At 47.3% G+C, this 144,179-nt stretch overlaps 2 protein-coding genes across 2 annotated transcripts; both read left to right on the top strand.

Annotated features, from left to right (window-relative positions):
• The first annotated feature begins 21,107 nt into the window (after nt 1–21,107).
• phpt1 (phosphohistidine phosphatase 1) lies at nt 21,108–30,649 on the top strand. Its single transcript, XM_063073895.1, has 3 exons — nt 21,108–21,297; nt 27,391–27,515; nt 30,355–30,649. The coding sequence occupies exons 1-3, from the start codon at nt 21,156–21,158 to the stop codon at nt 30,445–30,447; spliced, it is 360 nt and encodes a 119-aa protein (XP_062929965.1). The 5' UTR covers nt 21,108–21,155; the 3' UTR covers nt 30,448–30,649.
• A 38,927-nt stretch (nt 30,650–69,576) lies between these two features.
• On the top strand, nt 69,577–143,709 carry LOC134359975 (apical endosomal glycoprotein-like). Its single transcript, XM_063073894.1, has 14 exons — nt 69,577–69,707; nt 85,979–86,113; nt 89,625–89,759; nt 92,412–92,539; nt 99,774–99,990; nt 101,889–102,023; nt 104,871–104,995; nt 105,236–105,326; nt 119,786–119,932; nt 124,422–124,553; nt 138,443–138,573; nt 139,292–139,409; nt 140,553–140,731; nt 143,556–143,709. Exons 1-14 carry the CDS (start codon nt 69,626–69,628, stop codon nt 143,604–143,606), a joined length of 1,806 nt encoding a protein of 601 aa, XP_062929964.1. The 5' UTR covers nt 69,577–69,625; the 3' UTR covers nt 143,607–143,709.
• The last annotated feature ends 470 nt before the right edge of the window (nt 143,710–144,179 follow it).

Raw genomic sequence — 144,179 nt, 5'->3', positions numbered from 1 at the left:
TGGCTTGTCCACATCCAGTACAGTGTCCAAACGCTAACTTGTTGTTCATAGGGAAATGCCGATCAAAGAACCAAATTCTAATCTAGAATATCACCCACCACCTGGATGGGCCCAAGTGTTGGAACATCAGGTATGGAGATATGTGTAGGAGACATCATATTAGAAAGAGTAAAACAGGTAATTTATTATAGTGAAATTTAAAACATTAGAAAAACTAAGAAGCAAGGTAAATATATAAAGACTGATTTCTCTCAGTATGTGCCTGTGGTCAAAGTGCAGAGAGTTAAAGCACTTTGCTGTCACGCCTGATCAACTTGCTGACATACACCTTACAGATTCAACAAACCAAACTGGCGGAGTAGTTTGGGAGTTGATTTGATACAACGAATTTCAGTCGTTTTCTAGAGCAAAACGTTATGGAACCAATCAGAGATGAGGCTGTTTTAGACCTCTCTTTTGTAATGAGACAGGATAAATCTGTAAATACAAACTAACCTCTGGTCCAGGAAAGGGTGATTGTAGCGAGATATAACTTAAAAATCACATCTTGAAGTGCTTCAATGTGCTGAAGTCCAAATCTAGTGTCTTAAACCTAAGTAACAAGGCATCAAGCAGCTGTTATAGATAGATGTGTTGCTTAGGGTTGGGTGCAAGGGCAAATTGAAATATTAGACAATAGATAAGTTGTAGCAATCATTCAAAGGAATGTTTGAATATTATGAATTGATTCTGCTGGAGGGGAAAAAATCTCTGTGGGGGTGGAGATGACTGCATCTGGGCTCTTTAAGAAGGGTAAGGATTCTTAAAGTGTTATCAAGGTGTGTCAGGCCTGAGCACTGTAGAAACAAGCAAAGAGTCACAATAATTAAGAAAGTTAAAATAGTAACTGTGAGGAAATATGAATTTGTGCCTGCTGATGTACAGGAGAGAGTGTAGCCCTAGCAGCCTACATCTTGTGGAGGTGGAGATAGAAGTCAGTGATGGGGAAAGTGGAAACAGCTTACCAAGGTATCAGTTTTCAGAGCTGAAGATATTAAAACATATTATAAATAGGAGCTAACCAAGGATCTAAGGGTAGGAAGGTGATTAATAGCATCTGCAAAAGAAAACAAACCAGAATTTGATAGGTGATGGCTCACACCCTGAAGTGACTGGGAGGCAGCTAATGCTTCATCAGGGACTTCTCAAAATGTCTAGGTCCAGCAGTCCAAGGGCATTGGAAAGGAACCAAAATAACTGCTATTTCTGAAAGGGAGGGGTGGAGGAAAATATGAAAGTATCGGCAGTTTGCCTGAGCTTTGTGTTTACAAAAATGCTGCAGTGTTTTATTCCTTGGTAACAGAGCACAGAGAGGGGTGGAATGTGGTAGTGAAGCTGGTCTTCATCAAATAGCAGTAAGGGGGAGAGTTGCTAGATGTAGTGTATGGATTTTCATAGCCATTTGATAAAGTGCCACGTGAAAGGTTAATTCTGAAATCAGGGCCTTGTGCGGTTTTCTAGTTCGACGACTTAAAACCAGAGCCAGAATCAGCTGGTCTCCGTTAGGCTGAAGAGGTGCATCAGCGGGGTGCTGGGTTGCTGGGGGCCATAGCTATGTAAGTGTAGCAGTGACTTTGAAGTGTAACGTGTTACATGTTGGCAGATACCCAAAGCTAAGTGGTAAAGTGAGATGTGATACGAAGACAGCGCGGGACTGATGGGGTGAGGCAGTGAGAGATGGAGAATTAAGCAGCGAGACATGAGGATGTTTACTTTGCCTAGAAAAAATAAGAAGTGCACTTTATGAATAGTGAGAAGCTAGTAAAGGCTGATTTACTTTGTATCCCACCCATTATGTAAACATGCTTCCTTGTCCCTGGGAGTGTGTGAGGCAGCAGTGTGGAGGGAGATTCGCTCTCGTGACTAAACCTGTGTTATCCCTGCCCTGCAAGTGTGTGATGAGAACAGTGTAGATGGATCTTTTCTCTGATGTATTCTGTCACTGCCCTGGCTCTGTGTGTGTGTGTGTGTGTGTGAGTGATGGGACATGAGCTTTACTCTGTGTCTAAACCATTCTGTCCCTACCTTGGGAATGTATTGGAGAGTGTGAAAGGGATTCACTCTGTGTCTAACCCATGCTGTCCCTGCCTTGAGAGTGTGTGACGGGACAGCGTGGAGGAAGCTTCTTCTATGTCTAACCTATATTTCTACTCTTTAACAATAACTGATTTGGAGATGTTATTGTTGCTGCCCTGGCCATGTTGAAGGCACAATCTGGGCCCTAAACTAACTTTACTGCAATGCAGTATTGAGCGCCTCACTGGCTGAGGTGCCATATATTTTACATAACACATCAAGCCCACGCCCATCTCGTCTCTCACTGGTAAATAAATGTTCCCATGAGGCTATTTAGAAGCAAGAAAAATAGAAAAGTATTTTGTCTAAATGGTGAGGGACTGTAGAGCACTGAGATATAGAGGGATCGAGTGTCTGCGTCTATGATTCACAGAAGGCAATTACTGAGAGTAATTAGGAACGCTCACAGAACGGTATTGTTTATTGTGAAGGGAATTGAATACAAAAGTAGGGAAATTATACTATGCTATAAAGGGCATCCGAAGTAGAGTGTGCAGCATTAGAGTCTGTTTTTAAGGAACAGAATTAATGCATTGGAAGCAGTTCAGACAAGATTTTCCAGAGCACTGCCTGGAATAGAAGGTTATCGTGTAAAGAAAGGTTAGGCAGGCTGGACTTAAATAGTGAGGGGGGAGTTGATTGAAACACATGAGATCCTGAATGGTCTTGACAGGGTGGGTACGAAGTGGATGTTACTTCTTGTGGGGGGGGGGATCTAGATCTATTTAAAAATAAGGAGGGTCCATTTAAGATGGAGATGAGTCTTTGTAACTCCTGCTCCTACGGCAGTGGGAATTCTGTAGACAAGATTCTTGATAATAAGTGAGGTGGAAGGTTGCCAGGGGTAGACGGGAGGCTGGGGTGAGGTTACAGATCAGTCACAGTCTTAATAGATGGCAGAGCAGGGGCAGGGAGCTGACGGTCCACACTTGCTCTGAAGTTGGATGTTCATGATTTGAAGGGCAGCGAGGAAATTTCCCTGGTTCCTGCCCATCATCTCAAGAGTCATCGATCTGAACAAATAGACGACCACATTTCCTATCAGATTATCACCGTGCTTACATCTCAAAGGGATTCAGTGGGCTGGACAAGGGTTGGGGAGATCTGTGGAAGGGGCAATGCAAATCCTGTTCTTAGTGAACCCATGCTGTCCCTGCCCTAGGAGTGTGTGATGGGACAGTGTTAGAGGGAGCTTCACTCTGTGTCTAGGGAGACTGATCTGAGGGGAATGGGTTGTTTGGTTTTGGACTGGGAATGATACAGTCTGGTGCTGTGGGTCTTGCTGCTAGTTCCAGGGGCCATATTACAGGTAACTGGAGAAGCTCCACAAGAGTCACACATGCCCCACAGACAGCCAGTGGAAACTATGCGGTTGTATTGTGGGAGTGTGCTGCGCCCTCCCGGATGGGGGCGTGCGGTAGGGAACGAGGTGAATGGTCACCCTGATCTTAACGCACTGCTCGCTTCCGAGCAGCTCATCTCCTCCCCCGGACACTGTCCGCTGTAAAACTCAGGCTGCTTGCCACTCCACTTCCAACCCCCGATGTCCTTCCACCTCTCCATCTCCTTCCCGCTACCATACCTCCCTTCCTACACCTGTCTCTATCTCACTCCCATCTTCTAATCTCCTTCCCAGCTCCTGATATCTCACTTCGTCCAATCCTCCCTGTGCCTCACTTTTCTCCCCAGTGCTAATCCCAAATCCCATTATCCCCCCCCTTTACCACCCCATAAAATCTTTTTTATCCTCCTTGCCTCCCCTCCCATCTTTACCCTGTACTCACTCCTCACATCTCCTCCCGTCCCCTCGGCTCTTTGATCTCTGTTTTTAACTTAATCTTCAGCTTCAGGTGTTTATGGGCTGTCTCATTCCGTTGTGTCAAGATGATCGATCTATTCAGTATTACAATGACTGCAAATGTTGCCTGTGGATTCTTGGGATGTAGTAAATGTGTCGCAGACCTGGGGGAATTGTCCAAACAGACCAGAATCATGGCTGGAACTAATGTCTTACCAACTTTTGTCTCTTTATCTGTTAAGATGATGTTCCAGTTGAGCTGCTTCTGGATTCAAGACCTGGTAAAATCTGCCAGAGTCCATGGCCAAATTGGCCACTGTTGTCAGTGAAATCAGACCGTGATCCTGAACTTGAATCAGCATCTCCAATAATGAACTAAAGCAGGTGGCAGTAGAAACGTGTGCCTTCTGTGGATGGACTGGACTTGGTTCTTCCCCGGACTTGGCCCTGGTCCTGGTCCTGATTCCATTCCAGGTCTGATCGTGGGCGCTTCTTGTCTTTCGCTCGTCACAACTTTCAGGATCACTGTAGTTTGTGGTTATCGTGAGAGCAGAGATTAAAATAAACGGCACTTATGATTGTTGGACACTGCGTGATCTGTCGGACTGTGTATAGAGAGTGTGTGCACGTGGGTGAGAGCACTGTGTGTGAACGTGGAGAGTCTTTGTGCTTATATGCACCATGGGGAGTGTGTATGCATGTGGAGGATGTAGGTGTTTATGTGCATACATGGGGAATGTATGGGAAGTGTGCACAAGATGTGTGTGTGGAGAGTGTGAATGAGAAGTGTTTATTTGCACAAGGGGAGTGTGTGTGCACAGATAGGAAATGTATGTGTCTGCATGGGTGTAGGGGTTCACAAATGGGACAGTTTGAGTGTATGGAGTGATCGTGCAGACAGGAACTATTTATTTATTTCGGTATTTATTTATTTTAACTGCAACTTTTTTTAATGTCTTGCACTGTACTGCTGCCACAAAACAACAGATTTCACAATAGTGAAGTTAAAACCTGATTCTGATTGTCTGCATGTGTGTTTATGGAGGGTAAATGCATGGGGAGTGTTTTGAGTGTGTGTTTGAACAGGGAGTGTTTGTGAGTGAGTGTGTGGGGATGTGTGCATGGGGAGTGTGGGGGTTGTGTGCATGGGGAGTGTTTGTGAGTGAGTGTGTAGAAGGTGAATGTATGGGGGTGTTTGTGAGTGTGGGGGTATGTGTGCATGGGGAGTATTTGTGAGTGCGTGCGTGGAGGGTGTGTGTATGGGGAGTGTGAATGTGTGTGTGGAGTGTGTGTGTATGGGGAGTGTTTGTGGGTGAGTGTGTGGGGGGTGTGCATGGGGAGCGTTAGTGAGTGTATGGGGAGTGTTTGTGAGGTGTGTATAGGGAGTGTGTGGAAGGTATGTGCATGGGGAGTGTTTGTGAGTGAGTGTGTGGAGGTGTGTGTATAGGGAGTGTGTGCATGGTAAGTGTGAGTGAGTGTGTGGAGGGTGTGTATGGGGAGTGTTTGTGAGTGTATGTCTGTGTATTTGAGGAATGTGACAGAGACGTGTGCCAGGAGATTGGACTGTGCTGCACAAACAGAATCACACAGATGGGTGACGGAGGTCCATGGTTAAAGCAGGTATATGACACACACTCACAGGTAAGTGAATACACACACACATCGGTGTGATCTGGTGGCATAATAGCAAAAAGGTTAGCACAACACTTTACGGCACCAGCTAAAAGATCGGGATTCAATTCCCTTCACTGTAAGGAGTTTGTACGTTTTCTCCACGGCCACGTGGGTTTCCTCCAGGTGCTCTGGTTTCTTCCCACGTTCCAAAGACAAACCTTAGGATTAGTAGGTTGTCAGCTGGCCATGTTGGCACCAGAAACACGGCAACACTTGTAGATTGCCCCTGCACATCTCAGACTATATTGGTCGTTAATGCAAGCCGTAGGTTTCACTGTATGGTTCGGTGTATGTGTGACAAATAAAGCTAATCTTTAATACACACACACAGGTCCATGGACCAACAAATAAACACAGGCTCATGGATAAAACAGCTATGTGAACACAGACACACACACACGGCAATGATGGCGTATACACACACACACAGAGCAATGTAGGTGTACATACACACACACACACACACACAATGCATTCAGATCACAGACACATTCCAGGGCCCATCATGATCTCCTGCCCAACAGCCTCCTCCCCAACCCCCTGGCTATCTTCCATCCCACCAGCAGCATGCCCAAAGAATGCCAGAAAGTAGGACCAGGCCACTCGGGCCACCATTCCAAGAATATTCTGCTCCAGGCAGTGTAATACTCTGCAGTGTCAGTTCCCCGTCGCCCCAGTTCGTTGATCCTCCACAACTTCGGTCCAACACCGAGGCCCTGCACCCATGGCCAGGAGAGCACTGGGAGACCTGGCCCACTGACATCGGGTGGCACTGGGAGAGGTCTGATCTCGGCCACAGCTTCAGGAGGTGGAATCAGGCAGGAGCCCCATCAGGAGATGGTTGCACCAATGGCTTCATCCTGAAAGTGAGCAGCCAGTTTTGGCAGAGTAGGTTGGGAAGGTGAAAGATTTGAGGGAAGAGGGGAAGTGGGCAGAGTTGGGGAGCTGGTGAAGGATGGAGTTGTGAGGAAGGAGGAGTTGAGCAGAGGGTTGGTGACGGGTATTTAGGGAGGGAGAGGGTTGGTGAGGGGGATTTAGGTTGGGAGAGGGTTGGTGAGTGAGGGGTATTTAGGTAGGGATGGGTGAGTGAGGGGGATTTAGGGAGTGAGAGAGTTGGTGAGTGGGGGGGATTTAGGGAGGGAGAGGGTTGGTGAGTGAGGGGGATTTAGGTAGGGATGGGTGAGTGAGTATTGGGGAGGAAGGAGGCGTTTATGAGAGGGTTGATGAGTGAGGATGGTTTAGGTAGGGATGGGTTGATGAGTGAGAGGGATTTAGGGAGGGATGGATGAGTGAGTATTGGGGAGGAAGGAGGGGTTTATGAGAGGGTTGATGAGTGAGGATGGTTTAGGTAGGGATGGGTTGATGAGAGAGAGGGATTTAGGGAGGGATGGGTGAGTGAGTATTGGGAAGGAAGGAGGAGTTGATGAGAAGGTTGGTGAGTGAGGGGGATTTAGGTAGGGATGGGTGAGTGCTTATTGGGGAGGAAGGAGGGGAGTCGGAGAGAACCAGAGAAAGGTAAATGGGAGAATGAAAGGGAAGGGAGGGCTGGGGATGTGCTGCTCGTAGAGTTCTGGCAAAGTAGAGCTGACGTGGTGGTGACAAAGGAACTGTGATTTTTTTTCTGCCTGTGACTGGTGTGCGAAGTACAGGGGGTGCGGGAGGTACAGGCACTGGGAACCCTTTGCGTCCACGTGTCCACTGAGGCCACATATTTCACAGGTGATGTGGTGAATTCAGCTGCTGCAGCCACGGTGAGTGGGGAAGCCTGAGCCGCTGTCTGCTGCCTACCCAGAGGGAGAGTGGTCCCGGATCTGCTGCCTACCCAATGAGAGAGTGGTCCCGGATCTTTCTCCCTGGATCTGCTGCCTACCCAATGGGACAGTGCTCCCGGATCTAGGCTCCTGTAGAACATCCAACAGGCACCTGTCCCCGTGTCTGAACTACACTAGTCAACCAGTCATTTTTGTCCAATAAGCCGAGCATACCCCGGTTACTTTTACCGATCCCAACTGTATGACTCCAGATTTAGATAGCTACTCTAAAGGCGAGTTAACTTCCTTCAGAATACAGTGTCAGATAGGACAGATGCTTAGTCCACATTGAAATCACTGGGAAAATGTGTCTGCCTTTATGTGTGTGAATCTATGAAACTCAGAATTTCCATGGGAATACCTGCCCTTGTGCATAAATGAGTGACTTCACACATTTCTGTTGTACATGAATGAGTGATACCAGTCTTATTAGTATTAAAATTTATTTTATATCTTACATCCAACTCACAACATGAGGGAGTAAATATCTTTCTGTTGTGTCTCTAGTGCAATGTACAAGCAGTAAAGAAGGGAAATGTGGGAGAGTATTGCCCATACACTAAGGTTGTATACATAATTGTTTTGTATACGCTTACGTACAGTCAGATCAATGGGTATTGGTAAATCTGATAGCCTGGTGAAAGAAGCTGTCCCGGAGCCTGTTAGTCCTGGCCTTAATGCTGCAGTACCGTTTACAATTGGTAGCAGATGAAACAGTTTGCGGTTGGGGTGGCTGGAGTCCCTGATGATCCTCCAGGCCTGTTTTACGCACCTGCTGCTGTAAATGTCCTGAACAGAGGAAAGTTTACATCCACAGATGCGGTAGGCTGTCGGCACCACTCTCTGCAGTGCTCTGTGACTGAGGGTAGTACAGTTCCCTTACCAGGCTACGGCACAGCCAGTCAGGATCCTCTCGATGGTGCCCCTGTAGAAAATTAGTACAGTGCCCACTCTATCCACGCATCCATTCATTCATCTCCCTCCCTCCCTCTCCCTCTTTCCCCATCCCCTCTCCCCTCCCCCTCTCCCTTTTTCCCTCTCCCGCCTCTCTCACCCCCTTCCCCTCTCTCTCTCCACCTCCCACCTTTCTTCCCCTCCCTCCCCATCCTCTTTCCCCACCCTCTCTCCCTCTCTCCCTCCCCTCCTCTTTCCCTCTCCCTCTCACACCCTCCCCTTCTCCCTTTCCACCTCTAGCCTCTCTCTCTCTCCTTCCCTCTCCCCCCTCTCTCTCTCTCCCTGTCTCCCTCCCTCCCTCTCATCCTGAGGGTGTAACCGGTCTTAATAATGCATAAACAGCTTAGACAATCGGTTGAAGCTCAGTCCGCCAAGGCATGAATAGGTAATAACATAATGTACGTAGATGGAAGCAGACATTGGCATGGAGATACTGAAAAATTGTTAATGGGTAGCACTTCAGTAAATCCACTTCTGTCCAGACCAGTGTAAGGTCATCCTTCGACAATGATGGAAGGTTAGAAGGGTGCAGGCCAGGGAGACATGGTCCATAGTCATAGTCATAGTCATTCTTTATTGACCCCGAGGGAAATTGGTTTTTGTTACAGTTGCACCTTAAATAATTAGATAGTGATAAAACCATAAATAATTAAATAGTAATCTGTAAATTATGCCAGGAAATAAGTCCAGGACCAGCCTATTGGCTCAGGGTGTCTGACCCTCCAAGGGAGAAGTTGTAAAGTTTGATGGCCACAGGCAGGAATGACTTCCTAAGACGCTCTGTGTTGCATCTTGGTGGAATGAGTCTCTGGCTGAGTGTACTCCTGTGCCCAACCAGTCCATTATGTAGTGGATGGGAGACATTGTCCAAGATGGCATTCATACAGATCATTAAAATACCACAGGCAAGTATAGACAGTCATCAGAATGCTCGGTGCAGTGGTGTCCCTTGCTGGTGAGAAGTTACTCTGCAGCTGTAAAAAGCCTTGACCAGGCGACATCCGGAACTCTGGAAGCAGGTGTGGGAGCCATGCCCTGCAAACTGGGGTGGCCAATGGAGACACACTGGCAAAGATTCCACAAACCAGGGATCCTGACTCTGAAATTTCTCAAGTTTAAAGGGTGGAGGGTGGCTTAGAAATATGTTGGTGTAGTCTACATGCAGGAGTTGCAGCAGTGCAGTGGGTAGAGAAGACATGGAACACATTGGAAACATGAAATCAAATGCCACCTCAGAGACTTATAATGTAAACAACTTCAATTCTTTCTCCCACCTCAAATTACAAACAAGTTTACGTCAGTGGTGCACAAGTGGACCAGGTCAAAAGCTTTAAGTTCCTCGGGGTTGATATCACAAATGACCTGATCTGGTCCAAACAAGCAGAGTTCACTGCCAAGAAGGCCCATCAGCGCCTTTACTTCCTGAGAAAACTAAAAAAATTTGGCCTGTCCCCTAAAACCCTCACTAATTTTTATAGATGCACCGTAGAAAGCATTCTTCTAGGGTGCATCACAACCTGGTATGGAAGTTGTCCTGTCCAAGACCGAAAGAAGCTGCAGAAGATCGTGAACATGGTGCAGCACATCACACAAACCAATCTTCCATCCTCGGACTCACTTTACACCATACGCTGTCGGAGCAGTGCTGCCAGGATAATCAAGGACACGACCCACCCAGCCAACACACTTTTCATCCCTCTTCCTTCCAGGAGAAGGCTCAGGAGCTTGAAGACTCATATGGCCAGATTTGGGAACAGCTTCTTTCCAATTGTGTTAAGACTGCTGAACAGATCCTGACCTGGATCTGGGCCGTACCCTCCAAATATCCGGACCTGCCTCTTGGTTTTTTTGCACTACCTTACTTTCCATTTTTCTATTTTCTATTTATGATTTATAATTTAAATTTTTAATATTTACTAATTTTTTACTATTTTAAATATTTTTAATATTTAATATTTGTAATCAAGAGAGCGGGAAGCGCAGAATCAAATATTGCTGTGATAATTGTACGTTCTAGTATCAATTGTTTGGCGACAATAAAGTATAAAGTATAAAGTTAAGGAACTTGTTCACTATTCATGTCATCAAGCACTGTAGGTCTTTTAGAAAATTAACCAATGCACAAGTTAAATATTCTCCTTTATCTTCCAGGCTTATAAACCGACAGATAAGTTAGATACTCTCTGTAGTTCATAACCAGTAAGTGAGAGAAATGGTTTTCCCCCAGTCCATAGATACAATTTAAATGCATTTCTCGCATGGATTTGTAACTATTAAACAAACAGCTTTCTATTATCTTGTGAGATTTCACTTGCAAAAACATGTAAAATTGCTTTCATGAGACCATATGACATAGGAGCAGAATTAGACCACACAGCCATTCCATCATGGCTGAGTTATTATCCTCTCAACCCCATTCTCCTGCCTTCTCCCCGTTACCTTTGACACCCTTACTAATCAAGAACCTATCAATCTTTGCTTTAAATATAATCCTCAGCTGTCTGTGGCAATGAATTAATCAGATTCACCACCCTCTGGCTAAAGAAATTCTTCCTCATTTCTGTTCCAAAGTGACATCCCTGTATTCTGAATCTGTGCTCTCTGGTCCTAGACTCCCCTCCATCCCCCCCATAGGAAACATCCTCTCCACATCCACTGTACCTAGGCCTTTCATTATTCCATAGGTTTCAGTGAGATCCCCCTCATTCTTCTGAATTCCAGTGAGTACAGGCCCAGAGCCATCAAACACTCCTTGTACGTTAACCTTTTCATGCCTGGGGTTATTCTCATGAACCTCGTCTGGACCACCTCCAATGCCAGCACATCTTTTCTTTGATAAGGGGCCCAAAATTGCTCACAATACATTACATAGTGGTAGAACGAAGGACCCTACGGAAAATTCTGGATGCCACCTTGGCTGAACCGAGCAGCACTAAGAAACTGTACTGCTCCAAAGTCCACTATATGAGGTCATCCTTACCCTCAGCTATTATATATATGAGTCAACCTAGAGCCGGGGAAGTGATGACCCCCTCCTGTTAGACTGTTTGAGATAACTTATTTTTCATTCTTTCTTACTTCTCTTACAATATTTGAAACTTTGTATGTATGTGCACTCAAAATGCTACTGTGACACTAATCTCCTTTGCGATCAATAAAGTATCTATTTATTACAACGTGTGTCACCCATTATATAGGTGGATAACTAGTAACCAAGATAAAAAGTATCATTTGTTAATTAATGACCAGCAAACAAGATCAACAGCTTCTCTCCATACTATAGACTGATAAGTAAATTGACTACTCAGTGCCATAAACTGGGAGACGTTATCTTCGAATTTGTCCCATAGAGTAAGAGTCAGTAAATTAAGTTAAAATGCTTGACCAGGAATTATAATTAGAAACTAGAGGGGTTCAACCCTGTAAATTTATAGTAAGTAAATAGGATCAACAATTTTACCCTTTGTTAATAACTGGTAAACCAAGGAGCTTCAACCTTCAAAGAATCATAACTAGTAAGCAAATTAAAAAGCTTCTCCTTTTGATATATATTAAACAAATTTGTTATGTTTTCTAACTTCAAGGCATTAAACTAATCCAAATGAAGACACAGGAGTCCAAAAAGTGGGTCTAACTTTGTATTTACTTTAAGCAAGGCGCGTACGTATCATGTGTAGCATGAAGACCTATGCAGTTTGCGTATTTATACATATAACCTGAAATGATTTGTTTAAACAAAAAAAATGGTTAATCAACCTATATTTACAAGATTACTCAAATATTACTTAAATATTCAATGCACAGCACTCCTCCCTGCTGAACTATAAATTCCCAACTCAATCAAGAGTGCTTCTCAACTATATACACTGTATACTATATAACACAACTACTATATACAGACATCCACAGCATTGTTCTATTCAGGTCTCAAGACTTAATCTCTGTGGAGACTTCCTTACTCTTGTGGAATAACATCTTTCCTGACAAGGGGGATCACTTTCACTTTGCTTGGCAGGTGAGAATCGTGGCTGTGAGAGCAACCTCGGGTTCTGGGACCTCCTCCATGGTGGTTCTGACACCTTCCTTCTCCTTTTCTCTCTCTGGATCTACTTTGATCCCTTTCTTTTTCTTTCTCGAGTTCCCTCTCTCTTTCAAATCCTTCTCTTTCTCGTCACAATCTTCCGCTTCATCTTCTCCCTCCTTTTGCTTTGTCTAGTATCTGCATCTTGAACTTGGGAAGGTGCACCTAGTTCACTGAAGTTCTCTCTTGTTAATCCTTCCCTTGCTCCTTTTACAATATGATCTCTCCCCCTGGTTTCCTCGTCCACAACATCATCTGACAGATTCTTTGCTTTTGTATCTCCATTGATTCCTTTCTTCTTGGCCTTCCATTCATCCAGCTGGGCTTTGGTCTATGTATCTACTTTCAGCAGTTTTTTATCTCCCACTTGAAGTTCCTGCAATAACCGCAATGCACCCAGAGTAGATTCTGGTTCTTTATACTCTAAAAAGCTGAGTGGTTGCAACTTTCGTGAAGATCCTTGAACTCTTTTCCAGCTTAAAACCAAGCCACATTTCACAAGTAACTCCCTGACATATCAGAAGTCTTCTCATATATGTTGCCTACAAAAACTATTGTAGTTAGACCACTGCTTTCAACTCTTTTCCTCTGAGCAGCATGGTCCTTCTAAGGTCCACTATGCTTTCCAACCAGAGGCAGAGAGGTTAGCACCAACACCTTTTTGTCCTCTGTTGGTCAACGGTTCATTGTGATTGGCATGCAGACAATTGTGGCATCATCCAGTACCTTTCTTAATTCACTTTCAGTTGGCTTCATTGCAGGGGATGTGGCATATAAATGGCAGATGGATCTCCAGTCAAGTTGTAGTTGTCTTAGCTGATTCTACCCCCACAATGCTGATCCTTTTGTTTTTACCACATACAAGCTCATTGTGGCTTGCTGGTTGTTGTATTTCACAGTTATGAATGACGTACCCAAAGGAGTTATCTTTTCTGCAGTATAAAGTCTTAGTTGAATATCTGCAGGCTTCAGTTTAGTATTTTTGAAATGCTGTTCAAACTAATTCTGAGGAATGACTGAAACAGTTGAACCAGTGTCCAGTTCAATTTTCACTAATTTGTCGTTCATCTGGTGTAGACCACATTGTTCATCTATTGTTAGATTTCAAAAGGTAAATCTCAAGGCTAGATAGTTCTGTGTGACTGTCACTATGATCAGATTTTTCATCAACAGCATGCAGATCGTTTTGAAACTGTAACTTGATTTTTAGCTTTTTCTCTTCCCTGAGCAGTTCATTTACTTTTGACTTTCCAACATGCTCTTTGTATGTGTCCTACTTTGTTGCAATTTCTGCAAGTTCCACCTTCAGATCTGCATTGGTCTGGTGTATGAGAGACCCTGCCATAATGGTAACACAATTTGTTTAACCAAGCCAGTTTCTGTTTAGACACTGCAATTTTATTCATGCTTACTTTCATTCCTGAATGCAATTCAAATGTGGCTCTGTCTGCGGTTTCCATTGAAACAACAATTTCAACTGCTCTTTTAAGTGTAAGTTGTGCTTCAGCCGGGAGCTGTTTTTGAATGCTTTCTTTTAAGATTCCACAAACTAAACCATCTCCCAGTGTATCATTAAGCCCATTACCAAATTGACAATGCTCAGACAATCTCTTCAATTCAGCCACATATGCTGAAATAGATTCCCCTTCCTTTTAATTGCACTTCTGAAACCTAAAGCACCTGCAATCAACAATGGCTTTGGTTCTAAATGTTCCAGCATTACCTTTACAATATCAGCAAAGCTCATCTCTGCTGTTTGGTTGGAGCAGTCAACTTTGAAGCAAACTGGATACCTTTAAACCCAATGAACCCAGCAAAACTGGTACTTGTTTCTCATTGGCTATTTCATTTGCTTCAAAGTATTGCTTAATTAGCTGGGTATACATATTCCAGTTATCTTTTGTATCGTCAAATGTATATGGATTTCAGCAAGGCATTTGATAAGGTACCTCATGCTAGGCTTATTGAGAAAGTAAGGAGGCATGGGATCCAGGGGAACATTGCTCTGTGGATCCAGAACTGCCCTGCCCACAGAAGGCAAAGAGTAGTTGAAGATGGGTCATATTCTGCATGGAGGTCGGTGACCAGTAGTGTGCCTCAGGGATCTGTTCTGGGACTTCAACTCTTTGTGATTTTTATAAATGACCTGGATGAGGAAGTGGAGGGATGGGTTAGTAAATTTGCTAATGACACAAAGGTTGGAGGTGTTGTGGATGTGTGGAGGGCTGTCAGAGGTTACAGCAGGACATTGATAGGATGCAAAACTGGGATGAGAAGTGGCAGATGGAGTTCAACCCAGATAAGTATGAGTTGGTTCATTTTGGTAGGTCAAATATGATGGTAGAAGATAGTATTAATGTAAGACTCTTGGCAGTGTGGAGGATCAGATGGATCTTGGGGTCCATCGGACACTCAAAGCTGCCTCGCAGATTGACTCTGTGGTGAAGAAGGCATACGGTTTATTGGCCTTCATCAATCGTTTAGGAGCCAAGAGGTAATGTTGCAGCTATATAGGATCCTGGTCAGACCCCACTTGGAGTACAGTGCTCAGTTCTGGTTGCCTCACTACAGAAAGGACGTGGAAACCATAGAAAGGGTGCAGAGGAGATTTACAAGGATGTTGCCTGGATTGGGGAGCATGCCTTATGTGAATACTGTAGGTCGAGTGAACTTGGCCTTTTCTCCTTGGAGCGATGAAGGATGAGAGGTGACCTGATAGAGGTGTATAAGATGATAAGAGGCATTGATCGTGTGGATAATCAGAGGCTTTTTCCCAGGGCTGAAATGGCTGCCACAAGAGGGCACAGGTTTAAGGTGCTGGGGAGTAGGTACAGAGATGTCAGGGGTAAGTTTTTTACGCAGAGAGTGGTGAGTGCATGGAATGGGCTGCCGGCGGCGGCAGCGGTGGGGGCGGAAATGATAGGGTCTTTTAAGAGACTCCTGGATGGATGCATGGAGCTTAGAAAAATAGGGGGCTATAGGTAAGCATAGGTAGTTCTAAGGTAGGGACATGTTCGGCACAGCTTTATGGGCCAAAGGGCCTGTATTGTGCTGTATGTTTTCTATGTTTCTGTGTGTCTACCTTTCCGATGTAGCCAGCCATTTCTTGCTCCTTTTTTTTTTTAAACAATTATCACCTGGTACTCTTTATAAACCCATGAATTCTTCCATTTTCTGACTTTATTTTATTTTTAAACTCAATCGTGTCTTCCTTTCTGAAGAACATGAGCTGCCCTGCTTTTTTAAAAACTCTAAATGTACTGGATCTTTATTTAAATCCAACCGCTTCTCCCTGCGCTTCAACAGGCCGATAGCCGTCTTGGGCTCACTTTAAAAATATCTCAACACCAATGTCATGCTTTGTAACTTCAAAACATTAAACTAATTCAAAGGAAGTCATGGGGTCTGAAAAGTGGGTCTAACTGCATGCTTACTTTAAGCGAGGTGTGCACGTATCACATGGCAGCATGATAAAATACTGTATGCAATTCACCTATTTATACATACTGTATAGTCTGAAATGAATTATTTAAACAAGAATGCCTAATTAGCCAAATACTGTATATATACAAGATTACTCAAATATTATTGAACTATTAAATATACAAAAATTTAATGATAATTTTCTCCTTCAGTTTATAAATAGTAAGCAAATTAATTTAGTGCTGCTCTATTTTTCTCTGAATGGCTCGATATCACATCCTTTATAAATTCTGGTGCCAGGCCAACAGGTTAGTAGTTCCCTGTTTTATTACCCACCCCCCACCCCGCTCCTTTTTTAAAGAGTACAATCACGTTGACTCCCGTCCAATCCACAGGAACATTCCAGAATGTGTAGAATATTGGAAGATGACACCAGAGAATTTACTCCTCACTGTTACCATGGCCACCACTTAATAACTCTGATGCACAGCAACACAAAAGGCTGCAGGGAGCTGGACTCAGCCATTTTCATCACAGGTCTATTATTCCTCGCCGTCAAGAACATCTGTAGGAGGGGATGTCTGAGGGAGGTGGACTTAATCATCAGGGACCTCCTCCCCCCCACACACACTATCTGGGCCATCCCTTCTCCTCGATACTGTCATCAAGCAGAAGTTACAGAAGCTGGAAGACCCACATCACAAGGTTAGACAGCTTCTTCCCCACTGCCATCAGGTTCTAGGGCGGGAATGTCGACTCAGACCATGAGAGGCCAGCGTTGGGCATTTTCATGCCTTACAAGGTACAAGTTGAAGTCTGTCTGAGGCGCCACTCCTCGCACAGCCTAGAGCAATGTGTGGTTAAGTGCCTTGCTCAAGGACACAAACACGCTGCCACAGCTGAGGCTCGAACTAGCGACCTTCAGATCACCAGACGAACGCCTTAACCACTTGGCCATGTGCCCAACACACCTGAATGTGCCCAACACTAGAACGGACCTGAAAAACTCTCATCTGACAGTTGAAGTAACCAGTTTTACTGATAATAAAATAAAATAACTAATATAACCGGGCCCACTCTAATGACTCAAACCCTCTTTCTACTTTACTCGTGCACAAGGTGAACAGCATTGGCCCCCATCACCAACACTGTTCGGAAGTCTGAACAGAGAACTGCTAGTTTTATACCGAATTGGCTTATCAGTTACGGATATTGATCATTGTAAATTGTACATGTTTGAACTCCTTACTTATAAGATCAGTTGCCATTCACAATAGTGGTGCTAAAGGCAATTGAAATGTCAATGGGACACCTGATGATTTTTTGAAGTTAGTACGGACAATAGAGGTTTTAAAAGTCAATCGAAACTTCAAGCGGACAGCCAACGATATTTTGAAGTTAGTCAAGACATTAGAGCCTCAGTTGTTGGATATGTTTCACATCCTTCCGTTGCTCTTATCTCATCTGTCTCCATCAACCTCCCCCCCCCCCACCACTGTGTAAAGGGAATGCTATACCTTTCTGGAAAAGTCTCAGTACAATATAACACCTCACTCATTTGGCTTGAGTACACACCCCACCCATAAGCAGATGTGTCTCCAGGAGTCTCACTTCAAAGGTCTTGCTTGACTACAACGGCCACAGACTACCCTAGCCTTTCTGCAACTTCCACAACTTCCGACTACAATTTTTTCCACTCTCACCCATGTGCTGGTGTCATCATTTATTTTACAGCTTATTTTGCACATGTGTAAGTTATGTCGTAATTTATGTTAATTAAGTTTGTGTTAACTTATGTTTGTTCTCTTCTTCTTGCTGGAAAAAGCTATTTCTGAGAGAATTTATACCCTGACTATGTATGCCTGACAGTAAACCTGAACTTAAAGTTACAAAGTCTGAGATACAGATCATAGACATTTGGATATGGTGAGCAAGCCAGCCCCCTGTTTCCCCAAGCCCTAAAACAGACACAATTCCAATCTCGGTCAGGGGAGGCAATGTCTGACACAAAGGTTCAGGGTGAGCACAGAAGTGGAAAGCCCTCACTGGCTGCTGGAAACCTCTGGTTCGATCACTCAAAGTGCAGTAGGAGCATCTAGGCTGGTGCTGAGAGCCTTGAGACCGAGTGTCAGGGCACACGGAAGCACGGTGTAAGGGCAGAGAGGGCACGCTATGTTACAAGCCACCCACCCATCCCGTCAGCCACCTCCTGCCACATCTGTACTTCCTTACCGGTTACCACAGAAGCTACAGACGGGAGTGGAAGTGAGTCATTCTTGGACCCAAGGGATTGCCATTGGATTCAAGCAGTAAACAAGGTAATAAGCGTGAAGGTGGATCGATGATTGGTAAACTGATTACTGAGATCCCTCACCCACCTGTACATCCATAACCCATAAACATGATGAACCTTTTCTCCTACATGTGCATAACCAGCAAAAAAAGAAAGCAAAATAGATTTTCCTCTGTTGAACAGTAGCAAGATCAGAATTAGCACAGTGCAGTGCAAAGACATGGTGGTTGTCCATTGTGTCCAACAACAGGAAACCCATGTTAGTCATAGTCATACTTTATAGATCCCGGGGGAAATTGGTTTTCGTTACAGTTGCACCATAAATAATAAATAGTAATAAAACCATAAATAGTTAAATAGTAATATGTAAATTATGCCAGGAAATAAGTCCAGGACCAGCCTATTGGCCCAGGGTGTCTGACCCTCCAAGGGAGGAGTTGTAAAGTTTGATGGCCACAGGCAGGAATGACTTCCTATGACGCTCTGTGTTGCATCTCGGTGGAATGAGTCTCTGGCTGAATGTACTCCTGTGCCCACCCAGTACATTATGTAGTGGATGGGAGACATTGTCCAAGATGGCACGCAACTTGGACAGCATCCTCTTTTCAGACACCACCGACAGGGAGTCCAGTTCCATCCCCACAACATCACTGGCGTTAGAGAGTTTTTAAAGTGGAAAAGCCATTGCCCAGAGGCAGTTCCACTCTCTTGATCTCAGAAGTTCAGGTCCAGTGGTACGAACAAGTATCACAAACTGGGGTCTTCCTCGGTTGCTGTGGTTGACCATGGTGCCTTCTGTACTTTATCATGTCCTTCGCTCTCCACGAAGCGTTGCAGTACTGCCTTCTGTACCTCACTGTAGATCTCATCTGTCCAGTCCGCTGAAGCGGACTGCACGCTAGGACAGGCGAGTCCCTATCTCACTGGGGTTGAGGCTGCCCTCACCTGGTTTAGCCTGCCTGTCAACACAGAGTACCAGGGAATGGCTGCTGACGCATACTATCAGCCTCTTGGCGCCCCAGGTGGGAGCAGAATGTCCGGTGGAGACTAAAGGTGAGCCAGCTGCCCCAGACATAAGATTACTATAAATTGCAAAATAAATAGTGAAAAAAAAACAATGAGATAGTGTTTCAGGACAGTTCAGATATCTGATGATGAAAAGGGAGAAGCTGTTTCTGAATCACTGCGCCTGGGCCTTCGGGCTCCTGTACCTCCTCCCTGAAGGTAGGCATGGGAAGACTCCGCTTTCCTCCCACAGTCCAAAGGTGTGCCAGTTGGTCATTGTAGATTGTCCTGTGATGAGGCTAGGGGATTGAATCGGGGGTGGCACGGCTTGAAGAGTTGGAAGGGCCCATGATGCTTTGTATTGCAATCAATCAATAACTAAGATGCAAGCAGCGAGTGGCGTCGATCTTCCGAGATTCTCCACCTTCTCCGGACACTGCCTACTGAAGATGTCCTCGTTGGTGGGGAGGCTTGAGTCTGTGGAAGAGCTGATTGAGTCTATACCCCTCCGCAGCCTCCTGTGAGTGGAACTTCCACACCAGACTGTGATGCAACCAGACTACTCTTCACTATACATCTATAGAAACTCGTAAGAAACATTGGTGATGTATAGTCTTGTTAAAAAGGTTTGCCTCCAAAAACCACTACCTAGTAACAAATAGGTTTCGCTGTAGGTTTGTAACTAGTAAACGAGATTACAAATGTTTTCATAAAACTTGTTTTTCAATAGCTCTGGCTGGTCCTTTTCAGTTTCCTGCATCTGGATATCGGGGATTGACCTGAACCCCTGCAGATCCCTGCCGGCTTGGCAGGCAGGTGAGAGCCAGGCTCCCGCACCGTGAGATCTGCTTCCTCTCAACCGGCAGGTTCCCTGCACCAGGCTCTGGGTCGAGGGGCAATGTCAGTCTCCACGGTGACAGACTGGCAGAGGAGTCCCATCCCCTTTCTGCACTTGTTAAACTTTTAATCTTTCATTTTGCGATACAGGGCAGAGTAGGCACCTTCCGGCCCTTCGAGGCACGCTGCCCCATCAACCCCCGACAAACCCCATTCACCCTCATCTAATCATTGGACAATGTACAATGACCAGTTAACCTACCTGGTAAGCCTTTGGACTGTGGGTGGCGGGGGGGGGGGACTGGAGCACCCAGGGAAAACCCACACATCACGCAGAGAGGACGGACAGACTCCTTATAGACAACACCGGAATTGAACTCCAAACTCCAGAACACCCCGAGCTGCAATAGGCTCGTGCTAAATGCTACACTACTCTGGCACTCAATAAGTTAACGGGCTGCAATTTACCAAAGCTGGATGGTCACACTTAAGAGTCTACTCCTGGCCACTCTCCTCTTAAAATCCATCCCCTGCACCTCCATCCGAAATCCAAATTTATGCTGTTCTGTTAGTCCACTCCCTTTGAATCCCCAAAAGGTGCAAGAAGAGGCAATTGCTCTCCACTCATCTGTTCTACAGGGCAGATGTGCGGTGGGTAAGGAAGGGGGTATTTGCTGCTGAGCCTCTGCCCACAGGCCAGATTCAGTTCAATAACTAGTGATCTCCTCACACATTGAGGGACTGTGTTGGGGGTGCAGTGCGTAAATTAAAAGAAATGGGGATGGGTGAACGGGTTGCGAGGTGGGGAATTGGGGAGGTTCGATAAACGGGGACAGGTGGCAGATGAAAGTGCAGGAGGTGGTGTTAATAGCCTGTCGATGGGGGAATAGTTGGAGTAGCCATGCTAGATGGGGAAATGAGGGTGGCAAATTAGACGGACAGTGAGGAGGACGAAACGAAAGGAGCATAGATGGGTGGGACTGCAGGGGGTAAATGAGCAGGGTGGAGTTGGGGCACTGGCTGGGACGGTGGGTCGAGGCTGTGGTTTAGACGACGGAGGCACGCCGCTTCGGCAGAGGTCGAAGGGTGCGCGCACGTTGCGCGGGGTGAACGGAACGCGCTCTCCGGCGCGCACGCTGGCGCAGGGGCAGGTGGGACAGCGTAATGGCGGCTGCCGATCTTGAGCGGGTCCCCGACGTGGTGGTGGACTCGAGCGGCGTCTTCAAGTACGTGCTGATCCGTGTCGGGCAGGAGGGCGGTCCCGAGAAGGACATCGTGCGGGGATGGGCCTCGGCGGAGTACCACGGTAACCGGGCAGACGGGAGGTGGGGGGTGAGGATGCCGGTGTATGGGGATGTGAAGAGAGTTGGGAGGTGGGGTGAGAGAAAATGGGTGTGTGAGGTGAGGGGGGTAGAGAGGTGTGGGGAGGCCTAGAGGGGCGTGGGGAGATTTAGAGGGGTGTGGGTAGGTCTGGAGGGGTCTAGGGCGTGGGGAGGTCTAGGGTGTGGGGAAGTCTGGAGGGGTTTAGAGGGGCGTGGGGAGGTCTAGGGTGTGGGGAGGTCTAGAGGGGTGTGGGGAGGTCTGAAGGGGTCTAGAGGGGCGTGGGGAGATTTAGAGGGGTGTGGGTAGGTCTGGAGGGGTCTAGAGGGGCGTGGGGAGGTCTAGGGTGTGGGGAGGTCTGAAGGGGTCTAGAGGGGCGTGGGGGACGTGCTCAGAGGATGTGTGGGGGCGTGCACAAAGTGTTGTGAGAGGATGTGAATGAAGGCATTGGAAGGAGGAGTGAAGGTGGGGAGGGGTCCATTTGTAGGTTGGAAGTTTTCAGTTCTCTGCTTTCTTTTGGATTGTCACCTCTGACGTGTCTCCTCAACCCTGTGCTGTCATGTTTATAAAGGCAAATAGCATATGATGACTTTTTCAAGTTTAATGGGGGATATAAGGAGCTGGGTGAAGGTTGATAAAAGAATGATTATTGTAATGTTGGATCAAAGGGAAGCAGGTGTAGTGCAATAGTATACCCAGGAAATCAAATTTTATTGTACAGGAGTTTTCTGGCAGGGGCAAGCGGGAATGGACTGTGTTGTGCTGACACAAGCCACTGCAATGCTAGACTGATGGTGAAAAGCAAACTGCTGACATTTCAGTAGGTCAGGCAGCATCTATGGAAGGTCAGAGGTAGTCAACATTTTAGGTTAGGATTGTGTTTTAGTTCAAGGTCCTGCATAAGAACTTGGGGTTTCAACCTGAAGCAGGTCTCAACCCGAAAAGTTGACCATCCCTTTGCCTTCATGCATACTGCCTGACCTGACCCACTGAGTTTCTCAGCAGTATTTTTTGTTGAAGAAGGTAGTATTACTGCTATGTGTAGGGTGTTGGCTATCCGATAGAATTAGATTGGGGTAAATAGGTAATACTTAGATCAGAATATTGGATGTTCAAGAGATCAAAGTTGCCATCTTGAGTATTCATATTTTTTTTTATTTTCATTTAATTTTGAGATGCAGCACAGTAACAACGTGCTTCCGGACCAACGCGCCCGTGCTGCCCAGTTACACCCATGTTACCAATTAACCTACTAACCCGTACACCTTTGGAATGTGAGAGGAAACTGGACGAAACCCACACTGTCACGAGGAGAAAGTACAAGCTTCTTCCAGACAGCGGTGGAATTGAACCAGGGGCACTGGCGCTGTGAAACATTATGCTAATTACTACATCGTGCAGCCTTGTCGTCTATACAAATGATTTGAATGAAGCAACTGGCTATAACATATCTGCTGATACTATAAAGATGGGTGGGTTTGCAAGTTGTGACGAGGTGTTAATTGAGATGGCATATGATTTGCTTTGAAAAAGAGCTGTTCCCTTGTCCACAATCACAGCTGATCTGTTCCCTTTTGTAACCTTAGTTAGTCTTCATTGACCACTGTACCACCATAATGGTGTTACCTGCAGACATGCCCTCTACAGTGGTGCTAGGAAATTTGTGAACCCTGTAGGATTTTCTTTATTCCTGCATAAATATGACCTAAAATGTGATCAGATCTTCACGTTAAGTCCTAAAACTAGATAAAGAAAACCTAATTAAATAAATAACACAGAAAACATTATGCTTGTTCATTTATTTATTGAGAAAAGTTATCCACTATTACATGTATTTGTTGAAAAAGTATGTCAACCTCTGGGGTAATGCCTTCTACAAAAGCTGTTTGGAGTCAATGAGGTGTAAGTTGTAGCACTGCCCTGCCCTATTTTTTAAAAAAAGTACAGAAAATCAGGTTACTGATAGAGCCTGCTTTTCTCAAGAAAGATCTGTTTATGTGCACTATATCTCGATCAAAACAACTTTCAGAGGATCTTAGAAGAATTGTGGAGATGCATGAACTTGGAAAAGACTATACAGCATTTCTAAAGACCTGAGTGTTCCATTAGTCCGCAGGAAGAGAAATTGTCTACAAATGGAGGAAGCTTGCTTCTGTTGCCCTAGAGATGGGCATCCTGCAAAGATACATCAAGAGCACAACGTACAATGCTGAAGGAGGTGAAAAAGATTCCAAGGGTAACAGCAAGAGACCTGCAGAAATCCCTAGAACTTTCTAAAGTCTCTGTTCATGTGTCCACTATAATAAAAGCACTGAAAAAGAATGGTGTTCATGGAAGGACACCACAGAAGAAACCACTGCTGTCCAGAAAAAATATTGCTGCACGTCTCAAGTTTACAAAAGACCACCTGGATGTTCTATAATGTTTCTAGGACAATGTTCTGTGGGCAGATGTGACAGAAGTTGAACTTTTTGGCAGAAATGCACATTGCTATGTTTGGAGGAAAAAGGGCACTGCACACCAACACCAAAACCTCATCCCAGCTGTGAAGCACGGTGGAAGGAGCATCGTGGTTTGAAGCTGCTTTGCTGCCTCAGGGGCTGGACAGCTTGCAATTGTTGAGGGAACAATGAATTCAAAATTGTATCTACATTTTACAGGAGAATGTCAGGGTAGCAGTCCATCACCTGAAACTCAGTAGAGGCTGGATAATGACACAAGACAATGATCCAAAAGACAAAAGTAAATCAGCAACAGAATGGTTTAAAAAGAAGAAAATTTATGTTTTGGAATGGCCGAGTCAAAGTCCTGATCTTAATCCTATCAAAATGTGGTGGAAGGATATAAATCAAGCAGTTCATGAAAGAAAGCACACCAACATCCCAGAGCTGAAGCAGTTTTGTCAGGAGAAATGGCCTAAAATTCCTGCAAGCCGATGTGCAGGACTGATCAAGAGTTACCGGAAATGTCTGGTTGAAGTTATTGCTGTACAAGGGGGTTACACCAGTTACTGAAAGCAAAGGTTCACATACTTTTTCCAACAAATACATGTAATAGTGAATCATTTTTCTCAAAAAAAAAGTATAATGTTTTTGGTGTTATTTATTTGGGTTCTCTATCTAGTTTTAGGAATTGCGTGTAGATCTGATCACATTTTAGGTCATATTTATGCAGAAATAGAGAAAATTCTACAGGGTTCACTAACTTTCTAGCACCACTGTATTACTTTGAGTCTTGCCTTACTCCCCCTCCAGTTTAGATGTAACTTGTATGGGTCACCTCTGCACCAGAAGAGATCCCTGCGGTCCAAGTAGTTGAATCTCTCCTGCCTTCACTCGCTCTTCAGCCACGCATTGATTTGTCTTGCCCTTCTGTTCTGATCCTCATTGGATTGTGATAGTTCATGCAGGCTCGGCTCAACTCGGAGCCTTGTTGATATTTCCAGGGTGCAGCCAGTGCTGTCAAATTAGTCTCTGAAAATGTATAGCAAGCCAAATCTGTGCTCTGTCTCCAGAAATACCTAAGCACAAACCTCAGAGTACAGGCAGTTGTTTCAGACAGACTCCTTGATGTCTGGTGCTTGGGCTTGTGAATGGCCAGCAGCGCTCGAGTAAATCAACGAAGAGGCCTTTAGACTGACTTGCTCCCTACAACGTGCCCAAAAGTTGATGTATCATGAGCTGATGTATCATGAAGTCATACAGCATGAAAACAGACCTGTCGACCCAACTCATCCATGCAGACTACGCTAATCCTATATTCCTCTATTCATTTCCTATCCACATGCCTGTCCAATGCTTTTAAAATGCTGTGATTATACCTCCGTCTACCATCTTTTCTGGCAGTTTGTATCTTGCACCCTCATCTCTAAATAATTCCCCACTCTCTTTAAAAGTATGTCCTGTAGTGTTAGACTCCCCTGGAAAAAGACTCATGATTGCCTGCTGTATCTATGCTCATAATTTTATAAACTACTTCAAAGTCACCACTCAGCTCCCTATACTCCAGTGAGAATTGACCAAGCCTTTCCAATCTCTCCTTGTAAATAAAGCCCTCCATTCTAGGCAGTATCCTTCTACACTGTTTCCAGATCCTTTCTACAGTGTGGTAGCCAGAAATGCATACAGTATTCCAAGTGTTGCCTCATCACTGCCTTGTATAGCTACAACCTGATGTCTCAACTCTTTTACTCAATTCCCCTGCCCATGAAAGCAAGCCAGCTGAATGCCTCTGTTACTACCCTATCCATCTGTCACCATTGTTAGGGAGCTATGAACTTGCATCCCAAGGTGCCTCTGTGCAGCAACACTTCCAAGGTACCTGCTGTTTGCTGTATATGTATGGTCAGTACTGGATGACTCAGAATGCATCACCTCTCACTTGTCTGAATTAAATTCCATCGGCTAATACTGTCCAATTTTCCAGCTGATCTTTATCCTTCTGTTTCTACAGTTCTTGGTATCTACAATTCCAGAAATCTTCATGTTACCAGACCACAGACATTCCAATCTAAATCTCCTCAAATACCTCCAAAAGATTTGCAGACTCCAAATGCTGTCAGGAGTTGCAACTTCTCACTTACTATATAAACATGAAAGTGGGTTCCACCAGACTGTTGAAATGGCAAGTGGCCTGTAGTCCATAAACCAACTTAAGAACTTCTTGCATGGGACAGCTTTACGTCGTACTTTGCATCCTGAGTTCCCAATATAAAGGGGAAAGAATTCCTGCATTGATAGTCCCTCTATGCCAAATGGCGGACGAGACTGGCAAACGGCAGACAAGGGCAAGAATATAGAAACATGGAATTTGTGCAGGAGCAATGCATTTTTTTTTTAAAACCCTGCCTTGCAACTGTTGGGATGGGGCAATGAGAACTCACCCTTGTTCATTGAGTGTTTGTCAGGGCAGTGAAGGGGGAACTGCCTCTGTGTAAGTAACCAGTGCTGACGCTGGCCTGAGAGTTGTTGAAGGGAAAGTGTAGAGGAGTTTCACTGTGTATCTAACGGTAGATCTGTCCCCACAATGAATGTGCATCTGGTGGGCCAGTTTGGAAGGAGCTTTACTCTGTATCTGTTCTGGGAGTATGTGAGAGGATAGGGAAGCTTTAAAGTGTACATAATCTGGGATCTACTTGATTGGTGAGATAAGTCTGTGTGAGACATATAAACATAGAAAGCGTACAGCACAATACAGGCCCTTCGGCCCACATGTGCTGTGCCGAACATATATTTACTTTAGAAAATACCTAGGGTTACTCATAGCCCTCTATTTTTCTGAGCTCCATGTACCTATCCAGGAGTCTCTTAAAAGACCTTATCGTATCAGCCTCCACCACCGTCGCCAGCAGCCCCATTCCACGCACTCACCACTCTCTGTGTTTTTAAAAAAAAACATTTACCCCTGATATCTCCTCTGTACCTACTTCCAAGTACCTTAAAACGGTGCCCTCTCGTGTTAGCCATTTTAGCCCTGGGAAAAAGCCTCTGACTATCCACATGATCAATGCCTCTCGTCACCTTATACGCCTCTATCGGGTCACCTCTCATCCTCCGTCACTCCAAGGAGAAAAGGCCAAGTTCATCAAGCTATTCTCATAAGGCATGCTCCACAATCCAGGCAACATCCTTGTAAATCTTCTCTGCACCCTTTCTATGGTTTCCACATCCTTCCTGTAGTGAGGTGACCAGAACTGAGCACAGTACTCCAAGTGGGGTCTGACCAGGGTCCAAAATACCTCTCGGCTCCTAAACTCAATCCCACAGCTGATGAGTCGTTACAGTAATGTCGCTTCTGGCCTGTGAGTGGTGAATCTATGGAATTCATTCCCACAGACAGCTGTGGAGGCCAAGTCATTGGGGATATTTAAAGTAACGATTGATAGGTTCTTGATTAATGAGGATGTCAGAGATTATGGGGAGGAGAATGGGGTTAAGAAGAGAAAATAAATCAGCCAATATCACAAAAATAGCCTAATTCTGCTCGTATGCATTACAGTTTTATGTAGTGGGCATGTTTTAGTGTATTGCCTGATAAAGTAGCCTTAGACTTGAAAATGTTTTGTATCTTCCTTTAACAGCGGATATCTACGACCAGGTCTCTATGGAGATTGAGAAGCAGGGCCTTTACTGTGAGTGCCAGGGTGGAGGTCGAATCAGGCACGATAATGGAGAGAAGAAGATACATGTTTACGGATACTCCATGGTGAGTAATTGTTGGGAAATTGGTTACTGGGATAGCACCAGACTCCATCCTGTGGCTCTGGTTTCAAGAAGCTGAAGACCTCAAGGATAGTGACTCCTCCCAGTGCCTCCTGTTAGTGAGACAGGCAGTGAATTTGTGACTGAGGAGCTGCTGCAGGGGTCAAGGATTCATGTTCTTTGAGTATTGGGATCTCTTCTGTGGCAGAGATTACCTGTACTGGTGGCACCTTTGCTCAAGGTGGACAAATAACATGGCAGAGAGATTCACTCGTGCTCCGTGGCTCCTTCAGTTTAAACTGAATGATAGGACCCTGGGCAGTAAAGAGACTGTTGAGAAGTCAGGTGAAAATGCTGTAGCCAATGAATGGTCAGGATAGCCGTGTGCACAGTAAAAGGAGAGGAAAGACTGCTGGTTTAAACTGGTTTATTTCAATGCAAGAAGCATAACAGGTAAGGTGGGTGAACTCGAGGCATGGATTGACCCTGGGGGCTGGGATATTACAGAAGCATGACTGAGAGAAGGGCAAGACTGGCAGCTTAATATTTCAGGATACAGATGACCAGTACAGGAAAGAGAGCCTTTTTGATGAGGGGGTACACAACGGTACTTAGAGAGGATGTTCCTAGGGTATCATTACTGAAGACATTTGGTTAGGATGTGGATAGGAGGGGCTGGGGTCAAAATGGGGCTGGCTTACTTTGGGCCTGTTTCCCTGTTGTATTATTCTGTAACTACGGGCAGTATGCAGGCTGGTTATCAAGCTGTTGTTTCTACACTAATCTTATGAAGACCTTGGTTACATTAGACAGACATCCTCCTCCACAACTGAGCACCCTCATTGGTAGATAGTGTACGGTATTCACAACCAGTGTGTAACAGCTTTGGCTTCTGCTGCTGTTCATGGAGAAAATGGCAGCCTGTAAGTGAAGAGTGATGGCCTGATGGACGACACAGAGCAGCACAGAACTCTGCTTGCATAAAACAATGATCCTTTGGGTAATATTGAGCAATTCTCTTTAGGCACTTGTCCTGATTAACACAACTAATCACAGGTCATCTGGCCTGCACAGAGGGTTATTGAAGCTCATATGTTGCTGCAAGTTCTAATAATCCTGAGCTAGGATGGAGCTCTGCCTCACGAGGTTAATCTGTCAGCACCGCTGATTTCTGCTGTGTTCCATCCTTGTTTAATCTGTGATAAATTTGCCTTCAGTACCGTGGCATTGAGAACATTGGACTGCTTCCTGTGTGGCTGGAAATTCAGGCCACCCACTGCCTCGGCTGAATATTAACATAACAGTTACACCCATCTGCACAAGCATTCACAAGAGTCCTTGAGTTTGCTGCTGGAATAGTAAATGTGCATTCACTTTATTGTACCTTGCCAGTAAATGTGATCAAGTAAAGACTTGCGAAGTCAGATGATGACCCTGAACTTGGTGTTCCATTCAGGGTCATCTTCTCTAGTCTCAGCTCCATTTTTCTACCCTACACCCATAAACCTGACTTCTCTGTCGGAAAATCTGTTTTCATTGACTACACTTCCAGAGCAGTCTCAGGGAGAGATTGCAAAGATTAGTGACTTTCTGAAAGAAATTCCTCCTGATCTTCACCTTAAACAGCTGATCGCTTATTCTGAAACATGTCTCTGACTTGTAGGTTCCCTGTTAGGGGAAACAAGCTGTAAGCATTTCTCCTGCTAAGCCCATTTAGAACTTTAATTCCACTGAATTTAGGCAGACTCTATTCAGTTTTTTTTCTTAGAAGACAACCCTTTATTCCAGGAATCAACCTAGTATTCTTTGAGCTACTTTCAATGTAAATCTATCCCTCCTTAGACACAGAGCCAAAACTGCACCCAGTGCCCAGCAATCTATACGGTTGTACCAAGACTTAACTATTTTTAAACTCCATCCACTTTGTTGTAAAGGTTTTAATTTGCTTTCCATTTACCAGCTGTTTCTGCACATTAAATTGTTTTGTCACAGGCACAGACAGTCACTCTGTACCCGACATTTTGTTGTTCATGTACAGGCACAGTCACTCTGTACCCGACATTCTGTTGTTCATGTACAGGCACAGTCACTCTGTACCCGACATTCTGTTGTTCATGTACAGGCACAGTCACTCTGCACCTGACATTCTGTGTTTCATGTACAGGCACAGTCAGTCACTCTGTACCCAACATTGTTGTTCACGTACAGGCACAGCCAGTCAGTCTGTACCTGACATTGTTGTTCACGTACAGGCGCAGCCAGTCAGTCTGTACCTGACATTGTTGTTCACGTACAGGCGCAGCCAGTCACTCTGCACCTGACATTCTGTTGTTCATGTACAGGCTCAGTAGTCACTCTGTACCCAACATTGTTGTTCACGTACAGGCGCAGCCGGTCAGTCTGTACCTGACATTGTTGTTCACGTACAGGCACAGCCAGTCACTCTGCACCTGACATTCTGTTGTTCATGTACAGGCTCAGTCAGTCACTCTGTACCCAACATTGTTGTTCATGTACAGGCTCAGTCAGTCTGTACCCGACAGTCTGTGTTTCGTTTACAGGCTCAGTCACTCAGTACCCGACATTCTGTTGTTCATTTACAGGCAGTCAGTCAGTCACTCTGTACCCGACCATTCTGTGTTTCATGTACAGGTGCAGCCAAATCCCAGCATTCTGTTGCTCTTTCTGTGCCCCATTTAATCCGATTTTTGCTGTTTTTGCCAAAGTGGATGTGGATAACCTCATTTCCCACATCAAACTCCATCTGTCACCTCTATGTTCACATGGCTTTTTATTGCTCGAGGCTGTGATTCTTCTAATCATATCTTTTGTCTCCCCCACAGGGCTTTGGTCGGGCAAAACATGAAATAACAACACAGATCCTGAAGGTGAAGTACCCAGACTACACTGTGACCTGGGCAGATGAAGGGTACTGAGATGGCCGAGGACACACTCCACCTCCGGGTTGATACAGCAGCACTGCTGACAGTGTTAAAAACTTCTTGCCTGTGGGCTAAGGCCTCCTGATGTAAAAGCAACTCAGCTCAATTAATCTAGAAGTTTTTTTGCTGCAACTGCACTGCCTGTTCAACGGATCATGTATGATGTGATCTTTGTTAAAGAATGATTCATCCTTTACAGTGGGAGATTTTTCTCATTAGCTCTGAATCTTTCCCCAACCACACAGATCACCATTCAGCTTGGAGGGTGTGTCTGCTGAGTCACCTAATGTACAATCAAGTTGCAGTCTAATGATGATCCTTGTGTGTGAAAGATTCAAGGGTGGCGTTTCAGATGATTAAAAGATTTAGGAGGGCAAATAGAAAGCTCCCATGGTGTAAGAATACAAAGTGAGAAGACGTGACCCCGGGATTAGGGGATGTCAGAAAGCACAAGGGAAACGTGGAATTCCCTGGCTCTGAAACATTAAAGCTAAATTTATTAGACCTCTAGGTATAGATATTTGCATTTGTTATAATCCAGAAAGAATCTCATTCAATGTTCACTGACATAGATTGTCCTTTATTCCTATTTAACAGGCTCAATAGCAGAACTAAACAGGATTTAGGATTAGGAGCACAAGTACGCCAATTGGCCAGTCAATCCTGATTCAGGACTCAATATGATCGTAGCTGATCTGATCTTGGCTTCTTTTTCCACTTTTCTTCTTTGACTTGCCCATATCTATATCTTCTTATTCTAGATTCTCCATGGGGGAAAGCATCTTATGATTCAATAATATTGTTTCTTGTTTTTCGACTATGAACTTACTTAAACCTTCACCATAAGGCTATCTTCTTCCTGAAATAAATTTAGTGAGCTGCCTTTAAGGTGCCTCCAATGTACTATGTCCCACATTGAATAAAGAGTCCAAAACAAGACACAGTACTGCACTTCATTGATTTGGTTGTTGATTGAGATTCAGTGAGGAATAGGCCCTTCTTGTCCTTTGAGCTGTGTCACAGTGTAATCATGGGACAATTTACAATGAACAATTAACCTACCAACCGGTGGGTCTTTGGACTGTTGGAGGAAACCAGAGCACCTGGAGGAATCCCATGTGGTCATGGGGAGCCCATACAAACCCCTTGCCCTCAGCAGTGGGAATTGAACCCGGTTACTGGTACTGTAGAGCATTGTGCTAGCCACTACGTTACCGTGCTTCCTCACTGGCATTTAGTGCCGCTGGAACAAGACCACTCAGGGCCTATACTTGTGTGGTAGATGTTTTGTGTACAAGGACACACTGATCCTTCTGAACAAACAGTATTCTGTTTATCTGTCAGAATGGACATAGTCACATTTCCCCACATTTATAATCCAATTGTTCATCCACACACATCCCATTACATGCTCTGTACTCTCACAGCTTGCTGCAACAAGGGTACCTACAACTCTTAATATACATCATTAAACATTTGAAGCTTCAATAGCATCCCACTTGTTACAGTTTGGCAACCTGAACGTGATCCCTTTATTCTGACTCTGCTTTCTGTTATCCATGGCAGTATATTAGCTAAGTACCTTAAGTTCTCACCTTTGAATGGCTTTTGGAAACATAAATACACTGTGTCCTTTTGAACCCCCCCCCCCCAGTTTCCTCGGCTGCGTAAGTCTAGGGAAGGCAACCTCCGGCCCTGCCAAACTCACGAGATTGAGGTGCTGTCCCACCCCAAACCCCTGTTTGTGTGGATGCTGTGTAATTTGCTACTCTGTTACAAATCAGTGCCACGAAATAACGGACAGCACACTGCATGCGATTAAAGGAATTATATTTATGAATTTTAACTGAAGGGTTGGTAAAGAATAACAAAAAAGAAAAAGGCCCATTCTAATTAAACAGTCAAATGTGCACAAGCTGGAGCTCATCTTGAATTTCTCTGTCACTTGCACTGGGCCCTCGGCCAGCATGAACGCCCATTACCTTCCGAATGTCACTTGCACTCCATCTCGAGTAAGTGGGTCTCCCAGCGGATCGTGTGCTTTAACCTGTTCTCTCCAGCGTCTTCTCTCTTCATCTCCTCTTGAACTTAAGACCAACCTTATTGTCCCTCAACAAGAAAACCTCCCACTAATTGGATGGCACACATTCCACATCATCCTTTATCTTCAACAATAACACAAACAAGCAGGAAGCAGAACAGACCACTCCCACAGAGCTGCCAAATTACCCACAACATAACAGTAAAGATGTGAACCAGGGCATTATACTTTGGTTCATCTTTATCTCCACTGGTCCTTACATTCTCAAAATTCTAATATATTTGTCAAGTCTGATCATGCTTTTTTTAAACCAAGTTGACTCTGCTTGATTGTCTTATTTTCTAAATGTTCTGCCCTTGCCTTCTCATTAATGGAGTCCAGCATTTTTCCTAATGACTGACATTAGGCTGACTAACCTTTTGCTTCCTCCTTCGGCCTCCCTCCTTGAACATTAATTTATTAGACCTCTAGGTCAACTCCTTGGAGTTGGGTGGGGGGTACGGGGAGAGGAGAGAAGGGGGCATATGCAGATTTCTAATTACCTGGGACTTTTCCAGAATCCAGGCAATTTTGAAAGACCGTAACCAATGCTTCTATCCTTTTAAAGACATCGGGTTTTTACAAGTCCTGCATTTGTCAATTTTTATTTCCATTTATTTACCCAGTACTTCAGTGATAATGGTTTATCTCCTTTTTTTTAGGTCCCCCCCCCCCCCGATTTTCTATTGTAGGCATGTTTTAATAAGTATAGGTACAAAACATTTATTCAAAGAATATACCATTTTCTTATTTTCTATTATTAAACCTATATTTTCATCTTATAAGGTGCAATGTTTACCTTTGGTACGTCATTCCTTTTTATATACGTAAAAATTGTAACTCTGTTTTAGTTTTTGATAACATACTCTTAATCTGCTGTCTCCCCTCTTTGTTTTAGTCATATTTTGGATTTTAAAATTTCCCAGCCTTCTGCCTTCAATCTTCTTAACATTGTGTGTCTTTTCTTTCAATTTGATACTCCTCTTGACTTTAGTTAGCCGTGGGTGGATCATCCTTTTCTTTGAGTCTTTATTTCTCAATGGAACATGTCCTTGATGAGAGTTATCCCAGATGCCCAAGGCTGCTTGACTACCCTCTTCCCTCTTAGTGTTTCAATCCATATTAGACAACTGCCTTTATGATGTAGTTCAAGACGATTTCAGACTTCACAAACAAGAGGAAATCTGCAGATGCTGGAAATCCAAGCAACACACGCAAAATGTTGGAGGAACTCAGCAGGCCGAGTAGCATCTATGGAAAAAAGTACAGTTGAAGTTTTGGGCCGAAACCCTTCGGCAGGACTGGAGAAAAGAAGCTGAGGAGTAGATTTGAAAGGTGCGGGGGGAGGGAGGGGTGTTGAGGAGAGAGAAATGCCAGGCAATAGGTGAAACTTGGAGGGGAAGAGATGAAGCAAAGAGCTAGGAAGTTGATTGGTGAAAGAGACAAAGACCATGGAAGAAAGAAAAAAAGGGGTGAGGAGAACCAGAAGGAAGTGATGGGTGGGAAATGGTGAGGGGGGGGGGCATTACTGGAAGTTTGAGAAATCAATGTTCATGCCATCAGGTTGGATGCTACACAAAAAGAATATAAAGTGTTGTTCCTCCAACCTAAATGTGGCCTTATCCCAGCAGTGGAGAAGGCCATGGATGGACATATCCAAATGGGAATGGGAAGTGGAATTAAAATGGGTGGCCACTGGGAGATCCGGCTTCTTCTGGCAGACAGAGCGTAAATGATTGGCAAAGTATTCTCCCAATCTATGTCGGGTCTCACCAATCAAGTTCTCCCTCTCAAACTCAGCCCTAAGATCATGTTCAGATTTTTTAATCACGTGTACATTGAAACATACAGTGAAATGTGTCATAGATGTTAACAACCAACACCCATGGATTTGCTGGAGTCACCACCCTCCAACAACTATTTGGTTTAATGTGCGATTTGCTTGGACATTTCTCTCAACCTGACTCAAGAGAAGGCTGGAGAAGGAGCAGAGAGATTCTGGTTTCGTAATCCACATAAGTACAAATGATACGGTTAGGACCAGGAAAAAGGTTCTGAGAGAGCTTTAGCAGACAGAGATTTAAGCTACGATATGAGCATATACAGGGAGTTGGTACCTACAATTATCACGTCAACACTGATGTATATGTGGGATCGGTGACTGGCTACGTAGGAAAAGGCAGTGAGGATGTTATTGTGAGTAAACTCTACACTGCCAGTGCAAACCAGAAACCATGGCTGACTGAAGTTCGTACACCGCTCAGGAATTGGGCTGCTGCCTTCAGATTAAGGTCAGCAAGAGCTGCACTCTTCCATACTATCAGGAACGCAAAGTGTGAGTGCACCCAGAAATTTTAAGACACCTTTGCGACACCATGGATGTGCGGTGCATGTGGCAAGGTATACAAACCGTGACGGTGACACCTCCCTTCCTGATAGACTGAATGCCTTCTATGCATGATTTGATGCATTGAATAACGTGACATTACTGTCCGGTGGCACTGACTTCAACAATCATGAAGTGCTTTGAGCATCAGGTAATAGACCATATAAAATCCTGCCTTCCAGCTATATTAGAGCCCTTCCAATTCGCCCTGTTGCACAAACTGATCCACTGATAATGACATAGGTTTGACCCTTCATTCCATCCTGTCCCACCTATGAAACGATTCCCCATTTGGCAGGATGTTTATTGAAATCAGCTCGGTGTTTAATACAATTGTCGCTCAGAGGTTGGTGGAAAAATTATCCTGAGGACTCAACACCCCACTTTGTAACTGGGTCTTGGACTCCTTGACAGAACAACCACAGTCAGTCCATGTTGGCAGCAACATCTCAAGCTCCATCACGCTGGGTGCTCAGTCTGGTGCCGTTCACGCTGCTGACTGACAACTACACTGCCAGACCCAGGTCAAACCACATCATCGGGCTCGCTGATGATGCTATACTGGTTGGCCTCATCAGCAATAATGATGCATCAGCATACAGAGAGGAGATAGAGAGGCTTGTCAAATGGTGTGAGAACAACAACTTGAGTCTCAACATGGACATGACAAAAGAGGTGATTGTGGACTTCAGGAAAGCACAGGTTAACTACTCTCCATTGCACATTAATGGCTTTGCATGGAAAGAATACAGAGCATAAAGATCCTTGGTGTACACATAACAGATGATTTAACCTGGACGGATGACAATGCTTGCACTTTGAGGAGGTTGAGACTCCCATTTGAACAACTTTCTACAGGAGCACAAGAGCGTCTTGCCTGGCTGCATCATTGTGTGGTTTGGAAGCAAGAGCCTACAGAGGACAGTAAAAGCTGCAGAGAAGATCACTGGGGTCTCTGTTCCCTCCCTTCACCTCCCCCACAATTTAGGATATTTACTATGAGTGTTGCAGAGAAAGGGCCCAAAGCATTGTCAAAAATCCTTACCACCCATCCCACAATCTCCTTGTCCCACTACCATCAGGAAGGAGGTACAGAAATGTCAAGACGAGGATCGACAGACTAGCAGCTTCTTCAATCAGGCTGTGAGACTAATGAATACCCTACCACACCCAAGTGCAATTTCTGGTTTATTACCTGACACGGGAGAATATTTTGTCAGGGTTCATGGTATCTGGGGATGAATTTGTGACTCACCATCAGAATGGGAAAAGAGAGCTTTGATTTATGGGGCACCGGCATTAGTAATGGGAAAGAAAGGTTATTCCCATTCGGATAGACCATATCTGAAGCATCTAGGGGCACCAAATTTCTTGGGAATGGTATAAGTAGGGAGGTAGACAGGCTTTAAACAAGGGGCTGAGAGGGTCTTGCTGAGGAGAAACCTGGAATGCTAAAGAGGAAGAAAGGGGAAGCAAGGCAATAAAGTGATTGGGATAAAGATCAGGAAGGATCAAAGCATACAAACAAGTGCAAAGGGAAAAGCTGAAAGTGGACCCATCCCTATGATGAGTGGAGATCCATGTTCCTATATTTAATATAATATTGTGATCTCTTGAGAGGGAGGGTTATGGTTTGTACGTAACTACAGTAATATACAATGGACTGCATTGGCTTTTTCCAACGACATTGTTCTTGTGAAGGATTCCCACCAGGGTGTGTAGAAAAAAACTCAAATTCATTCAAATAGCTTGTCTAAAATGGGGTTTGAGATAAACGTTAAAATATAGAAACATGGAAACATAGAAAACCTACAGCACAATACAGGCCCTTCGAACCACAGTGCTGTGCCGAACATGTACTTACTTTAGAAATTACCTAGGATTACCCATAGCCCTCTATTTTTCTAAGCTCCATATACCTATCCAGGAGTCTCTTAAAAGACCCTATTGTATCCACCTCCACCACCATCAACGGCAGCCCATTACACGCACCCGCCACTCTCTGTGTAACAAACTTACCCGTGACATCTCCTCTGTACCTGCTTCCAAACGCCTTAAAGCTGTGCCCTCTCATGCTAGCTATTTCAGCCCTGGGAAAAAGCATCTGACTATCCACACAATCAATGCCTCTCATTATCTTGTACTCCTCTATCAGGTCACCTCTCATCCTCCGTCACTCCAAGGAGAAAAGGCCAAGTTCATCAAGCTATTCTCATAAGGCATGCTCCACAATCCAAGCAACATCCTTGTAAATCTTCTCTGCACCCTTTCTATTGTTTCCATATCCTTCCTGTAGTGATGTGACCAGAACTGAGCCCAGTACTCCAAGTGAAGTCTGACCAGGGTCCTATATAGCTGCATTATTACCTCTTGCCTCCTAAACTCAGTCCCACGATTGATGAAGGCCAATGCACCATATGCCTTCTTAACCACAGAGTCAACCTGCGTAGCAGCTTTGCGTGTCCTATGGACTCAGAGCCTAAGATCCCTCTGATCCTCCACACTGCCAAGAGTCTTACCATTAATACTATATTCTGCCATCATATTTGACCTACCAAAATGAACCATCTCACACTTATCTGGGTTGAACTCCATCTGCCACTTCTCAGCCGAGTTTTGCATCCTATCAATGTCCCGCTGTAACCTCTGACAGCCCTCCACACTATCCACAACACCCCCAACCTTTATGTCATCAGCAAATTTACTAACCCATCCCTCCACTTCTTCATCCAGGTCATTTATAAAATTCGCGCAGAGAAGGGGTTCCAGAACAGATCCCTGAGGCACCCCACTGGTCACTGACATCCATGCAGAATATGACCCGTCTGCAACCTCTCTTTGCCTTTTGTGGACAAGCCAGTCCTGGATCCACAAAACAATGTCCCCTTGGATCCCATGCCTCCTTACTTTCTCAATAAGCCTTGCATGGGGTACCTTATCAAATGCTTTGCTGAAATCCAAATACACTACATCTACGGCTCTACCTTCATCAATGTGTTTAGTCACGTCCTCAAAAAATTCAATCAGGCTCGTAACACATGTCCTGCCTTTGATAAAGCCATGCTGACTATTCCTAATCATATTATGCCTCTCCAAATGTTCATAAATCCTGCCTCTCAACTTAACAACCACTGAGGTAATTCTCACTGGTCTATAATTTCCTGGACTATCTCTACTCCCTTTCTTGAATAAGGGAACAACATCAGCAACCCTCCAATCCTCCAGAACCTCACCCATCCCCATTGATGATGCAAAGATCATCGCCAGAGGCTCAGCAATCTCCTTCCTCGCCTCCCACAGTAGCCTGGGGTACATCTCGTCTGGTCCTGGTGACTTATCCAACTTGATGCTTTCTAAAAGCTCCAACACATCTTCTTTCTTAATATCTATATGCTCAAGCTTTTCGGTCCGATGCAAGTCATCCCTACAATCGTCAAGATCCTTTTCCGTAATGGATACTGAAGTAAAGTATTCATTAAGTACCTCTGCTATTTCCTTCGGTTCCATACACACTTTTCCACCGTCACACTTGATTGGTCCTATTCTCTCATGTCTTAACCTCTTGCTCTTCACATACTTGTAGAATGCCTTGGGGTTTTCCTTAATCCTGCCTGCCAAGGCCTCCTCATGGCCCCTTTGGGCTCTCCTAATTTCATTCTTGAGCTCCTTTCTGCTAGCCTTATACACTTATAGATCTCTATTATTACATAGTTTTTTTGAACCTTTCATAAGCTCTTCTTTTCTTCACTAGATTTTCAACAGCCTTTGTACACCATGGTTCCTGTACCCTACCATCCTTTCCCTATCTCATTGGAACGTAGCTATGCAGAACCCCACACAAATATCCCCTGAGCATTTGCCACCTTTCTGCTGCACGGTTTCCTGAGAACATCTGTTCCCAATTTATGCTTCCAAGTTCCTGCCTGATAGCCTCATATTTCCCCTTACTCCAATTAAACATTTTCCTAACTTGTCTGTTCCTATCCTTCTCCAATGCTATGATAAACGAGATAGAATTGTGATCACTACCTCCAAAATGCTCTCCCACTGAGAGATCTGACACCTGACCAGGTTCATTTACCAATAACAGATCAAGTACAGCCTCTCTTCTTATAGGCTTATCTACATATTGTGTCAAGAAACCTTCTTGAACACACCTAACAAACTCCACCCTTGCTCTAGGGACATGCCAATCAATATTTGAGAAATTAAAATCTCCCACCACAACAACCCTGTTATTATTACACCTTTCCAGAATCTGTCTCCCTATCTGCTCCTCGATGTCCCTGTTACTGTTGGGTGGTCTATAAAAAGCACCCAGTAGGGTTATTGACCCCTTCCTGTTCCTAACTTCCACCCACAGAGACTCCGTAGACAATCCCTCCATGACCTCCTCCTTTCCTGCAGCCATGACACTATCTCTGATCAGTAGTGCCACACCCCCACCTCTTTTGCCTCCCTCCCTGTCCTTTCTGAAACATCTAAAGCCTGGCACTCTAAGTAACCATTCCTGCCCCTGAGCCATCCAAGTCTCTGTAATGACCACAACACCATAGCTTCAAGTACTGATCCACGCTCTAAGCTCATCCGCTTTGTTCATAATACTCCTTGCATTAAAATAGACACACCTCAAACCATTGGTGTGAGTGCGTCCCTTCTCTATCAACCTGCCTATCCTCCCTCTCGCACTGTCTACAAGATTTCTCTAACAACAGGAATTCTGCAGATGCTGGAATTCAAGCAACACACATAAAAGTTGCCGGTGAACGCAGCAGGCCAGGCAGCATCTCTAGGAAGAGGTGCAGTCGACGTTTCAGGCCGAGACCCTTCGTCAGGACTAACTGAAGGAAGAGATTTCTCTAATGTGGGGTTTTATATGTTTTCTGAGAGCAAGTATTTAATTTTTAATTTTTTAAAGAAATGGTCTATTAATGGTAGGTTTTTATTGCACTGGATCATTTCAATAATATTTAAGATTTTGCACTGCCACTTGGGTTGATTGCATGGTGTTGATGTGATGGGTAAATCAGACTGCTGTCTACAACATTTGTTGAAGGCTTTGTTAAAACCCTTAAAATGGAAATGTTGAAACTTCTATGATACCTAGCTTTTGTTATGTTTTTGGTTCCTAATGAAGCATCCCAACATATTTTCATCAAAATTGATGAAATAATTACAAGGTATTTGAGCAGTTGATATACCAGCTCGTCGAGTGGTGTTGCAGTAACAACCTTGCTCTCAATGTCAGACCGAAGAGCTGATTGTGGACTTGAGGAAGGGTAAGACAAGCGAATATGTCAAGATCTCAGATGATCTAACCAGATCTGAGCGTACCAATGCAGCTATAAAAAAGGCAAGACAGTGGCTATATTTCATTAGCAGTTTGAGGGGATTTGGTTTGTCATCTAAAACACTTGAAAACTTCCACAGATGTACCATGCAGACTATTCTGACAGGCTGTGTCATCACTGGAATGGAGGGTGGGGAGCGGGGAGCTACTGCACAGGACCGAAAGAAGCTACAGAAAGTTGTACAATTAGTCAGCTCCATCTTGGGTACTAACCTCTGTAGTATCCAAGACATCTCCAGGGAGCGCCCATTATTAAAGACCCCCATCACCCAGGACATGCCCTCTTCTCATTGTTTTACCTTCAGGAAGGAGGTACAGAAGCCTGAAAGTACACACTCAGAAATTCAGGAAGAGCTTCTTCCCCTCTGCCATCTGATTTCTGAATGGACATTGAACTCATGAACACCACCTCACTTTTTAATATTATTTCTGTTTTTGCACTATTTTTAATTTAACTATTTAACATATATTTATTGTAATTGATTTACTTATGTATTTCTGTACATTATTATCATGTATTGCATTGTACTACTGCTGCTAAATTAGCAAATTTCACAACATATGCCAGAGATATTAAAACTAATTCTGATTCTGAAGCAATGTTAAAATTTGTATCGCTAGTGGAGTGTTATATTCTAGACTTGAACTTCCAAAATTTGAAGTGTTGATTCCTTTATCAATTATTAAGAAATTGAAAAGGTTAGTAGAGGCTGGTGATGGCCTTGTTCACTTGCCTTTTAAATTTGCAAATTTTAACCTGGAGGAGTCTATTGTTCAATATAGGAATCTTAATTATCTTGGGGTCAATGTTGTTAATGAGAATGCTCCTTTTGTTGAGGATGACTCAAGTTAATCCAAAGGCAAACTTTACTTCCAACATATGACCTTTTAAAAATGATTTATCTCTGAGCAGCTGGATTAAAGGCTTTTTCCCTCTAAAACAATCTAATTTCATTATAGCTCTTTTATTAAGATCCAATACCTACCCCATCAAAAACAATTAAGTATTGGCCCAAGTGAATTTGTCATTGCTGGTCTTCTAATGAAACAACGAGGCATCTTTCTGGGTGACGTGTTGCTGTTAGAAACACCAGGCTCAAAAGACATAACTGACTTTTGGAAAGGTTATGCAGTGAGGCTTCCCGATCAGGCTGGACGGTATTTAAAGAACTGTGATTTTTGGCTGTACTGTCCAGAGAAGAAAAAATTCCAATTAGTCAGATAGTTAAAAAAAATTCTATAGTGTCAAAAAATGTTAAGGAGGCAAATCTAAGGAGGCCGTATCTAAACGGGTACAGTAATTCATAGACGAATCAACAGTGAGAAGGGGTGTGATATACTTACCATATGATATGTAGATGCTGATATCCATGGCTGGGAGCCGATTATCCAAGAAGATTTGATCTTTCAGAGGCACAAGCAAAAAGAAAGAGGAGGTGGAACAGTAAAGGCTAAAAACAGCAACGGTGAGAAAATATATAGGCTCAGAAAATCAAATTGTGGAATCAATTCGGGTGGTGCTAAGAAATAGCGGCATGAAGAAAATGTTGATGGGAGTTGCCTGCAAGCCTAATGTGGTACAGCTACCAGGGGATGAATCAAATGGGAAATTAGAGATGTCTGAAACAAGAGAATCACATTGACTTCAGAATCAGGTTTATTACCACTAAATAATCTGCAGATGCTGTGATCAAAGCAACACTTTCAGTACGCTGGATGAACTCAGCAGGTCGGGCAGCGTCAGTTAGAAACGATGAGTTGACGTTTCGGGCCGGAACCCTTTGTCAGGACTGAAGAATGAAAGATGGGGAAGGATTTGAAGAATGCTTGTAGCTTCAGTTGAAAGACCGGTAATTTGAAAGACAAAGGGGTGGGGGAGGGGAAGCATTGATGTCATAGCCCTGAAAACAATGGGTAGTAGAAGAAGGAGGCGGAACCATGAGGGAGCTGGGGGAGGGGGCAGAGTGAAATAGGGATAGAGGAAGAGGGGGGAGGGAATTACCGGAAGTTGGAGAATTCTTTTTCTTTTTAAATCTTTTTATTAATTTTCAAAATTATAAACTCAATAACAAAATTGGTACAAAGAGATTGGAATAATGTTAATCGGCATATATAAAACGAATTTTAAGTGACATAGATATAAAAGACTTCCAAACTCATAATGAAATTAGTCATTAAAAAAAGAAATAAAAAGAAAAATATATATATAAACAAAAAAAACCCCAAAAAAAGGCAAGACAGGGCTAGACCAATAGCTTGCATCAGACACGTTCAGTAATATCGTTAACTCCGCTCCTCTAATCATAGAAATTAAGTTTAGAAAAAAGATTCGGAAAGGTCAGATTACATCATATGAAAATGTTGCATAAAAGGTTTCCAAGTTTCTTCAAATTTAACCGAAGGGTCAAAAATATCACTTCTAATTTTTTCTAAATTTAAACTTAATATAGTTTGAGAAAACCATTGGAATGTAGTTGGAGGATTAGTTTCCTTCCAGTTCAACAAAATAGATCTCCTTGCCATTAAAGTAACAAATGCTATCATCCAACAGGCTGAAGAAGACAAAGTTGAAGAATTCTATGTTCATACCAAGGGGCTGGAGACTACCTAGACGGTATACGAGAGGAGGCCATGTATGGACATATCTGAATGGGAGTGGGAAGCAGAGTTGAACTGGGTGGCTACCGGGAGATCCTGTCTGTTGTGGCGGACGGAGTGGAGATGCTCAACGAAGCGGTCCCCCAATCTGCGTCGGGTTTCACTGATGTACAGGAGGCTAGTGGGGTGGTAGGTAAGGACAAGGGGAACTCTGTCCCTGTTGTGGTTGCGGGAGGATGGGGTGACTACATTGGTGCTGCTTCCTGCACCCATGCTGAGCTCGTCAATTTCATCGACTTTACTTCAAACTTCCACCCAGCCCTCAAATTCACTTGGTCTATCTCTGACACTTCTCTCCCCTTTCTCGATCTCTCGGTCTCCATCTCTGGAGATGGACTGTCCACTGACATCTTCTACAAGCCACTCACTCTCATAACTACCTCGACTATACCTCTTCCCACCCCGCCACATGCAAAAATGCCATTCCTTATTCCCAATTCCTCCGTCTCTGCCGCATCTGCTCCGAGGATGAGGCTTTCTGTTCCAGGACATCTCAAATGTCCTCTTTCTTTAAGGATCGTGGTTTCCCTTCTACCATCATCAATGATGCCCTCACCCGCATCTCCTCCAGTTCCCGCACTTCGGCCCTCACCCCATCCTCCCATCACCACAACAGGGACAGAGTTCCCCTTGTCCTCACCTACCACCCCACCAGCCTCCGGATCCAGCACATTATCCTCCGCAACTTCCGCCACCTTCAACAGGACCCCACCACTAAGCACATCTTTCCCTCTCCACTCCTCTCCGCTTTCTGCAGGGATCGATCCCTCCGTGACTCCCTTATCCGCACGTCCATCCCTATGGATCTCCCACCCGGCACATCCCTGTAAGCTTAAGTGCTACACCTGTCCCTACACCTCCTCTCTTGCAACCATTCAGGGCCCCAAACAGTCCTTCCAGGTGAGACAACACTTGTGAGTCTGTTGGGGTCATCTATTGCATCCGGTGCTCCCGGTGCGGCCTCCTCTACATCGGTGAAACCCGACGCAGATTGGGGGACCGCTTCGTTGAGCACCTCCACTCCGTCCGCCTCAACAGACAGGATCTCCCAGTAGCCACTCACTTCAACTCTGCTTCCCATTCCCATTCAGATATGTCCATACATGGCCTCCTCTACTGCCATGATGAGGCTAAACTCAGGTTGGAGGAGCAACACCTCATATACCGTCTGGGTAGTCTCCAGCCCCTTGGTGTGAACATAGAATTCTCCAACTTCCGGTAATTCCCTCCCCCTCCCTTCCTCTATCCCTATTTCACTCTTCCCCCTCCCCCAGCTCCCTCATGATTCCACCTCCTTCTTCTACTACCCATTGTTTTCAGGGCTATGACGTCAATGCTTCCCCTCCCCCACCCCTTTGTCTTTCAAATTACTGGTCTTTCAACTGTAGCTACAAGCATTCTTCATATCCTTCCCCATCTTTCATTCTTCAGTCCTGACAAAGGGTTCTGGCCCGAAACGTCGACTCATCGTTCCTGACTGATGCTGCCCGACCTGCTGAGTTCCTCCAGCGTGTTGACTGGTTTATTACCACTGACATACAGTATGGTGAAATCTGATGGTGGAGGGGAAGAAACTCTTCCTAAAATTTTGAGTGTACGTCTTTGTGCTCCTGCACCTCCTCTTTGATGGTAGTAGTGAGAAGAGGGCATGTCTTGGGTGATGGGGGGTCCTTAATGACGGATACTGTCTTCTTGAGGCTCCGCCTTTTGAAGACATTTTGATGGCGGGAAGGCTAGTGTCCATGGTGGAGCTGCCTGAATCTACTTCCCTAATGCAGACATTTTAGCCTCCAGCAGGAGCACAGCCTTGTTGTGGTGTGGAGTGACCCGGAGAGCTACGCTGGCTGGAGTCCGGGCTTCCTGGTTTGGCTCTTGGTAGGGTCACCCACGCCAAACAGGTCAAAGAGTAGAGGGCAGACTAAGAGTGGTCCACTGGTTCTCCAGGTTGGGGGTTCAGCTCAGGGCTAACAACCCTGACTGGTCAAACAAAACTGTGACAGAAACAGCAATGAAGAGTCCTTCTACATCTGTGTGCGACGGTATTCCCTAATCTCCGCCCGAGACTTGCATGACTGACAGTAAACTGAGAGGAAGCTACTGGCACGGAGAAGAAAACTCTGAACACTGCCAGAGATGGAGGGACCTTCATTGCTGCCCTAAATGCATAACTGGCAAAAGAAGCAGCATTGTAGCCTCCATAAGTCAGTGATGCAATCAGAATGCTCTCCACACTACATCCATAGAGTCTTCGGTTGCATACCATATCTACTCAAACTCCTAATGAAATATAGCCACTGACATGCCTTCCTTGTTATTGCATTAACATGTAGACCCTCAGATGTTGATGCCCATGAACTTGAAGCTGCTTCCCCTTTCCTCTGCTATCCTCTTGGTGAGAACTGACGCGTGTTCTCCCGACTTCCCCTTCCTGAAGTCCACTATCAATTCTTTGGTCGTACTGATGTTGAGTGATTGTTGCTGTGACACCACTCAAACAGCTGATCTACCTCAATCCAGTACATCCCCACGTCACCATCTGAGATTTTGCCAACTACAGTTGTGTCATGGGTGAATTTATAGATGGTGCTCGAGCTGTGCCTCGCCACGCACTCATGAAGGTAGAGAGAGCAGAGCAGCGGACTAAGCACGCACTCTTGAGGTGTGTCGGTGTACGTATTGGCTGGTCAGAACAAATAACGCTTTAGTCATAGACCGCAGAAACAGGCCCCTTGGCTCATCATTGTCGATACCAAACTTTAAGTGACCATATTAATCCCATGCACCTGGGCAGCAGTCTTCCATGCCTTGATGAATTAAGTGCTTGTTTAAAGACTTAAATGTCATGAGAATACTTATCTCCTACACTCCCTCAGGCAGTGCATTCTAGATTTCAACCATCTTCTGTGTAGAAAAAAATACACATCAAATCTCCTCAAGCCGCAGAACCCTTAAACCTATGTCCTCTGGTTTTAGGCACTTCTGCTGTGGTGAAATGTTTCCCACTGTCTCTGCTATTCATGACCCTCAATTTTATAAATCTCAGTCAGTTCCTTCTCTGCTCTAAGAACAAACCCAACCTGTCCAGTCTCTTCATTACTGAAACACTGAGGATTCAAGTGTTTTTCCTCTGTATCCCCTCAAGAACATCCTTTCTGTAGTCTAATGCCTGGAAATTCATCTTTTGACTAATGATTTATTTGTACTGATTGGCCACTTTATCAGGTGCATCCATTAATGCAAATATCTAATCAGCCAATCATGTGGCAGGAACTCAATGTATAAAAGCATGCAGGCATGGTCAAGAGGTTCAGTTGTGGTTCAGGCCAGACATCAGAATGGTGAAAAAATGAGGTCTAAGTGGCTTTTACCGTGGAATAATTGTTGGTGCCAGACAGGGTGGTTTGAGTTGCTCAGAAACTGCTGATCTCCTGGGACTTTCACACGCAACAGTCTCAGGAGTTTATAGGTGTGAAAAAAATCTAGTGAGCAGCAGTTCTGCGGATGAAAATGCCCTGTTAATGAGAGGGGTCAGAGAATGGCCAGGCTGGTTCAAGCTGACATGAAGGTGACAATAACTCAAATAGCCATGCATTTCAATAGCGGCGTGCAGAAGAGCATCTCTGAATCCAAAACAAGTCAAACCTTGAAGTGGATGGGCTACAGTAGCAGAAGACAACACCAGGCTCCCACTCCTGTACCTATTAAAGTGATCACTGAGAATAGTTGTACCAAAACCTTCTTGAACTTGTATTTTGTGCACAGATAAGTTGAGTCAAGTTTATTGTCATATGTATGCACAGGTGCAATGGAAAACTTAGGCGCAGCAGCATCACAGGCACAACATTCAGGAAAAAAGCACATATTAAGCATAAATTATACAAGAATTGTACAAGAAAGAACAGAATTGGACCAAAAAAGAATGTTCACGGTAATGCAAAATGGTCAAAGTGGAGGTCGAGCAGGATCTGGTCACATGGTTGTGAGTGTACAGGGAGCTGAGGACCCAGCCTTGTGAGTCATCAGTGCTGAGGACAATCGTGGCAGTAGTAGATCATGGCAAACTGTTCTTGCTGATTGCCAATCCATTACAGAGGTAAGTGTTGAGATTTTCGTCTAGGAGTTTGGAGATGAGTTTGCTTGGAATTATAGTATTGAAGACAATAATCTAATGTAAGTGTCTTTACAGTCCAAATGCTCCAGAAATGAGTGTATTAGCAGGGAGATGCATCTGTCATGGACCTGTTTTGGCAGTGGGCAAATTGCAGTGGATTGAGGTTGTTTGGGAGACCAGATTTAATGAATGCCATAACCAGCACTTCATGATGGTGGATGCCAGAGGCACCAAGCAATAGTCATTAAGGCATGTTATCTTGTTTTTTTGGGGTATTGGGATGATAGTGGGCAACACAAAACAATAGAGGAATTCAGCAAGTCAGGCAGCATCTATAGAATGGAATAAACAGTCAACATTTCAGGCTAAGACCCTTCATTAATCCTCTGAAGGGTCTCGGCCTGAAATGTCAACTGTTTACTCATTTCCATAGGTGCTCCCTGACCTGCTGAGCTCCTCCAATATTTTGTGTGTGTTGGTCTAGAAGGACTATGCTGTGGTCAGTGATTTTACCTGACTTTGTTTTGTAGCCCAGTATAGCATGTAAGCCCTGTCACAACTGGCAGCTACAGTAGTCTGGGACTTGATTTTGGATTGGTATTGTCTCTTGACAACCCTGATAGCTTTACGAAATTTGTATCTCGGTTTCTTGTATTGGTGAGGGTCACCTGATTTGAATGCCACAGTCCTGGACTTCAGCAGGAAGCGGATCTCCTGGTTCATCCATGCCTTCTTGTTTGGGAACACCCAGCTTGACTTTGGTACACAGTCCGCTGCATGTTTGCTGATGAAGTCTGTGATGGTGGTGACATATTCATCTGGGTTCACACTGATCTCTCTGATAACCTTTGGTTAGAGGCTTCCAATCTCAAAATCAACTTTCCTCCAGGATCCTCAGCCTCCTATTGTCAAGCCAGGTTTTGATCCAATTTGTTCTAGATTCCGTGGACACAAACCATTTGGAACAGTTTCCCAAGTGAGACCTTGTCAAAAGCATTACTGAAGTCCATGTGGACTTCATCAACAACACTGCCCCTGTCAGGGCATTTTGTTACATCTTTGAAAACCCAAATCAGATTGGTTAGGTAGGACCTTCTCTGAAGAAAGCCATGTTGGCTATATTGATTAATTGCTGCCTTTTCAAGTCTGGATTAATTCTGTCCCGTAAAATTTTTCCATTAATTTTCCTGCTTTGGCATTTCTGTGACTTTAAACCCTTTGGCTTGAAATTACATGCTGAACTTATTGAATAATTGCTTTATAATATTATTGTTATCTATGATTTATTTGTTATTCATAATTATATCACAAACGTCGGTGACTTTTTGCACTGGTTGCTTGTTGGTCAGTATGGATTCGATGGGCCAAAGAGCCTTGTTCTCTATGACTCTATGATTCCATCCATTGTAATTTATGATTTGAAGCGATTCCTGTTACGATACAGATGACAATACTTATTTGCCTTCCTGTGACGTCGCGCTTTGATTATTTCATCATTTCTCAAGCTCCTGATTTGGGTTCTCACTGGTGCTTCTTATGCATTCAACTCTGCTCCCTCAAACCTTTCTGTAGCAAACTTTTGTTCCTCCTTGTGTTAATGTATGGCCTTCCATATTTATACAAAATATGGAGTTTGGTGTACTGTTGTATCAGTAGTCCATGTCAGTGGATGTCTGCAGCCTCTCTGGATTGAGGGATGGAACGGCTGCCTACACAATGCTGAGCTTGGGAGGAGGACCATGGGCAATGATTGAGGTAGTTTTGAGGTCTTCCCAGCTGGGTGTGTACAGGGAGGGGCTGGAGGTACCGAGCAGATCTGGGTTCTGCAGGCCACAGGTAAAGGTGACTGCGGTCATGTTTTATACAAGGTTTCAACTCAGTAACCCTGTGTGCTTATCAGCAATTATAGCAATCTGTACATGGTATTGCACTCAGCAACTCTCCTGCTTGAACTGGCTCCCAATGGAAGCTTGCAGTTAGTGAGATTGTGCATAAGGAGCTTGTCGATAAACTTTGCACAGACGAGCAAATTCTTTCCATCTGATTACATAAAGATCAAAGTTCAAAGTACACCTCACTCCGGCCACTTCTCCTCAAATATGCCTTGACCTTGCTCCAACCGTTACTCCTCGACCATGTCTCAACCTCGCTCCGACTTTGCATCGCACCCGCACGCCTCTTCATTGTTTGCGGTGATCGTTTACCACAGTTTTCCTCAGAAAAAGTGCTGTTAATGAAGTATTTGGTTGTATTTCTCAGTTTGTGAACCGCCAGTAAGCTGTCACCAGCCATCTTAAACCAGAAATTATTTCGGAGTTTGCTCTGGACTCCAGCTGCTGACACCTCGGGAAAGATTCTTAAAAGGGCTGTATCTGTCTGAGGGGTAGTGAATAGGGGACGGCAGTCTGTCTTCCATATTGAGAGGGAAGTCCATGCTATTTATTGCAGTAGTTGTCAAGTAGATCTGTTTATATTTTGTAGTTACTGCAATATTAATTAATGTGAAGTAGAAATATAATAGGAGCTGTGCATTGTATAAGAATGTAAGAAATAGAAACACAGAAACATAGAAAATAGGTGCAGGAGTAGGCCATACGGCCCTTCGAGTCTGCACTTCCATTCAGTACGATCATGGCTGATCATCCAACTCAGAACCCTGTACCTGCCTTCTCTCCATACCCCCTGATCCCTTTAGCCACAAGGGCCATATCTAACTCCCTCTTAAATATAGCCAATGAACTGGCCTCAACTGTTTGCTGTGGCAGAGAATTCCACACATTCACCACTCTCTGGGTGAAGAAGTTTTTCCTCATCTCGGTCCTAAAAGGCTTCCCCTTTATCCTCAAACTGTGACCCCTCGTTCTGGACTTCCCCAACATCGGGAACAATCTTCCTGCATCTAGCCTGTCCAATCCCTTTAGAATTTTATACGTTTCAATCAGATACCCCCTCAATCTTCTAATTTCCAGAGAGTATAAGCCTAGTCGATCCAGTCTTTCATCATATGAAAGTCCTGCCATCCCAGGAATCAATCTGGTGAACCTTCTTCTCTATCTCCCTGCTCCTGTACTTGAATCCTCTTGCTATGAATGCCAGCATACCATTCGCCTTTTTCACCGCCTGCTGTACCTGCATGCCCACTTTCAATGACTGGTGTATAATGACACCCAGGTCTCGTTGCACCTCCCCTTTTCATAATCGGCCACCATTCAGATAATAATCTGTTTTCCTGTTCTTGCCACCAAAGTGGATAACCTCACATTTATCCACATTAAATTGCATCTGCCATGAATTTGTCCACTCACCCAACCTATCCAAGTCACCCTGCATCCTCTTAGCATCCTCCTCACAGCTAACACTGCCACCCAGCATCGTGTCATCCGCAAACTTGGAGATGCTGCATTTAATTCCCTCATCCAAGTCATTAATATACATTGTAAACAACTGGGGTCCCGGCACTGAGCCTTGCGGTACCCCACTAGTCACTGCCTGCCATTCTGAAAAGGTCCCGTTTATTCCCACTCTTTACTTCCTGTCTGCCAACCAATTCTCTATCCACATCAATACCTTACCCCCAATACCGTGTGCTTTAAGTTTGCACACTAATCTCCTGTGTGGGACCTTGTCAAAAGCCTTTTGAAAATCCAAATATACCACATCCACTGGTTCTCCCCTATCCACTCTATTAGTTACATCCTCAAAAAATTCTATAAGATTCGTCAGACATGATTTTCCTTTCACAAATCCATGCTGACTTTGTCCGATGATTTCACCGCTTTCCAAATAAAAGCAGGTGGAGACCATTAAGACCCCTATGCCTGTTGAACTAGTCAACGTGATGGCTGATCTTTTACCTCAGCACTACTTTCCCACACTGATCCTATATCCCTTTATTCCGTAATATCCAACAATGTATCGCTGTCTTGGAATTTATCAATGACAGAAGCTTCACAGCCTCTTGTCAGAGAAATTTTCTTCTCATCCATACTGGAGCAGCTGATGAGACAATAGACAATAGACAATAGGTGCAGGAGTAGGCCATTCAGCCCTTCGAGCCAGCACCACCATTCACTGTGATCATGGCTGATCATCCACAATCAGTACCCCGTTCCTGCCTTCTCCCCATATCCCTTGACTCCGCTATCATTAAGAGCTCTATCTAACTCTTTCTTGAAAGAATCCAGAGAACTGGCCTCCATTGCCTTCTGAGGCAGAACATTCCACAGAACCACAACCCTCTGTGTGAAGAAGTTTTTCCTCAGATCTGTTCTAAATTGTCTACCCCTTATTCTTAAACTGTGGCCTCTAGTTCTGGACTCCCCCAACATCGGGAACATGTTTCCTGCCTCTAGCGCGTCCATTTTCTTAATAATCTTATACGTTTCAATCAGATCCCCTCTCATCCTTCCAAATTCCAGTGTATACAAGCCCAGTCACTCCAATCTTTCAACATATGACAGTCCCACTATCCCAGGAATTAACCTCGTGAACCTACGCTGCACTCCCTCAATAGCTAGAATGTCCTTCCTCAAATTTGGAGACCAAGACTGTACACAATACTCCAGGTGTAGTCTCACCAGGGCCCTGTACAACTGGAGATGACCTCTTTGCTACTATACTCAACTCCCCTTGTTATGAAGGCCAACATGCCATTAGCTTTCTTCACTGCCTGCTGTACCTGCATGCTTACTTTCAGTGACTGATGAACAAGGACACCTAGATCTCATTGTACTTCCTCTTTTCCTAACTTGACACCATTCAGATAGTAATCTGCCTTCCTGTTCTTGCCACCAAAGTGGATAACTTCACATTTATCCACATTAAACTGCATCTGCCATGCATCTGCCCACTCACTGAACCTGTCCAAGTCACCCTGCATTCTCATAATATCCTCCTCACATTTCACACTGCCACCCAGCTTTGTTTCATCTGTAAATCTGCTAATGTTACTTTTAATCCCTTCATCTAAATCATTAATGTATATTGTAAATAGCTGCGGTCCCAGCACCGAGCCTTGCGGTACCCCACTAGTCACCGCCTGCCATTCTGAAAGGGACCCATTAATCCCTACTCTTTGTTTCCTGTCTGCCAACCAATTTTCTATCCATGTCAGTACCCTACCCCCAATACCATGTGCTCTAATTTTGCCCACGAACCTCCTATGTGGGACCATATCAAAGGCTTTCTGAAAGTCCAGGTACACTACATCCACTGGCTCTCCCTTGTCCATTTTCATAGTTACATCCTCAAAAAATTCCAGAAGATTAGTCAAGCATGAGAGCAGATCAGAGGCTGGATACATCTCATGATAACTCGAACTTTTCACCAGCAAAAAGGCGCAAGTCAGGCACTGGGCAGAATACTCTCCACTTGGCTGGGTGGGTGCAGCTCCAGCAATTCTTGAGCAGCAGACTGTTTGCTTGGCACCTCCTGTCCACTTCCCTAAACGTTTTCTCTCTTCACCACAAGTGCACAGTGGCTGCAGTGTGCATTGCCAGAAAATGTACTGCTGTAACTCGCCTAAGCTATGGACACCTCCCAAGTCCATAACTTCTACCATTGAGGAGGATAGGAGCACCAGGTGCCAGTGAAAACAAGTCCCATACCATCCTGACTTGGAAATGTATCACTAGCCTAAGTCCTGGATCTCCCTCCTCCACAGCACTGGGGGAGAAGTTTCACAAGTCCTGCAGCAATTCAAAGCAAACAGTGCCATCACCATCTCAAGGGTAATTACAGACAATCCCAAAATATGAATACTTTAAAAAAGTCTGACCTTTGAGACTTATCCTTGTGTTCTCCACACCCAGTCAGCAGAACAATCATTTGCAGCCGTTCCGTTAAACGATAAGTATTTTTTTAATGTTTCATACGCCTTTCATTCAGTCAAAGGCAACAGTAGATCAAACTCAAGAGAGGCTGCTTAATTCCGTCTTTGTAGGGCAACTCCTCTGCACCCATTGCAGGCATCCATCCAGTGGACCTTTGCTACGCTCCCTCTATCGAAAATCTATCCTTCCTTAACAAAAGTGGAAAATGCAAATCAGATAGCATTTGACAAAATGTTTAGTGTCTGTGACCCTTTGTCAGAACTTTAAGTTTCCAGCATCTGCAGTTTTTAAAAAAATTCTAGGTAGGCAAACTGAACCTACACACAATATGCCTGGTGTGGTCTCACCAGATACCCATTAAGCTGTAAGATGATTCTACTGTTGTACTGAAGGCCTCTTGCAAAATAAAAGGTGACATTTATTTCCCTTAATAACTTTCTGTACTTGTCACATGTGTGCAAGGACACCCAGTTACCTCTGAAAACCAACACCTTTCGATCACACACCACTCAAGTGATGTTCTGCATTTATATTTTATTCTGCCAATGCAGATGACTTCACATTTTCCACACCTTTTCTCACCTGCTGCATTAATTTAGCCCTTTTGTACCTCCCTGGTGTCAAAACGGTTGTTGTGATGCGTCTCGCGTGGTAGCGTAGTGGGTAGCGCTTGTCGGTCTCACCTTCAGCTTCCACCGCTGGCTAGCAGTCTTGCGAAAAGGAGAGCTGAATGTGTAAGTCTCTCCCCGCCAGTACACAGCCTCTCCAACAGCAAGCCTCGTGTAGCGCCTCCTCGCTGGCAACACACAGAAACAGAACTCCTTTTGGACTCAGGCTGAACTACGGAGGACGGGGAGGAGGTCTGGCCCCTGCACACTTAGCATGCAGGCCCACCGGTGGGTGGACACACCCTGGTGCTCATGAACCAGATCCCCAGCTATGGGTAAACAGTCCCACTGTCTCGCGGGCAGCCTCGGGAGAGACAAAGGCTACAGGAGGAAACCCAGACAGCAAATCCAGAGTGGAGCCCCTAAGACGGCTGGATGTCACTGAACATCCTTCCGGCAGCCTCTGCACTCAAGCTGATGCGAAACATATCGCTTCACAAGTTTTCCTTTGGACTACACTGGCGAGGCCGAGGGGAGATCTTGATTAACTGGGCATCTCAGGATCTCCATACCTTCTAGCCAGGCTAGTGATGATGACCACCATCACCCATTGCCCTTTGAGACAGACGGATGACAACCAGCCTCCCTGAAGTTTAGAATGTAAGAGAATATTGGTTAGAGAGCATCTTGTGAGCATCTTGTGCATTTCTGCCTGCAACACTCCAGGAAGGATGTGAAGGTGCTGGGGAGTTAACCGAGGGTGTTCCCTGGATGGGAAGATTTTAGCTCTGGGGAGCGTTTGTTTAGGCTAGGCTGGTTTTTCCTGAAGTAAGGGAGGCTGACAGCTAACCTGATCGAGGGATATAACATTGGGAGGCATAGACAGGATTGATAGTCAGAATCTCTTTCACATGGTAAGGATATCAAAACAAGGATGTAGATTTAAGGTGAGTTTTAAAAGGGATTTGAGAGTTAAGTTTTATACAAGAGAGGTTAATACCTGGAACATGCTGTCAGGGTGGTGGAATTGAGATACAATCGCTATGTTTAAGAGGCCCTTAGGCAAGCAAGACGTTGGGGGAGATAGAGCTAACGCAAGCAATTGAGTTTAGTGTAAATGGGCAAGGGGTTTGCTGTCTGCATGATGAGCTGGAGGGCCTGTTTGAGAGCTGTACAACTCTGGAGACTCTTTCTCCTCCTGACAGCCCATACTGCCGTCCAGCTTTGAATCAGCCGACGTGGGTATGCGAGTGCCTAATGGATGCTGAAGGTGCATAAGCAAAGGCAAACGTAACCATTTTTAAATGACATAGAACACAAATACAAAGATGTGCTTACTGTACAGGCACTTTGCTCCAATTAGCAGTTTCCCACAGAGGGGGACAGCTGACGTGTGTAAGGAAACACTGAATGTAAGAGGTTCCTGTTCAGGCTGATGGAAGGTAGAACAATGGAGAGGGAGTTTCCTCTGCATATTGTCTCTGCCGGCACTACTTTGACAGCACAGAAAGAGCGTCATGCCCGATTGTGCTGTAACTCACTGGGAACATTTGATGGAACAGTGCAGAGAGAATGTTACACTATGTCTGACCTGTAGTACATCTGATCGGAGATGTGCGACAACATACCACTGAGATCCTGAATTAGAAAATGTACAGTCTCCAGGATTAACACCAATCTGTGCTAAATGTACTGACAACGTGACTAAGCGGGTCAGGAAGATGAGTGTGTGCCATGCAGCAGCCCAGAACTTCTACTGTGGGACAGATTCCAATTACAAGTCAGCATGTTGAATATCATGAGCATTGCTCACCATTTTCTTGACATGGGTACAAGCCAGCAGAATCTGGATTCGGGCATCCGGTCTCAGGAAGCCCTGAACACTTTATGACTAGTAGTCTCCTTTACTGAAGTATTCTTGAATTTACAAAGGAACAAAAATTGTAACGGAAGCTGTCTACAAAACTATTTGTTTAACATAGAGCGATATTATTTCAGCTCACTCATCACCCCTCCTCTCCTGAAGGTGCTGGCTCATGTATAGTCCATCAGACCCTGCTTGCTTTCGCATCTCAGCCACATGCAAAGCTCCACTGTGATATTCATTGCAGAAAGCATCATACCCAATTCCTTCTCCACCCCACTCAATACACCAACTGTTTCCTATGACAGCTGCTAAGTGAATCCTCCCTTGGCTTGAAACAATGGAGAGGGGGTTTTCTCTGCAGCTTATCACTAGGTTTCAATAGGTACATTTAACGTCAGAGAAATGTATACAATATACATCCTGAAATTCTTCTTCTTTGCAAACATCCTCAAAAACAGAGGAATGCCCCAAAGAATGAATAACAGTTGAAATGTTAAAACCCCAAAGCCCCCCCAGCTCCCCCTCCCATGCACAATCCCCCAACTCCCCCCTCCCAGGCACAATCCCCCCAGCTACCCCTCCCACACACAATCCCCCCAGCTCCCCCTCCCACGCACAATCCCCCAACTCCCCCTCCCACGCACAATCCCCCCAGCTCCCCCCTCCCACGCACAATCCCCCCAGCTCCCCCTCCCACGCACAATCCCCCCAGCTCCCCCTCCCACACACAATCCCCCCAGCTCCCCCTCCCACGCACAATCCCTCCAGCTCCCCCTCCCACACACAAGCAGCAGCAAAGCGACGACCCCCACACCACCCCTACCAGAAAAAAAAGCATCAGCACCCTCTACCAAGCACTCAAGGGTGCAGCAAGGCATCAATAAAGACACAGACTATTAAGACTACCCCAAAAACTATTCGTTAACCCGGTAATTGAACATACCACAGGAACATACCACAGGCTCTCCCTCTCCCTAATAAGGGAAAAAGAAATGTCCCCATTTCACAGCTCATCTATGCCAGCACTATTTTGCCAGCATAGAGGGAGCTTCGTATCCGATTGTGCTATAACTCATTGGGAACATTTGATGGAACAGTGCAGAGAGAATGTTACACTATATCTGACCTGTAGTACATCTGATCGGAGATGTGCGACAACATACCACTGAGAGCCTGAATTAGAAAATGTAGTCTCCAGGATTAACACCAATCTGTGCTAAATGTACTGACAACGTGACTAAGCCGGTCAGGAAGATGAGTGTGTGCCCAGGACTCCTCCTGTGGGACAGATTCCAGTTACAAGCCAACATGTTGACTATCATGAAAGTGCCGGATCTTATTGTGGGGGTCCAGCTCTTTATTGTACACATACTGGCTACAACAGAACCTTAATGCAATGGCCCATAATGGGCATTCTCAAGTGATGAAAGGTGCAGTGAAATGTGGCCTGTGTGCTTTATAGCAGGGTACCAGGTACCAGTATCAAAGCACCAGGGCTTTGGGGAGCAGCCCTGTTGCCTCATTTCTGTATCCTGCAGTGAAATCTTGCAGTTCCATGCCAAGCTTTGATGATCATGCATGTTTCAGGTTATCTGTTTTACAACCAAACTTTGGCCAGCCATCCACAACACAAGGTTCACAAGGTATTAAGGCCAGATAAAGCCTGCCGATTGTAAATCTTCGTGTCACAGACTGATTCTGCACTTTGCTAAAACAAAGATAGCTAGCTTTGTAAGAAGTGACAGAGCAACTCGGTTTTTGTCCTTCTGTGCCGTCGTTTAAGGGTGAGGTTGCTGAGAACACTGAGTGTACAGGAGCAGGGGACCTCGGGGCACTCCCTCCCTCTGCTATGATTGGAGAGTGTGTTTGCGAATCTGCCAAGACACGCATACGTAACCCTGTGCCCCGCACAGCCCAGGACATCAAGCAATATGTAGATGGCTTTACTGGGAGGCAGGATGCAGATAAGGAGATGCGAGACACTCCTTCCCTCTGCCAGCCTGCAGGTCACCCTTGGACAAGGTACAGCACCTGCTCAGCACAGCACCCCCCCCAAAAAATAGGGTCACGTGAAGCCATGGGAGTAGGCCCTATGAGCAGCTGGTGCATATCAAAAGTCCCGGTTATGTGACCACTGACGCCAGGCTCACAATCTTTGAAGAGTATTGATAATGGCTGGGGGTCATGCATCTTGTAAAGGTACTGTCCAGAAGAAGGCAATGGCAAACCACTTCTGTAGAAAAATTTTCCAAGAACAATCACGCTTATGGAAAGACCACGATCGCCCATGTAACACGACATGGTACATAATGAACGAACTTATGGGGGGGGGGCTATACTCGATCCCTTCTTAGAAATGAGTCTCTGCAGTGGCTGATGTGTCAGTGTGGGAGTGCTTTGGAACCACTGTACGCAAATCTTTTACTTTCAAGATGATTATGGAAAATGATAGGAGTGGTCCACAAGTTAAAATTCTAAATTGGGGCTAGGCTAATTTTGATGGTATTAAACAGGAACTTGCAAAGGTCAACTGTAAGAGGCTGTTAGCAGGTAAAGGGGAATCTAGCAAGTGGGAAGCTTTTAAAAGTGAGAGAGGGAGAATTCCTCTAGCCAGTCCCTGCTCGAGTTAAAAGGAAGGACTGGCAGGATTAGGGAACCTTGGTTGATGAGGGAGATTGAACCGTTGGTCAGGGGAAAAGGAGGACTCTGTCAGGTGTAGGCAACTGGGATTGAGTGAGTCACTTGAGGAGTATAAGGAATGTAGGTGTACACTTTAGAAAAGAGATTAAGAGACCAAAAGTAGAGGAGATAGCCCTGAGCGTACAAAAAGATTCTATAAGCTTATGAAGAGTAAAAGTGTAGCTATGGAGACGATCAGTATTAATATATTGTATGGAGCCACATAAGACAGGTGAGGTCTTTAATGAATATTTACCATGGAGAAGAACATAGAAGCTACTGAGATCAGGGATGAGGACTGTGATATCCTGAGGCAGGTCAACATTATGAAGGAGATAGCGTTGGTGGTCTTGAAGCACATTAAGGTGGATGAATCCATGGGGCCTAACCAGGAGTATCTTCAAATTTTATGGGAACAAGTGAGTAGATTCCCAGGACTCTGCCATTATTTTTTGTGTCTTCATTAGCCACAGATGAGGTACAGGAAGACCAGAAGGTAGCCAATGTTGTGCCTTTATTTAAGAAGGGATTGCAAGGACAAGTCAAGGAACTACAGGTCAGTGAGCCTTACATCAGTGGTGGAAAAGTAATTGGAAGGGTTTTATTTGTATTTGGAGAGGAAAGGACTGATTAGGAATAATCAGCATGGCATTGTGTATAGGAAATCGTATCCTTTACTTTTTTGAGGAAATGACTAAGAGGATTGATAAACAGAATCAGAATCAGGTTTATTATCACCGGCATGTGTCGTGAAATTTGTTAACTTAGCAGCAGCAGTTCAATGCAATACATAATATTTAAGAGAAAAAATAAATAAGTATATCAATTACAGCACACATGTATTGAATAGACTAAAAAATGTGCAAAACACAGAAATAGTATATATTAAAGTGAGTTAATGTTCATGGGTTCAATGTCCATTTAGAGATCGCATGGCAGAGGGGAAGAATCTGTTCAATCACTGAGTGTGTGCCTTCAGGCTTCTGTACCCCCTGCCTGATGGTAACAGTGAGAAAAGGGCATGCCCTGGGTGCTGGAGGTCCTTATTAATGGACGCTGCCTTTCTGAGACACGGCTCCTTGAAGATGTCCTGGGTACTTTGTAGGCTAGTACCCAAGATGGAGCTGACTAAATTTACAACCCTCTCCAGCTTCTTTCGGTCCTGTACAATACCCCCCACTCCCCCCATTCCAGACAGTGATGTAGCCTGTCAGCATGCTCTCCACGGTACATCTATAGAAGCTTTTGAGTGTATTTGTTGACATACTAAATCTCTTCAAATTCCTACTGAAGTATAGTCGTTGTCTTGCCTTCTTTATAACTGCATCATTATATTGGGGCCAGGTAAGGTCCTCAGAGATCTTGACACCTAGGAACTTGAAACTGCTCACTCTCTCCACATCTGATCCCTCTATGAGGATTGGTATGTATTCCTTCATCTTACCCTTCCTGAAGTCCACAATCAGCTCTTTCGTTTTACTGACATTGAGTGCGACACCACTCCACCAGTTGATATATCTCACTTCTGTATGCCCTCTCATCACCACCTGAGATTCTACCAACAATGGTTGTATCATCAGCAAATTTATAGATGGTATTTGAGCTATGCCTAGCCACACAGGCATGGGTATAGAGAGAGTAGAGCAGTGGGCTAAGCACACACCCCTGAGGTGCACCAGTGTTGATCGTCAGCGAGGAGATGTTATCACCAATCGCACAGATTGTGGTCTTCCGGTGAAAAAGTCGAGGATCCAATTGCAGAGGGAGGTACAGAGGCCCAGGTTCTACAACTTCTCAATCAGGATTGTGAGAATGATGGTGTTAAATGCTGAGCTATAGTCGATGAACAACATCCTGACATGGGTGTTTGTGTTGTTCCAGTGGTCTGAGGCCGTGTGAAGAGCCATTGAGATTGCGTCTGCCATTGACCTATTGTGACGATAGGCAAATTGCAGTGGGTCCAGGTCCTTGCTGAGGCAGGAGTTCAGTCTAGTCATGACCAACCTCTCAAACCATTTCATCACTGTCGATGTGAGTGTTACTGGGTGATAGTCATTAAGGCAGCTCACATTATTTTTCTTAGGCACTGGTATAATTGTTGCCTTTTTGAAGCAAGAGGGAACTTCCACCCGTAGCAGTGAGAGGTTGAAAATGTCCTTGAATACTCCCGCTAGTTGGTTGGCACAAGTTTTCAGAGCCTTAGCAGGTACTCCATCGGGACCTTCTGCCTTACGAGGGTTCACCCTCTTTAAAGACAGCCTAACATCGGCCTCTGAGACAGAGATCACAGGGTCACCTGGTGCATCAGCAATCTGGCAAGATTGTGGATAATATCTACATGGATTTTAGCAAGGCTTTTGACAAGGTCACTCATGGTTCAGAAAGATCCATAGGGTCCAGGATGAGTTAGCAAACTGGATTAATTGTTTGGTGGAAGGAGTCAGAAGATGGTAGTGGAGGGTTGATCTTCAGATTGAAAACCTGTAACCACTGGTGTGCCACAGGGATCAACGCTGCATACTTTATTCTTTGTCATTTGGAAGAAAATGTAGGTGGCATGATTAGTAATTTTGTGGACGACACCAAAATTGGAAGTGTAGTGGGCAATGAGGAAGATTGTCTACATTTGCAACAGGATTTGGATCAACTGGGAGAGTGGGCAAAGAAATGGCAGTTACACTCAGATGAGAACAAATTAATCCATTTATATAAGTTAAACCAGATGAATGGAAGGACCCTGGGGAGTGTGACTGAACAACAAGACCTTGGGGTACAAGTACGTAGCTCTCTATGGGTACACTGGTAGAAGGTGTGGTGAAGAAGCCATATAGTATGCTTGTCTTAATTGGCCAAGGCATTGAAAATAGAAGTTGGGACATCGTGTTGCAGTAGTCTGCTGTATTTGGAGAACTGTCTCCTGCTCAGGTTGCTATGCTGCAGGAAGATGTGACGATTCACAGGAATGTGGCCTGGTGTGGAAGGCTTGAGATATAAGGAGAGATTCAAAAAGCTGGGACTATTTCAGTAGAGCAAAGGAAGCTGAGGGGTGACTTTATCGAGGTTTATAAAATTATGAGGGGCACAGGTAAGGTAGAGAGTTAGACTTTTTCTCAGAGTGGGGGAGTCTAAAACTAGGGGGCACAGATTTAAAGTGAGAGCCAAAAGATTTAGAAGGGACCAAAGGGGCAACTTTTTCACAGAGAGGGTCATGGGTATTTGAAATCATCTGCCAGAGGCAGGTACAATTATATTTAAACAACATTTGGACAGCTACTTGAATAGGAAAGGTTCAGTGAGGTACAGGCCAAATGCAGGAAATGGGATCAGCACAGGCAGTCATTTTGAGGGGCATGGCTGATTTGTGCCAAAGGGCCTGCTTCTGTGCTGAACGACTCTATGAGACACCCCAGTCATATACAGATCCCACCACCACCCCCCACACACACACTTATCCCAGACACACACAGAATGCATACCCTTACCATGCAAAGGCCCCATAGTCAGTGCCCCAACAAGTAACTTGTTCTATACATGACAAACTACCCACACAGAGTCTAAATAGTCTCCTACGTCTCCACACACAACTCACACCTTCCCCAAATCTTCCGCACATCAAACTCCTATAAACATGTAGTCCCATACACAACCCACAACTCCAACACACTGTACGTACACCTTCCCCAAATCTTCTGCACATCAAACTCCTATAAACATGTAGTCCCATACACATCCCACAACTCCAACACACTGCACAACACTGTACATACGTATACTACACACACACACACTCACCATCATCTAAAAGCAAGTGAGACTTCCTGTAACTACAGTCTCAGGTTTTAGTGTGTGACTCATTATCAAGCCATGTTTGATAACACCCCTGCGAAGCCCTGTGGGACATCTTCCAACGTTAATGGCACTATCTAAATGCACTGTTGGAAGACAGAGGATCTCAGCATGGAGTGTTAAAACACCTCATCTCCAGATGCTGGAAAAGGTCTTTTCCAATCCACCTCCCCCTGTCCAATCCTGTCCCACACCATTTGTTGGTAATTTCACCAGGCCTCTATTAGAAAAGAAAATGGTGTGAACGTATTCAGGGATAGCTGACCATCGTGAGCATGTGTTAGGATGGACGATGCTCTGCTGCTTCAGATTTCCCTGCCAAATACTCAGAGAGTGGTGGCTGTGTGGAACGAGCTTCTAGCAGAAGTGGTTGAGGCAGGATCGATGTTGTCGTTTAAAGTTAAATTGGATGGATATATGGATAGGAAAGGAATGGAAGGTTATGGGCTGAGTGCAGGTCGGTGGGACTCGGTGAGAGTAAGAGTTCAGCACAGACTAGAAGGGCCGAGATGGCCTGTTTCCGTGCTGCAATTGTTAGATTGTTATATATGGTTAAATACAGGCCATCTAGTTAGAATGTGGCTGATACTGATCCCGGTGACTTGTGCTTACCGCAAAGGCGATGGTGGTTAGAAGTATATGGCCACTGGAGAAGAGAGCGACAGAGGGCAGGGGGCAAGAACCTAATACCACAGCTGCCCCCACTCTGCCAACATGCAGGGCAGTTCAGCTTGAGCAGGATCCGCTCACAGCAGGAAGGCGGTGCCTACTGAATCAGGAACTGGTAACCTGCAGCTGGCTCAAGCCTCTGGGTTACACACCAGTCAGCCTCAAAGTAGATGGAGCTCTGAATGGGCAGCTGGAGGTTCTCAATCATAAAAGCGAGCAAGCCTGCCGATGTTGGAAATCCAGAGCAACACACACACAATGCTGGAGGAACTCAGCAGGTCAGGCAGCATCTATGGCAATGAATAGATAGTCGACGTTTCATCATTTTGTGTGTATTGCTCTGGGTGTCCCATGTGTTAGAATGAGGCCAGGTCTGCCCTCCCAGCACAATCCTGCAACACAATGCTCTAACAACTCCCTGACAGACACCACTGAGGTATCTGGAGCTTGGACTGGTTGCCCTCCGCCAGCATCACAGCACTCAAGAACAGTCTGCAGATTGATTGGTAAAGACCTTGGGCTTCCCAGACCTTGCAGGGCATGCTATGTAGGGGAAGTCTAGGGAACCTATTCCTCACTCTACCGTTGGCACTCTGCCGTAAGATCATAAGATATAGGAGCAGAATTGGGCCATTTGGCCCATCAAGTCTGCTCTACCATTTCATCATGGCTGATCCAATTATCCTCTAAGCTCAATCTCCTGCTTTCTCCCCATATCCCTTCATGCCTTGACCAAACAAGAACCTATCAACCTCTGCCTACATAAAGACTTGATCTCCACAGCTGTTTGTGGCAAAGAATTCCACAGATTCACCACTCTCTAGCTAAAGAAATTCCTCCTCATCTCCGTTCTAAAATGACACCCCTGTATTCTGAGGCTGTGCCCTCTAGTCTTAAACTCTCCCACCATAGGAAACATCCTCTCTCTATCCACCCTGTCAAGCTCGTTCACCATTCGATAGGTTCCAATGAGGTCACCCCTCATTCTTCTGAATTCCAGTGAATACAGGCCCAGAGCCATCAAACACTCTTCACATGACAAGCCATTCAATCCTGGAATCATTTCGTGAACCTTCTTTCAATCTTCTCCAGTTTCAACACATCTTTTCTAAGATAAGGGGCCCAAACCTGCTCACAATACTCCAAGTGAGGCCTCACCAGAGCTTTATGAAGTCTCAACATTTCATCTTTGCTTTTAATTTCTAGTCCTCTTGAAATGGATGCTAACATTGCATTTGCCTTCCTCACCACAGTCTCAACCTGCAAATTAACCTTTAGGGAATCTTGTATAAGGACTCCCAAGTCCCTTCATGCCTCAGTTGTTCGTATTTGTATTTTCTCTCTAGTTAGAAAATTGTCAACCCTTTCATTTCTCCTACCAAAGTGCATGACCATACACTTCCTAACACTGTAGTCCATCTGCCACCACTTTGCCAATTCCCTTAACCTGTCCAAATCCTTCTGTGGCCTCTCTACTTCCTCTAAACTACCTGCCCCTCCACCTATTTTCATCTCATCTGCAAACTTTGCAACAGAGCCATCAATTCCATCATCCAAATCATTGACATGTAATGTAAAGAGTATCAGTCCCACACAGACTCCTGTGAAGCACCACTAGTCACCAGCAGCCAGCCAGAAAAGGCTCCCTTTATTCCCACCCTTTGCCTCCTGCCAGTCAGCTAATGCTCCATCCACGTTAGTATCTTTCCATGAGCTCATAGCTTGTTAAGCAGCCTCATGTGTGGCACCTTGTCAAAAGCCTTCTGAAAATCCAAATACCGTACACACCATCAAACGATTCTCCTTTGTCTATCCTGCTTGTTATTTCTTCAAAGAATTCAACAGATTTGTCAGGCTAGATTTTCCCTTGAGAAAACCATGCTGACTATGTCCTATTTTATCATGTGCCTCCAAGTACCCTGAGACCTCGTCCTTAATAATCGACTCCAACATCTTCCCAACCAGTGAAGTTTGACTAACTGGCCTGTAATTTCCCGTCTTCTGTCTCTCTTCCTTCTTGGAGAGTGGAGTGACATTTGTAATTTTCCAGTTTTCTGGAGCCACTCCAGAACCTAGTGATTCTTGAAAGATCATTACTAATACCTCCACAATCTCTTCAGCCACCTCTTTCAGAACCCCAGGTGTACATCATCTGGTCCAGGTTTCTTATCTTACTTCAGACCTTTCAGTTTCACAAGAACTTTCCCTCTAGTAATCATAACTTCATGACCCCTGACACCTGGAACTTCCACCATACTGCTCGTGTTTTTCACTGTGAAGACTGACGCAAAATACTTATTCAGTTCATGTGCCCTTTCGTCGTCCTCCATTACTACCCCTCCAGCATCATCTTCCAGCAGTCCAATATCCACTCTTTTACACTTTATGTATCTGAAGTAACTTTTGGTATCCTCTTTAATATTATTAGCTGGCTTATTTTCATATTCGATAAGGCTCGACAAAAAGTTCACAGACCTTGACCTTCACCCTGCCTTGTGTAGCTGGATCCTGGACTTCCAGTCAGATCGCCGGCAGGTGGTAAGAGTGAGCTCCCTCATCTCTGACCCTCTGACTCTCAACACAGGTGCCCCTCAGGGCTGTGTACTGAGCCCCCTCCTTTACTCTCTGTATACCCATGACTGTGTTGCCACCCACAGCTCCAATCTGCTAATTAAGTTTGCTGATGACACTACACTGATTGGCCTAATCCCAAATAATAATGAGGCAGTCATCACCCTGACACAGTGGTGTCAAGAAAACAACCTCTTTCTCAACGTTGCTAAAACAAAGGAGCTGGTTGTGGACTACAGGAGGAATGGAGACAGGCTAACCCCTATAGACATCAATGGACCTGGAGTTGAGAGGGTGAACAGCTTAAAGTTCCTCAGCACAAACATCACCAAGGATCTCACGTACTCTGTACAACAGCACCTCTTTCACCTCAAACGGTTGAAGCAGTTTGGTATGGGCCCCCCAAATTCTAAGAACTTTCTACAGGGGCACACTTGAGAGCATCCTGACTGGCTGCATCACTGCCTGGTACGGGAACTGTACTTCCCTCAATTCCAAGACTCTGCAGAGAGTGGTGCGGACAGCCCAGCGCATCTGTAAGATGTGAACTTCCCACTTTTCAGGATAGTTACAAAGACTGGTGTGTAAAAAGGGCCTGAAAGATCATTGGAGACCCAAGTCACCCCAACCACAAACTGTTCCAGCTGCTACCATCTTGGAGATGGTACCGCAGCATAAAAGCCAGGACCAACAGGCTCCGGGACAGCTTCTTCCACCAGGCTATCAGACTGATTAATTCATGCTGACCCAACTATATTTCTATGTTATATTGACTATCCTGTTGTGCATAATATTGATTATAAGTTACTATAATTGCACATTGCACATTTAGACGGAGATGTAACATAAAGATTTTTACTCCTCATGTATATGAAGGATGTAAGTAATAAAGACAATTCAATTCAATTCCATCTTTATCTTTTTAATGACTTTTTTAGTTGCCTTCTATTGGTTTTTAAAAGCTTCCCAATCCTCTAACTTCCCATGATTTTTGCTCTATTATATGCCCTCCCTTTGGCCAGGAGGTCAGTCCCAGTTCCCTGAAGAAGGGCATATCAGGAACAGCACCAGATGCACCAAAAATAATGAAGTGCGAGCCAAGTGATGCTGAAACATGAGGAACCTCACACCAATTGATCAGGTGGAAACTCTGCAGGTATAAATGGTTATGGACAATTAAACAGTGAACACGAGCACGTCCATAGAATATTCCAGTCCTCCATTTGGTAGTGCCCAGCAAGTTTTAAAAATATTGAAGCGTTTACAACTACATTCAGTCAGAAGTACAGAGTGGTCGATGCATCTTCCCTTCGACCTTCACCTTCACCATCATGGAAGCCAGTCTCAGCCAATATGATGTGAAGAAATGGCTGAGAGCTTCCAGCTGTAGTAGTGAAGAACTGTCCTCCAGAACTAGCTACATCTCGAGCCAAGTTATCCCGGTAGAGTTATCTGACAACGGATAAATAGATAAATGCTCAGGTATGTTCTGTTCACAAGAAGCAGGACAGGTCCAATTGGCTGAATCGGTGTCTGTCATCAGCAAATTGATGAAGGATGTGTCATCAACAGAGCTGTAAAGAAGCACACTCTTCAATCTGCTCACAATAACTTACTCACGATTACAGCCTTCATGGGAATGTTGATTCCAGGCCTGAGGTGGGAATGATTGCCTATGACATCAAACTATCCTTTGACCATAAGGCACTTAACCACACATTGCTCTGCGACAACACCGGTGCCAAGCTGCATGGGTCCTAGTGCCCTTCTCTTGGACAACATTGGTGGCGTGGAGAAGGGAGACTTACAACATGGGCAACAGCCGGTCTTCCATACAACCTTGCCCAGGCCTGCGCCCTGGAAACCTTCCAAGTCGCAAATCCATGGTCTCACAAGTCTAATGGATGCCTAACTAATCCTCTGACTGGGTGTGGAATTAGGGTGGCACGTGGTCCTTGAGAAGCAGATGGCTTTGCATGTCAGTGACCCAAGTTCATCCCGACCTCAGGTGGTGACCTTTTGGAGTTTGCACCTTTTCCCCGTGATCACGTAAGCTTCCCCAAGGTGCTCCAGATGTATCTATGTCCCAACTTATGTCTGGCAGCTCAGTTGTCTAATGTCAATCACCCCTGGTGTAGGTGGGTGGCAGAAGAGTGGTTGGCATGGAGCAAGAGGGATGTGGTTGGACTATTAGTGGGTATATGTGAAAGAGTAAGGTAATGTGAGGGAATGAGATTATGGGATTGTTCTAAGAGCTGATATAGACTCATGGGCTGATTGGCCTCCAGTGTCATAGTGAGATATAAACATATCAAAAAATTGTCAGTGAACATTAAGGGGAAAACACTCCTGTGTCAAACCATACACCTCATACCTCCCACAAAGGACAATGGTTGTGTTCAGAGGTAAATTATCCCAGACCCAGGACATCTTTGCGGGAATCTCTTGGGGAAGTGTCATACATATAATCACCTCCAGTTGCTTCATCAGTGACCTTCCCTCCATCAAGCTAGAAGTCAGGATAGTTACTGATGATTGTACCCTGTTCAATTTGATTGGCACTGCTTCAACAAATACACCAAGTTGAAGGCAGCATTCAGATGTGGGCTGATAAATACAGTATCAAAGAACCGTCATGTCATAAAAGTGCCGCACAATGACCATCTCAATCAAGACCTAACTACCCTTGACATTCAGTGATACTACTGTCGCTGCCCCCACCATCCTTGCGGTCACTTTCAACAGGACCAGCCACATTGATAGCATGTCTACAAGCATTGATCAGAGGCTGGATAATCTGTGGTGAGTGACTCACACCATGACATCCCAAAGCCCTTCCACCACAATACAGGCATAGTGGATGAGTGCATCTTCAACAATTCTTGAAAAGCTCAATACTCTCCAGGATAAAGCAGCCCTTTTGATTAGCCCCCATCAGACACCCAAACATTGGTTCCCTCCACCACCACCGGCATTATGTGGCTTCCAGCATCTCCCAGACACCCCCAGCTCTACCATTAAGAAGTACAGTAATATAGCAGATGCGTGGGACACCCCTCCTCCAGCTTACACATCACTATGTCTTGGAACTATTTCTCTGACCATAGCATGATACAGTAGGGAAAGTCAAGCACTGAGCATCAATGTACAGCAATCTCCATTTATTTTCCCCTCATTCCCATCATTTTGCCCCAGATTCTGCCGCTCACCTGCTCTAGGGGTAACCTACAGTGGTCAAGTAACTTACCAACCGTCATGTCTTTGTGACGTGGGAGGAAACCAGAGCTCGCAGAGGAAACCTGCACATATAGTTCTGGTTGCTTCACTATAAGAAGGAAGCTTTGGAGAAGGTGCAGAAGAGGTTCACCAGGATGCTGCCTGGTTTAGAGAGTAGGTGCTATCATGAGAGGCTGGATAAATTTGGATAGTTCTCTCTGGAGTGCTGGAGGCTGAGGAGAGATCTGATAGAGGTTTACAAGATTATGAGAGGCACAGACAGAGTGGACAGAGAGTATCTGTTTCCCAGGGTTGAAATGTCTAATACCAGAGGGCATGCATTGAAGGTAAGAGGGGGTAGGTTCAAGGGGGATGTGAGGGTTAAGTTTTTTTACTCGGAGAGTTGTGGATGTCTATGAGCCGGCTGGTGGCGTAGTGGCATCAGCGCCGGACTTCGGAGCGAAGGCTCCCGAGTTCGAATCCGCCGGCTCCCCAGGCATGCTTTCCATCCATACTGCGTTGAGCGTCGAGCTAGCAACTCAACGTTGTAAAAAAGAAATTGACTGCTACAGAAACATCAACACCAAAAAGTTGATGGCCTATGCTCTCTCGTGGGTTTAAAGGGCAATTTCCTTCCTTTCCTTCCTTAAGAGACGTTCACATAGGCACATGGATGTAAGGAAAATGGAGGGATAGAAACATGGTGTTGGCAGGAGGGATTAGTGTTTGGGTATTTTTGACTTGCCTCTTAGCTGGTTCAGCACAACACTGTGGGCTGAATGGCCTGTTTGTGTGCTGTATGCTTCTAGGTTCTATGTAACAGAGAGAACATGCATTCTCCACACAGACAGCGCCGGAGATCAAAGCCAAACCTGTGTGGCTGGAGCTAAGGGGTTTCTCTTCCGGTTGTGTTGCTGTGCTCCTCGACAGTCTCTGTATTGTTGTGTTTAAGTCCTAGAATTCCCTGCTCAACAACCCTGTGGGAGCACTTTGCCCCGAAAATGCAGCGGTCCAAACCAGCAGCTCTCCAGCTTCTCGGGGCAGGGCAAGGTCATCAGAGAGGTGCAACAAGCACTGGTCTCTGACACACAGATGTTGAAAAGTGAATAGAAAAGGCCCTTTAACGGTCATCTTGAGATTGCAATGTTCAGTAAAGTTCAGGTTAAAGTTAAGGCAGATGCTCATAAAACCAGTCCAAAAACAATTGAGAAATAAGGGGATGTTAGGGAAATGTTGATAGGACGATTAAAGTCCAAAGCTTATCAAAGTGCATTCCGTTCTATTCGCTGCTTGCTTTGAGATGAAGCCACTACACTGTGAGAAGTTCCTAATGCATCTCCTCACTCTTCTGTTACTACTCTTGCTTCCACATAGCCTCCTGGGTAAGTTGTAGCTCTTTTTTAAAGTCACTTTTCCCATTTGCTGGTGTTACAAAGGATATTTATGGATTCTTTACATAGCTGCCTGTTAGACAACCACTTTAAAGGTTGCGTATTTTATTGCTTGTATGGCACTGATTACAGCATGATATAATGGAGGTGTTCCGATTTATCGCAGTAAACTAAAGCAGACACTAATTGGGCAGTAATGTAGATCATTTTCAAACCTAAAAAGGTTTATACAAAGCAAAGCACTTACGAATTCTACAGCAATTATTGGGGTTAGTTTTACACTAAAGCCAGGCTGATAGTTGCACCATCGCACGCGAAGGAGGATCTTTGGTTCAAGGTCTCCCCTGCTAATGGTTACCCTGATATCCCACGGTTCTAGACCTGTCCCATCAGAGAGTGGGATCCTGCTGCCCTTCCAGTGGTGGTCTCCTGTGAAACACTGAAGTACTGGGATGGGTGCAGGAGTTGGACAATGTTTCAGCTTCATAAACCATCAGATCATCTGCACCTGGAGTATTGTGTGCTTTTCTGGTCATGGGAAGGATATGATTGCACTGGAAAGAGTGCAGAGAGAACTCATTAGGTCACCTGGATGGAGCAATGCAGTTATCAGGGGAATATGGAGAAGCTAAGCTCTGTTTTCTCTGCAGCAAAGGAGGCTGAGGGGTATAAGATAGAGGTGCATAAACTTATCAAAAGCATAGATAGGCGAGATAGTACTTTTTCCTAATTAAGCGGGAGTATCTTAGTACAAGAGGACGAAGGTTTAAGGAGGCTGAGAAGGGATATGAAGGGTAAGTTCCTTCTTTGTTTCTGGGTCTAAATCCTGGAACTCCCTTCCCAGCTGGGCAAGTGTCTTCACCAGCAGACATGCTGCCATTCAAAAACACAGCTCAGCCCACCTTCGACATCAGCTTCATTCACAGGGCCCAGATCCCATTAATAAATGAATAATAAAAGAATAGAAATACTCAGGAATGCAATGGGTTTCGATAGAATAAATGAAGAGAAGCTTCCCAGTGGTGAGGGAGTGGGTGAGCAGGGATATCAGATGGAGGGAAATGAGCAAAACGCTGGAGGCAGGATGGCAGGATTGGGGAATTACTCCTTGTGGCAAGTTTTGGTTTGGTCCTCATTTTTGAACAGGTGATGGAAGACAACTTTCCAGTGGATGTGTAGGAAGCTTCCGTCACAATATGCAAACCTGTGCGGTCTTGAGTAGCTTTCACACGTTTTCTATGATTGAGTGAGCTCAGAGCCCTGCCCTGGATTTGTCAGCTGGATATTCAGCTGGGATATCTAACAAGACTTGATGTATCCAGTAGACCAGACAACACCAGGAAGAATCCTCTTTTGGCTCTTGGTGTGTTTACCTGGAGTTTGTGCAGGTGCACATTCTTCTGAGTCATAAGGGAATATTAGACAGGAACGTAAAGTCTGCTGACAGGAGTAACCCAGAGTGACTGAAGTCAAGGCAGTGGAATGGAAACACAATCATGTTGGAGTATCTTCAAGTGGGGAAGGATTGGATGTGTCTGTTGTATTGGATTATACTAAGTGTTCCCAGTTAGTCCATGGAGATTAGTCCATGGAGCTGTGTGCTCCGTTTGCAGGATGTGGGAAGTCAGGGCGAGCACAATTGTCCCTGATGACGACACCTGTGAAAGGTGCATCCAGTAGCAGCTCCTGACAAACCGAGTTAGGGAACTGGAGCTGGAGCTGGATGAACTTCGGATCATCTGGGAGGCAGAGGCAGAAATAGACAGGAGTTACAGGGAGGTAGTCACCCCTAAGAGTCAGGAGACAGGGAGCTGGGTGACTGCCAGGAGAGGGAAGGGGAATAGACAGAATGAGCAGAGCACCCCTGTGGCCATTCCCACCAATGATAAGTACATCGTTTTGGATACTGTTGGTGGGGACGACCTACCAAGGACAAGTTGCGGTGGTTGCGTCTCTGGCACCGAGACAGGACCCTCAGCTCAGAAGGGAAGGAGGGAAAAGAGGAGAGCAGTAGTGATAGGGGATTCGATAGTTAGCAGGACAGATAAGAGGCTCTGTGGAAGAGATCGAGAATCCTGGATGGTCTGTTTCCTCCCTGGTGCCAAGGTCCACGATATCTCAGATCGAGTTCTTGGTATTCTCAAGAGGGAGGGTGAGCAGCCAGATGTCGTGGTCCATGTAGGGACCAATGACGTGGGTAGGAAGAGTGAGGAGGTCCTGAAAGGTGAGTTTAGGGAGTAAGGCGCCAAGTTAAAGGACAGGACCTCCAGCAAAGCAATCTCAGAACTGCTACCAGTGCCACGTGCAGGCGGGTTTAGAAATAGTAAGATAGCGCAGATCAACACGTGGCTGAAGACACGTGGTGCAGGAGGAAGGGCTTCAGATTTATAGATAACTGGGCAGTTTTCCAGGGAAGGTGGGACCTGTTCCGGCAGGACGGTTTACATCTGAACTGGACGGGAAAAATATTCTTGCAGGTAGGTTTGCTAGAGAGGCTCCAGTGGATTTAAACTAGATACAAGGGGGGAGGGGAACCAGAGTGTAGGAACAGATGTAGGGGAGAAGGAAGAAAAAGAAAATAGTAAAATTGTTTGCACCGTTAGTGATAAACAGAGAGTAAGAGGTGGAAAATTTCTTAAATGCATTTATTTTAATGCTCGGAGCATTGTAAGAAAGGTGGATGAGCTCAAAGCATGGATTGATACCTAGAAGTATGATGTGGTAGCTATTAGTGAAACATGGTTACAGGAGGGGTGTGATTGGCAACTAAATATTCCTGGATTTCATTGCTTCAGGTGTAATAGAATCGGAGGGACAAGAGGGGGAGGTGTTGCATTGCTTGTCAGAGAAAATATTACAGTGGTGCTCTGGCAGGATAGATTAGAGGGCTTGTCTAGGGAGGCTATTTGGGTGGATTTGAGGAATGGGAAAGGTGTAGTAACACTTATAGGGGTGTATTATAGACCACCAAATGGGGAGCAAGAATTGGAGGAGCAAATTTGTAAGGAGATAGCAGATATTTGTAGTAAGCACAAGGTTGTGAATGTGGGAGATTTTAATGTTCCACACATAGACTGGGAAGCCCATACTGTAAAAGGGCTGGATGGTTTGGAGTTTGTAAAATGTGTGCAGGATAGTTTTTTGCAGCAATACATAGAGAAATGAAGGTCATTTAAAGATGAAATTTTGAGGGTACAGAATCTTTATGTTCCTGTTAGGTTGAAAGGGAAGGTTAAAAGTTTGAGAGAGCCATGGTTTTCTAGGGATATTGGAAACTTGGTTCGGAAAAAGAGAGATATCTACAATAAATATAGGCAGCATGGAGTAAATGAGGTGTTTGAGGAATATAAAGAATGTAAAAAGAATCTTAAGAAAGAAATTAGAAAAGCTAAAAGAAGATACGAGGTTGCTTTGGCAAGTAAGGTGAAAATAAATCCAAAGGGTTTCTACAATTATATTAATAGCAAAAGGATAGTGAGGGATAAAATTAGAGAATCAGAGTGGACAGCTATGGATTCCAACCTGATATAATTTTTGCTCAAAAGACACATATCAGGGCGGGAGATCAAAATAGATTTTTTGGATGGTGGAATGGTTTGCAATTCCACTCTACTTCTCAGAGTAAAACAAAAGGCATGTCTATTTTTATTAAACCTAATATATTTATTCAAGAGGACATTGAATCAGATTCTAATGGTAGATTTTTAATTGTTAAAGGAACGATCTGTAACAGAAAAGTTGTTTTGGTTAATTTGTATGGTCCTCCTTTTTTAAAAAAAAGGTATTTGCTTTACTGCCTGATTTAAATGAACATATGCTGATAATGGGCAGGGATTTTAACTGCTGCTTAAATCCTATGATTGATAAGAGCTCAACCAATCAGCGACATCCAAATCGATCCACGTCATTTATTAATTCCTTTTTGATTGATTTTGGGTTGATTGATTTGTGGAGGTATCTTCATCCCAATAATAGAGAATATTCTTTCTTCTCACATGTGTATAAAAAATATTCGAGGATTGATTATATTATAACCTATCCCCGCTTCTTGCCTAGTGTTAAAACTTGCGAATATGACGCTATTGCTATATCTGATCATGCGCCTCTGAGTTTGTCTTTTGAATTTGATGATGTCATTCTTGCCCGCCCACCTTGGCGCATGTCTCAGACATTATTGCAAAACTCTGACTTTGTCAGTTTCATTGAAACCCAGATAAAAGATTTTTTTCTTTTTAATGATATAGGGGGTATGTCTAAATTAGTTATATGGGATACATTTAAAGCATTTTTATGTGGTCATATTATTTCTTATTCAGCTAAACTTAAAAAACACACTAAAGCAGAATTAGTTAGAATTTCAAAACAAATTAAAGATATAGATAATATCTATGCAATTTCCCCCAATACTGATTGGTTTAAACAAAGGGTGGAACTTCAATCACAATATAACCTGTTATTAATTCACCCCATTGAAGGATATTTGCTTAAATTAAGGAGCCAATTTTATATGTTTGGAGATAAAAATAACAAACTGCTCTCATCTCAATTAAAAATTGCTGCAGCCAAAAGGCAAATCATGAAAATCCATAGGAAAGATGGTACCTTAGCTCAGGAATATGAAGAAATTAATAAGATTTTTCAAGATTTTTATGCTGAACTTTATAAATCTCAATGTCCGTTAGATTCCTCTGAAATGAATACTTTTTTACAAAAGATTGTTTCTCCTAAAATCTCGGCTGAGGATCCAAAAACTTTTGATGCTCAAATCACTGAAGCCGAAATTCATAAAGCTATTTTTTCAATGCAATCTGGTAAGCCCCAGGACTTGATGGCTATCCTGTAGAATTTTATAAAAAATTTGGAAAGTTGCTTTCTCCGTATATGTTGGAAATGTTTAAGGATTCTTTTGTGAAAGGTGACTTACCCTCTACTTTTTATGAGGCTTCTATTTCTTTAGTTCTTAAAAAAGATAAAGATCTTACTGACTGTGCTTCATATAGACCTATTTCATTACTGAATGTCGACACTAAGATTCTGTCAAAGATAATGCCCAATCGGTTGGAGAATATCTGGGTAAAATTATTTTTAAAGATCAAACAGGCTTTATAAAGGGCCGCTATTCTTTTTCAAATGTTTGGAGACTATTTAACATTATATATTTGTCCTCTTTTAAAACTCCACAATGTGTTGTATCTTTGGATGCTGAAAAAGCGTTCAATCGAGTCGAATGGAAATATTTATTCAATGTTTTAGAGGAATTTGGCTTTGGTGCTAATTTTAATAATTGGATTAAAATAAAGCCCCTATGTTACTGTTGTCACTAACAATTGTAGGTCTCCTTTTTTTCAGCTTTCACGGGGGACAAGGCAAGGTTGTCCATTAAGCCCTTTGTTGTTTAATTTAATATTAGAACCCCTTGCTATTGCTCTTTGTGAGGCTAAAAATATCCATGGGATTTTTGTGAGTGAGACCATGCATAAGATCTCTCTTTATGCTGATGATTTATTGGTTTATATGTCTAATCCTGACGAATCTATTCCTGCCTTGCTAAAATTATTTAATGAATTTGGAGGTTTTTCAGGATATAAAATAAATTTTAGTAAAAGTGAATTGTTTCCTTTAGATGATTCTGTCTCTATATATGATAATACTCCTTTCAAAGTCACAGACTCTTTTAGATATTTAGGTATTATAATTATTAAAAAATATAAGGATCTTCATGAAGCCAATTTTGTTCCTTTAGTAGACTCTATGAAGTATTTATTTAGTAGATGGAGTCCACTTACATTTTCACTTGTTGGTCGTATTCATATAGTTAAAATGATGATTTTACCAAAATTTTTATATTTATTTCAGAATATTCCTGTTTTTTTTGACTAGTAAGTTTTTTGATCGGATTGATTCTATTATTTTATCTTTTATTTGGAATAATAAAAGACCAAGAATTAGTAAATGCCACTTACAAAAATTGAAAAAGGATGGAGGTCTTGCTTTGCCTGATCTAAGAATATATTATTGGGCTGTTAATGTGCGATACATGTCGTTTTGGTTATACTGGGTTGATAAGAGTGATCGGCCGATTTGGGTAGACCTGGAACTGAAAGTTGTAAAACAGTTTTATTTAACCTCGTTATTGGGAGCTCCTTTACCTATACAATTAGTTAAAATTGTTAATTTAAACCTATATCCTGTGATTAAGTATTCTTTACAAATTTGGCTCCAGTTCCGCAATTTTTTTAATCTTAAAAAATTTAAACTTTGTAGATTAATTTATTGAAATTACTTTTTTAAGCCTTCTTTGAGTGATCCAATTTTTTTACTTTGGAGAAATAAAGGTATTAATTCTTTTTTGGATTTATTTAAAGAAGATAAATTGATGTCTTTTGAACAATTGATAAATATTCTCTTTCATACAATATCTTCAAGTTAGACATTTTTTACAAAATATTTAAGCAATTTTCCTTACATATTGGAGGCTGACCTGTTAGATACTATTATGAGTATGAATCTTTTGATTAAGGGTTCTATTGGAAGAATTTATAATTTATTATTACAATGGGATAAGAGTCCTTTATTTAAGATTAAACAGGATTGGGAAAAGGTACTTAATTTGACTTTTATGACGGAGGATTGGATGCGGATTTTGAAGTTGGTTAACTCTTCTTCTTTTGTGCTAGCCATTCATTGATTCAATTTAAAATTGTACATCGTTATTATTTGACAAAGGAGAGACTTTCTAAAATCTTTTCTAATGTTGATAGTCATTGTGATAGATGTAAAACTGAGATAGCTACACTGACACATATGTTTTGGTCTTGTTCTATATTGGAACAGTTCTGGAAGTCGGTTTTTTTCAACAATTTCTAAAGTACTTAAAATTAATCTACAACCTAATAAATTAACTGCGCTTTTTGGAATAATTCCTCAAAATATTCATGATATTTCTGTGTCTCACCAACATTTTATTGCATTTGTTACATTGATAGCTAGGAGGGCCATTTTGTTGAAGTGGAAGGATACATCAGCTCCCACTTTGTCACAATGGTTCTCTCAAGTGATGCTATGTCTTAGTTTGGAGAAATTTAGAAGTTGAACCTTTGAATCTTTATTTGATTTTGAGAAAAGATGGGGCTCATGTGCTCGTTATTATCATTTGAGCTAATTGATATAATTTTTCCATGATCTAATTGTAAATTTTTTAGTACATTTTCTTTTCTTGCTGGCGGTTTGATGTTTATTTTTAGAAGCTTTTTGTATGACGCATGACTCTGGGGTTGTACACCTAATGGGCTATTTTTTTTCTCACTTTTCTGCTTAGTAGGTTTTTTTATTATCACAAAATTTTTTTTCAATCTTTAAGATAATGTCTTTTTTGAGACATTGTAAGTGTTGTTACTTCAGTGTACTCGTTATTTTTTCGGTATAATATAACAATAAAAAGATTTGAAAAGAAAGAAAGAGATTGTGTCTGCCGTTGACCTATTCTGGCAATAGGCAAATTGCAATGGGTCCAGGTCCTTGCTGAGGTAGGAGTTCAGTCTAGTCATAACCAACCTCTCAAAGCATTTCATCACTGTCGATGTGAGTGCTACCGGGCGATAGTCATTAAGGCAGCCCACATTATTCTTCTTTGGCATTGGTATAATTGTTGCCTTTTTGAAGCAAGTGGGAACTTCTGCCCATAGCAGTGAGAGGTTGAAAATGTTCTTGAATACTCCTGCTAGTTGGTTGGCACAGGTTTTCAGAGCCTTACCAAGTACTCCATCGGGACCTCTTGCCTTGCGAGGGTTCACTCTCTTCAAAGACAGTCTAACATTATACTTTATATTTTATTATACTTTATACTTTATTGTTGCCAAACAATTGATACTAGAACGTACAATCATCACAGCGATATTTGATTCTGCGCTTCGCGCTCCTGGAGTACAAATTGATAGTAAATATTAAAAATTTTAATTATAAATCATAAATAGAAAATAGAAAAATGAAAGTAAGGTAGTGCAAAAAAACCGAGAGGCAGGTCCGGATATTTGGAGGGTACGGCCCAGATCCGGGTCAGGATCCGTTCAGCAGTCTTATCACATTTGGAAAGAAGCTGTTCCCAAATCTGGCTGTATGAGTCTTTAAGCTCCTGAGCCTTCTCCCGGAGGGAAGAGGGACAAAAACTGTGTTGGCTGGGTGGGTCGTGTCCTTGATTATCCTGGCAGCACTGCTCCGACAGCGTGCGGTGTATGTTCAGTTTTGGTTACCCTCTTTTAGAAAAGATGTAATTAACCTGGAAAAAGTGAAGAAATGAGTAATGTATGGATCTATTTCTTTTAAAGCAATGACCACCGCTCCCAGCACTGCATGTTGATCTGTTCTCTGTGCACACACTGTTGTTTAGGCATGTGCATTGTTCCTTCACTCTCGCTATACTCACTTCAGTTAAAGCCATCTCCCGCATGTGTGCCTTTATTTAATCGATATGTAGTTGTGCACAGAGACAACAAATTGGTGATGAGTACGAACCCGAATGTCAGGAAATATTGTGAATTGCACCGACAGTTACGGGACAAAACAGTGAGAGTTAAACAGCTTGAGAAAGCCGTCACAGACACTAACAAAGGAACGCATGAATAACAGTGAAAGATGAGCTGAATTTAAAGTGAAAATAAAATGGTGATGACTTCATTCAGGAAAGTTGATGAACTTGTTAGGGCTAATGAAGGCGGGGAGTCATATATTGAGAGGGTTGAACTGTATTGTAACGCAAACAATGTGGAGGAGCAAAAGAAAGTCTCTGTACTTCTGAGGTTAATGGGCCCAAAAACATCTTGCTCAACTCAGTAACCACTGAAAAGCCAGCAAGCAGGACATTCAACAAAATTATTACAACTTTACAAAATCACTTGAGCCCTAAACCACTGGTAATAGCTGAGAGATTAGATTTCACAGAAGGAACCAATCAAAAGATGAAAGCCTTTCTGAATATATTGCAGAACTGCACAAACTTTCCCAGTACTGTGACTTCAGAGGTGGACTTTCTGTTGCATTAAGGGACAGGTTTGTATGTAGCATACACAGTCAAAGCACTCAAATGAGGCTACTGTCAGAAAGAGACCTACCCTTGGGATGGGCATTGACCATTGCAATGTCTTTAGAGACTGCAGCAAAGGATGCAGCAGAACTACTGAAGAGGAGGTTAGAATGTGAAATGTACAAAATGTCCCCGAATGGTGCAAAAAGCCAAAGATGTTATTGATGTGGCAAATCCTCCCATGATGCAAATGACCGTTGGTTCAAAGAAAGGGTCAGAAGGGCAATGTCATGATAATCGTTGGGGATTTTAACATGAAAGTGGATTGGGAAAACCAGGCCAGTACTGTACCTCAAGAGAAAGAATCTGTAGAATGTCTAAGGGATGGCTTTTTAGAACAGCTTGTTGTTGAGCCCACTAGCGGATCGGCTGTGCTGGATTGGGTGTTGTACCATGATCCAGAGGTGATAAGAGAGCTTAAGGTTAAGGAACCCTTAGGGAACCGTGATCACAATATGATTGAGTTCACATTGAAATTTGAGAAGGAGAAACTAAATTCTAATGTGTAGGTATTTCAGTGGAATAAAGGAAATTACAATGGCATGAGAGGGGAACTGGCCAAGGTTGACTGGAAAGGGACACTAGCTGGAAGGACAGCGGAGCAGCAATGGCTGGAGTTTCTGCGAAAAATTAAGGAGGTACAAGACAGATATATTCCAAATAAGAAGAAATTTTCAAATGGAAGAAGGATACTACTGTGGCTGACAAGTGAAGTCAGAGCCAAAGTAAAAGCAAAAGAGAGGGCATACAAGGAAGCCAAAGCTAGTGGGAAGATAGAGGATTGGGAAACTTTTAAAAACTTTCAGAAGGAAACTAAGAAGGTCATTAGGAAGGAAAAGATGAATTATGAAAGGAAGCTGGCAACTAATATCAAAGAAGATACTAAAAGCTTTTTTAAATATATAAAGGGTAAAAGAGAGTTGAGGGTAGATATAGGACCAATAGAAAATGACCCTGGAGATATTGTAATGAGAGACGCAGAGGTTGCAGGGGAACTGAATGCATATTTTGCATCAGTCTTCACAGTGGAAGATATCTGCAGTATACCAGACATTCAAGAGTGTCAAGAAAGTGAAGTAGGTGCAAAGAAAATTACGACTGAGAAGGTGCTCAGGAAGCTTAATGGTCTGTGGGTGCATAGATCTCCTGCACCTGATGGAATGCACCCTTGGGCTCTGAAGGAAGTAGCTGGAGATTGCGGAGGCATTAACAATGATCTTTCAAGAATCGATAGATTCTGGCATTGTACTGGATGACTGGAAAATTGCAGCTGTTACTTTGGTATTTAAGAAGGGTGGGAAGCAGCAGAAAGGAAACTATAGACCTGTTAGCCTGCCCTCAGTGGTTGGAAAGTTGTTGGAATTGATTGTTAAGGATGAGATTACGGAATACCTGGAGGCACATGACAAGGTAGGCCAAAGCCAGCATGGTTTCCTGAAAGGAAAATCCTGCCTGACTAACCTTTTTTTGAGGAAATTACAAGCAGGTAGACAAAGGAGATGCAGTAGATGTGGTGTACTTGGATTTTCAGAAGGTCTTTGACAAGGTGCCGCACATGAGGTTGCTTAGCAAGATAAGAGCCCATGGAATTACAGGGAAGTTACTAGCACGGGTGGAGCATTGGCTAATCGGCAGAAAACAGAGAGTGGGAGTAAAGGGATCCTATTCTGGCTGGCTGCTGGTTACCAGTGGAGTTCCACAGGGGTCAGTGTTGGGACCGCCGCTTTTTACGATGTTTGTCAATGATTTGGACTATGGGATTAATAGATGTATGGCTAAATTTGCCGATGATACAAAGATAGCTGGAGGAGCGAGTAGTGTTGAGGAAACAGAGAGCCTGCAGAGATAGTTTAGGGGAATGGGCAAAGAAGTGGCAAATGAAATACAATGTTGGAAAGTGTATGGTCATGCACTTTGGTGGAAGAAATAAGCGGGCAGACTATTATTTAGATGGGGAGAAAATTCAAAATGCAGCGATGCAAAGGAAATTGGGAGTCCTTGTGTAGGATACCCTAAAGGTTAACCTTCAGGTTGAGTTAGTTATAAAGAAGGCAAATGCAGTGTTTGCATTCATTTCTAGAGGTATAGAATATAACAGCAGGGATGTGATGCTGGGGGTCTATAAGGCACTCGTGATATCACACTTGGAGTATTGTGTGCAGTTTTGGGCTCCTTATTTTAGAAAGGATATACTGACATTGGAGAGAGTTCAGAGAAGATTCACAAGAATGATTCCAGGAATGAAAGGGTTACTGTATGAGGAACATCTGGCAGCTCTTGGGCCGTATTCCCTGGAGTTCAGGAGAATGAGTGGGGATCTCATAGAAACATTCTGAATGTTAAAAGGCCTGAACAGATTAGATATGGCAAAGTTATTTCCCATGGTAGGGGAGTCTAGGACAAGAGGGCACGACTTCAGGATTAAAGGACGTCCATTTAGAACAGAGATATGGAGAAATTACTTTAGTCAGAGGTTGGTAAATCTGTGGAATTTGTTGCTACGAGTGGCTGTGGAGGCCAAGTCATTGGGTGTACTTAAGGCAGAGATAGATAGGTTCTTGATTAGCCAGGGCTTCAAAGGGTATAGGGAGAAGGCAGGGAAGTGAGGATGACAGGAAGAATTGGATCAGCCCATGATTGAATACCAGAGCAGACTCGAAGGGCCAAGTGGCCTACTTCTGCTCCTATATCTTCTGGTCTTATAGTCTGCAGAAGGTGTCACAGACAAGGTATATAGAGAAAATGTGCAAGGCAGACAAAAACACAGCCAAGTGATAAATCTCAAACACAAAACTAAGCAAATGCATAAAGTTACCAAATGTAAAACAGAATCAGACACCATAGAGTTTGACAAAGGTGAACTATCATGCCTAGAACTGCATAGTATTATTGAAGCAGATTCTAATATAATAAGGATCACAATAGATGCGTAAAACTGAAAATGGAGCTGGATAAAGGGTCAGCTTTATCCATAATTCCAGAGGCTGACCAAGGCACTCTTTTCTAAGCCACCATTACAGAATACCATGTGAGTATTTCAAGAATGAAATCTCATATTGTGGACATGCCATTAAGAAGAATGCTTACATAAGTCACAAGAGTAGATTGAAACAGTGCTACCTACAGGCATCCAAACCAGAAATTGTGTCACAACTCAGGTCATACTTGGGCCTTGTAAACTACTGCCACAAGTTTCTCCCAAACATTACTACAGTGCTACATCCCTTGAATGCACTGTTACAGACAGGAGCAAAGTGGTCAGAAAGATGTGAAAAAGCATTCAAGGAAACAAAGAGACTAGTAACATCCAATGAACTGCTCTCCCATTGTGACCCATCTCTGTCCATCAGACTAGTGTGCAATGTGTCCCCTTTATGGTATTGGAGCCATTTTGTCACACATTATGAAAGATGGATCTGAAAGCCTGGCTGCGTTTGCTTCAAGATCACTGACAAGCGCAGAACACAACTATGCACAGATCAACTGAGAGGACCTCAGTCTAGTATGGGGAATATAGAAGCTCCATCATTACCACTACGGACAAAAGTTTGCGCTAGTGACGGATCACCAGCCCCTTGTGTCCATTTTCAATCCCAGGAAGGGAATTCCAGTGATGACCGCTACCTGGTTGGGAACTTTTCCTAGGAGCCCACTCTATGACATGGAGTTCAAGGATACCAGACAACACAGCAATGCTGATGGCTTGTCACATCTTCCACTGTTGGCAAGTGGAGAAGAAAACTTTTCATTCTGTGACCCATCAGAAGTGTTCCACATCGCATTGCTGGACTACTTTCCGGTAATAAATTCCAAAATACAAAGGGAAACGAGGAACGACCCGACATTGCCAAAAGTCTATGGAATCACCATGCAAGGACGGCCAGCTCATGGTAACCCTATGTTTCCAGAGTTCTCAGTGAGACGAGACCAACTGTCGGTATGTCAAAAAACCGCTGATGTGTGGATCTTCTGTCGAGTTTCCACTAAACTGCGCACTAAAGTGTTAGAGAATCTGCATGAAGGACACCATCTGGGTACAGTCAGGATGAAGAGTCTCACCCAGAGCTACGTATGGTGGCCGGGAATAGATAACCAGATCGAAGACTTGACAAAACCAGTTCGGGATACCAAAAAGTTCAAAATGCACTGCCACAGACACTGTTACACCAATGGGAGTGGCTGTAATCACCAAGGCAAAGAGTATATATTGACTTTGCTGGGCTATTCATGAACTCCATGTCCCTGATTGCTGTGGATACTCATTTGAATTGGCTGGAGGTTACACCAATGAGGTCAACTGCCTCTGCAAAGGCTGTCTCTGCCCTGAGGACTATCTATGCCAGAAATAGTTTACCAGAACAAATTGTGAGTGACAATGGAACACAATACACATCAGAAGTATTCCAGCTATTCATGAAGGAACCTGGCATCAGGGATTTTAAGTCAGCTCCTCAAGAATGGGTTAGCTGAAAGGTTTATTTAAACCCACAAGAAGTCCATTAAAGTGATGGGCAAGGAGGGTGTTTCTCTACAGCACAAGATGGACAACATACTTTTTGTGCATCAGAACTCTGTTTACGCGACAAGTCAAACACTTGCAATGCTGTTCGTGAACAGGAATCTGAGATCTTGCATAGACCTCCTGAAACCAGATCTATGGAGGGCAGTGCAGAATAAACAGTTCAGCCAGTTGCCAAGTGAAGCAGCAAGGAGCTCTAAGATTGGACAGGAAGTCCTAGTGCGTGATTACTGAGAAGACACGTGGATACCTGGTCAGATAGCTTCAAGAACTGGACCACTGATGTGCACAGTGTATGTAGGAGAGCAGACACGGAGACGTCATGTGGACTAGATACCGGATACTCAACTGAAGAACAAACTTAAATCGACTGCATCGAACAAGACGTACACATTACGGTCACCAGACTTACCACTCTGTGATGATCATGTCACTGACAGCAACGTGACACCAGAAACGGAGAACGTTGTCTTAGGCAAGCCACCTTCCAAACCTGATGCCACTCTACAGGGCCAGAGGCGCAAACCTGAAAGTTACAGAACCACCCAAAAGACAGAACTTTTGGAACTGTGTAGTTGTGGACTGTTACTGTGAAAGCAAGCTTATTTGGAATATGGGTTAATGAAAAGGAAATTAAATGTTTTCTACATGTACAGTTTTATGGTGTATTAATCTAAAGGGGCAGAAAATGTAATGTATGGGTCTATTACTTTTAGAGCAATGACCCCCACCTTAGCACTACATGTTGATCTGTTGTCTGCACATGCGCGTTTTTTGGTCTTTCTCTCTCCCTCTGCAACATGAATACACCAGTTAAAACCATCTCCCACATCCATGCTTTTACTTAATTGATATGTAGTTATGCAGAGACAAAGCAAAAATATTTATGAGGAGTTTGCCAGAACACAAGGGCCTGAGTTATAGGGAGAGGATGGAAAGGCTAGGGCATTATCCCTTGGGGTGTGGGAGAACAATGTTATAATGGTATAAGGGGTATCAATAGGGGAATACACATATCCTTTTTCCCAGGGTCGGGAATCATGCACTAGAGGGTATTGATTTAAAGGGAGAGGACAAAGATTAAATAGGAACTCGAGAGGCAATGTTTTCACTCAGAGGGTGATCTGTATATGGAATGAACTGCAGACGAAGTTGTTGTGGCAGGTAGATAAACAACATTTGAAAGTACATGGATGGAAGAGGATGAAAGGGATATGGGTCAAATATGAGCAAATAGGACGTTTCAATGGGCCCATCGGGCCAAAGGACCTTTTGTGTGCTGTATGAATCTATGACTGTATGGTGTGTGAGGAAGAACGTGTGTAGGTCTCATAGACACACAACACGTGATGGGCAGACAAATAGCCACACATGTTCCTTCAAGATGTGAGAATCAGCACAGTAAATCTGACACTCTGAAGGATGCATGGACAGAGGAATATGTACATCGAAGGGTATGTCTACTGAGGAATGTGTACACTGAAGAATGATACGCCAAGGACTGTACACTAAGAAATGGTACACCAAGGACTGTAAGGATTGTATACCGAGGAATTTGTACACCAAGGAATGAACACACTAAGGACTGTACACTGAGGAATGGGAACACTGAGGAATGGGAACACTGGGGAATGGGAACACTGAGGAACGGGAACACTGAGGAATGGGTACACTGGGGAATGGGAACACTGAGGAATGGGTACACTGGGGAATGGGCACACTGGGGAATGGGAACACTGAGGGATGGGAACACTGGGGAATGGGAACACTGAGGAATGGGAACACTGGGGAATGGGAACACTGAGGAATGGGAACACTGAGGAATGGGCACACTGGGGAATGGGCACACTGAGGGATGGGAACACTGGGGAATGGGAACACTGAGGGATGGGAACACTGGGGAATGGGAACACTGAAGAATGGGCACACTGGGGAATGGGAACACTGAGGGATGGGAACACTGGGGAATGGGAACACTGAGGAATGGGAACACTGGGGAATGGGAACACTGGGGAATGGGTACACTGGGGAATGGGAACACTGAGGACAGAACACTGAGGTGTATGTACACTGAAGAACGTGTACACTAAGCACGGTACACTTCAGAATGTGTACATGATGGACTGTACATTGAGGAATGGATATGCTAAGGACTGTACACGGATGAATGTTTTCACTGAATAGGAACATTAAGCACTGTACACTGAGGAATGAGTACACAAAGGACTGTATATTGAGGAATGTGTACACAATGGCCTGTACTCTGAGGAATGTGTACACTGAGGACACTACACTGAGGAATGCATAAACACTGTACATAAAGGAATGGGTATACTATGAACTGTACACTTAGGAATTTGTACACTAAGGATTATACACTGAAAAGTGTACACAGAGGATTGTATACATTGAGGGGTGCCTACACTGAGCACTCTATACTGAGATTGAATACATTTAGGATCTATGCACTGAGGAATGTGTATACAGTGAAATGTATAGACTGAGGGTGTGTGCGTACACTGAGGACTGTAGACTAAGGAGTGTGTACAACGAGTGGTGTGTATACTGAAGAATATACACTAAGGGGTATACACTGTGAGCCACTCTATGAGGACTGATACACACTACATGTGGACTAAAATTCTTGTTCCTATTGGCTTGCAGCAATCTCCTGCAATTTTGAAACCGGTCTATGCGAATGGCAAAATGGAGCAGATGATCAATGGCAGCTTGGCAGTGGGAACTGTTCAAACTCGAGTAAACCGGGCCCGATGTATGATCACACCATCAGTTGTGGAGGTAAGCTGGAGGACCCAGCACTGGCCCTTTTATAAGCAATCAGAGAGGCTCTCCAAATGAGGTTGGAGCAAAAAAGAAAAAGATAAAAGATTAGTTTATTGGTCACATGTACATCAGAACATTGAAACGTATGGTGAAATGTGCCATTTGCATCAACAGCCAACGTGGTCCGAGGATGAGCTGGGGTCTGCGACAAGTATCGCCATGCTTCTGGCTCTAACACCGCGTGCTCACAATTTACTAACCCCAACCCGTATGTCTTGGGCACAAAATAATCTGCAGATGCTGGGATCTTAGCAACACTCACAACATGCTGGAGGAACTCAGCAGGTCTGGCAACTCTGCTTCCCAGTCCCATTCAGATATGTCCATACATGGCCTCCTCTACTGCCATGATAAGGCTAAACTCAGGTTGGAGGAGCAACACCTCATATACCGTCTAGGTAGTCTCCAGCCCCTTGGTATGAACATAGAATTCTCCAACTTCTGGTAATTCCCTCCCCCTCTCTTCCTCTATCCCTATTTCACTCTGCCCCCTCCCCCAGCTGCCTATCACCTCCCTCATGGTTCCACCTCCTTCTACTACCCATTGTTTTCCTGACTATCACCTCCCTGCTTCCCCTCCCCAACCCCTTTGTCTTTCAAATTACTGGTTTTTCAACTGAACCTACCAGCCTTCTCCTTCCAACCCTCCCCCACCTTCTTTATAGGGCCTCTGCCCCTTCCATCTTCAGTCCTGACGAAGGGTTCCAGCCCGAAACGTCGACTCATCGTTTCCACGGATGCTGCCCGACCTGCTGTGTTCCTCCAGTGTGTTGTGAGTATTCCGTATGTCTTATGTCTTGGGAATGTGGGAGGAAACCGGAGCACCCGGAGGAAAGCTACTTAGTTACAGGGACGATGGACAAACCCATTACAGGCAGCACCGGAAATGAACCCCGCTTACTGCGTTGTGAAGTGTTACGCTAACGCCGCGCAAACTTATCAGGTAAATTATTTTCACCCTCCCCCTACAGAACTGATCACACAAGGTGAAATAGCAGTCATGTAAAGGTCTTCCATAAATTAGTATTATCAAAGTATTTTCTAGGAAGAGTCATCATAATGTGATAGAACTTCACATTTAATTGCAGATAGATAAACAGTGTAACATTAATTGGCCTTAAAGGTAGGTTCAAATGTCTAAGGGGAAGTGGATATGGAAATCAACTGATCAGTCTGTGGAAGAATTGTATGGAAATAGCTGAATGTTTTCTATTGACAAATGAATAATGCACAAACAGACTGATATCTCCCTAATTTATTATTAATATAAATATGGATTGAGATTGAAAGGAAAGGGTAATGAGGTATAATGAATGCTGAGAATGTGGAGATTTGCAGAAACCATCAAAGCATAAATTAAGCAACACACATAAAAGTTGCTGGTGAACGCAGCAGGCCAGGCAGCATCTCTAGGAAGAGGTGCAGTCGACGTTTCAGGCCGAGACCCTTCGTCAGGACTAACTGAAGGAAGAGTTAGTAAGGGATTTGAAAGTTGGAGGGGGAGGGGGAGATCCAAAATGATAGGAGAAGACAGGAGGGGGAGGGATGGAGCCAAGAGCTGGACAGGTGATAGGCAAAAGGGATACGAGAGGATCATGGGACAGGAGGTCCGGGAAGAAAGACAAGGGGGGGGACCCAAAGGATGGGCAAGGGGTATATTCAGAGGGACAGAGGGAGAAAAAGGAGAGTGAGAGAAAGAATGTGTGTATAAAAATAAGTAACAGATGGGGTACGAGGGGGAGGTGGGGCATTAGCGGAAGTTAGAGAAGTCGATGTTCATGCCATCAGGTTGGAGGCTACCCAGACGGAATATAAGGTGTTGTTCCTCCAGCCTGAGTGTGGCTTCATCTTTACAGTAGAGGAGGCCATGGATAGACATGTCAGAATGGGAATGGGATGTGGAATTAAAATGTGTGGCCACTGGGAGATCCTGCTTTCTCTGGCGGACAGAGCGTAGGTGTTCAGCAAAGCGGTCTCCCAGTCTGCGTCGGGTCTCGCCAATATATAAAAGGCCACATCGAGAGCACCGGATGCAGTATATCACCCCAGCCGACTCACAGGTGAAGTGTTGCCTCACCTGGAAGGACTGTTTGGGGCCCTGAATGGTGGTAAGGGAGGAAGTGGAAGGGCATGTGTAGCACTTGTTCTGCTTACACGGATAAGTGCCAGGAGGGAGATCAGTGGGGAGGGATGGGGGGTCGAATGGACAAGGGAGTTGTGTAGGGAGCGATCCCTGCGGAATGCAGAGAGAGGGGGGGAGGGAAAGATGTGCTTGGTGGTGGGATCCCATTGGAGGTGGCGGAAGTTACGGAGAATAATATGTTGGACCCGGAGGCTGGTGGGGTGGTAGTTTGTGGCTTCATCTTTACAGTGAGGAGGCTCAGGTTGGAGGAACAACACCTTATATTCCGTCTGGGTAGCTTCCAACCTGATGGCATGAACATCGACTTCTCTAACTTCCACTAATGCCCCACCTCCCCCTCGTACCCCATCTGTTACTTATCTCTACACACACATGCTTTCTCTCACTCTCCTTTTTTCTCCCTCTGTCCCTCTGAATATACCCCTTGCCCATCCTCTGGGTCCCCCCCTTGTCTTTCTTCCCGGACCTCCTGTCCCATGATCCTCTCGTATCCCTTTTGCCTATCACCTGTCCAGCTCTTGGCTCCATCCCTCCCCCTCCTGTCTCCTCCTATCATTTTGGATCTCCCCCTCCACCTCCAACTTTCAAATCCCTTACTCACTCTTCCTTCAGTTAGTCCTGACAAAGAGTCTCGGCCTGAAACATCGACTGCATCTCTTCCTAGAGATGCTGCCTGGCCTGCTGCGTTCACCAGCAACTTTTATGTGTGTTGCTTGAATTTCCAGCATCTGCAGAATTCCTGTTGAAAGCATAAATTAAACCACTGGTAAAGAGATGAAAGTGGGATAAAGGACTTCCCAATCCAAAGCACTGGAGATCGTGAGAGAAGCTGCCTGGACTGGTAATATTGGACAGTCTGGCAGGAGCTGTCTAGACAGGTAATGTTGACATGTTTGGGAGTAGCAGTCTATAGAGGTAATGTTAGACGGTCTGGCAGGAACTGCCTAGACAGGTAATATTAGCAAGTCTGGTAGGAGCTGTCTAGACAGATGTCGTACGAGAGTCATTCTGCCCTAGTTAGGATAGCAATAACCTATCTTGCCTCATTTTACCAATGACTCTACTCACCCCGTTCTCCGTCCTCATCCACAAGGTCGAATTTTGAGCTACTCAGGGTGAAGTTTCCCTCTTTACTGACAACCTTCAGAGACAGCATACATTGGACAATAACACTAGTCCACAGCCCACAGGGCAGAACGAATCACCAATCCTTCGGGACAGGAGGCAACACAGGACCTTTGTGACCACAGCAACACTGCTGTGGGGTGTCAATGCCAACCCACACACCCGGCCCTCACTCTGGCAGCATTTTTCCATCTACAGGTCAGTACCTGTTCGTCAGCCGTGCAAAACCAGATGGCAGCAAGGATCTTGCACGACTCTTCACCGTCAGGCAGACCGCCACCGCCTGTGACCTGTGCTTCTCCTTCTGGTACCACATGTATGGCCCCAGGATCGGTAAGTCTCCAGTCGTCGGTCTCGTTCACTTTCAGTGCTTTGTCAACAGACGGTATTCAGTTCTGCAGATGCTCACTGGGGTACAGTATCCCACATACTGACCGTCACTGGGATACAGTATCCCACACACTGACCCTCACTGGGATACAGTATCCCACACACTGACCCCCACTGGATACAGTATCCCACACACTGACCCTCACTGGGATACAGTATCCCACACATTGACCCCCACTGGGATACAGTATCCCACACACTGACCGTCACTGGGATACAGTATCCCACACACTGACCCTCACTGGGATACAGTATCCCACACACTGACCCCCACTGGATACAGTATCCCACACACTGACCCCCACTGGGGTACAATATCCCACACACTGACCCTCACTGGGATACAGTATCCCACACACTGACCCCCACTGGATACAGTATCCCACACACTGACCCCCACTGGGATACAGCATCCCACACACTGACCCTCACTGGGATACAGTATCCCACACATTGACCCCCACTGGGATACAGTATCCCACACACTGACCCCCACTGGATACAATATCCCACACACTGACCCTCACTGGGATACAGTATCCCACACACTGACCGTCACCGGGATACAGTATCCCACACACTGACTCTCACTGGGATACAGTATCCCTCATACTGACCCTCACCGGGATACAGTATCCCACACACTGACCCTCACCGGGATACAGTAACCTACACACTGACTTTCACTGGGGTACAGTATCCCACACACTGACCCTCACCGGGATACAGTATACCTCACTGACCCTCACTGGGGTACAGGATCCCACACACTGACCCTCACTGGGATACAGTATCCCACATACTGACCCCCACTGGGATACAGTATCCCACAAACTGACCCTCACTGGGATACAGTATCCCACACACTGACCCTCACTGGGATATAGTATCCCACACACTGACCCCCACTGGATACAGTATCCCACACACTGACCCCCACTGGGATACAGCATCCCACACACTGACCCCCACTGGATACAGTATCCCACACACTGACCCCCACTGGGATACAGCATCCCACACACTGACCCTCACTGGGATACAGTATCCCACACATTGACCCCCACTGGGATACAGTATCCCACACACTGACCCCCACTGGATACAGTATCCCACACACTGACCCCCACTGGGATACAGCATCCCACACACTGACCCTCACTGGGATACAGTATCCCACACATTGACCCCCACTGGGATACAGTATCCCACACACTGACCCCCACTGGATACAGTATCCCACACACTGACCCTCACTGGGATACAGTATCCCACACACTGACCCCCACCGGGATACAGTATCGCACACACTGACCCCCACTGGATACAGTATCCCACACACTGACCCCCACTGGGATACAGCATCCCACACACTGACCCTCACTGGGATACAGTATCCCACACATTGACCCCCACTGGGATACAGTATCCCACACACTGACCCTCACTGGGGTACAGGATCCCACAAACTGACCCCCACTGGGATACAGTATCCCACATACTGACCCCCACTGGGATACAGTATCGCACACACTGACCCCCACTGGGATACAGTATCCCACACATTGACCCCCACTGGGATACAGTATCCCACACACTGACCCTCACTGGGATACAGTATTCCACAAACTGACCCTCACTGGGATACAGTATCCCACACACTGACCCTCACTGGGATACAGTATCCCACAAACTGACCCTCACTGGGATACAGTATCCCACACATTGACTCTCACTGGGATATAGTATACCTCACTGACCCTCACTGGGGTACAGGATCCCACACACTGACCCTCACTGGGGTACAGGATCCCACACACTGACCCTCAACAGGGTTACCTCCCATGCTCACACTGACTGTGAATTGGGTTGAAGATTTATGGATGATGTTCCAGGTTTGTAAAATGGGATTGGTGTGTTCTTGTCAAACTGGGGGAGGAAGATTTTCCATTGCTTGTCTTTCTCTCCTCCTCCGTGTCCTCCCCTCCCCAAGGCTCCTGTCTGGCTGTGTGGTCACTGACTGGGAGCCGAGTTTAGTGTCACTACGTGATCTGTTGGCTGATTAAGGGCCCGAGGGCTGCCCCATTCCTCCACTCAGACTCCACTCTCCCGTAGCCCCGGGGACACCTCGCCCAGATGGATCATGGAGGCCAGCCCATCTCCATGGCAACCAGCTCAATCGGCGGCACCGCGCTGGCTGTGGATCCTGCTCACCGGCTCCCTCTGCAGGCCAACGGGCAAAGCGCCGGAGGAACTCCAGATCAGGCAGCATCTTCAGACACGCTGGGTCCCCATAAAGAGTCTCACCCCGATAATTCAGCTGCCTGGCTCTCTCCGCAGATGCTGCCTCACCCAGTGCTTTTGTGTGTTACACCAGATTATGGGCAAGCTCCCTGCCTCAATCTGTAAACTGTCCCTGACTCCCCCAACCCTGCACACATCCCCATCATTCCGCAACCCTTCTCCTCAAACCTCCACTCACCCCCAGCCCCCCGCTTCCAGCTGCACAAGGGCATGTGCTGGTGTTCCCCTCTCTGGTGCTCTGGACCCCATTGCCAGGTGAGTGCCTGTGACTAAGATTGAGCTCCCCCACAGGGAACCTGAACCTCAAGGTGCAGCAAGAAGGCCAGCGGGAGGTGCTCCTGTGGACCAGGGGCGCAACACAAGGTAACAAGTGGAGACACGGATTCCACACCATCAGTCCGCAGCTCAAACACTTCCAGGTAACTGGTCCCCTCACGCAGCAGAGAACATGCTCCCCGTGGGCACTGTACGCGTGGGGCGCGGTACCGAGGGAGCGCCGCTCCGTGGTAAGGGTAGTCCGGAGGGAGCGTGGCGTCGTGTGAGGGGTGGTACTGAGAGAAGTTCGCAAAGTGGGAAGCGCGGTATTGAGGGAAGATCACACTGTGGGAAGGGCAGTATTTAAGGGAATGCTCCCTATTAAGGGTTTTGGTTGCATTTCTGCCTTGCATTCCTGATATACAGGCACCCAGTATGGAGGGGGACATATCGTTGGGATGACCTGCTGGTGGATTTGCTTCTGGGCCTAGCCAAGACGGCTATTCAAGGGTCCAGGCGGCAGGCAGTTAAAAAATCAAATCAAATCAAATCAAAGTTAATTGTCATTCAAACCATATGTGAATATTGCTGAATGAGACAGTGTTCCTCTGGGCCAAGGTGCCAAAACATAGCCACGCGTTCAAAATAATAAGAAAAAAAGGAGAACACATTTTTAGTCCAAGTCCCGCAATTTGTTGGTTCTGGGCAGAGCAGGCTGTAATTCCACTGATCCAACACTGGAGGACAGCACCAACAGGAGAGGCCACGCTACAAAGCAGGACTGAGGATTGAGATATAGTCCTCACCACAACCGAAACTCAATCTCTCCGGCCCAATGGCCTGACTCAACTTCCGCAGGCCCCATAGCCTGACTCGACTCTCTTGACCTCTCGTGCCGACTCGCCTTCTCTGAACCACTGGCCAGCTACTCCGAACAATGAGCGGTCCACTGATGCAGTGGACCTGCTGTACACGTCGTTATTGGAGTCAAGGATCGTCCTACTATACATTGAACAAAGAAAAGTCCTCCTTTGGTTGGCCGCCGAGAGGCCGCTGCATGTGTATGTGCCGCCCTCTTGCCCAGGATGTCAACCTGCCCAGGTGTATTTGGGGAGGGAGCATGCGGTCACAATGGGTACAGTGGGAGATCAAAATACAGACAAGTGGCAAGGACAGGGCTCCTGCCTTGGGTATCGGATGCCTCCAACAGCAGCCAGGTACTACCTACATTCACACCAACAACTGTACAGTCCTCTGGCACTGAGTCAGAGTCACACACTACACTGAGGGGTTAATCTTCCCCAGGCATACGTTGTGGCTGAAGAACCTGGCCCAGGGGAGCAATGTTCCGCAGGCCATGGATGATTACCCTCTAATGTGTGTGGGCTGCTGTACTCACCAGCTTTGCTCATGTCCCAGGTACATCCACTCTTGTGCTTGCTTGGCACAACTTCCGTCGTGAAGTCAGTTCACAGAAACAACATTGAGTGAAATTTGACTCCAAGTTATGCAAGCTATTTTTCTGATTTGGGTGCTGCCTCTTGATCTGCTGCCCGTGGCTAAACACCTCCACACCCCGGCTGCAGCCCCTTTGGTGGAAGTGTCCCACCGTGCTCGTAGGATCAGAGGGTCTACAGCATGGGAACCAATCACCCTTCTATAGTAAACCCATGTTCCAGCGCTCAGCCGGGTGGACTTTTACGCCTTGGCGTTCCAGACATTCATCTCAATGCTGCTGCTGCTGGGGAGGGAGTTTCAGGTTCGACACCAGGGAGGGCGAAGGAAAGGGGGGTGTGCATCTCGGAGGGGATTTAGCAGGTCGTGGGGTTCCCGTGTGAGTGCAGGTCTCAGCGTCGGAGTAACCTGGTTGATGAGCTGTGCAGCAGTGGTAGGGGAGGGGGGGGCATTGATGGGGTTTCAGGCTGCTTTCTTCTGGATGGTGCTGAGCTTCCTGAGAGCTGTACTCGCCCAGGCAAGTGGGGGGCATCACACTCCTGACCGGTGGCTTGGAGACGGCAGAAAGCTCTGGTTCCACACGCACAAGCTGGTGGGGGAGGGAGCTCGGCAAACAAAGAGCTGACGTTCTGGGCCGAGAGCCTTCTGGAAAGAGAGGAGCTTGTCGGGAGTTATTTACCGAAGGGCATCCAGCACCGACCTGCCCTTGTAGTTCAGGACTGATGTGCTGCTCCAGCTGAGTGACTGGTCAATGGCGGCAGAGGAGGATCTCATGGTGGCAGTACCACTGGGCATCAAGAGTATCGTTAGATTCTCTCTTGGTGGAGACGGTGGCTGCCTCGCTCTTTTGTTATTTGCCACATTAGCCCATGTGTAAATGTTGCCTCAGACGAGCTAGAGGAATGGGCGGTTTCGTTCACTGGCGAGTATATAGTGGATTTGAAGACAGGTTTCAAAATCGTAGGGGGATCTCGACCAGCTGAGGAAGTGGGCCGAGGAATGGCAAATGGAGTTTAATTTGGATAAGAACATGGCGTTGTGTTTTGAAAAGTCAAATCCGGGTAGGACTTCTACAGTGAATAGCAGCTTTGTAGAGCAGTGCGACCTTGAAGTACAAGTAAATGGTTCTCTGAAGCGAGGTGCTGAAGAGAGCTTTTGGCTTCACCACTCAGGGCACTGCGGATAACAGCTGGGACTTCATGGTACACAGGACACTGGTGAGGATGCATGTGGAGTGTTGTGTTCGGTTTTGGTCGCCCTGTTATAAGGATGATGTTACGAAACAAGAAGGAGTGCAGAAAAGATTTACACAGATTCTGCCAAGACTTGAGGAAGTGATGTATAGTGAGAGGTTAAGACAGGCTCGGACTTTATTCCTTAGATGATAGGAGCTTGAGAGGTGATGTTGCAGAGATGTATAAGATCGTGAGGGGTATAGATAGGGTGAATGCACTGTCTTTTTCCCAGGTTTGGGGAATCAAGAACTAGTGGGCATAGGTTTAAGGTGAGAGGGGAGAGATTTAATAGCACCTTGAAGAGCATTTTTTTTACACTAAGGGTGATATCTATGTGGAGTGGGTCGCCAGAGGAAATGGTTGAGACAGGTACAATTACAGCTTTTAAAAGACATTTGGATTGGAAAGATTTTGAAAGTTATGGGCCAAATGCTGGCAAATGGACCGGCTTGTATGGGGCAACTTGGTTTGCAGGGACCAGTTGAGCCGAACAGCCTGGTTGCGTGTCAATGAGGTGTGCACAGAATTGAACACGGTGCAATCATCAGTGACCATGTCCGCATGGTGGAAGGAAAGTGATGAAGCAGCTAAAGATGGTAGGGCTGAGGACATGGGACAGTTGGGGGGAAGGGAGGGAATTCCCGAATTAGACTCCATCAGTCGAACTGATTGAAACCAAGGATTAGCATGGACCAGAATTGACCACAAGACTTTAAGATGTAGGAGCAGAATTAGGCTATTTGGCCCATCGAGTCTGCTCCACCATTTCATGGCTGATCCAATTTCCTCTCAGCCCCAGTCTCCTGCCTTCTCCCCATATCCTTTCATGCCCTGACCAATTAAAAATCTAACAAGCTCGGCCTTAAATATACATAAAGACTTGGCCTCCAAAACTGCCTGTGACAAAGAATTCCACAGATTCACCACTCTCTGGCTAAAGAAATTCCTCCTTATGTCTGTTCTAAAAGGATGCCTCTCTATTCTGAGGCTGTGTCCTCTGGTCTTAGACTTTCCCTCCATAGGAAACATTCTCTCCACATCCACTCTGTCAAGGCCTTTCACCATTCGATAGGTTTCAATGAAGTCACCCCTCACTGAATTCCAGTGAATACAGGCCCAGAGCCATCAAACACTCTTCACATGACAAGCCATTCAATCCTGGAATCATTTTCGTGAACCATCTTTCAACCTTCTCCAGTTTCAACACATCCTTTCTAAGATAAGGGGCTCAAAACCACACACATTACTCCAAGTGAGGCCTCACCAGTGCTTTATAAAGTCTCAACATTACATCCCTACCTTTATATTCCAGTCATCTTGAAATGAATGCTAACATCGCATTTGCTTTTCTCACCACAGACTCAACCTGCATATTAACCTTTAGGGAATCTTGCACAAGGACTCCCAGGTCACTTTACACCTCAGTTTTTTTTTGTATTTTCTCTCCATTTAGAAAATAGTCAACTCTTTCACTTCTTCTACCAAAGTGCATGACTATACACTTCCCATCACTGTATTCCATCAGCCATTTGGAGGAGAGCAGGCAGCCATTTCAAAGGGAAGGCAGCCAAACCCATTGAGGTGTTAGGAAACAAGATAGAGAAATGGGAGTCCGTGCAGTGCAGTGAGCAGGGAGTGGGGTTTAGGTTTCAAAGGGCAGGGATCAGAGGGCAGAGGGCAGAGTGCAGGGCACGGGGAACTGTGTTGTGGGTTCAAAGCACAGGGTTCAGGGAGCAGGACTGAAGGTTCTGGATTGTGGTTGCAGGAGTGAAGGGGCCAAGGCATCAACATGTCAATAATATCACTCATAGTAAGACTAACGTTGACCCTTGACAAGCTTACTGGCCCCCACTAGGCCTGTGGTTACTCCAAAGTGTATCTGCAAGTGTTGGCGTGTGGGCAAGTGGTTAAGGCATTCGCCTAGCGATCTGAAGGTCGAGCCTTGGCTGAGGCAGCGTGTTGTGTCCTTGAGCAAGGCACTTAACCACACATCTGCTGCGACACTGGTGCCAAGCTGTATGGGTCCCAGTGCCCTTCCCTTGGACAACATCGGTGTCGTGGAGAGGGGAGACTTGCAGCATGGGCAACTGCCAGTCTTCCATACAACCTTGCTCAGGCCCGCGCCCTGGAAACCTTCCAAGGCGCAAATCCATGGTCTGATGAGACTAACGGATGCCGATTAATTAATCTGCAACCCATAGGCGAGGCTGGGGTCCGGAAGATGGGCTGATAGGATTTCTCTGCCAACACCCAACCTGGACTGGACATGCCAAATGGACTGTTTTAGTGCTGGGACAGTTCTGTGATGGTGTTCATTCTGTCATTGGCCGAGGTTATCAGTGCTCAGACACTGAGCTGACCTCCTGAAGAAGCCTCTGAGCAGCATATCACCTGTCAAACCAGAGGAGCCGACACAATTGACCACTGTTACACCACCTTGACATCCCTTCGGAAAGTCCGATCACCTGGCTGTATTGTGACTCCCAGCATACAGGCAGAGACTAAAGACCACAGCACTAGTGGTGAGGACCAAGAAGGTATGGTCGAGGGAGATGGAGGAGTGCTTACAGGACTACTTTGAGATGGTGGACTGGACAATATTCAGGGATTCATCTTCAAATCTGAATGAATACGCCACAATTGTCACCAAATTCATCAGGACCTGTGTGGATAAGAGTGTGCCTTCAAAACATACTGGAGATACCTAAACCAGAAGCCAGGGATGACCCAGGAGGTTTGTTGTTTTCCATCCTGCTGAAGGGTCTCGGCCTGAAACGTCAAATGTACACTTTTCCATAGATGCTGCCTGGCCTGCTGAGTTCCTCCAGCATTTTGTGTGTGTTGCTCAGACTTCCAGCATCTGCAGACTTTCTCTTGTTTGTTGTTTGCTGAGGTCTGGATCTGTAACATTCAAAGTTGGTGATCCAGGTGTGACCTGCAGAAGGGTATTTTAAGAGTGAATAAAAAATTATTCTCATTGAAGTTGGAGACAGAGTCGATGCACCCTGCAAGGCTCTGGCAGGCTTTGCAGGTCATTACTCCTGCAGGGTGAAAGCTAACACCATGAATGGCTGTGAAGCTTCAGTCCCAGATGAGCAGAATGCCTTTTATGCACACTTTGAAAGGGAGAATAAAACTACAGCTGTGTGAATCCCTGCGGCATCTGGTGACCCCGTGATCTCTGTCTCCGAGGCCAACGTCAGAACATCTTTCATGAGGGTGCGACTTTCACAAGGCATTCGGCCCTGGTGGTGTATCTGGTATGACACTGAAAACTTGTGCCAAACAACTGGTGTGAGTGTTCAAGGACGTCTTCAATCTCTCGCTGCTGCAGTCGGGGGTTCTTACCTGCATCATACCAATGTCCGAAAGCAGGGTGAGCTGCCAACGACCCTTGTCCTGTGGCACTCATGTCCACTGTGATGAATTGTTTTCAGAGGTTTGTCGTGGCCAGAATCAATTCCTGCCTAAGCAAGGACCTGAAGCTGCTGCAGTTTGCCTCTCGCCACAATAGGTCTACGGTAGATACTCCCTCACTGGCTCTCCACTCAGCCTCAGATCACCTGGTCAGTAGTAACACCTACATCAGGCTGATGTTTACTGATTACAGCTCAGCGTTCAGCACCATCATACCCTCAGTGTTAATGAATGAGTTCCATGACCTGGGCCTCCATTCTTCCCTCTGCAGTCAGATCTTTGACTTCTGCACCAGGAGACCACATTCTGTGTGGATTGGAAATAAGATCTCCTCTTTGCTGACAATCAACATGGGTACACCTCAAGGATGCATGTTTAGCCCACTGTTCGACTCTCCCTACACACATGACTGCATGGCTTAAACACCATCTGTAAATTTGCCAATGACACAACTACAGCTGGCATAATTTCAGATGATGACGAGGAGGCGAACTGGAGCGAGATAGATCAGCTGGTTGGGTGGTGTCGCAACAACAACCTTGCACTCAACATCAGTAAGACCAAGGAATTGATCGAGAACTTCAGGAAGCAGTAGTCAAGGAAACGCACACCAGTCATCGTCGAGGGATCAGCAGTGAGCAGTGTCTGAGTGTCAACATTGTGAAGATCTATCCTGGGCCCAACATATTGATGCAATTACAAAGAAGGCACAACAGCAGCGATATTTCATTAGGAGCTCGAGGAGCCTTGGTACGTCACCAAAGACTCTCGCAAATCTCTACAGATGTACTGCGGGGAGCATTCTAACTGGTTGCATCACCGTCTGAGATGGAGAGGCCACTGACCAGGAATGGGAAAAAGCTGCAGAAAGTTACAAACTGAGCCAGCTCCATCACGGGCACCCGCTGCCCTAGCGTCAAGAACATCTTCAGAAGGCGTTGCTTCAAAAAGGCGACGTTGGTCATGATGGACCCTCATCTCTCCTCGTCTTGTTGCTACCCTGAAGGAGGAGGTACAGGATCCTGAAGACACACGCTCAACGTCTTAGAGACAGTTTCTTCCCCTCCACCGTCACACTTCTGAATGGACGATAAAGCCATGGACACCACCTCACTATTTTTTTCCTTTTTTGTGTTCTCTTTTTGCAATACTCATTTAATTTAATGTAATATATATTTCTGATTGTAATTGATGATTTTTCTATTATTATTGTGCTGCTGCAGAACAACACATCTCACACCGTACTCCGGAGACACTAAAGCTGATTCTGATTCTGTTCCTGGGGCTGCAGATGATATTTGAAGCAAGTCAGACCGACGGAGTAGCAGATATCGCTATCGATGACATCAGCGTTGTGGGGGGGCCCTGCGAGCCCCAACAGGTGTGCACCTTTGAAGCCGACTGCTGTGAGTTCACCTTCACAGGGCCACATAGCTGGCGGCGAGAGCGGGCAGGCTCGGGGAAAACCAACAAGCCGACCAGCGATATCACCAGGGAGACGGAGCAAGGTGACAGCGCTGAATTCACCTATCCTCAGCTTCCACATCATCAACAAAACTTCATGTCCTGAACTTAGGTTGAGTGTTGGTAGTGTCTTTGTCTGTCAGACAGTGGGACATGCACTGCGCTCGCAGTGAGAAAGTGGGATACGCGCACGCATGGCCCTTGTACCAGGACAGTGTGATACATTCAGTCCTTTCACTGGGACAGTAGGACATTGGGACATCGGGACACACCATCCTTGCCCTGGGGGATTGGGACACACCATCCTCGCTCTGGGACATTGGGACATTGGGACACACAACATCCTTGTTCTGGGACATTGGGACACATCACCCTTGCCCTGGGACATTGGGACACACCATCCCTACCTGGGGACATTGGGACACACCATCCTTGCCCTGGGGCATTGGGACACTCCATCCTTGCCCTGGGACATTGGGACACATCATCCCTACCCGGGGACATTGGGACACACCATCCCTACCGGGGGACATTGGGACACTCCATCCTTGCCCTGGGACATTGGGACACACCATCCCTACCCGGGGACATTGGGACACTCCATCCTTGCCCTGGGGTATTGGGACACTCCATCCTTGCCCTGGGACATTGGGACACACCATCCCTACCCGGGGACATTGGGACACACCATCCCTACCGGGGGACATTGGGACACTCCATCCTTGCCCTGGGACATTGGGACACACCATCCCTACCCGGGGACATTGGGACACTCCATCCTTGCCCTGGGACATTGGGACACACCATCCCTACCCGGGGATATTGGGGCACTCAGTCCTTGCCCTGGGATACACACTGGATGCAGAGTGGGACAACCATTGTCCTCACACTGAGACAAGGGGGCACACACTGTTTTTGCTCTGGGATAGTGAGACACATACTGTCCTGACACTGAGACAGAGGCGGGGAAGCACAGTTTTCTCACTGGGACAATGAACCATACACTGTCCTTGCATTGGACAGTGGGAAACACACCGTCCTCACACTGAGACACACAGTGAACCCACAGTGGACCACATACTGACCTCGCACTTGCAGTTGGAAACACACTGTCATCACTCTGGGACAGTGGGACACATACTGTTCCCATAATTGGATGCACATAGTCCTCACACTGGGACAGTGGAACTCATGTGGCTCCCACACACTGGGACAGTGGGACAGGCTGTCCCCACATACTGGGACAGTGGGACACAGGTCATTCCCACACACTGGGACAGTGCAACACATGTGGCTCCCACACACTGGGACAGTGGGACAGGCTGTCCCCACATACTGGGACAGTGGGACACAGGCCATCCCCACACACTGGGACAGTGGGACACAGGTCATTCCCACACACTGGGACAGTGGAACACCCCCCCCCACACACACACACACACACACTGGGACAGTGGAACACCCCCCCACACACACACACACACACACACACACACACACACTGGGACAGTGGAATACAGGTCATTCCCACACACTGGGACAGGGGGACACAGCCCCCCCCACTACACACACACTGGGACAGTGGAACACCCCCCCACACACACACACACACACACACACACACACACACACACACACTGGGACAGTGGGACACAGGCCATTCCCACATACTGGGACAGGGAGACACAGGCCATTCCCACACACTGGGACAGTGGGACACAGGCCATCCCCACACGTGGGGGATGCACCGCCTGTCAAGGGGCCCTTTTGTTCTGGGATGGACGTATCTCACCCAGATGGACGGAGATTGCTCCATCACACTCCTGACCTGTGCTTGGTCAGTGGTGAGACGATGTTGTGGTTTGGGAGCAGGAAGCTCTGGTAGTCGGGGTATGTGTATGGTTGGTTAATCAGAGGTGGGTGTTTGGTTCTGTTGTTGCAGGACACTACATGCTGGCTGACACCAGCGGGCAGACACTCCCAAGTGGCCAGGCAGTAGTCCTGGTGTCACCACCCCAAGTACCGCGAGAAGTACTTTGCCTGCAGTTCTGGGTCCAGACGAACGTCGAGAGTTCAGGTAATGGCATCGTGTCCAATCCCCAGGCTCTCGCTGCGATTCCACCACAGCCCAGTGCCACTCCACCGCCCCTTGCCCGTCCCTGCCTGTGACCCCAACCCGCGCTCCGAGTGTGCCCCTCTTCACAGCACTGGCTGGTGCAGGAAATCCAACGCTGGCTCTTGGTGCGAGAGGTGGCAGAGGTTTGAGGTTTGATCACCGAGGGGCTGTCTCAGAGTGTGGGCTCTCAAATCCTGGCCAGCACATCCCTGCCCTGGAGCCTTCATTCCAACTGGGGGAGATGTAAGAATGGCTAGGCCACCCTTACGATCCATCCAGAGGTGGTCAAGGAGTACACTGGGAGGTGGACAGCTGCCTTCTTCACTTCAATTCGTCATGGGCTTCCCTGGTCCCATTCCCAAGGTTACTTTGCCCAATGGCTTCACCTCGCCCAGGGCTCAGAGTGCTTGGAGCCCGTACCTTGCATTCCTGCCCTTCCTGTCCATGTCGCTGCACTGTGCCTGGGACGGGGTGGCGGCTGTCTGAGGGGTCCCGGTCAGGTAGCCGAGTTTGGCCCAAGTGCCACACAGTGGGAGGTGCAGAGGCCCCTGAACGCCCGACTTCTGGGCTGTGTGGGGGGGATGGAGGGGGAGACGAGGGAGGGCAGGTGTAGGTTAGGGTGTCACTGAGGGTGGGTGCAGGGATTGGGGAGTGTGGCCTGACCCTGGGATGTGTGCAGGAAAGGTGGGGGAGGGTGGGGGTGGGCTTTGAGGAGTGAGTGAAGGCAGTGCGTTTGGGGGAACATGGTGGGTGACGCATACAGGGTGCAGTGTGGGGTGGGTATGGGGATTGTGATCTGAGAGATGGGGATTCCGGAGGAACAGCCGGGGAACTTGACCTGAGGCTTGGACAGCACCTGCTACTGCTGTCCCAGGATGGGATGGGAGAGTCGGGGGGGGGGTCAAGTTCTCTCCGGATGACAGGGGGAATCTCCTGAGTCCATTCTTCCCAGCCACTGTTAACACACAGAACCAGAACACGTGTTTCACGGGGCAATTACACAACAACGTCACAGTCCCTTCCTATACTGACCCCATATTGCTTCTCAAATAATGGGGCTAGGTTAGATCAACTCACTAAACAACTTGTTGGATTGGGTTTTTATTGTTTCTGCATGAAAATTTGGCTTTGCATGCTGCACAGATTATTCCACTACAATGCACTGAGGTAGTACAAGGAACCCCCGTAGCAGAATGCAACGTGAAATGCAACCGTTACTGCTAAGACCAATCAGATGGGTTTGCGAGCTCTCTGATGTTAGCTAGTTAAGGGAAAGCTGGCTGTAAGACAGTGCAGCAGCAGGCAATGACCAGGAGGTTAGAAACCACTCTGACAGTGAAACTGTGACTGGGCTTGTCCATGGGTTTAGGCATCTGTCCAGGGCAGAGGGGCAACGATTCAGCACATAAGAGGGTCAGTCTGCAAGATGATTAAAAGTATTCTCTAAACTTGGAGTCGGTTTGGACAGTGCACCTGGGACATCAAGACTCTAGCCCTTGTTTACCACAGACAGCATTTCCTCATTGTTAGCTGAGACCGTGCACACTGAGCAAAGCTTCCTCTACACCGTCCCATCGCACACCCAGAGGACAGGGGCAGAGAGTTAGACAGAGTAAATGAAGCTCCCTCTACACTGTCCTGTCACAAGCTCACAGGGCGAGTGTTAGACACAGAGTGAATGAAGCTCCCTCTACACTGTCCCGTCACAAGCTCCCAGGACTAGTGTTAGACACAGAGTGAATGAAGCTCCCTCTACACTGTCCCATCACACACTCCCAGGTTAGACACACAGTGAAGCTTCCTCCACACTGTCCTGAGACACACTCATAGGACAAGTTAGCCACAGAGTGAAACACCTTCTCTACACTGTACCTCGCATACCTCCCCCCCAGGGCTGGGATGAAGGGTTAGAACAAATCCCCCCTGAAAAGTCCAAACACATGTTCCCAGGGCAGAATAGGTTAACTGAGGAACTGTAAAAGAAGGTTAAGAGAAAACAAAAGCAGGTTAGATACAGGTTCACTGTCAGTGCAGATTCAATACATAATAAATCACCCCGTACTCTCTCCTGGCACCCACTCCCACGGCAGAGAAAGTTAGAACTCAATTTTAATTAGATTAGATTGAAGCTCCCTTTACACTGTCTTCCCTGTGTACATACATCTATTGATGCTTCTGGACACATCTTCAGTGATGTTCCTGGAATCATCGGGTGTTTCGGGTATTTCAACATCACACAGCCTCCTCCAGGTGACCCAGCCGGGGCTGATCAGACCCCAGCTTGTGTCCAGATGGCTAACTACTTATGACTCCATGGCTCCCCTCTCTTGAGCCACAGCCATCTTGAGGCCCTCTCTGCCGCATCGGTGGTACTGCGGATGGCTCTCCTCTTCCTCTCTCCCTCGGTGCCCAAAATGCTTAAGGCTCTAACTAAAGAATGGGCTACGAATCCCCTACAACCAACCTCCACTGGGAGACACCTCGCTCTCCATCCAGCCTGCTGACAGTTGCTGATCAGTCCTGCGTACTTGGAGAGCTTCCTTTCAAAGGCCTCTTCCAAGCTATCTTCCCATGGGACTGTCAGCTCCAGCAGCACCACTTGCCTAGTCGACTCAGACACTAGGACAATGTCTGGTCGCAGGGTGGTGGCTGCGATATGGTTGGGGAACTTCAGCTGCCCTTCAAGGTCCACCAACAGCTGCCAGTCCCTTGCAGAGGTCCAATACTCCTGGTGCACAAGACAAAGATTTGTTACAGAGATAAGCTCCCTTTGCGTTGCTCATTCTGGCCTCTCCCTGTAACAAACAGGTACTTTGAACGTCTATGTGGAAGAGGACTCACAGGGGAAGAGGCTGATCTGGAGTGACGTGGTAGCCCCACCAATGACCTGGAGGCTGGGCAGAGCCAGCATACGAACAGATCACACCTGGAAGGTAATGGATCAAGCAGCTTGAGCCCTCGCTTGTCTCTGTCTGATTTATGGGGGGGGGGGGTGGGGGGTGGGGCTGGTTGTGTTGTGACCCTGGGACCGGTCATACTTTGGATGAATATGGTCACTCTGTGGGTTTGCTGTGACTCGATGGGAATAATGTTACCGGGGAGGGTTACTGTGGTGAGAGTGGTATTGCGCGGGGGGACGTGTTACTGGGATGACTGATGCTCTGTCTCCATAGCTGGTGTTTGAAGCGGTCGGTCAAGGAGCAGCCTCATCGTACATTGCCATCGATGACGTGATGCTGTTGCACAGCCAGTGTCCTCAGATGGGTGAGTGATGGGCAGAGCACTGACAGGAGCTGGAGGTGTGCTCCCTTACACCTCCTCATCTCCACACCCTGCCATGGCAGGCCCAAACAACCTTAACCCTTCCTGCCTGGGCCTCTTGGATCTGCAGCCCATTCCCATGCTGGCTCCCAGCATCTCAAGACCATTGCAGTAGAGGGATTCTACTTGTGTACGGTCACAACACACAGCCAGGGTGTGCACAGTGCACAAGTACACAAGTACACAACTACATAACTACACAAGAGGCTCCCCAGACCTACGCCATGATGACTGATGTGTGGCCCCAGCTCAGCCGAAGAGCACAAACTCAGCTGGCATGTTGTAGGGGTGGGCATGGTTGGCAGGGGGGTTAAGCCATTAAAGGCAATGGACCATACTGCCAATTCATGATGGTGCCAGCAGCCCTAGTGGGCACTAGGGGGACGGACACTGGACTAGGTTTCTTGGCAGGGGAGAGATATGTGATCAGTGGTCAGCAGGACCAACACTGGGTCAGAGGTCAGTCGGAGGGAGATATTCGGTCAGTGGAAAAGAGACTCTGGACCGGTGGTCAGTGGGAGAGAGACTGGGTCGGTGGTCGGTGAGAGAGAGACTGGGTCGGTTGTCAGTAGGAGAGAGACTGGGTCGGTGGTCAGTGGGAGAGAGACTGGGTCTGTGGTCAGTGGGACAGACACTGGGTCTGTGGTCAGTGGGAGAGAGACTGGGCCGGTGGTCAGTGTGAGAGAGAATGGGTCGGTGGTCAGTGGGAGAGAGACTGGGTCGGTGGTCAGTGGGAGAGAGACTGGGTCAGTGGTCAGTGGGAGAGAGATTGGGTCGGTGGTTACTGGGATGAGAGATTGGGTCTGTGCTCAGTGGGAGAGAGATGGGTCGGTGGTCAGTGGGAGAGAGACAGCGTCAGTGGTCATTGGGACAGAGACTGGGTCAGTGGTCAGTGGGAGAGAGACTGGGATGGTGGTCAGTGGGAAAGAGACTGGTCGGTGGTCAGTGGGACAGAGACTGGGTCGGTGGTCAGTGGGAGAGAGACTGGGTCAGTGGTCAGTGGGAGAGACACTGGATCGGTGGTCAGTGGGAGAGAGACTGGGTCGGAGGTCAGTGGGAGAGAGACTGGGTCGCTGATCAGTGGGAGAGAGATGGGGTCGGTGGTCAGTGGGAGAGAGAATGGGTCGGTAGTCAGTGGGAGAGAGACTGGGTCGGTGGTCAGTGCAAGAGAGACTTGGTCGGTGGTCAGTGGGCAAGAGACTGGGTCGGTGGTCAGTGGGAGAGAGACTGGGCCAGTGGTCAGTGGGAGAGAGAATGGGTCGGTGGTCAGTGGGAGAGAGACTGGGTCAGTGGTCAGTGGGAGAGACATTGGGTCGGAGGTCAGTGGGAGAGAGACTGGGTTGGTGGTCAGTGGGAGACAGATTGGGTCGGAGGTCAGTGAGAGAGAGACTGGGTCAGTGGTCAGTGGGAGAGAGACTGGGACGGTGGTCAGTGGGAAAGAGACTGGGTCGGTGGTCAGTGGGACAGAGACTGGGTCGGTGGACAGTGGGAGAGAGACTGGGTCAGTGGTCAGCGGGAGAGACACTGGGTCAGTGGTCAGTGGGAGAGAGCCTGGGTCGGAGGTCAGTGGGAGAGAGACTGGGTCGCTGATCAGTGGGAGAGAAATGGGGTCGGTGGTCAGTGGGAGAGAGAATGGGTCGGTAGTCAGTGGGAGAGAGACTGGGTCGGTGGTCAGTGCAAGAGAGACTTGGTCGGTGGTCAGTGGGCAAGAGACTGGGTCGGTGGTCAGTGGGAGACAGACTGGGTCGGTGGTCAGTGGGAGAGAGAATGGGTCGGTGGTCAGTGGGAGAGAGACTGGGTCAGTGGTCAGTGGGAGAGACATTGGGTCGGAGGTCAGTGGGAGAGAGACTGGGTTGGTGGTCAGTGGGAGACAGATTGGGTCGGAGGTCACTGAGAGAGAGACTGGGTCAGTGGTCAGTGGGAGAGAGACTGGGTCGGTGGTCAGTGGGACAGAGACTGGGTCGGTGGTCAGTGGGAGAGAGACTGGGTCAGTGGTCAGTGGGAGAGACACTGGGTCGGTGGTCAGTGGGAGAGAGCCTGGGTCGGAGGTCAGTGGGAGAGAGACTGGGTCGCTGATCAGTGGGAGAGAGATGGGGTCGGTGGTCAGTGGGAGAGAGAATGGGTCGGTAGTCAGTGGGAGAGAGACTGGGTCGGTGGTCAGTGGGCAAGAGACTGGGTCGGTGGTCAGTGGGAGAGAGACTGGGTCGGTGGTCCGTAGCAGAGGGACTGGGTCGGTGCTCAGTGGGAGAAGAACTGGGTCGGTGGTCAGTGGGAGAGGGACTGGGTCGGAGGTCAGTGGCAGAGAGACTCTGTCGGAGGTCAGTGGGAGAGAAAATGGGTCGGTGGTCAGTGGGAGAGACTGTGTCAGTGGTTAGTTGGAGAGAGACTGGGTCGGTGGTCAGTGGGAGAGAGACTGGGTCGGTGGTCTGTGGGAGAGAAATGGGGACAGAGGTCAGTGGGAGAGAGACTTGGTCGGAGGTCAGTGAGAGAGAGACTGGGTCGGTGGTCAGTGGGAGAGAGATGAGGTCGGTGGTCAGTGGGAGAGAGACTGGGATGGTGGTCAATGGGAGGGAGATTGGGTCAGAGATCAGTGGGAGAGAGACTGGGTTGTTGGTCAGTAGGAGAGTAACTGGGTCAGTGGTCAGTGGGAGCGAGAATGGGTAAGTGGTCAGTGGGAGAGAGAATGGGTCAGTTGTCAGTGGGAGAGAGACTGGGTTGGTGGTCTGTGGGAGAGAGACTGGGTTGGTGGTCAGTGGGAGAGAGATTGGGTCTGTGGTCAGTGGGAGAGAGACTAGGTCGGTGGTCAGTTGAGAGACACTGGGTCAGTGGTCAGTAGGAGAGTGACTGGGTCAGTGGTCAGTGGGAGAGAGACTGGGTTGGTGGTCAGTGGAAGAGAGATTGGGTCAGTGGTTAGGTGGAGAGAGACTGGGTCGGTGGTCAGTAGGAGAGGAACTGGGTTGGTGGTCAGTGGGAGAGAGACTGGGTCTGTGGTCAGTGGGAGAGAGACTGGGTCACTGGTGAGTGGGAGAGAGATTGAGTCGGTGGTCAGTGGGAGACAGATTGGGTCGGAGGTCAGTGGGAGAGAGACTGGGTTGGTGGTCAGCGCGAGAGAGACTGGGTCAGTGGTCACTGGGTGAGAGCCTGGGTCGGTGGTCAGTGGGAGAGAGATGGGGTCGGTGGTCTCTGTGAGAGAAAATGGGTCGGTGGTCAGTGGGAGAGGGACTGGGTCGGTGGTCAGAGGGAGAGAGACTGGGTCAGTGGTCAGTGGGAGAGAGACGGGGTCGGTGGTCAGTGGGAGAGAGACTTGGTCGGAGGTCAGTGAGAGAGAGACTGGGTCGGTGGTCAGTGGGAGAGAGACGGGGTTGGTGGTCAGTGGGAGAGAGACTTGGTCGGTGGTCAGTGGGAGAGAGACTTGGTCGGAGGTCAGTGAGAGAGAGACTGGGTCGGTGGTCAGTGGGAGAGAGATGAGGTCGGTGGTCAGTGGGAGAGAGACTGGGATGGTGGTCAGTGGGAGAGAGAATGGGTAAGTGGTCAGTGGGAGAGAGAATGGGTCAGCTGTCAGTGGGAGAGAGACTGGGTTGGTGGTCTGTGGGAGAGAGACTGGGTTGGTGGTCAGTGGGAGAGAGATGGTGTCGGTGGTCAGTGGGAGAGAGATGAGGTTGGTGGTCAGTCGGAGAGAGACTGCATCAGTGGTCAGTGGGAGAGAGACTGGGTCGGTGGTCAGTGGGAAAGAGTCTGGGTCAGTGGTCAGTGGGAGAGAGATTGGGACCGTGGTCAGTGGGATAAAGACTGGGTCTGTGGTCAGTGGGAGAGAGACTGGGTCGGAGGGCAGTGGGAAAGAAACTGGGTCTGTGGTCAGTAGGAGAGGGTCTGGGTCGGAGGTCAGTGGGAGAGAGATTGGGTCGGTGGTCAGTGGGAGAGAGATAGGATTGGTGGTCAGTGGGAGAGAGATAGGATTGGTGGTCAGTGGGAGAGAGACTGGGTCGGTGGTCAGTGGGAGAGAGATTGGGTCGGTGGTCAGTAGGAGGGTGACTAGGTCAGTGGTCAGTGGGAGAGAGAATGGGTCAGTGGTCAGTGGGAGAGAGATTGGGTCAGTTGTCAGTGGGAGAGAGACTAGTTTGGTGGTTCGTGGAAGAGAGATTGGGTCAGTGGTCAGTGGGCGAGTGACTGGGTTGGTGGTCAGTAAGAGAGAGACTGGGTCAGTGGTCAGTGGGACAGAGACTGGGTCGGTGGGCAGTGGGAGAGAGACTGGGTCAGTGGTCAGTGGGAGAGAGACTGGGTCGGTGGTCAGTGGGAGAGTGACTGGGTCAGTGGTCAGTGGGAGAGAGACTGGGTCGTTGGTCAGTGTGAGAGAGATGGGGTCGATGGTCTGTGGGAGAAGACTGTGTCAGTGGTCAGTGGGAGAGAGACTGAGTCGGTGGTCATTTGGAGACAGTGCGTCGGTGGTCAGTGGGAGAGATATGGGGTCGGTGGTCAGTGGGAGAGAGACAGGGTCGGTGGTCAGTGAGAGAGAGACAGGGTCGGTGGTCAATGGGAGAGAGATTGGGTCGGTGGTCAGTGGGAGAGAGACTGGGTCGGATGTCAGTGGGAGAGAGACTGGGTCGGTGGTCAGTGGGAGCAAGACTGGGTTGGAGGTCAGTGGGAGAGAGATTGGGTCTGTCGTCCGTGGGAGAGAGATGGGATCGGTGGTCTGTGGGAGAGAGACTGGGTCGGTGGTCAGTGGGAGAGAGACTGGGTCGGTGGTCAGTGGGAGAGAGACTGGGTCGGTGGTCTGTGGGAGAGAGATTGGGTTGGTGGTCAGTGGGAGAGAGACTGGGTCGGAGGTCAGTGGGAGAGAGACTGGGTCGGAGGTCAGTGGGAGAAAGATTGGGTCTGTGGTCCGTGGGAGAGAGATGGGATCGGTGGTCAGTGGGAGAGAGACTGGGTCGGTGGTCAGTGGGAGAGAGATGGTGTCGGTGGTCAGTAGGAGAGAGACTGGGTTGGTGGTCAGTGGGAAAGAGATTGGGTCGGAGGTCAGTGGGAGGGAGACTGGGTCGGTGCTCATTGGCAGGGAGATTGGGTCGGTGGTCAGTGGGAGAGAGATGGGGTTGGTGGTCAGTGGGAGAGAGACTGGGTAGGTGGTCAGTGGGAGAGAGACTGGGTTGGTGGTCAGTGGGAGAGAGACTAGGTCGGTGGTCAGTGGGAGATAGACTGGGTTAGTGGTCAGTGGGAGAGGGATGAGGTGGTGGTCAGTGGGAGAGAGACTGGGTCTGAGGTCAGTGGGGGAGAGATTGTGTCGGAGGTCAGTGGGAGAGAGACTGGGTCGTTGGTCAGCGGGAGTGAGACTGGGTCGGAGGTCAGTGGGAGAGAGATTGGGTCTGTGGTCCGTGGGAGAGAGATGGAATCGGTGCTCTGTGGGAGAGAGACTGGGTCGGTGTTCAGTGGGAGAGAGACTGGGTCGGAGGGCAGTGGGAGAGAGACTGGGTCGGTGGTCAGTAGGAGAGGGACTGGGTTGGTGGTCAGTGGGAGAGAGATTGGGTCGGTGTTCAGTGGGAGAGAGACTAGGTCAGAGGGCAGTGGGAGAGAGACTGGGTCGGTGGTCAATGGGAGAGAGATTGGGTTGGTGGTCAGTGGGAGAGAGACTGGGTCGGAGGTCAGTGGGAGAGAGACTGGGTCGGAGGTCAGTGGGAGAAAGATTGGGTCTGTGGTCCGTGGGAGAGAGATGGGATCGGTGGTCAGTGGGAGAGAGACTGGGTCGGTGGTCAGTGGGAGAGAGATGGTGTCGGTGGTCAGTGGGAGAGAGATGGGGTTGGTGGTCAGTGGGAAAGAGATTGGGTCGGAGGTCAGTGGGAGGGAGACTGGGTTGGTGGTCAGTGGGAGAGAGACTGGGTCGGTGGTCAGTGGGAAAGAGATTGGGTCGGAGGTCAGTGGGAGGGAGACTGGGTCGGTGGTCAGTGGGAAAGAGATTGGGTCGGAGGTCAGTGGGAGGGAGACTGGGTCGGTGCTCAGTGGCAGAGAGATTGGGTCGGTGGTCAGTGGGAGAGAGATGGGGTTGGTGGTCAGTGGGAGAGAGACTGGGTAGGTGGTCAGTGGGAGAGAGACTGGGTTGGTGGTCAGTGGGAGAGAGACTGGGTCGGTGGTCAGTGGGAGAGAGACTTGGTCGGTGGTCAGTGGGAGAGAGACTGGGTTGGTGGTCAGTGGGAAAGAGATTGGGTCGGAGGTCAGTGGGAGGGAGACTGGGTCGGTGCTCAGTGGCAGAGAGATTGGGTCGGTGGTCAGTGGGAGAGAGATGGGGTTGGTGGTCAGTGGGAGAGAGACTGGGTAGGTGGTCAGTGGGAGAGAGACTGGGTTGGTGGTCAGTGGGAGAGAGACTAGGTCGGTGGTCAGTGGGAGATAGACTGGGTTAGTGGTCAGTGGGAGAGAGACTGGGTCTGAGGTCAGTGGGGGAGAGATTGTGTCGGAGGTCAGTGGGAGGGAGACTGGGTCGGTGCTCAGTGGCAGAGAGATTGGGTCGGTGGTCAGTGGGAGAGAGATGGGGTTGGTGGTCAGTGGGAGAGAGACTGGGTAGGTGGTCAGTGGGAGAGAGACTGGGTTGGTGGTCAGTGGGAGAGAGACTGGGTCGGTGGTCTGTGGGAGTGGAATTTGGTCGGTGGTCAGTGGGAGAGAGACTGGGTTGGTGGTCAGTGAGAAAGAGATTGGGTCGGAGGTCAGTGGGAGGGAGACTGGGTCGGTGCTCAGTGGCAGAGAGATTGGGTCGGTGGTCAGTGGGAGAGAGATGGGGTTGGTGGTCAGTGGGAGAGAGACTGGGTAGGTGGTCAGTGGGAGAGAGACTGGGTTGGTGGTCAGTGGGAGAGAGACTAGGTCGGTGGTCAGTGGGAGATAGACTGGGTTAGTGGTCAGTGGGAGAGAGACTGGGTCTGAGGTCAGTGGGGGAGAGATTGTGTCGGAGGTCAGTGGGAGAGAGACTGGGTCGTTGGTCAGCGGGAGTGAGACTGGGTCGGAGGTCAGTGGGAGAGAGATTGGGTCTGTGGTCCGTGGGAGAGAGATGGGCTCTGTGGGAGAGAGACTGGGTCGGTGGTCAGTGGGAGAGAGGCTGGGTCTGTGGTCTATGGGAGAGGAATTGGGTCGGTGGTCAGTGGGAGAGAGACTGGGTCGGTGGTCAGTGAGAGAGAGATGGGGTCGGTGGTCAGTGGGAGAGAGACTGGGTCCGTGGTCTGTGGGAGAGGAATTGGGTCGGTGTTCAGTGGGAGAGAGACTGGGTCGGAGGGCAGTGGGAGAGAGACTGGGTCGGTGGTCAGTAGGAGAGGGACTGGGTAGGTGGTCAGTGGGAGAGAGATTGGGTCGGTGTTCAGTGGGAGAGAGACTGGGTCGGAGGGCAGTGGGAGAGAGACTGAGTCGGTGGTCAGTAGGAGAGGGACTGGGTAGGTGGTCAGTGGGAGAGAGATTAGGTCAGTGGTCTGTGGGAGAGAGAATGGGTCAGTGGTCAGTGGGAGAGCGATTGGGTTGGTGGTCAGTGGAAGAGATATTGAGTCAGTGGTCAGTGGTCAGTGGGAGAGTGACTGGGTCGGTGGTCAGTGGGAGTGAGAGTGGGTCAGTGGTCAGTGGTACAGAGACTGGGTCGGTGGTGAGTGGGAGAGAGACTGGTTCGGTGGTCAGTGGGTGAGAGATTGGGTCGGTGGTCAGTGGGAGAGAGACAGGGTCGGTGGTCAATGGGAGAGAGATTGGTTCAGTGGTCAGTTGGAGAGAGACTGGGTCGGTGGTCTGTGGGAGTGGAATTTGGTCGGTGGTCAGTGGGAGAGAGACTGGGTTGGTGGTCAGTGGAAGAGATATTGCTCAGTGGTCAGTTGTCAGTGGGAGAGTGACTGGGTTGGTGGTCAGTGGGAGAGAGACTGGGTCGGTGGTCAGTGGGAAAGAGATTGGGTCGGAGGTCAGTGGGAGGGAGACTGGGTCGGTGCTCAGTGGCAGAGAGATTGGGTCGGTGGTCAGTGGGAGAGAGATGGGGTTGGTGGTCAGTGGGAGAGAGACTGGGTAGGTGGTCAGTGGGAGAGAGACTGGGTTGGTGGTCAGTGGGAGAGAGACTAGGTCGGTGGTCAGTGGGAGATAGACTGGGTTAGTGGTCAGTGGGAGAGAGACTGGGTCTGAGGTCAGTGGGGGAGAGATTGTGTCGGAGGTCAGTGGGAGAGAGACTGGGTCGGTGGTCAGCGGGAGTGAGACTGGGTCGGAGGTCAGTGGGAGAGAGATTGGGTCTGTGGTCCGTGGGAGAGAGATGGGATCGGTGCTCTGTGGGAGAGAGACTGGGTCGGTGGTCAGTGGGAGAGAGGCTGGGTCTGTGGTCTATGGGAGAGGAATTGGGTCGGTGGTCAGTGGGAGAGAGACTGGGTCGGTGGTCAGTGAGAGAGAGATGGGGTCAGTGGTCAGTGGGAGAGAGACTGGGTCCGTGGTCTGTGGGAGAGGAATTGGGTCGGTGTTCAGTGGGAGAGAGACTGGGTCGGAGGGCAGTGGGAGAGAGACTGGGTCGGTGGTCAGTAGGAGAGGGACTGGGTAGGTGGTCAGTGGGAGAGAGATTGGGTAGGTGTTCAGTGGGAGAGAGACTGGGTCGGAGGGCAGTGGGAGAGAGACTGGGTCGGTGGTCAGTAGGAGAGGGACTGGGTAGGTGGTCAGTGGGAGAGAGATTAGGTCAGTGGTCTGTGGGAGAGAGAATGGGTCAGTGGTCAGTGGGAGAGCGACTGGGTTGGTGGTCAGTGGAAGAGATATTGAGTCAGTGGTCAGTGGTCAGTGGGAGAGTGACTGGGTCGGTGGTCAGTGGGAGTGAGAGTGGGTCAGTGGTCAGTGGTACAGAGACTGGGTCGGTGGTGAGTGGGAGAGAGATGGGTCGGTTGTCAGTGGGAAAGAGACTGGGTTTGTGGTCAGTGGGAGAGAGACTGGTTCGGTGGTCAGTGGGTGAGAGATTGGGTCAGTGGTCAGTGGGAGAGAGACTGGGTCGGTGGTCAGAGGGAGAGAGATGGGGTCTGTGGTCGAGAGACTGGGTCGGTGGTCAGTGGGTGAGAGATTGGGTTGGTGGTCAGTGGGAGAGAGACTGGGTCGGTGGTCAGAGGGAGAGAGATGGAGTCTGTGGTCAGTTGTAGAGAGAATGGGTCTGAGATCAGTGGGAGAGAGACTGGGTCGGTAGTCAGTGGGAGGGAGACTGGGTCGTTAGTCAGTGGGAGAGAGACTGGGCCTGTGGTCAGTCGGAGAGAGACTGGGTCGGTGGTCAGCGGGAGAGAGACTTGGTCAGTGGTACAGAGACTGGGTCGGTGGTCAGTGGGAGAGAGATGGGTCGGTTGTCAGTGGGAAAGAGACTGGGTCGGTGGTCAGTGGGAGAGAGACTGGTTCGGTGGTCAGTGGGTGAGAGATTGGGTTGGTGGTCAGTGGGAGAGAGATTGGGTCGGTGGTCAGAGGGAGAGAGAGGGGGTCTGTGGTCAGTTGGAGAGAGAATGGGTCTGAGATCAGTGGGAGAGAGACTGGGTCGGTGGTCAGTGGGAGAGAGACTGGGTAGGTGGTCAGTGGGAGAGAGACTGGGTCTGTGGTCAGTGGGAGAGAGTCTGGGTCGTTGGTCAGTGGGAGAGAGATGGGGTCTGTGGTCAGTGGGAGAGAGACTGGGTCGGTGGTCATTGGGAGAGAGATGGGGTCTCTGGTCAGTGGGAGAGAGACTTGGTCGGTGGTCAGTGGGAGAGAGATGGGGTTAGTGGTCAGTGGGAGAGAGACTGGTTCGGTGGTCAGTGGGAGAGCGATGGGATCGGTGGTCTGTGGGAGAGAGACTGGGTCGGTGGTCAGTGGGAGAGAGATGGGTTCGGTGGTCAGTGGGAGAGAGACTGGGTCGGTGTTCAGTGGAAGAGTGATGGGGTCAGTGGTCATTGGGAAAGAGACTGGGTCGGTAGTCAGTGTGAGAGAGAGTGGGTCGGTGGTCATTGGGAAAGAGACTGGGTCAGTAGTCAGTGTGAGAGAGAGTGGGTCGGTGGTCATTGGGAAAGAGACTGGGTCGGTGGTCTGTGGGAGAGAAGGGGTCGGTGATCAGTAGGAGAGGGACTGGGTCGGTGGTCAGTGGGAGGGAGACTGGGTCGGTAGTCAGTGGGAGAGAGACTGGGTCTGTGGTCAGTGGGAGAGAGACTGGGTCGTTGGTCAGTGGGAGAGAGATGGGGTCTGTGGTCAGTGGGAGAGAGACTGGGTCGGTGGTCATTGGGAGAGAGATGGGGTCTGTGGTCAGTGGGAGAGAGACTGGGTCGTTGGTCAGTGGGAGAGAGATGGGGTCTGTGGTCAGTGGGAGAGAGACTGGGTCGGTGGTCATTGGGAGAGAGATGGGGTCTCTGGTCAGTGGGAGAGAGACTGGGTCGGTGGTCAGTGGGAGAGAGATGGGGTTGGTGGTCAGTGGGAGAGAGACTGGTTCGGTGGTCAGTGGGAGAGCGATGGGATCGGTGGTCTGTGGGAGAGAGACTGGGTCGGTGGTCAGTGGGAGAGAGATGGGTTCGGTGGTCAGTGGGAGAGAGACTGGGTCGGTGTTCAGTGGAAGAGTGATGGGGTCAGTGGTCATTGGGAAAGAGACTGGGTCGGTAGTCAGTGTGAGAGAGAGTGGGTCGGTGGTCATTGGGAAAGAGACTGTGTCGTTGGTCTGTGGGAGAGAAGGGGTCGGTGGTCAGTAGGAGAGGGACTGGGTAGGTGGTCAGTGGGAGAGAGATTAGGTCAGTGGTCTGTGGGAGAGAGAATGGGTCAGTGGTCAGTGGGAGAGCGACTGGGTTGGTGGTCAGTGGAAGAGATATTGAGTCAGTGGTCAGTGGTCAGTGGGAGAGTGACTGGGTCGGTGGTCAGTGGGAGTGAGAGTGGGTCAGTGGTCAGTGGTACAGAGACTGGGTCGGTGGTGAATGGGAGAGAGATGGGTCGGTTGTCAGTGGGAAAGAGACTGGGTTTGTGGTCAGTGGGAGAGAGACTGGTTCGGTGGTCAGTGGGTGAGAGATTGGGTCAGTGGTCAGTGGGAGAGAGACTGGGTCGGTGGTCAGAGGGAGAGAGATGGGGTCTGTGGTCGAGAGACTGGGTCGGTGGTCAGTGGGTGAGAGATTGGGTTGGTGGTCAGTGGGAGAGAGACTGGGTCGGTGGTCAGAGGGAGAGAGATGGGGTCTGTGGTCAGTTGTAGAGAGAATGGGTCTGAGATCAGTGGGAGAGAGACTGGGTCGGTAGTCAGTGGGAGGGAGACTGGGTCGTTAGTCAGTGGGAGAGAGACTGGGCCTGTGGTCAGTCGGAGAGAGACTGGGTCGGTGGTCAGCGGGAGAGAGACTTGGTCAGTGGTACAGAGACTGGGTCGGTGGTCAGTGGGAGAGAGATGGGTCGGTTGTCAGTGGGAAAGAGACTGGGTCGGTGGTCAGTGGGAGAGAGACTGGTTCGGTGGTCAGTGGGTGAGAGATTGGGTTGGTGGTCAGTGGGAGAGAGATTGGGTCGGTGGTCAGAGGGAGAGAGATGGGGTCTGTGGTCAGTTGGAGAGAGAATGGGTCTGAGATCAGTGGGAGAGAGACTGGGTCTGTGGTCAGTGGGAGAGAGTCTGGGTCGTTGGTCAGTGGGAGAGAGATGGGGTCTGTGGTCAGTGGGAGAGAGACTGGGTCGGTGGTCATTGGGAGAGAGATGGGGTCTCTGGTCAGTGGGAGAGAGACTTGGTCGGTGGTCAGTGGGAGAGAGATGGGGTTAGTGGTCAGTGGGAGAGAGACTGGTTCGGTGGTCAGTGGGAGAGCGATGGGATCGGTGGTCTGTGGGAGAGAGACTGGGTCGGTGGTCAGTGGGAGAGAGATGGGTTCGGTGGTCAGTGGGAGAGAGACTGGGTCGGTGTTCAGTGGAAGAGTGATGGGGTCAGTGGTCATTGGGAAAGAGACTGGGTCGGTAGTCAGTGTGAGAGAGAGTGGGTCGGTGGTCATTGGGAAAGAGACTGGGTCAGTAGTCAGTGTGAGAGAGAGTGGGTCGGTGGTCATTGGGAAAGAGACTGGGTCGGTGGTCTGTGGGAGAGAAGGGGTCGGTGATCAGTAGGAGAGGGACTGGGTCGGTGGTCAGTGGGAGGGAGACTGGGTCGGTAGTCAGTGGGAGAGAGACTGGGTCTGTGGTCAGTGGGAGAGAGACTGGGTCGTTGGTCAGTGGGAGAGAGATGGGGTCTGTGGTCAGTGGGAGAGAGACTGGGTCGGTGGTCATTGGGAGAGAGATGGGGTCTGTGGTCAGTGGGAGAGAGACTGGGTCGTTGGTCAGTGGGAGAGAGATGGGGTCTGTGGTCAGTGGGAGAGAGACTGGGTCGGTGGTCATTGGGAGAGAGATGGGGTCTCTGGTCAGTGGGAGAGAGACTGGGTCGGTGGTCAGTGGGAGAGAGATGGGGTTGGTGGTCAGTGGGAGAGAGACTGGTTCGGTGGTCAGTGGGAGAGCGATGGGATCGGTGGTCTGTGGGAGAGAGACTGGGTCGGTGGTCAGTGGGAGAGAGATGGGTTCGGTGGTCAGTGGGAGAGAGACTGGGTCGGTGTTCAGTGGAAGAGTGATGGGGTCAGTGGTCATTGGGAAAGAGACTGGGTCGGTAGTCAGTGTGAGAGAGAGTGGGTCGGTGGTCATTGGGAAAGAGACTGTGTCGTTGGTCTGTGGGAGAGAAGGGGTCGGTGGTCAGTAGGAGAGAGAATGGGTTTGTGGTCAGTGGGAGAGAGATTAGGTCAGTGGTCTGTGGGAGAGAGAATGGGTCAGTGGTCAGTGGGAGAGCGACTGGGTTGGTGGTCAGTGGAAGAGATATTGAGTCAGTGGTCAGTGGTCAGTGGGAGAGTGACTGGGTCGGTGGTCAGTGGTCAGTGGTACAGAGACTGGGTCGGTGGTGAATGGGAGAGAGATGGGTCGGTTGTCAGTGGGAAAGAGACTGGGTTTGTGGTCAGTGGGAGAGAGACTGGTTCGGTGGTCAGTGGGTGAGAGATTGGGTCAGTGGTCAGTGGGAGAGAGACTGGGTCGGTGGTCAGAGGGAGAGAGATGGGGTCTGTGGTCGAGAGACTGGGTCGGTGGTCAGTGGGTGAGAGATTGGGTTGGTGGTCAGTGGGAGAGAGACTGGGTCGGTGGTCAGAGGGAGAGAGATGGGGTCTGTGGTCAGTTGTAGAGAGAATGGGTCTGAGATCAGTGGGAGAGAGACTGGGTCGGTAGTCAGTGGGAGGGAGACTGGGTCGTTAGTCAGTGGGAGAGAGACTGGGCCTGTGGTCAGTCGGAGAGAGACTGGGTCGGTGGTCAGCGGGAGAGAGACTTGGTCAGTGGTACAGAGACTGGGTCGGTGGTCAGTGGGAGAGAGATGGGTCGGTTGTCAGTGGGAAAGAGACTGAGTCGGTAGTCAGTGGGAGAGAGACTGCGTCTGTGGTCAGTGGGAGAGAGTCTGGGTCGTTGGTCAGTGGGAGAGAGATGGGGTCTGTGGTCAGTGGGAGAGAGACTGGGTCGGTGGTCATTGGGAGAGAGATGGGGTCTCTGGTCAGTGGGAGAGAGACTTGGTCGGTGGTCAGTGGGAGAGAGATGGGGTTGGTGGTCAGTGGGAGAGAGACTGGTTCGGTGGTCAGTGGGAGAGCGATGGGATCGGTGGTCTGTGGGAGAGAGTTGGGTCGGTGGTCAGTGGGAGAGAGATGGGTTCGGTGGTCAGTGGGAGAGAGACTGGGTCGGTGTTCAGTGGAAGAGTAATGGGGTCAGTGGTCATTGGGAAAGAGACTGGGTCGGTAGTCAGTGTGAGAGAGAGTGGGTCGGTGGTCATTGGGAAAGAGACTGGGTCGGTGGTCTGTGGGAGAGAAGGGGTCGGTGGTCAGTAGGAGAGGGACTGGGTCGGTGGTCAGTGGGAGGGAGACTGGGTCGGTAGTCAGTGGGAGAGAGACTGGGTCTGTGGTCAGTGGGAGAGAGACTGGGTCGTTGGTCAGTGGGAGAGAGATGGGGTCTGTGGTCAGTGGGAGAGAGACTGGGTCGGTGGTCATTGGGAGAGAGATGGGGTCTCTGGTTAGTGGGAGAGAGACTGGGTCGGTGGTCAGTGGGAGAGAGATGGGGTTGGTGGTCAGTGGGAGAGAGACTGGTTCGGTGGTCAGTGGGAGAGCGATGGGATCGGTGGTCTGTGGGAGAGAGACTGGGTCGGTGGTCAGTGGGAGAGAGATGGGTTCGGTGGTCAGTGGGAGAGAGACTGGGTTGGTGTTCAGTGGAAGAGTGATGGGGTCAGTGGTCATTGGGAAAGAGACTGGGTCGGTAGTCAGTGTGAGAGAGAGTGGGTCGGTGGTCGTTGGGAAAGAGACTGTGTCGTTGGTCTGTGGGAGAGAAGGGGTCGGTGGTCAGTAGGAGAGGGACTGGGTCAGTGGTCAGTGGGAGGAAGAGAGTAGGTCAGTGGTTGGTGGGAGAGAGACAGTGGTCAATATCTCCCTTTGCCTTACCAGGCGCCTGTACATTTGAAGATGGCATGTGTGGCTTTAGGAATGTCCTGGGCTCCCAGATGCATCAAGTGCACTGGAATTGGAACAGTGGGAACACGCCCAGCCACTTCAAAGCACCAACTGTTGACCACACCCTGAAGAATGCGGAAGGTGAGTGACCTTGTTGGGAAGCCAAAAATGCTGGTATAGGGGTCTCTACCCCTCGGATGTGAGACTGTTCCTGAAGACGTTCAGGGGTCCAAAGTATGGGCCAAACACATCAGCCATACGGTGAGGGTGATGCAGGGCAATGAGCAGATGTGTTCACATTCACCCCTCGGCTCTGTCTTCGCCCACAGTCACCTGTGTTCAGGGTCTCTGCCTGTACCCAGGGTCAGTGGAGGTTACTGACCATGGGTCTCTGGTGTCACAGGATTACCCAGGGGTAAGTGGAGTCACATGGCACTGGGGTCTGTGGAGTCACAGTCTGTGCCCAGCGTCAATGGAGGTCATCGTCCGTTCCCAAGGTCAGTGGGGCCACAGTCTGCCCAGGGTCGGGGGAGGTCACAATATGCCCTGGGGTCAATGGGATTACACTGTGCTGAAGTCAGCTGGGTCACAGTCTGTGCCCAGGATCAGTGGGATCACAGACTGTACTGAGGTCAGAGGAGGTCACAGTCGGAGCTGGGGTCACTGGGGGAACGTCCCTCAGCTGACTGGGGGAGCGTGTGGTGGGAGATGAAGGAATGGGGACATAGACGCACTGGCGCACACATCCCACTTGACGCGGATCTGGTGATGTTCTGGTCAGGTTGAGCTCTGCCTGCCACCCAGGAATCACTCCAGTGCCGATCTGGTCTAGTGTTTGCCAAACTCCTCCGCTGCGTGATCCAGTGAGAGGCATGGCGTTGCCACTGGATTCCTGCGTCACCCTCAACCGTCGGTCCAGGGGTCATGGTCTCGTGGCAAGCTGGAGGTCAGCCCTCTCACCCTTCGCCCTGACCCACTGCTGGAGTCCGCGGCACTGCGGCTGTGGGCAGCTTTGGCCTCTGGAAAGAAGCCTCCTGTAGCTGTGGATCCAATACAGACGTGGACCCGGTGCCCAGCACCAGCTCTCTCATTATTATCACACAAGTTCGCTTGGGTCATATCCAATGTTCTCTCTAAGGTGTGCGTGAGCACACATCTTTCGCTACCAGCGCACAAAGGAATTTAAACCGTGCACAAAAGGTTGTCACCCTCTACCTTGTTGGCATGTAAAGTATATTTCACGTTCGTACACAATCACATTTCCTTTCCCGGTTTCTGATGCGGACGGTGTTGACAACATGGCGTTTGTGATGATTTGTCTGCAGAATTTTGAACTGTTTTTATTGAAGAAATTATTGATTCATTAAGTTGAATTCCAAAGTAGCAAAGGGCATGAAGCGCAGAAGAACTACTAGTTCATTTAAAGTGGAATGGCTTAACGAAACAGTAGAAACCGTGAAAAGATTTAATATTATTACATGCTGTTGTACAGTATATGAGAAATAAGACTCATTCATGTGTATTATTTTATTTCTTTTAAACAATGAACAACAAACTGGACTTGGTAGTTTATCATCCTTAGAATAGCTTCAGGTTTACTTCCACTTAAAAATTCAGTGCACTCATGTTGTTATCACTGGACAAAAAAAATTGCACTGCAGAAGGTTTTTGTGCACACTGGTTGTTACAAATTAGAGGGAAGATTGGTCCTGGCTGGTGACAGTTTCCCACCTGCTGACAGGACTCATACCTCTTACTATATCTGTGGTGCCTACTCATCAAACACCTTCGTTCTGCCTGCTGTAAAAGGAAGGATCTCTCAGTGGCCAACAGTTTTTGTTTGACTTTGCATTCCCATTCCAACATTCGGTCCATGGCCACGATGAGTTCAAACTCAGGCTGGAGGAGCAACACCAATATTCCGATGGTAACAGTGGGAAAAGGACAATGCCCTGGGTGCTGGGGGGTCTTTAATAATGGACGCTGCCTTTCTGACACACCGCTCCCTCAAGATGTCCTGGGTACTTCGTAGGCTGGTGCCCAAGATGGAGCTGACTAGATTTACAACCTTCTGCAGCTTCTTTCGGTCCTGTGCAGCAGCCCCTCCATACCAGACAGTGATGCAGCCTGTCAGAATGCTCTCCATGGTACAACTACAGAAGTTTTTGAGTGTATTTGTTGACATATCAACATCTGATTCCTAAATGGACATTGAACCCACAAACACTACCTCACAACTTATTTTCATTTCAGTTTTTGTATGTCTTATTTTCATTTAATTATTTGATATACATATACATACTTACTGTAATTCCATTTTTTCCCTATATTTATCATGTATTGAATTATTCTGTTGCTGCCCTTTTCTCACTGTTACTATCAGGTAGGATTCTGATAACAAATTTCACGACGTACACTGGTTACTAAGAAAGTTGACGAGGGTAAAGCGGTGGATGTTGTCTATATGGACTTCAGTAAGGCCTTTGACAAGGTTCCACATGGAAGATTAGTTAGGAAGGTTCAATCATTAGGTATTAATATTGAAGTAGTAAAATGGATTCAGCAGTGGCTGGATGGGAGACACCAGAGAGTGGTGGTGGATAACTGTGTGTCAGATTGGAGGACGGTATGTAGTGGTGTGCCTCAGGGATCTGTACTGGGTCCAATGTTGTTTGTCATATATATTAATAATCTGGATGATGGGATCATAAATTGGATTAGTAAGTATGCAGATGATACTAAGATAGGTGGCGTTGTGGATAATGAAGTAGGTTTTCAAAGCTTGCAGAGAGATTTAGGCCAGTTAGAAGAGTGGGCTGAAAAATGGCAGATGGAGTTTAATGCTGGAAAATGTGAGGTGCTACATTTTGGTAGGACTAATCAAAATAGGACATACATGGTAAATGGTAGGGCATTGAAGAATGCTATAGAACCGAGAGATCTAGGAATAATGGTGCATAGTTCCCTGAAGGTGGAATCTCATGTGGATAGGGTGGTGAAGAAAGCTTTTGGTATGCTGGCCTTTATTATTCAGAGCATTGAGTATTGGAGTTGAGATGTAATGTTGAAATTGTATAAGGCATTGGTAAGGCCAAATTTGGAGTATTGTGTACAGTTCTGGTCACCGAATTATAGGAAAGATGTCAATAAAATTGAGAGAGTACAGAGGAGTTTACTAAAATGTTGCCTGGGTTTTATCTCCTAAGTTACAGAGAAAGATTGAACAAGTTAGGTCTTTATTCTTTGGAGCGTAGAAGGTTGAGGAGGGACTTGATAGAGGTATTTAAAATTATGAGGGGTACAGATAGAGTTGACATGGATAGGCTTTTTTCATTGAGAGTGGGGGAGATTCAAACAAGAGGACACGCGTTGAGAGTTAAAGGGCAAAAGTTTAGGGGTAACATGAGGGGCATCTTCTTTACTCAGAGAGTGGTAGCTGTGTGGAACGAGCTTCCAGGAGAAGTGGTTGAGGCAGGTTCGATGTTGTCATTTAAAGTTAAATTGGACAGCTATATGGACAGGAAAGGAATGGAGGGTTATGGGCTGAGTGCAGGTCGGTGGGACTAGGTGAGAGTAAGAGTTCAGCACGTACTAGAAGGGCCAAGATGGCCTGTTTCTGTGCTGTAATTGTTATATGGTTATATGATGATCTAAAACCTGACCTGATTCTGATTCTGACCTGACAGCATGAACATCGATTTCTCTAACTTCCAGTTTACTCCCCTTTCTCCCCTCCATCTGGTTACCCTCTCATCCCTCTTCTTCTCCTCACCTGCCCATCACCTCCCTCTGGTCCGTCTCCTCCTTCCCTATTTCCCATGGTCCTCTCTCTTCTCCGATCAGATTCTTTCTTCTTCATCCCCTTACATCTTCCACACATCACCTGCCAGCTTATCACTTCATCCCCACCTCAATCTGCCTTACCTATCACCTACCAGCTTCTCACTTCATCCCCACCTCAGTCTGCCTCACCTGGTCTCACCCATCACCTGCCAGCTTCTCTATTCATCGCCCCCTCAATCTGCCTCACTTGGTCTCACCTATCACCTGACAGCTTCTCACTTCGTCCCCACCTCAATCTGCCTCACCTGGTCTCATCTATCACCTGCCAGCTTCTCACTTCACCCCCACCTCAATCTGCCTCACCTGGTTTCACCTATCACCTGCCAGCTTCTCACTTCATCCACACCTCAACCTGCCTCATCTGGTCTCAACCATCACCTGCCAGCTTCTCACTTCATCCCCACCTCAATGTGCCTCACCTGGTCTCATCTTTCACCTGCCAGCTTCTCACTTCACCCCCACCTCAATCTGCCTCACCTGGTCTCACCCATCACCTGCCAGCTTCTCACTTCACCCCCACCTCAACCTGCCTCACCTGGTCTCACCCATCACCTGCCAGCTTCTACTCCTTCTGTTCCCATCCCCCACCTTCTCATTCTGGCTTCTCCCCCCGTCCTGATGAAAGAGCTCAGACCGAAACATCAACTGTTTGTTCTTTTCCATAAATGCTGCTCCCCACCGGCATTGTGTGTGTGTGTTACTAGATTTGTGCATATTGAAGTGCAATGGGATGTGCTTGGGGCTGGGAAAGGCACTATATAAACAAAAGACTTCCCTTTTGATCCAGGTCACTACATGTTTGTGGATATTCGACAGATCGAGATTGGAAACGAGGCCTGGCTGCTGAGTGAACACCTCCCCCCAACCAAAGGCTCGTGCCTTACGTTCCACTACCAGACCAAAATCAGCAAACAGCTCAGTGAGTCGCCTCACCCTCACCATACGGTAGCCCTGAACACTAATCCTGTCTCTCCATGAGGGGCAGTGTGTGTGGGACTGTATCCCAGTGAAGGTCAGTGTGTGTGGGACTGTATCCCAGTGAGTATCAGTGTGTGTGTGGGGCTGTATCCCAGTGAGTGTCAGTGTGTGTGGGACTGTATACCAGTGAGTGTCAGTGTGTGGGGGGGGACTGTACCCCAGTGGGGGTCAGTGTGTGTGGGACTGTATCCCAGTGAGTATCAGTGTGTGTGTGTGTGTGTGTGTGTGTGGGGCTGTATCCCAGTGAGGGTCAGTGTGTGTGGGACTGTATCCCAGTGAGAGTCAGTGTGTGTGGGACTGTATCCCAGTGGGGGTCAGTGTGTGTATGAGACTGTATCCCAGTGAGTGTCAGTGTGTGTATGGGACTGTATCCCAGTGAGGGTCAGTGTGTGTGGGACTGTATCCCAGTGAGTGTCAGTGTGTATGGGACTGTATCCCAGTGAGTGTCAGTGTGTGTATGGGACTGTACCCCAGTGGGGGTCAGTGTGTGTGGGACTGTATCCCAGTGAGTATCAGTGTGTGGGGGGGACTGTATCCTAGTGAGTGTCAGTGTGTGTATGGGACCGTATCCCAGTGGGGGTCAGTGTGTGTGGGACTGTACCCCAGTGAGGGTCAGTGTGTGTGGGACTGTGCCCCAGTGAGGGTCAGTGTGTGTATGGGACTGTACCCCAGTGAGGGTCAGTGTGTGGGGGGGACTGTACCCCAATGGGGGTCAGTGTGTGTGGGACTGTATCCCAGTGAGGGTCAGTACCTCAGTGGGGGTCAGTGTGTGTGGGACTGTATCCCAGTGAGTATCAGTGTGTGTGGGGGACTGTATCCCAGTGAGTGTCAGTGTGTGTATGGGACTGTATCCCAGTGGGGGTCAGTGTGTGTGGGACTGTATCCCAGTGAGTATCAGTGTGTGTGTGTAGGACTGTATCCCAGTGAGTATCAGTGTGTGTGTGGGGCTGTATCCCAGTGAGTGTCAGTGTGTGGGGGACTGTACCCCAATGAGTGTCAGTGTGTGTATGGGACTGTACCCCAGTGGGGGTCAGTGTGTGTGTGGGACTGTATCCCAGTGAGTATCAGTGTGTGTGTGGGGCTGTATCCCAGTGAGGGTCAGTGTGTGTATGGGACTGTATCCCAGTGAGGGTCAGTGTGTGTGTGGGACTGTATCCCAGTGAGGGTCAGTGTGTGTGGGACTGTACCCCAGTGAGTGTCAGTGTGTATGGGACTGTACCCCAGTGAGTATCAGTGTGTGTGTGGGACTGTATCCCAGTGAGTATCAGTGTGTGTGTGGGGCTGTATCCCAGTGAGGGTCAGTGTGTGTGGGACTGTATCCCAGTGAGGGTCAGTGTGTGTATGGGACTGTACCCCAGTGAGTATCAGTGTGTGTGTGGGGCTGTATCCCAGTGAGGGTCAGTGTGTGTGGGACTGTATCCCAGTGAGGGTCAGTGTGTGTATGGGACTGTACCCCAGTGAGTGTCAGTGTGTGTGTGGGACTGTATCCCAGTGAGTATCAGTGTGTGTGTGGGGCTATATCCCAATGAGGGTCAGTGTGTGTATGGGACTGTATCCCAGTGAGGGTCAGTGTGTAGGGGACTGTATCCCAGTGACGGTCAGTGTGTGTGGGACTGTACCCCAGTGAGTGTCAGTGTGTGAGGGACTGTGCTACAGTGGGGGTCAGTGTGAGTGGGACTGTAACCCGAGGGGGTCAGTGTGAGTAGGACTGTACCCCAGTGAGGGTCAGTGTGTGTGGGACTGTATCCCAGTGAGGGCTAGTGTGTGTATGGGTCTGTACCCCAGTGAGTGTCAGTGTGTGTGGGACTGTATCCCAGTGAGTGTCAGTGTGTATGGGACTGTATCCCAGTGAGGGTCAGTGTGTGTGTGGGACTGTATCCCAGTGAGTGTCAGTGTGTATGGAACTGTACCCCAGTGAGGGTCAGTGTGTGTGGGACTGTATCCCAGTGAGGGCTAGTGTGTGTATGGGTCTGTACCCCAGTGAGGGTCAGTGTGTGTGGGACTGTATCCCAGTGAGGGTCAGTGTGTGTGTGGGACTGTATCCCAGTGAGTGTCAGTGTGTATGGGACTGTATCCCAGTGAGGGTCAGTGTGTGTGGGGGACTGTATCCCAGTGAGAGTCAGCGTGTGTGGGACTGTATCCCAGTGAGTGTCTGTGTGTGTATGGGACTGTATCCCAGTGAGTGTCAGTGTGTGTGGGACTGTACCCCAGTGAGGGTCAGTGTGTGTATGGGACTGTATCCGAGTGAGTGTCAGTGTGTGTATGGAACCATACCCCAGTGAGGGTCAGTGTGTGTGTGGGACTGTATCCCAGTGAGTGTCAGTGTGTATGGAACTGTACCCCAGTGAGTGTCAGTGTGTGTATGGGACTGTACCCCAGTGGGGGTCAGTGTGTTACAACTAATTACAACTTGTAAAACTCTATCACGTTTGTCAAAAATAACTTCCTTGTCATGAATCCATTTTGACCCTGCCTAATGGTATTATTTTCCATAATATACTCATATTATAAGTGCCCTGTTAGCTATTCCTTAACAACAGAATCCAACATTGTCCTAATGCCAGACTCACTGGTGTGCGATGTACAGTTTCCTCTCTTTTTTCTTAAAATCGAGGTAACTTTTGTCACTGTCCATACTGTGGGACCACGCTAGAATCTATGGACCTTTGGAAATGGTAACCAGCATATCCACAATCTCCCTAGTCGTTGCCTTTTAAACAATTATAGGATCCTGGTGATGTAATGCCTTCTCGATCCATTAATTTTTTCCAATACTAACTTTTTACTTGTGCTCATTTCCTTCAGATACTCATTCACTCCAGACCTTACCGTTTCCAGGTGGTGTACTGCATCTTCTTCCATAAAGACAGCACCAGATACTTCTTGGTTTCAAAGGAATGCTCATTAAACGTTCGCAAATGTTTGCATTTTCCATTTCCACAGAAGCTCCTCAATTCTGCGCTTATAATCTCATTGATCAATCTCATTTCCCCTCTCTCCTTGCCTTATCAAAGAGTGGGCCCTCCTTTACTAAATGCTGAGGGCTTCCCAATCCTTAGGCTTTCCATGCCTTTGGACAGCTTTTTCCTTTGATCTTTAATGCTCTTCAAAGCCGTGGCCGGACCACTTTTCCTTTTGGGCCTCTGTGCCTTAAAGGAATGTAGATAATTAGCTGTTTCATGCTTAAATTTAACATAATTTCCAAATCTACCATATGTGGTGCTGCAGAGTTTGTGAACCCTGTAGAATTTTCTCTTTTTCTGCATGATGTAACTTAAAATGTGATCAGATCTTCACGCAAGTGCTAAAACTAGATAAAGAGAACTCAATTAAATAAATAACAGGGAAAAAAAACATTATACTTGTTCATTTATTTATTGAGAAAAATAATCCAATATTACATATATTAGTTGGAAAAAGTATGTGAACCTTTGCTTTCAGTAACTGGTGTGACCCCATTGTACAGCAATAACTTCAACCAGACATTTCCAGTTACTGTTGATCAGTCCTGCACATCGGCTTGGGGGAAGTTTAGGCCATTCCTTCTTACAAAACTGCTTCAATCCTGGGATGTTGGTGTGCTTCCTTGTGTAATGCCCTGGTTCACAACTTTACTGCTGTGTTGTAGGTATCTCATTTAGCAGCTCTGTAAGAGCAGTATGTTCTGTTTTCAGCCTGTTTGGATTATTGTTGAAGATAAAGGATGATGAGGAATCTGCCGTCCAATTAGGATGGTGGAACTGGGGGGAGGTTTCTTTGGTGAGCAACACTAAGGTTGGCCTTGGGGCTTTTGTTCGGTGGGAGATGAAGAGAGAAGAGGCTGGGGAGAACAGGTGGGAGACCCGTTTGTTCGAGATGGATTGACAGTGACGTTCGGAAGGTGGTGTGTGCTTTCACGTTGACCGAGGGCCCAGCGCGTGAGTGACAGAGAAGTTCCAGATGAGCTCCAACTTTGCACATTTGACTGTTTAATTAGAATGGGCCCTTTTTGTTTATTTCTTTCTCTACTAACCCTTTAGTTAAGTAAGATTCATAAATATAATTCCTTTAGTAGTATGAAGTGTGCTGTCTGTTATTTCGTGGCACTGAGTTGTAACAGGGTTGCAAATTTCACAGCATCGTCACAAACTGGGATTTGGGGTGGCAGAGCCATCTCAATCCGTTTCTGGGAAAAATGAGGAAGGTGCAGGACAAGTGTATTCCAAGATTGAAGAAATACTCAAATGCAGCACTGAGCGTCATAGGAAGTCATTCCTGCCTGTGGCCATCAAACTTTACAACTTCTCCCTTGGAGGGTCAGACACCCTGAGCCAATAGGCTGGTCCTGGACTTATTTCCTGGCGTAATTTACATATTACTATTTAATTATTTATGGTGCAACTGTAACGAAAACCAATTTCCCCCGGGATCAATAAAGTATGATTATGACTATGACTATGGTAAAATAGTACAACCGTGGCTGACAAGGGAAGTCAAAACTATTGTAAAATCGAAAGGGCATACAACAAAGCAAAAATTAGTGGGAAGGTAGAGGATTGGGAAGTTTTTAAAAACCTACAGAGAGCAACTGAAAAAATAATTAGAAAGGAAAAGATGACATATGAAAGTAAGCTAGCAAATAATATCAAAGAGGATAGTAAAAGTTTTTTCAAGTATGTTAAAAATAAAAGAGAAATGAGAGTGGATATAGGACCGCTAGAAAATGAGGCAGGAGAAATAATAACCAGGGACAAGGAGATGGCTGATGAACTAAATGAGTACTTTGCATCAGTCTTCACTGTGGAAGACACAGCATTATGTCTGATGTTGTAGTGTATGAAGGAAGAAAAGTGGGTGCAGTTACTGTTACAAGGGAGAAGGTGCTCAAAAAGCTGGAAGACCTAAAGGTACATAAGTCACCCGGACCAGATGAACTGCACCCTAGGGTTCTGAAAGAGGTAGCGTTAGAAATTGTAGTGGCATCAGAAATGATCTTTCAAAAAATCATTGGACTCTGGCATGGTGCCAGAGGACTGGAAAATCTTTAAGAGAGGAGGAAGGCAGCAGAAAGGAAATTATATTCCAGTTAGCCTGACCACAGTGGTTGGGAAGATGTTAGAGTCAGTTGTTAAGGATAAGGTTATGGAGTACTTTGTGACACAGGACAGGATAGAACAAAGTCAGCATGGTTTCCTTCAAGGAAAATCCTGCCTGATGAACCTGTTGGAATTCTTTGAGGAGATTACAAGGAGGATGGATAAAGGGGATGCAGTGGATGTTGTATATTTGGACTTTCAGAAAGCCTTTGACAAGGTGCCTGCTTACCAAGTTAAGAGCCCATGGTATTACAGGAAAGTTACTAACATGGTTAGAGCATTGGCTGATTGGTAGGAGGCAGCGAGTGGGAATAAAATTATCTTTATCTGGTTGGCTGCCAGTGAATTGTGGTGTTCCGCAGAGGTCGGTGTGGGGACTGCTTCTTTTTATGCTGTATATCAGTGATTTAGATGATGAAATAGATGGCTTTGTTGCCAAGTTTGCAGATGATATGAAGATTGGCGGAGGGGAAGGTAGTGTTGAGGAAATAGGTAGAATGCAGAAGGACTTAGACAGATTAGGAGAATGGGCAAGAAAGTAGCAAATGAAATACAATTTTGGAAAATGAATAGTCATGCACTTTGGCAATAGAAATAAATGTGCGAACTATTTTCCAAACAGGGAGAAAATCCAAAAATCTGAGATGCAAAGGGACTTGGGAGTCCTTGTGCAGAACACCTTAAAGGTTAACTTGCAGGTTGAGTCAGTGGTAAGTAAGGCAAATACCATGTTAATATTCATTTCAAGAGGTCTAGAATGCAAAAGCAAGGATGTGATGCTGAGGCTTTATAAGGCACAAGTGAGGCCTCACCTTGAGTATTGTGAATAGTTTTGGGCCCCTCATCTTAGAAAAGATGTGCTGGCATTGGAGAGGGTCCAGAGGAGGTTTACAAGGGTGATTTCAGGAATGAAAGGGTTCTCATATGAATGTTTGATGGCTCTGGATCTGTACTTGCTGGAATTCAGAAGGATGAGGGGTGATCTCATTGAAACCTTTCAAATGCTGAAAGGCCGAGACAGAGTAGATGTGGAAAGGATGTTTCCCATGGTGGGAAAGTCAGGACAAGAGGGCACAGCCTTAGGATAGAGGGACGCCCTTTCAAAACAGAGATGTGGAAAAATTTCTTCAGCCAAAGGGTGGTGAATTTGTGGAACTTGTTGTCACATGCAGCTGTGGAGGCCAGGTCTTTGGGTGTATTTAAGGTAGAGATTGATAGATTCTTGATTGGACATGGCATCACAGGTTACGGGGAGAAGGCCTAGAACTGGGGATGAGAAGGAGAAGATAAAAGGATCGGCCATGATTGAATGATGGAGCAGACTCAGTGGCCAGATGGCCTAATTCTGCTGCTATGACTTATGGTCTTATGGTCTAATCTCAGGGGTTTGGCGGGACCAGAGTGTGTCTTCACTAGACTTGTGCCACCAAGGGAACCACTGGGGTTTCACTTGCATGAACTGCTTGCCTCAGGTCCTTCCAGAATATTTTCATAGGATTCAGGTTAGGACTTTGACTTGGCCATTCCAAAACATGAATTTTCTTCTTTTTATACCGTTCTGTTGTTGATTTGGTCTTGTCTTTCGGAGTTTTATCTCATGTCATTATCCAGCTTCTGTTGAGCTTCAGGTGATGGACTGCTACCCTGACATTCTCCTGTAAAATGTTGATACAATTTTGAATTCATTGTTCCTTCAACAATTGCAAGCTGTCCAGGCCCTGAGGCAGCAAAGCAGCTTCAAACCACGATGCTCCTTCCACCGTGCTTCACAGTTGGGACGAGGTTTTGGTGTTGGTGTGCAGTGCCTTTTCCCTCCAAACATAGTGGTGTGCATTTCTGGCAAAAGGTTCAACTTTTGTCTCATCTGTCCACAGAACATTGTCCTGGAAACATTGTAGAACATCCAGGTGGTCTTTTGCAAACTTGAGACGTACAGCAATGTTTGTTTTTGGAGAGCAGTGGTTTCCTCCATGGTGTCCTCTCATGAACACCATTCTTGTTCAGTGTTTTTCACATAGTGGATACATGAACAGAGACTTTAGCACATTCTAAGAGGTTTCTGCAGGTCTCTTGCTGTTACCCTTGGGTTCTTCGTCACCTCCTTCAGCATTACACGTTGTGCTCTTGGTGTGATCTTTGCAGGATGTCCACTCCTCAGGAGAATAGCAACAGTACTGAATTTCCTCCAATTTGTAGACAATTTCTCTCACTGTGGATAGATGAACACTCAGGTCTTTAGAAATGCTTTTGTAGCCTTTTCCAGCTTCATGCAGCTCTACAATTCTTCTTCTAAGGTCCTCTGAAAGTTGTTTTGATCGAGGCATGGTGCACACAAACAGTTCTTTCTTGAGAAGAGCAGGCTCTTTGTATGTCTTGTTTATAGGGCAGGACACCTCTACATCACATCTCCAAGCTCATCTCTTTAATTCGAACACCTGACTCCAAATAGCTTTTGTAGAAGGCATTGCCCCAGAGATTCACATACTTTTTCCGACAAATACATGTAATAGTGGATAACTTTTCTCAATAAATAAATGAGCAAGTATAATGATTTTGTGATATTTATTTAACTGGGTTCTCTTTGTCTAGTTTTAGGACTTATTTGAAGATCTGATCACATCTTATGGCTTATTTTTGCAGAAATAGAGGAAATTGTACAGGGTTCATGAACTTTCTAGAACCACTGTATGCAATCTATATGGAAGCAAGAAGGTCCCTGCTTCTCTAGCCCTTTACCTTTCCTACCCACCTGGTCTCACCTATCACCTTCCAGTTAGCCTCCTTCCCCTCCCCCCACCTTTTTATTCTGGCATTTCGCACACCCCACCCCCCCCGCCACCTTCCCTTTCCAGTCCTGATGAAGGGTCTCGGTCAAAAACATTGGCTGTTTATTCATTTCCCTAGATGCAGCCTGACCTGCTGAGCTCCTCCAGCATTTTCTGTGTGTTGCTTTGGACTACCAGCGTCTACACACTTCCTCAAGTTTATGAAATACAATCTATAGTTTGCTTTGTTTAGATTTAAAACCCTGATTTCAGATTTAACCAAATCACATTAAGTCTTAATTTTTAAGGCATCCGTTAGTCTTGTGAGACCATGGATCTGCGCCTGGAAAGTCTTCTTGAGCAGGCCTGGGCAAGGTTGTATGGAAGACCGGCAGTTGCCCATGCTGCAAGTCTCCCCTCTCCACGACACCGATGTTGTCCAAGGGAAGGGCATTAGGACCAATACAGCTTGGCACCAGTGTCGTCACAGAGCAATGTGTGGTGAAGTGCCTTGCTCAAGGACACAACACGCTGCCTCGGCTGGGGCTCGAACTCACGACCTTCAGATCACTAGTTGAACACCTTAACCACAGCCACATGCCCACATCTATTATATTATATTATATATTATTCTATTAAAATCTATTATATTACGAGCTCTCATCACTAAAGCCATGAACAACCCCTTTCCAATTAATTAACACACTTTTATAAGCTCTAAAATTTCATGATTGTTCCTCAGTATTCTTAGATAGAAAGCCATCTCTTTTACATTGTAAGTTTCACCACTTCCCACCAGTGTGTGCATGGGATCTGTCCCTCAGTGAGGGTCAGTGTGAGTGGGACTGTACCCCAGTGAGGGTCAGTGCATGTGGGACTGTAGCCAGTGGGTGTCAGTGCGTGTGTGACTATACCCCAGTGAGGGTCAGTGCATGTGGGGTGTCAGTGCGTGTGTGACTATACCCCAGTGAGGGTCAGTGCGTGTGGGACTGTACACCAGTGGGTGTCAGTGTGTGTGGGACTGTACCCCAGTGAAGGTCAGTGTGTGTGTGACTGTACACCAGTGAGGGTCAGTGTGTGGGTGACTATACCCTAGTGAGGGTCAGTGTGTGGGGGGCTGTACCCCAGTGAGGGTCAGTGCGTGTGGGACTGTACACCAGTGGGTGTCAGTGTGTGTGTGACTGTACCCCAGTGAGGGTCAGTGCGTGTGGGACTGTACACCAGTGGGTGTCAGTGTGTGTGGGACTGTACCCCAGTGAGGGTCAGTGTGTGTGGGACTGTACCCCAGTGTCAGTGTGTGTGTGACTATACCCCAGTGAGGGTCAGTGCATGTGGGACTGTAGCCAGTGGGTGTCAGTGCGTGTGTGACTATACCCCAGTGAGGGTCAGTGTGTGTGGGACTGTAGCCAGTGGGTGTCAGTGTGTTTGGGACTGTACCCCAGTGAGGGTCAGTGCATGTGGGACTGTAGCCAGTGGGTGTCAGTGCGTGTGTGACTATACCCCAGTGAGGGTCAGTGCATGTGGGGTGTCAGTGCGTGTGTGACTATACCCCAGTGAGGGTCAGTGCGTGTGGGACTGTACACCAGTGGGTGTCAGTGTGTGTGGGACTGTACCCCAGTGAGGGTCAGTGTGTGTGGGACTGTACCCCAGTGGGTGTCAGTGTGTGTGTGACTATACCCCAGTGAGGGTCAGTGCGTGTGGGACTGTACACCAGTGGGTGTCAGTGTGTGTGGGACTATACCCCAGTGAGGGTCAGTGTGTGTGGGACTGTAGCCAGTGGGTGTCAGTGTGTTTGGGACTGTACCCCAGTGAGGGTCAGTGCATGTGGGACTGTAGCCAGTGGGTGTCAGTGCGTGTGTGACTATACCCCAGTGAGGGTCAGTGCATGTGGGACTGTAGCCAGTGGGTGTCAGTGTGTTTGGGACTGTACCCCAGTGAGGGTCAGTGCGTGTGGGACTGTAGCCAGTGGGTGTCAGTGTGTGTGTGACTATACCCCAGTGAGGGTCAGTGCATGTGGGGTGTCAGTGCGTGTGTGACTATACCCCAGTGAGGGTCAGTGCATGTGGGACTGTACACCAGTGGGTCTCAGTGTGTGTGGGACTGTACCCCAGTGAGGGTCAGTGCGTGTGGGACTGTAGCCAGTGGGTGTCAGTGCGTGTGTGAATATACCCCAGTGAGGGTCAGTGCATGTGGGGTGTCAGTGCGTGTGTGACTATACCCCAGTGAGGGTCAGTGCGTGTGGGACTGTACACCAGTGGGTGTCAGTGTGTGTGGGACTGTACCCCAGTGAGGGTCAGTGCATGTGGGACTGTAGCCAGTGGGTGTCAGTGCGTGTGTGACTATACCCCAGTGAGGGTCAGTGCATGTGGGACTGTAGCCAGTGGGTGTCAGTGCGTGTGTGACTATACCCCAGTGAGGGTCAGTGCATGTGGGACTGTAGCCAGTGGGTGTCAGTGTGTTTGGGACTGTACCCCAGTGAGGGTCAGTGCGTGTGGGACTGTAGCCAGTGGGTGTCAGTGCGTGTGTGACTATACCCCAGTGAGGGTCAGTGCGTGTGGGACTGTAGCCAGTGGGTGTCAGTGCGTGTGTGACTATACCCCAGTGAGGGTCAGTGCGTGTGGGACTGTAGCCAGTGGGTGTCAGTGCGTGTGTGACTATACCCCAGTGAGGGTCAGTGCATGTGGGGTGTCAGTGCGTGTGTGACTATACCCCAGTGAGGGTCAGTGCGTGTGGGACTGTAGCCAGTGGGTGTCAGTGCGTGTGTGACTATACCCCAGTGAGGGTCAGTGTGTGTGGGACTGTAGCCAGTGGGTGTCAGTGTGTGTGGGACTGTACCCCAGTGAGGGTCAGTGCGTGTGGGACTGTAGCCAGTGGGTGTCAGTGCGTGTGTGACTATACCCCAGTGAGGGTCAGTGTGTGTGGGACTGTAGCCAGTGGGTGTCAGTGTGTGTGGAACTGTACCCCAGTGAGTGTTAGTGTGAGTGGGACTGTATCCCAGTGAGGGTCAGTGTGTGTGTAACTATACCCCAGTGAGGGTCAGTGTGTGTGGGATTGTAGCCAATGGGTGTCAGTGTGTGTGGGACTGTACTCCAGTGAGGGCCAGTGTGTGTGAGACCGTCCCCCAGTGTGTGTCACTATGTATGTGCGATGTCCTCCAGTGAGTGTTAGTGTGTGTGGGACTGTATCACACACACACACAGACACACACACACTGGGACTGTATCTCACACACCCCTCCCAAACAGACCCACAAAATCTATGCGCAGATTAAAGTCCCTGGTGATAGCTGCACCTCCTGCTTTGCGATTTATTCTGTGCCCCAGAAACCCACAGGCGTTTGGGGCTTGTGGAGAACTCCCACCAACGTTTTCTGCCATTTCTTGATTTTCTGACCCTGCCACCCCCCTCTGCACTGTACTGCATCCTTTATTATCAGGGCTGCTCGTCCACTTTGCCCCTCTTTTCTCAACGTCGTATTCCTGGGATGTTCAATTCCTGGCCTTCGTCACAGTGTCTGTGAGGGACTGTTGTGTTTTTTATTGAGGGAGGGTGCAGTGCATACCAGCAAGCCAGCATGCAGGAGATGTATCTCAGCTTTACTGAGCACCCTGCTTGTCCAGGATGTGAACTCCTCCCGCGTGGGGGCAGCTAACCAAGGGGCATCAGAGTAACACTGTTAACGAGGACCACTTCCTATACCAGATCCGGTCATTTATCTGTCCCACCACTCAGTTATACTCTGTAGCCTAATGGCTTCGGGCAAGCGACGAAAGAGGCAGAATAATCCTCTCACTTTGCTGGAGTAGTCTACCCTGACCTCCATTAGATTTTTTTAAAAGAGTTCTAATGTTGAAAATATTTCACAAATCAAGACTGTTCTTAAAAAAAGTGAACTGGTGGGAAAAAAAGAGAGGGACCATTAAAAACAAAGAGAAAGTCAGCTGTAATGTTGGCAATTGTTTTTTATGTTTACGTAAGGAGCACAAGTTATGTGCTATGGGTAAAGTGAACTGGATCATTCAATTTCAGTGGCTATAATTTCAAAGCATTTCAATAGACATGTCATGCTTAGCTCGTTTTTCCTTTTTTTTCAAGAAGGGGGAGATATAGTGGTGGTTAATTGAGTTTTTCCTATGCCACACGGTTAGCTGCTCGCACGTGGGAGGAGTTCACATAGTGTACAAGCAGGGTGATCAATAAAGTTTAGCCTGCAAGGCTGGCATCCTGGTATCACTACCCCTCAATAATGAACAGAACAGTGACCAACTTCCTGTACTGGGCATAAGTACCCATTTTGGGACATAGCTGTACAGTATGTACCCATTTATTCCAATGTGTTCACCTACCTTGTTACAAATACTATGTAACTTCATATAAAGTGTTTTAAGTTTGGTCCGTGAGCCTTATGCACTGCTCTGACTGCCAGTGGAGAAATCCTCTCTCGCTGGCATTCTTTGAATTGTCCTGACAAACTCTTGGTTCTCATAACCTATTACTTTGACCTTTCCTTTAACTTTATAAATTTTCTTAACCAGTACCTCCCTCCCCAGCTCTCCTCCTGCTATTTAATTTAAAGCCTTACCCACAACCCTAGTTATGTAATTCACCAGGAATCTGGGTCCAGCCTAATTTCAGAAACAGAATTGTGCCAGCTCCCTCTTTCTCCCGGACTGGTGCCACTGTTCCATGGATTGACACCATTTCTCCAGCACCAGTCCGGCCACGGATTCCACTCTCCGACTGAGAGTGGTGTCAATTTGCATGGTACTCAGGAAATAGTGTAAAGATTAATAACCTCCTGTTTCTGCTTTTCAAATTGGACACTGGCTGCTCTTCATTCAGAAGATCCTCTTTCTTTCTCCTGTCTCTGTCACTGGTCACCCTCGGTATGAGGAAGTGCCCTTAATTTTGGAACCAGGCATAACCCGTTCACTGCTGCAGGGAGCTGTCTCCCTAACTGTGCCACCCCTATATCACCTCATTCCTCTTCCCTCTCCAGTTTGAATAATCCCCATTACCATGGAGCTCCATCCTCCCTGCGCTCTGCAGTTCCAGGGGTGAGGCTCTCCCAAAGCTACCTCTAGATCTTCATTCCTACCTGACTCACAGTCACGTCCCCAGCATTGCTTGACCACTAGTTCTGAGTTACTGACCCTCCTTCAGTGCTCCCTTGGTAGGACCCTGATGCACTATCAACTACTCCAAAAGACTGGAAGTAGAGTAAATACTGAAAGGCTTTTATTAACAGTAAAATGGATCCACATCCACGCTGTATCATGGTGCCCAAATCTTGGACGGCAGCTCATCAACTCCGTGCTAAGTTTCCCGAGTCACAGACAGTTCCTGCATGATGAATCACAACGAAGTTTTCTACATTTGCAACATGATCTGCTCTGCCAAGCCTGCATTAAGTTAATTAATTCTTTAAATATAAAGCTACAGCATTGTACTTCCCTCGTTGAAGTCCACCCTCCACAGACACAGCCCCCTATGGGCAGGCTGGGCTAAGTACACAGTGCCTTAACACAATCCATGAACGTCAGCTCCCGCTGTTCCTGAATCTGTCCATTTCAGCTAACCATTTGAAATTATTTACCACTGTCTACTACATATTGCCACTGCAAATGGAAAAAAAACAAGGTTATGAAAATATAATTATAAAACTAAATTTTGAAAAAGTAAGACCATAAGGTACAGGAGCAGAATTAGGCCATTTGGCCCTTCGAGTCTGCTCTGCCATTTCAACATGGCTGATCCAATTTTCCCCTCAGATGTAGTCTCCTGCCTTCTCCCCGTAGCCCTTCATGCCCTGACCAATCAAGTATCTATCAATCTTGGCCTTAAATATATATAAAGACTTGGCCTCCACCACTGCCCGTGGCAACGAATTCCACAGGTTACCACAAATATTGAGCCCTTGTTGAGCTGAGTGCCCAGCTCACCTGCCTGTGATGTTGATGATCCCTGTGAGTTGTATGAATTGTTTGCAGTGCACGGGCCACTCAAGGTTTTCCGGTACACGCCTGATGGGAAGGAGAAACCGGTCTGGGAGGCCAAGGATACCCAGGACAACAATTGGCGAGCTGGCAACATAACTGTGGACAGTGCCACGGAGTTCCAGGTCAGGCCAGGTCTTCCTGCAAATGTTTCTAAACAACATATTCACAGAACAAACGCGTCCATTCTGTCTGCCATCCCAACATCTCCCCAAATCCCCCCACCTCAACCTGCCTCCTAATGCTCTCACCTATTGATCTCCCCCTTCTGAAGTGCACTTACCTGTGTATCCATTCATTCAGTGCTGTCTCTCCACTAGTGTAACACTCAACCTCAGTACTGTCCCTCCCGCACTCCCTCGGCACTGCCCAACCCACAGAGCCCCCCGCTGCCCCTCCCTCCGCACTGACTCTCCCACTAAACCCCCACTCCTCCTCCCTCAGCCCCTCCCACTGAGACCCCACTCCCCCTCCCTCAGCCCCTCCCACTAAACCCCCACTCCCCCTCCCTCAGCCCCTCCCACTGAGACCGCACTCCCCCTCCCTCAGCCCCTCCCACTGACCCCCGCACTCCCCCTCCCGCAGCACTGCCCCCCACTGCTTCTCGCTACTTCTACTCCCTCAGCCTTTGACCAAATCCTTCAGGACATCAACCCCTTTGCCTGGACTGTTAGGTCAGAAGTCCAGGACTAGCGCTGGGATCACACCTGAGCTGGAGGTGGTGCTGGCTGGGACTGACCGTGGGGTGGAGTGGTTCTGTCCAGTGTGTGCTGGAGAGAGGCTGGGTACTGCACACTTCAGGGGCTGGTGGAGTTAACACTGATGGGTTGTGTCCTACCTCAGGTTGGTTTAAAGGTGATAAAATCAGAGGGTGAATTGACTGGTTACATTGCCATTGATGACATTGAATATCATCGTGGTGAGAACTGTTATGGAGTTCGGACGGATAACCTTGCTGGAGGTAAGATGGTGTTTAATTATCTGCACACTGCAGCGGGTGAGGTTGTGGGAACAGTTAGGGCACTGACAACAATGTCCAGCCCAGCTCAAATGGTCCCTCATCAGACACTCCCAGGCATGGGATAGATACCAAGTGAAGCCTCCTTTGTATCATCCCATCAGACACTCCCAGGGCATGGGACAGACACAGAGTGAAGCCCCCCACTCTATATCATCTCCATCAGACACTCCCAGGGCATGGGACAGACACAGAGTGAAGCCCCCCACTCTATATCATCCCCATCAGACACTCCCAGGGCCTGGGACAGACACAGAGTGAAGCCCCCCACTCTATATCATCCCCATCACTCACTCCCAGGGAATGGGGTAGACACAGAGTGACACTCCCCTTACACTGTCCCCTCACACAGTCCCCTGGCTGGGAGGGCTCTGTCCTCTTTGGAGGATTCCTGCAGGATGCACTCACTCAGTGTTTTGTGTGAGGACTTGCTGAAGTTCAGCCTGGAGGGTGCTCAGCTGATGTTGGCATAGATGGCCACCGCCCTCCAGCAGTTCCAGGGCTGGCAGGAGATGGCCCCCCTCGTGGCACAGAGCAGTGATCCTCTCATGAAACGTCCCTCCCTCCTCGGCTCAGCTGAGGTTCACCCTGGCTGGTCCCTCCCGGTCAACATCGCTGGGTCTTTCCCCAGATGGCTGGTCTGTCTGTCACCTTTCTCTCCCGCAACCGGGAGTCGGTGTTCGACAAGGGCCATCAAAAATACCAGTGAGGGACTTATGTACGCTGAGAGTCTGTGGGTCCTTGATGGTGTACCTTCATGTTGAGATAGGAGTACGACAAAGATGACCCAGCGAATTGTATTCCGTATGTGTGGAGCCATTCCCATGTTGCCAGGGGACGAGAGGGTTGTTGGTTCAGGCTGAGACGGTGTAGGTTAGACACAGGTTAAAGCTCTCTCTAAGCTGTCCCGTCATATAGTTCTAGGATGGGGACAGTATTGGCTGGGCTCCCTCTGCACTGCCGTATCACACAGCCTCTGGGCAGGGGCAACACAGAGTCAGGCTCTCTCTGTGGTATACCCTCACGCAGCACCGGGTAGGGTCAGTGAGGAGCTTGTGCTGACTGTGGTGTTGTGTGTGACTGCAGGTGCCAGCAACACTGCCGGGATTGTTGCTGCTGTGATCCTCGTTCTGGCTCTGCTGGTGTGCCTCGCGGTGGCCACCAATTACTGGTATAAAAACAAGATCGCCTGCTTCCATGGAGGCAGTGATGGTTCCAGGACACCCTTTGGGTTTGACAACATCAGCTATCGAAATCGTAACAAGGTACTACTGATGGCGGGCAGGGAGTGGGGAATGGGGGAAACACAAGATATGCATCCAACAGAGAGAGACCACACCGTCTCCGTGTGTAAGTATCGGAGAGTATAAATGGAATCACACTGCAGGGCTAATGGAAGCAGCTTGGGAAAACTGTACAAGGAGCTGAAAGTCTGTAGGTCCCAGCTGATGTCCCTTCATCTTGAGGCTGGTAGCCACGGTTCGGTCGCTCACCCCTCCCACAGCCCCCATGCTCACCCTCACAGGGAGCAATGATTTCAGACCTATTGGGAAGTTCCTGTTAGGTTCCCCTACCTGTCTCACCTGCAGTCACACCCTCCCGTCCCTGGCCACAGACCAGATTTGAAGTTGGTAGTCTAAGGGGTGCGACTGCCTCGTGAAACACGGTTTCCAGGTAACTGGCTCCCTCCCTGATTTATCACAGTCTGAAGCTCAGATTCCAGTCTGATTTGCTTGAGCAAATACAATACCCCTCTAACCTCTTTTTATTGCCACTTGCCTAATATCCTAACTGATCTTAAACTCAGCAGGAAATCCCGACAGGCCCCGCTCACTTTTTAAATCTGGTGCTAGTCATGACAAGTAACAGCCCCCAAGATCTCAAACTTTGCCTCTTTCACTGTGCTCACCCACTGAGGTGGGTGTGGGTGAGGAATCCCATGGAAACCCATTGAATATTGAAAGGGCTGGATAGAGTGGATGCGGAGTTGTTTCCTGTAGCGGGGGAGTCTAGGACCAGAGGGCACAGCCTCAGAATACAAGGACATCCCTTTGGAACAAAGATTGTGAGGAATTTCTTTTAACCAGAGGGTGGTGAATCTGTGGAATTCATTGCCACAGATGGCTGTGGAGGTCAAGTCATTGGGTGTATTTAAAGCAGTGGTTGATAGATACTTAAATAGTAAGGATATTGAAGGTTACAGGGAGAAGGCAGGAGAATGGGATTGAGAGGGAAAGTATTTCAGCCATGATCGAATGTCAGAGCAGACTCAATGAGATGAATGGCCTAATTCAGCTCCAATGTCTTATGGTCTTACAATTGGGAGACTTCACCCTAGACAGTAGATCCTTTCTCCCATTCCCTCTCTTTGTCTCTTACCCTCTCTGGACCTACTCCTAACATAGAACACAGAACAGTACAGACCCTTCGGCCCACAATGTTGTGCTGACCATTTAACTTATTCCGAGATCAACCTAATGCTCCTCTTCTGCATTTTTCTTTCATCCATGTACCTGTCCAAGAGCCTCTCAAATGTCCCTGATATATCTGCCTCCACCACTGCACTTGGCAACGTGTTTTGCACACCCAGCCACTCACTGTGTAAAAAGAATTTGCCTCTGACATTGCCCCTATACTTTCCTCCAATCACCTTAAAATTATGTCCCCTTGCATTAGCCATTTCTGCGCTCGGAAAAGGATGCTGGCTGTCCACTCTATCAATATTGTACCTCTTATCATCTCTATCAAGTCATCTCTCAATCTCCTTCGCTCAAAAGAGAAAAGCCCTAGGTCACTAATGCAGCATTGCTTGTTTCAGTTTCCAACAGCGTTGCTGTCAAGTTCCACCCTGTTGTCTCCTTACAGTGTTTGTCTCTGACTCTTCCTTTCCTGCTTCTGCCAAGCTCTCCACCTTGGGGGGCAGGTAAGAGACCAATATCCATTACAAGCCTGCAGACCACAGCTGTCTCAACAACCTCCCTCCCTCCCTCCCTACCTACTGTAAGGACTCCAATCCATGCTCCCACATGGTCTCTGTCATAACTGTTTGGATGTTGAGACTTTCCACATCAGTGCTTCTAAGATCTTCTGACCCTCCAAACAATAGCTTCCCCTGAACCATGGTTGACAGGGGTCTCAGTGATTATCTCCCACCCTGATACTTTCACCCCCTCTCCTTCCAGTAGGAGCAGGAAGGCGTTCCCCAGTTCTTCACCTTCCAACACCACCCCCCGCCCGTCTCCATGTCCAACAGATTACCCTCCATAATGTCTGCTACCTTCAGCATGACTCCACCAGAAAAGACACATCTTCCCTCCCCTATCATCATTCCAAAGGGACTATTCCATCTGTGACCTCCTGGCCCGCTCTTTCAGCTCCACCACCCACTCTCCTTCTCTCAGGACTTCCCTTTTCAACCGCAGGAGGTGAAACGCCTATCCCTTCATCTCCTTCCCGCCATCCAGGTGGAGGAACGATTCCAATGTGGTGCATCGCGTTCAGTGTTCACAATGCAGCCTCCTCTGCGCTGGGGCGCCCACACGTGGATGAGGCGACCGCGTGGGGAGCACCTGCGTCCGGAACAAGGCAGCAACCCAGAGCTTCCAGTTCCTTCTTACTTCAATTCTCCACCCACTCCAACCATTCTGCCTTTGCCCTTCTACCCTTCTACATCGGTTTCTCATGAGCCTCTCACCCTCCAACCAGTTTTGATTGCTATTGCAGTTTTCCAGCGTTTGTACTGCCTTTTGCTCTATGTTGTTCCCTTTACGTCATGGTAGGATTTTGAGGAAAGCTTTCTCTCTGCAACTCCTATGTGTGAGACTGCCTTTAATATGCTGCCCCAGGAGAGCGCAGCTAACTGGGTGGTTCTCAGAAGTCTGCACGAGCAGCAGGCCTTCCTCGGACGTGTGGCTGGGAGAGGGAGGAGCAGGAGCTGCCCCAGTTCATGTATGGGTGGGACACCAGGGGAACTCACAGGGTCTACACTGTGTCCAAGTGTCCTCTTCCTGCATGCTGTTACCTTCACACATCTGGAATTGCAGCTGGCTGAGTTACTGGGACTGAGCTCCTCTTCTTCTTCTCACACAGAATACGGTGCCAGTGGAGACTGTCCCTGGGCTTGATGTACAAGATCCATAGTGAGCTTCAGAGGAGCAGAACGTCTCCAACGCAGCACTCCATGTACAATAAAATATCTCTTTATTAAAGAGCCTGGGAGCCAGAGAGTCCTTTCTTCTTTGCTGATAAAGGCAGTTGTACTCACGTTAGTTTACACTGTCTATCACTATCACTGTGACCACCGGGAAACTGAGTGACACAAGCTGTATACAAGACTGCAGACAGTCAAATGCAGAGCTACAGAGGTCTATAGGCAAGGTTACACATTTGTCAATGTGCAGTGCGGAACACAGGTCCTAACAAAGGAATGCGTTCTACACTGCGTGAGGAAATCTGCAGATGCAGGAACTTCAAGCAACACACATATAAGTTGCTGGTTTTGGAGTCAACTCTGCTCTCAAACGCATCTCCCCCATTTCACGCACATCTGCTTTCACTCCATCCTCCCGCCACTCCACTAGTAATAGGGTTCCCCTTGTCCTCACCTACCAATGCGGCCTTCTATATATTGGCGAGACCCGACACAGGCTGTGAGATCATTTGGCTGAACACCTACGCTCTGTCCGCCAGAGAAAGCAGGATCTCCCAGTGGCC

The sequence above is a fragment of the Mobula hypostoma genome, chromosome 21, assembly GCF_963921235.1.
Source record: "Mobula hypostoma chromosome 21, sMobHyp1.1, whole genome shotgun sequence".
NCBI classification, from domain to species: domain Eukaryota; kingdom Metazoa; phylum Chordata; class Chondrichthyes; order Myliobatiformes; family Myliobatidae; genus Mobula; species Mobula hypostoma.
The sequence above is the reverse complement of the archived record's forward strand: the minus strand, read 5'-3'. Positions and strand labels throughout refer to the sequence as shown.

Bases quoted from the DNA above. Each gene is read 5' to 3' on its own strand.
- phpt1 (XM_063073895.1), top strand. From the start codon at position 21,156: ATGGCGGCTGCCGATCTTGAGCGGGTCCCCGACGTGGTGGTGGACTCG. The intron at 21,298-27,390 runs GTAACCGGGCAG...TTCCTTTAACAG, and splicing joins GGCCTCGGCGGAGTACCACG to CGGATATCTACGACCAGGTC. The intron at 27,516-30,354 runs GTGAGTAATTGT...TCTCCCCCACAG, and splicing joins ATGTTTACGGATACTCCATG to GGCTTTGGTCGGGCAAAACA.
- LOC134359975 (XM_063073894.1), top strand. From the start codon at position 69,626: ATGAAGCCACTACACTGTGAGAAGTTCCTAATGCATCTCCTCACTCTT. The intron at 119,933-124,421 runs GTGAGTGACCTT...CTTTTGATCCAG, and splicing joins CACCCTGAAGAATGCGGAAG to GTCACTACATGTTTGTGGAT. The intron at 138,574-139,291 runs GTCAGGCCAGGT...GTCCTACCTCAG, and splicing joins ACAGTGCCACGGAGTTCCAG to GTTGGTTTAAAGGTGATAAA.